Below are 135,246 nucleotides of genomic sequence, written 5' to 3'. Positions count from 1 at the left end.
ACTCCCTCCAAGGCCAATATGTCCTTCCGAAGGTGCGGTGCCCAGAATTGCTCACAGTACTCCAGGTGCGGTCTAACCAGGGTTTTGTATAGCTGCAGCATAACTTCTGCCCCCTTGTACTCTAGTCTTCTAGATATAAAGGCCAGCATTCCATTAGCCTTATTGATTATTTTCTGCACCTGTTCATGACATTTCAATGATCTATGTACCTGAACCCCTAAGTCCCTTTGGACATCCACTGTTTTTAACTTTTTACCATTTAGAAAGTACCGTTCTATCCTTTTTTGGTCCAAAGAAGGTGACCTCACATTTGCCTACACTAAATTCCATTTGCCAGAGTTTTGCCCATTCACTTAATCTATCAATATCCCTTTGTAATTTTATGTTTTCATCTACACTGCTTACAATGCCACCAATCTTTGTTGTGGAGATGCCGGTGATGGACTGGGGTTGACAATTGTAAACAATTTTACAACACCAAGTTATAGTCCAGCAATTTTATTTGAAATTCACAAGCTTTCGGAGGCTTCCTCCTTCCTCAGGTGAACGATGTCGAACGATTTCGACATCGTTCACCTGAGGAAGGAGGAAACCTCCGAAAGCTTGTGAACCAATCTTTGTGTCATCGGCAAACTTAGATATGAGACTTTCTATGCCTTCATCTAAGTCGTTAATAAATATTGTGAATAATTGAGGCCCCAAGATAGATCCCTGCAGGACTCCACTAGTCACATCCTGCCAATGTGAGTACCTACCCATTATCCTTACTCTCTGTCGCCTTTCGCTCAGCCAACTTCCTAACCAAGTCCGTACTTTTCCCTCGATTCTATCTTAGCTAACAGTCTCTTATGTGGGACTTTATCAAATGCCTCTGGAAGTCCATATAAATAACATCCATTGACATTCCCCTGTCCACTACTTTAGTCACCTCTTCAAAAAATTCAATCAGGTTTGTCAGGCACGACCTACCTTTCACAAATCCATGCTGGCTCTCTCTGATTAACTGAAAATTCTCGAGGTGTTCAGTCACCTATTAGTATTCTGTATGTCACTGTAAATAAAAATTTTCATGTTTTTTTAATAAAAAGCCAAATAAATAATTGAATTAGATTAAAGAGACAGAAGGGAAAAGTAAAACAAAAGTTTTAATTTTTTAATTAAAATTTTTTTTTTTAAGGACCAAAGACTATTAAAATAAGGAGTAATATGAGACTCGACATTTTTAAAAGTTAATTTTTAATTGTTTGGCAGTCATTAAGACTAACCATGCTGTTAAAACTTAGTTTAGACCTGGTATTTTTAAGCATACCTGTTTGATGATATAATTAGTTACTTTCCAGCTGAGCAGATAAGCAAGTTGGCGATTTTTCAATGATTTCTCTGATTGCAATGTGCGATGGCCCTTTAATTCAAAGCTGTCATATTGCCTGCAAACCAATAGGAGCGAGTTCCGGATTTCTGTGTTTCACCACGCACGTGCAAACGCGGGAACTTGCTCCTTCAATTCACCACTAAAAACAGTGAGCGCTGTTGAGCTCCTCCGTTACTTCAGGAGCAGTTTCTGGCCCAATATCTCCTTCTGTGGCTTGGCGTCAAATTTTGTTTGATAACACTCCTGTGAAGCGCCTTGGAATGTTCTACTATGTTAAAGGCACTATATAAATGCAAGTTGTTGTTGTGAACCTATAAAGTGAGCTTTGGCAAGTTGTTTAACCATGGGGGGAGATCACAGCCAGCATCAAATACACCTTCATCTGATGTCCCTAAAACATAGGTGTCACTGAACAGCAATCAGGAGCAGGTATCCTGGATGATATTTTCTCCTACCTAGCTCAGGGTTGTCTGGCTGAGATTAGTTAGAGCAGCACAGAGCAGGGATCGAACATGGATCCATCTTAATCTCTGTGGCTCAGTATCACACCATGTGATGTATTTACCCACTGCACAATCAAGGGAGACCCCTTCTACAATACGTTTTTATTCACTGAGTCTTGTTGTCATTAATACCTTCGGGTATAAGTTGCCTTAGTTTATACCAACTGAAACATGAGTACTTTCTCCACAAAAATATTGTAATGGCAAACTTTTTGAAGTGTTTATCCAAAACAATTAGCAATGCTAATAGCTTGTACACATATTGGTCCATGAAATATAGGAAATAATTTGTATTATTTATAGCTAATTATAATGTGCTAGTAGAGTTTATTCATGTGCTTTAAATAATTAAAATGGTTAAAATAAATTGGCTTGACACTGGTATTAAAGCCCAGTTGGAATTTGCAGTATAAAGGATTTCAAAATTCAGTAAATGGTGGCTTAATTGATGTTCTCCAATTGTCCCCTATTGGTAGAATGTGAGCCTTTATAGTTTATGAGTGGCAACTCTTCATCACTGTGTTAAATTCTTATCTAAAACATGACAGGCAGCAATACCATGAAAAGCATCCTTACTGTTTACCAACAGGTTTAAGTGGGCAGTACAATTACTAACAAAAATTATGCCCTTGGGCTGGGTGGGGAAGAGAGATTTGAGTGCCCTTGTCATTCATACTCAGGAAATTGAGGCACCGGCATGTGTCACCTTCATCCTCATTGGAAGCAACAATAGACATAGGGAAGTACAAACTAGCAAATGGAGAGTCAAGCACTATTTCAAACAATAATCTGGAGGATCAAAAGAGAGTTTAAGATTATTCCAGCCTTTGTTTGTCTGATATTGTGAATCCTGGAGTGAGGAAGACAACCACCATTGTCAGAACAATGGATATCTTCTACACACAAAACCCAAAAGGCCGTACTGCTGCTGTATGTGTGTTATTATTGCAGATCAAATTAGTGGCAAATAGCACCATCTGTAGGTGAACTATCACTACTGCAGGGACACAAGGGCTCACATCAAATAAAAAGAAAAAAACTGCAAAGGCTGACCAGAAAAACACAGCAAATCAGTCAGAATTTGTAAAAGACAAGTTAATGTTTCAGGTGCAAACCTGCAACAGAAAAAAAAAGTAAGCATTGTGAAAAGGGTTGGGAAAAAATGAGAGAGAAACAGATACTCCAATCAGAGAGGAAGTTAATGGTGGAATGACCTACAAACTGCTTAATAAAAGAGCTGCTAATTTATATAAAAGATCCTAAGGAGGCAATAGAAAGGCATTAAAAGAACTATAAAGAATTTGCAAATAGCCAAGACGGTGAAAAGACATGGACGGGCCCACATAAAGAAAAAGGTAAGAAAATGGGGGGATAAGTCAAAAAAACAGTAAATACAGGTGGTCAGAAAAGAAAACAGAAGAATGCTGTAAGTGTAGAGTTGGACCTGCCAGTTCCAAAGAGGGAAAAACAAACAGATCCACCAAACATCATCTGTTGTATAGGGAATTTCACAATCTATATAAATTATGAGAAGTTGAAGAAAGCTGAGATTTGCTGTACATTCGCTTGCTGACTGTATATAAAACAGATTGATGGTTTGTGTCCGGCCTCATCTCACTATTGTTGATCAGTCCACCTTTCAAAAGACACAACCATGGCCTTCATAAAAGGAACTGGATAAGTACTACATCATTAAATAAATTTAAAACAGAAATAGACAGTTTCCTAGAAGTAAAGGGAATTAGGGGTCACGGGGAGCGGGCAGGAAATTGGACATGAATTTAGATTTGAGGTTAGGATCAGATCAGCCATGATCTTATTGAATGGCGGAGCAGGCTCGAGGGGCCGATTGGCCTACTCCTGCTCCTATTTCTTATGTTCTTATGTACTTGAAATGAAAAAATTTGCAGGGCTACGGGGAAAGGGCGGGGCAGTGGGACTAGCTGGATTGCTCTTGCATAGAGCTGGCGTGGACTTGATGGGCCGAATGGCCTCCTTCCATGCTGTAACCTATGATTGATGCTATGAAGATTGGAGAAACGCACACAGGGCATCCAATTCATATAACAAAAGGATTTCATTGTCATGGTCCCAGGTCATGTTATTGTATTAGATGTTGGGCAGTAAACTCCCGATAGTAAGGGGCGTAGGCGCCACTTAAGGGAGAGGCCAGTGACGCTGAACCCAAGATTATCTAGAGCAGATTCAAAATTTGCAACAACCTCCCATGGACAATCCTGGCTGGTCATCATGAGATTTAAAGCTGATACTTTGCTCAAAACATTAACACTGAGAGTAGAATTATGGACAGTTTTTCCAGAGTGGTTGGAATTGGGGCAGCAGTGTCCCACAGGGTTCAGTTCTGAGGACATTTCTGTTCACTTGTAGATTAATGATTTGGATATAGGCCAAGGAACGGTGTCAAAACTTGCAAATACCAAAATAAGAGGTTTAGTTAATACTTTAGAATACCAACGCAAGCTGCAAACGGATATTGATGAGAGGAATGGGCTAAAAAGTGGCAGATGGAATTCAATGCCTTTAGGTGTCAGCCATCGCTCAGTGGTAGTACTCTCTCCTGTAAATCTGAAGGTCATGAGTTCAAGCCCCACTCCAGGCCTTGAGTGCACAAACTCGGCTGAGATTTCAGTGCAGTACTAAGGCAGCGCTTCAAATACAACTTCCTTGGCTTTAAAGTACTTTTGGGCATCCGGAGGCCATGAAATGCGCTATATAAATACAAGTTCTTTCTTTCAGTAAGTGTGAGGTTACATGTTTTGGTAAAAAAAAACAGCAGTAATTATACTTTGAATGGAAGCAGTGGAACAGCAGTGGGATTTGGGGGTACAAGTTTACAGGACATTAAAAGCAGCACTTCAGGTTGATGAGGCTGTAAAAAAAAGCTGGTGGGCCAGAATTTGCTGGCAAAGTAACGGCAAGTTGAATGCGCACGCTGTTATTAATGTCTGGCAATTTGTGGTGAGGAAGAGATACCCCATGAATTGCGAATCACCACAAATTGCTGGATGATGTGTGCCGCTCCGCCGTCAACCATCCCGTGAGTTTCAAGAAATTGCTGCATTTGCGCATTAATTACTAATTAAACGCGCCACAGAAAGTTAGGGTTGGTACTTAACAGCATAAGAACCGTTTTAATGACGAAATTTATGTGCTTGCAATGCCATTCAATCTCTCCGGCCCAGAGAGGGAGCAATTGAAACTGTGGAGCCTCATTCCTGCAGGTAGTACATTTTAAAAAAAAATTCTTACTTTTCCTTTGTGTCTCTTTTTTCTCTCTCTCTCAATCCAATCTTTCTTTCCCTCTCTTTGTTTCTCTCTCTGTACCTGATTTGACTCTAACTCACCCTGTTTCTTTCTTGATCCTTAAATCGCATTGATTAAGGAGATGGACTGTTGGTCCGTCATTCACCAAGGTCCCAGATGCCCCATTGTCCTCGCACTTCCAGCAATTCGCTGCGCAAACATTTCTTGAGCTGAAGGGTGAGGGACAAAGTCTAACAAACTGGGCACGCCGTGAGATGCCCCACTCCAGCAAATTCTAGGCCATTGAAATTCTAGGTTTTATCTCAAGGGATAGAATATAAAAGCCAAGAGGTAAGATGAGCGTATATAGAACCTTAAGACCTGAGTTAGGGTACTGTGTGCAATATTAGGCTCCACATTATAGAAAGGGTACAATGCAGATTCACTAGGATTTAGCCTGGTATTAGGAAATACAAAAAGACTTAAATTGGGTCCTTTTTTCATTAGGACGCAGATTACGGGGCAATATGATAGAAGTGTTTTCAAATTTGAGATGAGGGGTCACGAACAAGGTGTCATAGATACAAGATTAAATAAAAGAGATTTAGAACAGAGCCTGAGGCATTCACTTCCAGGATTAGTGGTTGAGGCAGAACTATGTCAACATTCAAGATTAGATTGGATAGATGGATGAAGGAAAAGTGGTTGAAGGAACAGGGTGGGTAAATGTGATTAGAACTATCTGCTCATGTAGAAGGACTGAATGGCCTGTTTCCATGTTGTAACTTCTATATGTTACATTAATGCTGAAGCATTGAATTTGTTTTAGATATATATTTCCTGAACTTTTATTGAACACCTTTTAAAAAAGTTAAAACCTTAACATAACCCACTCCACTAATCATATCCAACAATGTATGAAAATGGTAATGAGCGTTGAGAGATGCAGCTCTTCCACGACCATTTCATGTGTCGATTTAAAGGACTGAATCAGCAGTGGCCAAACCCATACCACCAACCAGATAGTGTTGATAATATTCATATGTGGAGTAGTTTTTTCTAATTAAGTGTAGAATAGTTCATATTAACTTGGCTTTTAAACATTCGTGTGAAATAGTGGAAATAGAAAAATACCTCAGGTCATTGAAGGGAGTTTTAATCAGAAAATTCTAGCTTGAGAGAATTTACAGCACAGAAACAGGCCATTCGACCCAACTGATCAGTGCCACTGTTTACGTTCAACATTCTAATTCATCTAACCATATCTGTATATCCTTCTATTCCTTTCTCCCTCATGTACTTATCTAGCTTTCCCCTAAAGGCATGTATGCTATGCACCTCAACTATTCCATAGTATCACAGTAGGTAAAGCACAGGAGACCATTCAGCCCATTGTGCCTGTGCCAGCTCTTTGAAAGAGCTATCCAATTAGTCCCAGTCCGCTGCTCTTTCCCCATAGCCCTGTAATTTTTTTCCCTTCAAGTATTTATCCAATTCCCTTTTGAAAGTTACAATTGAATCTGCTTCCACCACCCTTTCAAGCAGTGCATTCCAGATCATTACAACTCGCTGGGTAAAAAAATGTTTCCTCATGTCGCCTCTGGCTCTTTTGTTGATCACCTCAAATCTGTGTCCTCTGGTTACCGACCCTTCTGCCACTGGAAAGTGTTTCTCCTTATTTATTCTATCAAAACCCTTCATGATTTTGAACATTTCCATCAAATCTCCCCTTAACTTTCTCTGTTCTAAGCAGAACAACACCAGCTTCTCCAGTCTCTCCACATAACTGAAGTCCCTCATCCCTGGTACCATTCTAGTAAATCTCTTCTGCACCTTCTCTAAGGCCTTCTGTCACTCAGCCAAATTTGTATCCACGCTGCCAGTGTCTCTTTAATCCCATGAGCTTTAATTTTGCTAATAAGTCTAATATGTGGTACTTTATCGAATGCCTTTTGAAAGGCCAGATACACATCAACCTTACTACCCTCATCAACCTTTTCCATTACTTCATCAAAGAACTCAATCAAATTAGTCAAACACAATTTGCCTTTAACAAATCTGTGCTGACTTTCATTTATTAGCCCATACTTTTCCAAGTGCCAATTAATTTTGTCCCGTATTATTGTCTCTAACAGTTTCCCCAAGAACGACTTTAGGCTGACTGGCCTGTAATTGCTGGGTTTATCCCTCTCCCCTTTTTTGAACAGGAGTATAACATTTGCAATCCTCCAGTCCTATCTAAGGAGGATTGGAAGACTGTGGCCAGGCCCTCTGCAATTTCCATGTTTACTTCCCTCAGTAACCTAGGATACATCCCATCTAGACCAGGTGACTTTTCTACTTTGAGTTCTATCAATCTTTTAAATACCTCCTCTATCTATTTTTATCCTATCCAATATCGTTACTACCTCCTCCTTTACTGTTACAATGGCAGCATCCTCTTCTCTAATGAAGACGGATGCAAAGTATTCATTTAGTACCTCAGCCTTGCCCTCTGCCTCTACAAGATGATCTTTTTTGTCCCTTCCTTTGACTACCTTTTTACTATTTATGTGTTTACAAAAGACTTTTGGGTTCCCTTTTATGTTACTACTAATCTATTCTCATACTCTTTTTGCCCCTCTTATTTCCTTTTAGGATCTCCTCTGGAATTTCTGTATTAACTTGGTTCTCTACTGTAGAAACCTCCTTTTTCTGTTTCATTTTATTTCTGTAGTCGTGCAGGGAGCTCTCGCTTTGGATGCCCTTCCTTTCCCCCTTGTTGGGAATGTGTCTACTCTGTACCTGAACCATCTCCTCCTTGAAGGCCTCCTCATTGTTCAATTACTGTTTTGCCTACCAATTGTTGAGTCTAATCCACCTGGGCAAGATCCCTTTTTAACTCACTGAAATTAGCCATCTTCCAGTTAAGTATTTTTGCATTTGATTGTTCCTTGTCCTTTTCTATAAATCTTCTAAACCTAATATTATGATCACTGTACCCCAAATGCTCCCCCACTTCATCCTCCGGAACTAGATCCAGCACCATTTCCTTCCTGCTTGGGCTGGAAACACACTGTTCCAAAAAGTTCTCTTGTACATATTTCAGGAGTTCCTCCCCCTCTTTGCCCTTTTACACTATTACTGTCCCAGTCTATATTGGGATAATTGAAGTCTTCCATTATCGGAGCGAGAGCGGGAGGCGGTAAAGCCCGAGAGCGGAGCGGGAGGCGGTAAAGCCCGAGAGCGGAGCGGGAGGCGGTAAAGCCCGAGAGCGGAGCGGGAGGCGGTAAAGCCCGAGAGCGGAGCGGGAGGCGGTAAAGCCCGAGAGCGGAGCGGGAGGCGGTATAGCCCGAGAGCGGAGCGGGAGGCGATAAAGCCCGAGAGCGGAGCGGGAGGCGGTATAGCCCGGGAGCGGGAGGCGGTAAAGCCCGAGAGCGGGAGGCGGTAAAGCCCGAGAGCGGGAGGCGGTAAAGCCCGAGAGCGGGAGGCGGTAAAGCCCGAGAGCGGGAGGCGGTAAAGCCCGAGAGCGGGAGGCGGTAAAGCCCGAGAGCGGGAGGCGGTAAAGCCCGAGAGCGGGAGGCGATAAAGCAAGCCCGAGAGCGGGAGGAGGTAAAGCCCGAGAGCGGAGCGGGAGGCGGTATAGCCCGAGAGCGGAGCGGGAGGCGATAAAGCCCGAGAGCGGAGCGGGAGGCGATAAAGCCCGAGAGCGGGAGGCGGTATAGCCCGAGAGCGGGAGGCGGTATAGCCCGAGAGCGGGAGGCGGTATAGCCCGAGAGCGGGAGGCGGTATAGCCCGAGAGCGGGAGGCGGTATAGCCCGAGAGCGGGAGGCGGTATAGCCCGAGAGCGGGAGGCGGTATAGCCCGAGAGCGGGAGGCGGTAAAGCCCGAGAGCGGGAGGCGGTAAAGCCCGAGAGCGGAGCGGGAGGCGGTAAAGCCCGAGAGCGGAGCGGGAGGCGGTAAAGCCCGAGAGCGGAGCGGGAGGTGGTATAGCCAGAGAGCGGAGCGGGAGGCGGTATAGCCCGAGAGCGGAGCGGGAGGCGGTATAGCCAGAGAGCGGAGCGGGAGGCGGTAAAGCCCGAGAGCGGGAGGCGGTATAGCCCGAGAGCGGAGCGGGAGGTGGTATAGCCAGAGAGCGGAGCGGGAGGCGGTATAGCCCGAGAGCGGAGCGGGAGGCGATAAAGCAAGCTCGAGAGCGGAGCGGGAGGCGGTAAAGCCCGAGAGCGGGAGGCGGTAAAGCCCGAGAGCGGAGCGGGAGGCGGTATAGCCCGAGAGCGGAGCGGGAGGCGATAAAGCCCGAGAGCGGAGCGGGAGGCGGTATAGCCCGAGAGCGGAGCGGGAGGCGATAAAGCCCGAGAGCGGAGCGGGAGGCGGTATAGCCCGAGAGCGGAGCGGGAGGCGGTATAGCCCGAGAGCGGAGCGGGAGGCGGTAAAGCCCGAGAGCGGGAGGCGGTATAGCCCGAGAGCGGAGCGGGAGGTGGTATAGCCAGAGAGCGGAGCGGGAGGCGGTATAGCCCGAGAGCGGGAGGCGGTATAGCCCGAGAGCGGAGCGGGAGGCGATAAAGCAAGCTCGAGAGCGGAGCGGGAGGCGGTAAAGCCCGAGAGCGGGAGGCGGTAAAGCCCGAGAGCAGAGCGGGAGGCGGTATAGCCCGAGAGCGGAGCGGGAGGCGGTATAGCCCGAGAGCGGAGCGGGAGGCGGTATAGCCCGAGAGCGGAGCGGGAGGCGATAAAGCCCGAGAGCGGAGCGGGAGGCGGTATAGCCCGAGAGCGGAGCGGGAGGCGATAAAGCCCGAGAGCGGAGCGGGAGGCGGTATAGCCCGAGAGCGGAGCGGGAGGCGATAAAGCCCGAGAGCGGGAGGCGGTATAGCCCGAGAGCGGAGCGGGAGGCGATAAAGCCCGAGAGCGGGAGGCGGTAAAGCCCGAGAGCGGGAGGCGGTAAAGCCCGAGAGCGGGAGGCGGTATAGCCCGAGAGCGGAGCGGGAGGCGATAAAGCCCGAGAGCGGGAGGCGGTATAGCCCGAGAGCGGAGCGGGAGGCGATATAGCCCGAGAGCGGGAGGCGGTATAGCCCGAGAGCGGTGCGGGAGGCGGTATAGCCCGAGAGCGGTGCGGGAGGCGGTATAGCCCGAGAGCGGTGCGGGAGGCGGTATAGCCCGAGAGCGGTGCGGGAGGCGGTATAGCCCGAGAGCGGTGCGGGAGGCGGTATAGCCCGAGAGCGGTGCGGGAGGCGGTATAGCCCGAGAGCGGGAGGCGATAAAGCCCGAGAGCGGGAGGCGGTATAGCCCGAGAGCGGTGCGGGAGGCGGTATAGCCCGAGAGCGGTGCGGGAGGCGGTATAGCCCGAGAGCGGTGCGGGAGGCGGTATAGCCCGAGAGCGGTGCGGGAGGCGGTATAGCCCGAGAGCGGTGCGGGAGGCGGTATAGCCCGAGAGCGGTGCGGGAGGCGGTATAGCCCGAGAGCGGGAGGCGATAAAGCCCGAGAGCGGGAGGCGGTATAGCCCGAGAGCGGAGCGGGAGGCGATAAAGCCCGAGAGCGGAGCGGGAGGCGGTATAGCCCGAGAGCGGAGCGGGAGGCGGTATAGCCCGAGAGCGGAGCGGGAGGCGATAAAGCCCGAGAGCGGGAGGCGGTATAGCCCGAGAGCGGTGCGGGAGGCGGTAAAGCCCGAGAGCGGTGCGGGAGGCGGTATAGCCCGAGAGCGGAGTGAGATCGAGACAAAATTGAAAGAGTGACGTCACAGGACAGCAGGGAGGTGATTGGTTGGTGAGTATTACTGTTTTTTTCTCTAAGTTAGGGCAGGGCTTTAACGAAGAACTTAAATCAATAATTTTAACTCGATAAATTAATTAGTTAATAGAACTAAGAACAGCAAGAGATTAAAAACTCTATAAAGTATTGAAATAAATTTTGGTTCGACAAGCAATGGCAGGGCAGGTGGTGTGTCGTAACTGCAGTATGTGGGAGATGGCGGAGAGCAGCGTGATCCCTGGCAACCACATCTGCAGTAAGTGTCTGCAGCTCAAGGAGCTTCAGCTCAGAATTCTGAGCTGGAGTCCAAGCTGCAGACATTGCGATGCATCAGGGAGGGGGAAGAGTTACCTGGACACTTTGATCCAGTCACACCCTTTTAGATTAGGTAGTAGTTTAGATTTGTTCAGTGTTCAGGGAGAGGAGGGTGTGACTGCGAGTCAGGCAGGTATAGGGACTCAGGATCTAGTGATGGAGGAGCCTCGGCCCTTGACCTTGTCCAACAGGTATGAGGTAATTGCTACCAGTATGGATGAGAGCAAAGACTGCAGGGAGGATGGGCAAACTGACCACAGCACTGTGATACAACGGGCCATTCAAGTGGGGGGAGTAAAAAGGAATGGTGGAAGTGGTAGGGGATAGTATAGTCAGGGGGACAGACACTGTTTTCTGCAGCCGCGACCGAGAGTCCCGAAGGCTGTGTTGCCTGCCCGGTGTCAGGGTTAAGGACTTCTCCTCGTGGCTGGAAAAGAACTTGGAGCATGAGGGGGAGGATCCAGTTGCCATGGTCCACGTAGGAACCAACAACGTAGGTAAAACTGAGAATGAGATTCTGCTGAGACAGTTTGAGGTAGGGTCTAAATTAATAAGCAGGACCTCAAAAGGTAATAATCTCGATCACTACCTCAGCCAAGTGCAAACTGGCATAGGGTTAAACAGATCAGAGAGTTAAATGCGTGGGTCAAAGAGTGGTGTGGGAGGAAGGGGTTTCGATTCATGGGGCACTGACACCAATACTGGGGAAAGAGGGAGCTGTTCCAATGGGACAGGCTTCACTTAAATCAGGCTGGGGCCAGCATCCTGACGAATCGAATAACTAAGGCTGTAGATAGGGCTTTAAACTAAAAAGGGATGGGTAGGGGAAATTTAGAAATCTAATGAGAAAATTTAAGACAACAGAACAGTGTAATGGCTTGGGTAAAGATAAGCAGAGTGTGGCAGGAAGGGACAGAGAGTTTACCAATAATAGTGCAACAACAAGTAAGGTCAAAGCAGGAAAAAATGGTAAAAAGTCAAAATTAAAGGCTCTTTATCTGAATGCTTGGAGCATTCGTAACAAGATAGATGAATTAATTGCACAAATAGAGATAAATGGGTTTGATCTAATAGCCGTTACAGAGACATGGTTTTAAAATGACCAAGGTTGGGAATTAAATATTCCAGGGTACATGACTGCATTAATGTTGTCTACCCTTTCTGTTACTTCACCAAAGAACTCAATAAGGTTGGTCAAGCACGACCTTCCCTTTTGAAATCCATGTAGATGAGTCTTTTATTATATTTTCGGTTTCTAGATTTTTTTTTCATCTTTGAGTAAAAATTTCATTATCTTTCCTACCACTGACATTAAGCTAATTGGTCTATAGTTCCCTGAACTGGTTCGATCTCCCTCTTTAAATATTAGAATCACATTAGCTGTCTGCAAGTCCACTAGCATTATTCCCTTTTCTAGCGAATTTTTACATGTAATAGTGCAGCTGCTATCTCTTCCCTAACTTCTTTTAATTTGTGCGGGTGTAATCCATCCAGACCAGGACTTTTATCCTCTCTAAGTTTGACTCGTTTATCAATTATTACATTATGTAAGAGTATTACATTACATTGAATTTACAGCACATATAGTAAAACGTCCTAAGGTGCATCACAGGAACGTTATCAAACAAAATTTGACACTGAGCCACATAAGGAGATATTGGAACAGGTGAGAGGTAGATTTTAAAGGAGCGCCTTAAAGGAGAGAGGTAGAGAGGCGGAGAGGTTTAAGGAAGGAATTCCAGAGCTAAGGGCCTAGGCAGCTGAAGGCACGGCTGCTAATGGTGGAGCGAATAAAATCAGGGATGCGTAAAAGGCAAGTATCGGAGGAGTGCAGAGATCTCGGAGGCTTGTAGGGCTAGAGGAGGTTACAGAGTTAGGGAGGGGTGAAGCCATGGAAGGATTTGAAAACAAGGATGAGAATTTTAAAATCGAGCCGTTCCCGGACCAGACTTCCTGCAGCTCACCAACCTTATTTACCACACTATGTGCATTTATACACATGCACTCCTAACTCATCTTCGACTGCCTCGCATTTGCCCCCTGTCTAATCCCTCCTATTTCTGAACTATTATTTACTCTAGTTCTATTTGTCCCTCCCAGTTGTCTGTGCAAATTGTTTCCCCTCTCTAATGTTTCATCCTGGTGCCCATCCCCCAGCCAAATTAGTTTAAACCCTCCCCCATACCTCTAGTTAATCTCACTGTGAGGATATTGGCCCCAGCAACTCGTCCATCCGTCCAACAGATCCTTCCTGCCCCAGAACTTGCAGTCGCAAGTTCCATATTCTAACCACACTCTGTGTAAAGAAGTTTCTCCTGAATTCTTTATTGGATTTATTAGTGACTATCTTATATTTACGACCCCTAGCTTTGGACTCCTCCACAAGTGGAAACATCTTCTCTATGTCTAACCTATGAAACCCCTTCATTATTTTAAAGACCTCTATTAGGTCACCTCTCAGCCTTCTCTTTTCTAGAGAAAAGAATCCCAGCCTGTTTAGTCTTTCTTGTTATAAACTCTCAGTCCTGGTGTCATCCCTATAAATATTTTTTGCACTTTCTCCAGTGCCTCTATATCCTTTTTGTAATATGAAGACCATCTTCGCAAGCAAATGGTGTGAGGGTACGGAAAGAGTTCCTAAAAAATAAAAGTGCATTAATAAAAAAAAGACTATGGTAGTTACTAACAATAAGTGTTTTAATGATTTTTTTTAAAAAAGTTTAAAATGTTTGTTCACAGTGAAAAATTATTTTGTGCATTCAGAATCCTAGATCAACAGCTACACCATAAATATTTGCACATCTTATTGTTTCAAGAGCCTCTGCTATTGACCATCAGAAGAGACTGACAGGTAGGTTTTAATAAATTATTGATGAGTACTTCACTGTTACTGTCTGTCCAATTTGCCTATTTACATAGTATTCTATTAATTCAAAATCTGGTGTTTGAAGCGCAAATACTCATCTGTGGACCATTCCAATTAATAGTCACAATCTTAATGGGAATATTCATTCAAAGGGAACATGGAAGAATGGAAGGAGATAAGGTCATTTGGCCCACACAGTGCGTCTAATCCGCCCATCATAGACTTCACAAAGTTCCGAAAAACTATTCTCCAACTGCGCAAGATAATCAAGCATACTTAGGAAAAAGGACAGGAAAAGACCATCTGGCCCGCCCCATCTAGATATGATTAAGCCTCATTCATCATAAACCCACCCCCTAATCATGCAATCTCCGGGGAGGGGCAAAAAAAGGAGAAAAAACACAGATGGCCAATTTAAGAAAAAAACCCTGGAAAATTCCTTTCTGACTCCCTATGGCAATCAAGCAAGCTCCAGGAGACAGGAGACCACAGTAATTTATAACTCTCCCTATTCCCAGCTAGCTTTTATAAACTGCAATTCTCTCCTCTCAAACATGTCCATTTTACTTTTAAAGGACTGCGAGGAATCTATACTCACCATATACTTCGGTAATATGTTCCAGAGGACAAAGACTGAAGAAATATTATCTAACATCAAACCTGACTCTTTGCTTGTGTATTTTATAATCTTGCCCCCTAGTTCTCCCTATTCATTTTAAATAATCTATCCAACTGGACAGAATCTATTCATCATTTTAAAAACCTCAATCATTTCTCCTCTAAACCTGTGTTTCTCTAATGAAAACAGCTCCAAGTCCTGGAGCCAAACTTGATAGCTAAGAGTTCTAAGATCTAGTTTCATTCTGATGGCCCTTCTCTGCCATATGGATAGAGACAAAGCTGTACACAATACTCTAAATTCAGCTGTGCCAAAGCATTGTACAACCTTAATATTCTTGGTTCTATGCTGTACTGTTCCCAAAGCATTGTAACCCAAATCTTTATTTGCTTTCCCAATTAGATTAACACACTGCTCCTAAACTTTTAATGATTTATCCACTATAACCGTCACTCCATCCCCTCCATTTCCATCTCTTGCTCTGTAACTTTTAGCTGGGTATCCCTTGTATTGTATACATGTCTGGCGTCACCCAGACTCTAATGCGTAACACAGTATTTATACACGTGACATCTGCCTTACATGGACCCATTCGACTAGCTTTTAAATTATCCTGTACCCAATCTATTTGAGATTTAAATTCCCAACTCCTGCACATATTTTTGTATCGCTTGCAAAACAAAACAAAATATTAATGGAGATGTTGAACAGCAACAGACCCAACATGGACCCCTACAGGACTCAACTTCTGACCTAGCCCCATGCAGATTTACTCCCATTGGTGACAACCCACTGTTTACAATTGCAACTAATTTTCTGTCCAGTATAATATGTGGCCTTAGCAACGATCTTAACCTTGCAAAGACCATTTGTATTGATTATAAATTAAGTGCCCCAAGATGAACCCAACACATAATTAACTTTGTTGATAACCATTTCACACTGCAATAATCATTCCAAATCATTTTTAACATTTAATCAGACTTCCTTTCATTATATATGTTTTTGATCTATATTAATGACCTGAACTTGGATAAACAGGGTATAATTTCAAAGCTTGCCAATGACACGAAACTCGGAAATGTAGTAAACAATGCGGTGGATAGTAACAAACTTCAGGAGGACATGGACATAGACTGGTGAAATGGGCTGACGCGTGGCAGATGAAATTTAACGCAAAGAAGTGTAAAGTGATACGTTTTGGTAGGAAGAACGAGACAAGGCAATATAAACTAAATGGTACAATTTTACAGGGAGTGCAGAAACAGAGAGACTTGTGGGCGTATGTACACAAATGCTTGAAGGACATTTGGGCAGGACAAGTTGAGAAGGTCTTTAAAAAAAGCATATGGAATCCTTGGCTTTATAAATAGAGCCATACAGTACAAGGAAGTTATGCTAAACCTTTATGAAATACTGGTTAGGCCTCAGCTGGAGTATTGTGTCCAATTCTGGGCACCACACTTTAGGAAGGATGTCAAGGCCTTAGAGAAGGTGCAGAACAGATTTACTAGAATGGTACCAGGGATGAAGGACTTCAGTTATGTGGAGAGACTAGAGAAACTGGGGTTGTTCTCCTTAGAGCAGAGACAGTTAAGAGGAGATTTGATAGAGGTGTTCAAAATCATGAATGGTTTTGATAGAGTAAATAAGGAAAAACTGTTCCCAGTGGCACAAAGATCGGTTACCAGAGGATACAGATTTAAGGTAGTTGGCAAAAGAACCAGAGGCAATATGAGGAAACATTTTTTTTTAATGCAGTGACTTATGATCTGCAATACACTGCCTACAAGGCTGATGGAAACAGATTCAATAGTAACTTCAAAAGGGAATTGGATAAATACTTGAAGGGAATAAATTTACAGGGCTATGGGGAAAGAGCAGAGGACTGAGACTAATTGGATTGTTCTTTCAAAGAGCCGGCATAGGCACAATGGAAACGAATGGCCTCCTTCCTTCTGTGCTATACCATCTTAACTCACACCAAGTCCCGTTCACCCATCACCTCTGTGCGCGCTGACCTACATTGGCTCCCGGTCCTGGAACGCCTCAATTTAAAAATTCTCATCCTTGTTTTCAAATCCCTCCATGGCTTCGCCCATTCTTATTTCTGGAACCTACCTCCTCCAGTCCTACAACACTCCAAGATCCCTGCGCTCCTCCAATTCTGGTCTCTTACATCCCCAATTTTAATCGCTCCACCACTGGCGGCCATGCCTTCAGCTGCCTAGGCCCTAAGCCCTGGAATTCCCTCCCTAAAACTTACTATCTCTCTACTCCTTTAAGACGCTCCTTAAAACCTACCTCTTTGACCAAGCTTTTGATCACCCGTTCTAATATCTCCTTACAAGGGGATGAAATTTTTGAAGCGTGTTCAGGAGAACATTTTTGACCAGTACGTTTCCAGCCCAACGAGGAAGGATCTGTTTCTAGGAAATAAGATGGACCAAGTGGAGCAAGTGTCAGTGGGGAACATTTAGGGAACAGCGATCATAGTATCATAGGTTTAGATTAGCTATCGAAAAGGACAAGGACCACTCTAAAGTAAAAATACTCAATTGGAGGATGGCCAATTTCAATGGGATGAGAGTGGATCTGGCCTGGGCAAATTGGAATCAAAGATTGGCAGGCAAAACTATAACTGAACAATGGCCAGCCTTTAAAGAGGAGATAGTTCAAGTAGTCTAAATACATTCCCATGAAGGAGAAGGTTAGGCCAACTAAAATCAGAGCTCCCTGGATGACAAAACAGATAGAGTAAGATGAAGCAGAAAAATGGGGCATACGACAGGTGTCAGGTTGATAATACAAGTGAGAACCAGGCTGAATATAGAAAGTTCAGAAGGGAAGCGAAAAAGGAAATAAGAGGGGCAAAGAGATAGAATGAGACTAGACTGACAGCTAACATAAAAGGGAATCCAAAAGTCTTCTATAGGCATACATAAGTAAACGGGTAGTAAGAGGTGGGACCGATTAGGGACCAAAAAGGAGATCTACACATGGAGGCAGAGGGCATGGCTGAGGTATTAAATGAGTACTTTGCATCTGTCTTTACCAAGGAAGAAGATGCTGCCAAAGTCACAGTAAATGAAGAGGTAGTTGAGATACTAGATGAGCTAAAAATTGATGAAGAACAGGTACTAGAAAGGCTAGTTGTACTTAAAGTTGTTAAGTCACCTGGTCCGGATGGGATGCATCCTAGGTTGCTGAGGGAAGTAAGGGTGGAAATTGCAGAGGTACTGGCCATAATCTTCCAATCATCCCTAGATATGGGGTGGTGCCAGACGACTGGAGAATTGCAAACGTTACACTCTTGTTCAAAAAAGGGTGTAAGGATAAACCCAGCAACTATAGGCCTGTCAGTTTAACCTCAGCAGTGGGCAAACTTTTAGAAACGATAATCCGGGACAAAATTAAGTCACGGACAAGTATGGATTAATTAAGGAAAGCTAGCACAGATGTGTTAAAGGCAAATCGTGTTTAACCAACTTAAAGAGTTTTTTCATGAGGTAATACAGAGGGTCGATGAGGGCAATATGGTTGATGTGGTGTATATGCACTTCCAAAAGGCAATTGATAAAGTGCTGCATTACAGGCTTGTCATCAAAGTTGAAGCCCATGGAATAAGGGGGCAGCGGCAGCATGGATAGGAAATTGGCTAAGTAATAGCAGTGAACGGTTGTTTTTCGGACTGGAGGAAGGTATACAGTGGTGTTCCTCAGAGGTCGGTATTAGGACTATTGGTTTTTTATATATATATATATTAATGACTTGGACATGGATGTACAGGGCACAATTTCAAAATGTGCAGATGACACAAAACTTGGAAGGATAGTGAACAGTGAGGAGGATAGTGATAGACTTCAAGAGGACATGAACAGGCTGGTGAAATGGGCGGACACGTGGCAGCTGAAATTTAATGCAGAGAAGTGTGAAGTTATACATTTCGGTAGGAAGAACGAGGAGAGGCAATATAAACTAAAGGGTACAATTCTAAATGGGGTGCAGGAACAGAGAGCTCTGGGGGTATATGTGCACAAATCATTGAATGTGGCAGGACAGGTTGAGAAAGCGGTTAAGCATACGGGATCCTGGGTTTTATAAATAGGACAAATGTAAGGAATCTTACAACACCAGGTTATAGTCCAACAAATTTATTTTAAAATCACAAGCTTTCGGAGATTATCCCCTTCGTCAAGTGAATGAGTGAAAAGGTTCTCAAATCGCATATCTTATACTAGGCTGGGACAGCATCACACCAATCAAAAGGTGTCATTGTTAAACTTTGAGAACCTTTTCACTCATTCACCTGACGAAGGGGATAATCTCCGAAAGCTTGTGATTTTAAAATAAATTTGTTGGACTATAACCTGGTGTTGTAAGATTCCTTACATTTGTCCACCCCAGTCAATCACCGGCATCTCCACATTATAAATAGGAGGCATAGAGTACAAAAGCAAGTTTACGATGAACCTTTATAAAACACTGGTTCGGCCACAACTGGAGTATTGTGTCCAGTTCTGGGCACCGCAATTTAGGAAAGATGTGAAGCCCTTAGAGAGGGTGCAGAAGAGATTTACTAGAATGATTCCAGGGATGAGGGACTTCAGTTACGTGGATAGACTGGAGAAGCTGGATTGTTCTCCTTAGAGCAGAGAAGGTTGAGAAGACATTTGATAGAGGTATTCAAAATCATGAAGGGTCTAGACAGAGTAGATAGAAATTGTTCCCATTGGCAGAAGGGTCAAGAAGCAGGAGGACATGGATTTAAGGTGATTGGCAGAAGAACTAAAGGTGACATGAGCAAAAACTTTTTTACACAGTGAGTGGTTATGGTCTGGAATGCACTGCCCAAGGGAGTGGTGGAAACAGATTCAATCGTGGCTTTCAAAAGGGAACTGGATAAGTACTTGGAGAAAACATCTGCAGGGCTACAGGGATAGGGCGGGGAAGTGGGGCTAACTGGATTGCTCTTGCAGAGAGCTGGCACGGACTCGATGGGCCAAATGGCCTCCTTCCGTGCTGTAACCATTCTATAAAAAAAAGAACGACCAGCTAATTTGTTCCCACTGTTCTCCTGGCCGGCCTCCCATCTTCCATAAACTTGAGCTCATTCAAAACTCTGCTGCCCGTATCCTAACTCACACCAAGTCCCTTTCACCCATCATCCCTGCCTGACCTACATTGGCTTCCAAGTCCAGGAACGCCTCGATTTTAAAATTCTCATCCTTGTTTTCAAATCCCTCCACAGCCTCACCCCTTCCTATTTCTGTAATATGTAACCTCCTCCAGCCTGACAACCTTCCGAGATCTCGGCGCTCCTCCAATTCTCATCTCTTGCACATCCCCGATTTTAATCGCCTCACCATTGCCAGCCGTCCCTTCAGCTTCCCTAAGCTCTGGAATTCCCTCCCTAAGCCTCTTGCTCCTTCAAACCTACCTCTTTGACCAAGCTTTTGGTCACCTATCCTCTAATAGCTCACGTGGCTCGGTGTCAAATTTTGTTTAATAATGCTCCTGTGAAGTGCCTGGGACGTTCTACGTTAAAGGCCCATATAAATGAGTTGTTATTTCCTTGTACCTCTTGGGCCCCTCACTTCTCCACTTCCACCAAATCTACTCAAAACCCAATTTAGTTTTTACTTGGTCCCAACAGCTTAGCTGCCCATCTGGTGACATGTAAACTATAAGCTCCATCAACATGAGAAATCTCCCCAATTATCTACAGTCAATACCTTCCTGTGCATGCTATTTTAATAATGACCCATGAAAGTCATTTAGCCTGCTCGTTCTTTCCATGCCCCTTGACAGCAATGGAAACAACCAAGATATCAGATGCATCATTGCACCCTTTGTTTTGAACTTATCACAACATTCCTTAATTAAATCGATTCACTAAACTTTAGATAACTGTCATCTGAGGTGGGGGTTTGAGGTAACTTCTACTGTTCTGAATGGCCCCTATATGGCCATCAGATTTAGGGCTACATCACTTTTTTCACTGCAGCTTAAAAATTGTACAGATTTGCCTGGTTAGACAAATCAAGCTGGTTAATGCGGGTAGCCAATACTTCCTTTTGTTCTCACCTCTGGGCCATTATAGGTGGTTGTACTTTACTTCTGATAAAGTCACTGGGAAGAACAATCTGCTAACTGAGTACCACGCAGTATCATTTCAAACTACTTTGTACCTACTTCACCAAAGGATAGGGGCACTTTCGATATTCCAGTTTCCAGTGGAACCCCAATGGGGGAAAAACAGGTAGTCTTTAAAAAAAATTCATTCTTGGGATATGGGCATCGCCAGCTTGGCCAGCATTTATTGTCCAAGTTAGCCTTGAGGTGATGGTGAGCCACCTTCTTGAACTGCTGCAGTCCGTGTGGTGAAGGTGCTCCCACAGTGCTATTTGGGAGTTCCAGGATTTTGATGCAGCAACGATGAAGGAACAGTGATTTATGTCCAAGTCAGCATGGTGTGTGACTTTTGAAAGGTGGGGGGGGGGGGGGTCCCATGCCACCTGCTGCTCATCCTTCTAGGCAGTAGAGGTCACGGGCTTGGGAGGTGGTGTCAAAGAAACCTTGTAGATAGTACATACTGCAGCTATGTGACAGAGGGAGTGGATGTTTAAGCTGGTGGATGGGCTGCCAATCAAACAGACTGCTTTGTCCTGGATGGTGTCAAGCTCCTTGAATACTGTTGCAGGTGCACCCATCCAGGCAAGTGGAGAGTATTCAGTCACTCGTGACTTGTGCCTTGTAGGTGGTGAAGTGGCTTTCGGGAATCAGGTGGTGAGTCACTCGTCACAGAATTTTTTTTAAAAATTCGTTCATGGGATGTGGGCGTCGCTGGCAAGGCCAGCATTTATTGCCCATCCCTAATTGCCCTCGAGAAGGTGGTGGTAAGCCACCTTCTTGAACCGCTGCAGTCCGTGTGGTGAAGGTTCTCCCACAATGCTGTTAAGTAGGGAGTTCCAGGATTTTGACCCAGCGACAATATATTTCCAAGTCGGGATGGTGTTGACTTGGAGGGGAACGTGCAGGTGTGTGTTGTTCCCATGTGCCTGCTGCCCTTGGCCTTCTAGGTGGTAGAGGTCGTGGGTTTGGGAGGTGCTGTTGAAGAAGCCTTGGTGAGTTGCTGCAGTGCATCCTGTGGATGGTACAGCCAAGGTGCACCGGTGGTGGAGGGAGTGAATGTTTAGGGTAGTGGATGGGGTACCAATCAAGCGGGCTGCTTTGTTCTGGATGATATCCAGCTTCTTCAGTGTTGTTGGAACTGCACTCATCCAGCCAAGTATTCCATCACACTCCTGACTTGTGCCTTGTAGATGGTGGAAAGGCTTTGGGAAGTCAGGGGGTGAGTCACTCGACGCAGAATACCCAGCCTCTGACCTGCTCTTCTAGCCACAGTATTTATACGGCTGGTCCAGTTAAGTTTCTGATCAATGGTGACCCCCAGGATGTTGATGGCGGGGGATTCGGCGATGGTAATGCCGTTGAATGTCAAGGGGAGGTGGTTAGATTCTCTCTTGTTGGAGATGGTCATTGCCTGGCACTTGTCTGGCGTGACTGTTACTTTACCACTTATCAGCCCAAGCCTGGATGTTGTCCAGGTCTTGCTACATGCGGGCACGGACTGCTTCATTATCCGAGGGGTTGCGAATGGAACTGAACACTGTGCAATCATCAGCGAACATCCCCATTTCTGACCTTATGATGGAGGGAAGGTCATTGATGAAGCAGCTGAAGATGGTTGGGCCTAGGACACCATCCATCACTTTGCTGATGATTGAGAGTAGACTGATGGGACAGTAATGGGCCGGATTGTATTTGTCCTGCTTTTTGTGGACAGGACATGGACGAAGGAGGAAGCCTCCAAAAGCTTGTGAATTTAAAATAAAATTGCTGGACTATAACTTGGTGTTGTAAAATTGTTTACAATTGTCAACCCCAGTCCATCACCGGCATCTCCACATCAGGGCAATTTTCCACATTGTCAGGTAGATGCCAGTGTTGTAGCTGTACTGGAACAGTTTGGCTAGAGGTGTGGCTAGTTCTGGAGCACAAGTCTTCAGCACTACAGCCGGGATGTTGTCGGGGCCCATAGCCTTTGTGTCCAGTGTACTCTGCTGTTTCTTGATATCATGTGGAGTGAACTGAATTGGCTGAAGACTGGCTTCTGTGATGGTGGGGATATTAGGAAGAGGCAGGGATAGATCATCTACTTGGCACTTCTGGCTGAAGATGGTTGCAAATGCTTCAGCCTTGTCTTTTGCACTCATTGAGGATGGGGATGTTCACATTGCCGCCTCCTCCTCCTGTTAGTTGTTTAATTGTCCACCACCATTCACGACTGGATGTGGCAGGACTGCAGAGCTTTGATCTGATCTGTTGGTTGTGGAATCGCTCATCTCTGTCAATAGCATGTTGCTTCCGCTGTTTAGCATGCATGTAGTCCTGAGTTGTAGCTTCATCAGGTTGGCACCTCATTTTTAGGTACGCCTGGTGCTGCTCCTGGCATGCTTTTCTGCACTCCTCATTGAACCAGGGTTGATCCCCTGGCTTGTTGGTAATGGTAACGTGAGGAATGGTAGAGTCGGGCCATGAGGTTACAGATTGTGCTGGAATACAATTCTGCTGCTGCTAATGGCCCACAGCACCTCATGGATGCCCAGTTTTGAGCTGCTAGATCCGTTCTGAATCTATCCCATTTAGCACAGTGATAGTGCCACACATGTTGGATGGTGTCCTCAGTGCGAAGATGGGACTTCATCTCCACGAGGACTGTGCGGTGGTCACTCCTACCAATACTGTCATGGACCGATGCACCTGCAACTGGTAGATTGGTGAGGACGAGGTCAAGTAGGTTTTTCCCTTGTGTTGGTTCGCTCTCCACCTGCCACAGGCCCAGTCTGGCAGCTACGTCCTTCAGGACTCGGCCAGCTTGGTCAGTTGCGATGCTACCGAGCCACTCTTGGTGATGGATATTGAAGTCCCCCACCCAGAGTACAGTCTGTGCCCTTGCTACCCCTCAGTGCTTCCTTCAAGTGGTGCTCAACATGGAGGAGAACTGATTCATCAGTTGAGGGAGAGCAGTAGGTGGTAATCAGCAGGAGGTTTGCTTGCCCATGTTTAACCTGATGCCATGAGATTTCATGGGGTTCAGAATCAATGTTGAGGACTCCCAGGGCCACTCCCTCCTGATTGCATATCACTGTACCACCCCCTCTGGTGGGACTGTCCTGCTGGTGGGATAGGACATACCCAGGGATGGTGATGGAAGAGTCAGGGACGTTGGCTGAAAGGTATGATTCTGTGAGTATGGCTATGTCAAGCTGTTGCTTGACTAGTCTGTGGAACAGCTCTCCCAATTTTGGCACAAGTCCCCAGATGTTAGTGAGGAAGACTTTTTAGGGTCGACTGGGCTTGGTTTGCCTTTGTCGTGTCCGTGCCTAGTGGTCCGATGCCAGGTGGTCCGTCCGGTTTTATTCTTATGACTTTTCTTAGTGAGACCCAGCCTCTGGCCTGTTCTTGTAGCCACGGCACTCATATGGCTGGTCCATGATGACATGCAGGCTGTGGCTGGTGAGAGATTCTTTGATTATTAATACCATTGAGTATCAAGCAGAGGTGGTTTGACTCTCCCTTGTTGGAGATGGACATTGCCTGGCACTTAGGAGGCAAATAACATTAGTGCAACACATCAGCCAAAGCCTGGATGTCAATTTTATACAGTTTCAGTACAAGGTAATATTTGCATGCTAGTAATGATGCATTGTGCAAGAAGAATTTGATTCAAATTGTTTGCCCCAACAGTATATGATGGAGCCAGTTAAATAGACCCAGTGTGTACTGCCAAGTTGCTTTCAGCATGGTGCAAACTGATACAACCAACGCTATATACCAAAATTCATATGGTATAGGCAGCTTGGGCCGTTTGACCACATTAAAGACTTTTATATAAATGCAATTGGTTGTTGTTGGTTGCTGCGTGTTTCAATAAACTGTTGTGACAAGTGACCAAATAGATGAGTATCTACTAGATCAAGCAGAGCCATCACCCCTGCTGTGGACATTACACAATGGCAGCTTGGGATGGGGTGGGGGTGGGGGTGGGGGGGAGCACTTACTGTTAACCGAGGACAATGATACTTGGCTCCATAAGGTCATCATTGACTGCTTTTTAAAGTTTGTTTCATCCACATTGAAGGCACTGCCATTGTGAAACACCACCAGATGGTTAAAAAGGTCAAGCAATTCTTGGAACATGCAACATTGAACACATTGCAATAAGGGAAGATTTGCATTTATATAGCGCTTTTCACGACCCCAGGACATGCCAAAACACTTTACATCCAATTAAGTACTTTTGAAATGTAGTCACTGTTGTAATGTAGGAAACTCGGCAGCCAATTTGCACACAGCAAAGTCCCACAGATAATTTTTTTTAAAAAAATGTTGGTTGAGGGATAATTACTGGCCAGGACACTGGGAATAACTTCCCTACTGCTCTTCAAATAACATCATGGGATCTTTTATGTTCACCGGACAGACAAGGCCTCGGTTTAAAGTCTCATCCGAAAGATAGCACCTGCATGGAGTGTCAACCTAAATTTCATGCACAAGTCCCTAGAATGGGATTTGAACACACAACCTCCTGACTCAGGGGCGAGTGCTACCAACTGAGCCACAGCTGACATACTAATAGTTAGACAAAATCTCATATCTTTGCTAATAATTGCTGCTGGCCAGTCCTTAGCCTGCATAATTATGGACAAAGCACCCTCAACCATGTTTGAGAATTTGTTCAGATTTACAAGGCTGAGGAAAATTAAACTGTTTGTGACCATGAGTTAGCTGGAACAAGAACTAGAACCTCTGTTCAGCATACAAAGTACAATCAGCATCCCATCTGCATGTTAAAGCAACTCTTGCAAAACCCTTAAATTTTAGCTACACCTATTCCTATTAAAATCAAAATAACTCATGACCGTGGTTCCAGATTCAGGCAGCTGATTACATCTTCCATCCAGAAGAGATGTGTAACACTGGGTCTGCCCAGTCTACACTGGACTGCCCATCTTCAGATAGTTACTAGTATTTCTTTTAAAAATGTAGTAATTTTAATACACAATTTTATAGCATTTATCCCACAATAAGTTGCTACTGAGGTAAGCAGCTTTCTCTGTTAAATGTGAGTGCTCAAAGGTGAGGACATTGGAACTGGGAAATGAGTTTACTTCAGGTACAAAGAAGCACCAGTGTGCATTTCCAGTCCCCTCAGGCAAACAATTCTAAAGGACTTGTAAAATTGTACAACATTCTAAATTGGCAAATTTTGAGACGTGTAGGTATTGTAAAATAGAAATACTATAACATTCAAATAGATGGTGTTAGGTTGTTGTTGGTAGCATTAAGTATATGAAGTATTTTCAGTGCTATTTTACCACACAGAATTAAGTGAAGTTTCTTTATCAATATATGGTTTCAGACTTTGCTTCCCGACTTTTTCAGATTACATTTTGTGGAGTCGTGGGGCATTCATTCCAACACAATCTATAAACTTCATTCTCAATGTTCTAAAAATTCAATTATTGTGCACATCTGAAACTGAAATCAGGGTTCCAAGAAAAACTCATGTTGTAGTCCTCAAAAAGATTAAAATTTCTTTGGTTTCAAATTATATCAAATTTTCTGGCACTTTACCCAAATCATCAAAAGTGCCCAAAAAATGACACACATACTATTTTTTGTAAACATTTTAATAGTTATTGAATGTTCTACATCTTACAGTAAATATACAATTACAAACTCTTGGCTTAATTCTGTCACTTAGATCACTAACTGATCTTTTTCAAAAAACAAAATAAAAAAAAACAGATTTACACTTCATAGTCACAAGTGTAAACTGTGGGTCTTTCAGGTTCCATAAGTAACTTCTAATCTGCGTTATTAAAACACTTACGTTCTATGAACTACGCTTGGAAGACAATGACATTTCCATAATTCTCCTCTTGCTTTATTAGTGTTCCAATAGAATTCAAAATAAGGAAGTCCAAAACTGCAATTGAAATACAGTAAAACGAAAGCCCACAGACTTGTGTTCTGAAATGCTCCCTGTAGCTCAAAGAAGCATCCAACTTCAGTTAAACCATAAAGTTTTTTTCTATTAAGAATAATAAACATCAATCATTAAACAACTTAAATAACACTTATGGTAAAAAGCGCTTAAATTACATATCTGAACTGCAAAGGTTTCCTAGGTTATCTTTCTTTAAAATACAGGAGCAACACTCGTACACACCGTTTAATCTCTCCTATTTAAATCTGATGTTCTGAAGTACTTATGACATTGAATTGGGCCAGTACAACTATTAATATGCATTGTTCAAGTCTTGCATTACAGTACTTTTTAATTTAGCAAAGATGTACAAAAATCTGTTAAAAGGTCTTGTATAATCATAACTGAACTGGTAAACCTGGTTATGTTGAACGACGAGCGCCCTGTTTTACTTGGTATGCTTTCTTTTGTTGCATACAGTTACGCACTGGTTATGAGCTAAAGTCAAGAATGGTATAGTTTATTTTTTTAAATTACATTAGTTATCTGGCAATATCCAATTAGCCATTCAATATTAGAACAGTTTGTAACTTCCACAGTACAATTTGAATTTTTACATTTCCAATGTTAATTCTGTGATATTTTGAAATATCATGCTAATTTTAAAAAATTGCATGATTATCTAGTAAGAAAAGTCTCAGTCCAATTAAAATGCAAACACGTTGAAGTTTGGGCATCGATTTTTCTTTTCAAAAATGTGACAAAAGTTAAAATTCTAAATCTGATTTAGCTCATAAGCTGGTAAGCAGGAACAAAAAGGTAAATATACATGAATGGCAATGTTGGTGCAAGTTCAGCTACTCCCAATGAACTATGCTGCACATGAAGTACTTGTATAACAAGCCTGTACTATAAGAATCACAAGAGTTTATCAGGCAAGCTGTTGGGAACACTTCCAATACATTTTTTATGTTACTTCCACATTCTTAATAGACAAACAGTAAAGATTTTTGGTGGTTTTACAAAATCAAAGGGAATCCAAATTTTTAAAGAATATTAACCACGAGGGTGCAATAAAGGGTGCTACGCACGGAGCAATGCTGCCACCACCTATCACAGTTTGAAAACAATTACCTTGATCTGCCATTGTTTTTATTGACAGGCCAAGCATTATGTCTGCTTTTGTTCTGTATGCATCAGTATAAAGCTTTATTGTACAGTGGCCCACGTACAATGTTAGTGACAGCTAAATAAGCATTTATATATTTAATAAAATTACATTTGCCTGCTTATAAGAGTCACGGGGAAATAGAAATTGAGTGCAGATTTTTATCAAAATAGGAATTATCAAAGCAAGCCTTTGTAGTGTGTGGTGAGATAAGCTCATCCGTGGGCAGCGATATCAAAATATATTAACAGCTGCTGATAAAATACTGATCTGACAAATGGTGAGCCCTTGAGTGAAGTATTCTGGTGACCTGCAGTAAAGTTTCCCAAAACCAACCTGCTATATTCAATTATAGCAAGTGTAAAAGGGTGGTATTTAAGAAATTTCAAAAATGTCCATATAATGAACATGACCAATAGCTAATTTTTTTTTAAAGTGAATTTTTCTATCCATCAAGGTGAGGGTTGTTAGTGCTGGGTAATAGAACACACTTCACTTCAGGTATCCTGTCTCAGCATTAAGCACTCCCAGGTCAGGTAAAAAATGTTTTTGATGCAGAGTAAAGCACTCTCAACTTTGTCCTAACCGTGGACCAGCACTCCCCACTGTACTAATGCAACAGCCAATTGTGGCCTGTGTCAAATCATCAGTTCAGTATCAATTAGTGCCAAATTTAAGACAGTTTTGTACTGCAGTATTGGTCCAAAATTTTAACCTTATTCTCCCCAGTATAAATACAACTCATCATATCTCAGCAACAGAAGCACTCTGGTGTAAGAGCATGCAAACTGTACCTTTCTCTTCACACGTGAAGAAAACCAAATAGAAGAGATTAAAAACAGGAGAAAATGGTGACAGCTGAATATCCAAACAGTGATGCATACCTACTTAAGGGCGAGAGTCAACTGGACTATCTACCAAACATATTAAGTAAAAGGCAGCAGAATAAAGTTCCATCAGGTACAAATCAAATTATATCAGAATATGTTTTGCAAGTGTTCCCTTGTATATCCATTTTCTCTACATTTTTAGTACAGTAAATTTGTGCAAAATCTGAACCTGACCTAATCAAATGTGGCTGAAATATTTGTCCCCAATTAATGGATCAGTTTAATTCAAACAACTTCATTTACAAAGAAATCAGCAACACAAAGGGCAGTCAGAACTCAGACTGTTGCAATCAGCTGGGAGATTTCACTTCGTGATTCTAGACACATAAACAAAACACCTTTGAAGAACTACCACTTCACAGACCCTTAAAACCAGGTAAGTCAAAAGGACCTAACCAGCTAATGTCACACTAAATAGTCCCTATTTGCCAGTTCAATTCATACAAAACTAATAGTGGGAGATTCAACCTGAAGACAATTACTACAATACCTCTACTTCTTTGCACACTGTACTTCGTACCAAACTTGATGCTGAAGTTTTTCCCTATTACTAATGCTCTGCAAAAAGCTGATCTGCTGATCTTAAGTGCAGTTAGATCAAAATCTTATTAGTTTGTGCTGATGTACTCATGATTTCTCAGTGAGACGAAGGAAAATTTCACTGAAAAAAAATCACAAGATAATCACTTGCATCAATAGCGGCTTTATTCAGAATTATTCTCTTCCCACAGTAGTCACAAAGATTGGTATTCTGCAGTAATATTCCCTCCAGTTTCCATATCAAATAATGGGGAATGTTTGGAAATGTACTTGTCAATTGTCCATTTTATAGCTCGCCTACTTTCAATTTAAAGACCGTTGCCTAGTCAAATTTCCTATCAGTCTGTAATAATTTCATCTTAAATTTCTGCACACCTGATGTTTGAGATCTCTGCCTCTGCTGAGTTAAGACGGTTTCTCAATCAGTTCTAGAGAGTTTAAATTAAGAACCACACAACTTCTCCCTCCCTCATTTTGCTGGAACATGTGAACAGTTCTCATTACCAATTTGTATTTCAATCTGTAAATAAGTGAAGGATACCATCTAAATAACAACTGCAAAGTTTCTAACAATATAGTAATGGAAAACTGATGCATTCTAAACACTCAGCCCCAGCCCCATTTTCTGACGTGGAACGGTTCAGTAAAGATTAGTCAAAAAAAAATCCACCAGTTATTCACTGAGAAATTAGCTAGCTGGTTATATCAATGGTATAATAATTTTAAGAGATCCATCACTAAAATTCAGGTGTCTAGCAAATTTACACACACTGGACCAAATAGTGTTTGTTCTAGCAAATAAATTGAATAAAAACCCACCACTGTTTTTTAAAAAAATGGGTTAGCGAGCTCAAATTTTTAAATGGAATGTTGCTCAAAAATGCCACAATTAGATATAAAATAAATGGATCTGATGCAAGTGTATACCGTAAACTAGTTTTAAAACTGCTAAATAGAAGCACCAAGATTTAAAATTACATCTTCTGCAACAATCTTGTAATATTAGAAGAGGCATATCTGATTTCCGAGAATGCAGCAGGTATTTCTGACTGCCCACAAATCTAAACAAACAATTATGTGTGTGTGTGACTGTCTTAAAACTTCAGCATTGGAAACGCATCATTTGATATTGCAGAATATACCCTCTTCCCCACCTTTACTAAACAAGGTTACGTATAGCAGAATTCAGCTCCATGCAACCAAGGTTTGCTAGGCTGGGATTGTGGTGTGTGCATATAATGCACCCGCAAGTATTTTTGGAAATTACCCACTTAAACCCCTCTTTTCAATTATGTGATCTGAATGTAAAAAGTTCTGCAACAGCAGACTGTGAAGAGTTTAATATATTTGATTACAATTCTATTTAAAATCTAGGTCTCATACAGTTTGCTTTTCAGGAATCAGTCTATTAAGCTAACCACAAACACAATATGGGTGTGTTACATTTATATATATATATTCATGTATAAAGTCTTGTACCTGTTTATTAGCATAGATTATTTTTATATATGTATTGTGCAACATAACCTAGCTTCTGTATTTTGACAGAATTCTGATATGTGGTCATTTCTAAGTTGAAAGAAAATAAACGCCCCCTAAATCTCAATTTGCTTTACCTCATACCCTTGTCAGTGCTTTCCAGTCATATACATTCATTTCCTAAGACTTTACCATACAGGGCGGAAAGAACTCACTTGCTAGACACAAATATTCACTCCACTTTCATGAATTTAACACACCGCTCCCATTCTATGTGAATGGTATTGTTCCACAAATTCCTGTCAACTAAGACCTTCAAGAGTTTTAAAGTGTTCTTCTACCCAGGTCCTTTCAATAAGACAAGGATAATAAAACTGCATGAACTTCTGAAATGTTATCACTTTGCTTAAAGTTATACAATATTTAAATGACTTACTTTCACCTCCTTTCAAAAAAAAACGCAAAAATGTCAGTTGGTGACTTTAACAAACTGACAACCAGATCAATTTAATGAGGGATACTGCATAATAAAATCCAAAAAAATAAGATACTAAGGAGCTCAATTGTATCATAATGCGGCAGGATTTCACAGGCTCGGAGATTTACTTCGTCTTGTAAAGTGGATCCAGATTTTGTGACATTTCAGACGAATAGCAAAAGAAAGACAATGCCATAAAACTCCCAATTTTTGATACAGTGCAACCTGTATTTAGGACCCAATGAACACAATGCTGATTTAATAGCTGTAATGGATTGGCGGCAGGGAGAAATGGTGCTCAGTTCCACAGAGCTGAATTACTTTATCTTGAACAAAGAATCCGGCCAACCAACTCAAACAAGTAAGGTTGAATTACTTAAGCCATCCTAAGAATTCACTGTGCTGTAGCAATGAATGGAGTGCTCCATTAATTCTATATATCCCTTTAACCCCTCAAAGCTTTCCTGAATAATTCTATTGTCAAAAACAAAAAAAGATTAAAGGCCATTTCAGTGGTGAGTGCTAATTTTGATAATACCTTTTAAATGTAACTAGAAAGGCTAATGTTCAAACCGAATGTCTAAGATTTTATGGTTGTTAATACGCAAGATCAGAATGTGAGAGATCAAGAACTCCAATAGATCAGATCAAAGAGACATAGCCACTATTCTCTTTAAACTGAAATAATGTATTTGCCTTTCTTGGGGGATGATGCATCAAATTCAGGTTGGACTCATTTCTTTTATTAAGATCTCGATGTAGACCTCCTTATAGGATCTCAGTAATAGCAATGGTGAAACACGCAATTTTTAAAAGGATGACATGTCTCCTCACCATTGAATAGGCCTCTTTGGCCGTAGCCTCGCTAGTAATAACAAACGTTGGTCTGTAACAATTTTGAGTAGCTATGATGGAAAAGAACTTAAATGAGGCAGAAGTTTGGAGAAAAGCAGCTTTTACAAAAAAAACAAACACTAAATGATGCATAAAGTGACCTTTGCACTTTGTTCTTGCAAACAGATTCGGTGCCATGTGGCTTCGATGCACAAGCACCAACGTAAGACTTGAGTAGTTGCATACAATGTCTGACTCCAGATCTGCAGAGAGATAAAAAACAGAACGTCATACCATGTTTATATTGTATTTGAAAGATTGTTAACTTGATGTAAATGGTGATTAATTGCAGTCGAGAAAAAAAATATCCATAAGCCCTAATCTATAATTTCTCAATGCTTTGGGGAAAAAATGGGTTGTACACTAACCAACAAAATGGAAGTTTGTGTAGCTTTACAACTGAATATCTGCCAAATATAAACAGTTCCATTAAAAAATCCCAGAGATTAAATTTAGTTACCTGTAATTGATAGGTTTAGTATCTTTTATCATACTCATTCATAAAGAAGTTTTTATAACTTTCTAATGCTGGTCAGATTGACACAAAACCTAATTTTTACATTATTCTTTGAACAAAATTGTGATTGAGAAACATTATTCTACTTGAGTCTACAAAGGAAAAATCAGTGTAATTAATAAAATCTAAAAAGATTACTCACATATAGGAGAATTGGTTTACACTTCATTAAAAGTGGGAAGTAACTTTTGCTTTTCCAAATATCAATGGGGTTCCAAGCGGATATGTGTATGTATGTCCAATTTTGCACATATTAAATTGGAGACAGAGCAAATAATGAAGAATGCCTCCAGATCACGAAGATGTGAATCTTTTTGGAACTTGGACCAGGTAGGTAGCAAACGCAGTTCAATGTAGACAAATGTAAATTTAGTAGTATGGGAGCAAGGAGGCAGTGTATGGATTTAATGAAGTTATGCAGTGCATAGATCAGGAAAGGACCTGGATGCTGTGGAAAAATCATTTAAACTATCAGCCTAGTATTAGGCTGCAAAAAATTTAATGGATTGCATTAGCAGAGGGACCAAATACAAATTAAGAGACATACATAAAGCACTGGTTAGACTTCATTTGTAGTACTGTACACAGCACTGTAGTGGAGAGTGAGTCATCAAGGAATGATTTCAGAGCCAAAGAGAAAAAGGAAACTGGGCTTATCCTGCACTTAGAAATATCTGCTCGCATGGAAGGTAAACGTTGACTAGACTGGTTGGGAAAATGGCCCATTTCTGTGTTGCAACCATGTATTTCTGTGTTCTCATTGGAAAGGTGAGATTTTATTTTCTAATAGAAATGTTCAAAATTATATGAAAGGAATTCATAATGTTGATCTAGACAAATTGCGCACATTGGCAAAAAGTTCATAATTTAGACATCAAGGAATTGATGGTTAATCCAAATTATTTTTCCTATCCCCAAAATGTTCTATGTTCTTAAACGTAATATGAAATTTTTCAGCCAGGCAAAACAAAAAAGTCTTCCGAAAGTCACCGTCAAAGTCATCTTAAGTTTTGCTTTTCCAAATTTTATACTGGTTATTCTAAAGGTTGTATGGAACAATATACTATACAGGTGGTGCAGTACCAGAAGTATTTGACCAATACAAATTGGTCTTTATATTTTCTAGAATAATTGCTAGAAATGCAATGAGTAGCTGAACAATTTTGACCAGAAGGATCCCAGGTTCAAATCTGAAGCCCCAGGTTTTGAGAGAACTTTGCCATAAATAAAAACATTCTTGATACATGGTTAAGAAAGTTTTACATATTCACTTTAGAACCATACAAGGTAGGTCATGTGTTTACTAAATATTAGCCCACAATGAAAATCAATTCTCAAAAGACAAATATATGTAACATTTATAATGTATATCAAACCAAATATTGACTAACATTGGGTGTTAAACTTACATGAATTGGTTTGTGAATTTACCAATGTGGAGGTACATAGCTATACGCAGGTGTTCCTTGAGTCCTGTATGTTGGCACAGAAACCGGATGTGGTCCTAGTTGAGTGTGTTGTGGCGTGGTCAGCAGAGTCCCTTTTGGGGCAGGAGGAAGAAATGAAAAACTTCAGTTTAGTACAGTTTTTTGTCCAACAATTTTGCTTCTGTATAGAAAAATAAGCCTGATTAATTCTGTGAACCTTGTGATAAAGATGCTGCACTACATTATTATATTCAGTCTGTCCTTCCCACTGTACACAATGGAACTAACATGGCAGATAATAAGGATATTCTGCAATTGTTTACTTCAAGTTGTAGAGCATTTGGGAAGTTTTCACAGAATAGTCAAAGCTCAAAAGATTTCCCTCAAGTTTTTACTCTAACAACTTTCAAACTTTATAATGGTGTTATGAAAATGATTTTTAAAAAAAATACCGATTTGAGTGATTAAGAGGAAAATAGGCCATTGGACCCATCCAACTTACCCTTTTTAGATCTTAGCCGTCCCATTTTGGTGCCATGCCTGCATTCTTTTACCACAATGGCCTGAACGAGGCGTAGGAAATTCAGATACATTTGCACACCATTGCACACACCCTCAACAAGTATTTTGATAAAGTTAAAGTTCCCACTACCGTGCTAAGACACCACTACATTTCTTTCACCAAGTTAGCTTGGTTCTGTTGGTTGCACTCTTGCCTAAATCAGAAGAGTCAAGACCTGGAGTTGGTTCACTACATAATAATCACTGCACTTTAAAGTGCAGTGATTATTATGGATGTGAAGCAATTTGGGACACTTCTGAGGGATGTGATGAAGCACTACATAAATGCAAGCCTTTCCTTTTTCTTTCACTTACTGATCAGCAGTAGCCCTAAGCTTTTTAAGGTATGAGGAAATTACAGAAGAATGTCAAATCATTACAAGTAATGACTAGTGGTACCTCAACCAAGTGACCATTCATGTGCAAGCCTGAATGCAGCACATCAGTAAGGTAATTCATCATCAGTACCATTACTGATCTTGGAATAGTTTAGAATCAAATCTCTAATACGACAGTTCCAACACTACGGGGATCACAAATGCAGTGCAACTAACAACGGCAATTTAGACGACTGAAATTCTGCACATTTAAATATCACAGTTTTTGACATAGTTAACTCCCTTAGGAGATTAAATAAGCAGGCAGTGGATGGTAAAGAGTACATTGTGAAGAGGATGTTTGGGCCAAATAGGCCTTCTCTTGTTCCATTTTCTTGAATTCTCTATTTTAGTACATATCTCAAAGTGGGTCAGTTCACAGTCAGACAACAAAGTACTGCAGTCCATCTTGGGGTGGGGGGGGGGTGCTGAAAAAATGTATTTCCTTGAGTTATTCACATCTTCTGTTATGAGGCATGGATTAACTTTTGTGCACTGGGTGGCATAACAAAGTGAGACTGTTATGGTGATGCATACATCCACAAAAGCAGTTAATTAAGTATCGCTTACCTGCTGTCATCGCCATGGTAGTCCCAGCAACCATTCCCATAGCCATCCCATTGGTCCGTGGAGCAGGGACAGAAGTTGGGTAAATAGCAGGCTGAATGCTATTGGGTTGCACCACTGTGGTATGGTGGATTACATGAGGCTGTGCTGCATACACAGGCTGTGTGTAATAGGCCCCCTGCTTAAAAGAAAATTCAGAGATCAGCTAAAATTCTAAACCAAATATTTGATTAGAAATATACCTCATACTTTCAAAGTTCTATTGAAATCAATTCATAGGCCTAAAACACAAGCTTCAGTTCACCAGTATTTAAAATTGTGGGAGCACCTTCACCACACAGACTGCAGCAGTTCAAGACGGTGGCCCACCACAAGGGCAACCAGTGATGGGCAATAAATGTCAACCTTGCCAGTGATGCCCACATTCCAAGAATGCTATAAAAAAATTCTACAGATCTTTTTAGTGCCAGCAATGAACACAGAGCATCAGAAAAAATTAAGCGGCTTTTGCAGAATTATGCTATTCTATCTATTCTAGATATGCTATATCTAAATCCTTGCTTCCCTCATTGTACATTTACCTACCAAGACCAAGAGCGTGGATCTGAGTAACACAAACCAGGAAGAGTCATATCCTGTCTTTTCCCTTTACAGATACCAAGTGACCTGCTTTGTAATTTCCAGCTTGTCCTGTTTTTAGATCTCAGTTTTGATCCCATCTGTGCTGGAGCACTTCAACTATACTCAGAAAAATCAGCCAAATCCCAGCTGAAAAGGTCCATTTGTATGGCCAATAGGTAAGCACAAGATCCAGCTGGGCTAGGTTATCCTGCCAGCATTCGGACTAAGCTCTCAAGATTGGCCATTTTGATAAGACACCCAAGAGCTGCTGACATCCATAGAACCATTTTTCAGCCAAGAGGAGGAAAAAAATGGAGGGAAAAACAGATTTAGTGCAAAGTGTGAAACCAAGAGCCAATTGTGTAAGGCCTGCCCTGTATGGCATCATAAAATGGTAACGGTAAAACAGAAAAAGCCATCAAATCTGTGGTGTTTTTCTCCATTAGCCATCTAGTCTAATCCCCCACTCCTGCTTGATCCTCAGACCTTTTAATAGTCCTATTTTTGCAAGCAATTAATTCAATTTTAAAAGAATTGATTATTGACTCTACAACAACGGTTTAGGGCAGAGAACTGCCCACTCCAAACACAGGCTGCTCAAAGGTTTTTTTTTCTAACCTTCCCTTCAATTTTTTGTGATCATCTTAAATTCATGATCTCTCATTATTTCCTCACTGACCCATGGAAATAATCACAACCCTTCACTTCTTAACCTTCTCAAAAAACTCAAACTTCTTTAATCTCTCTCCACAACTGTAATCCTTTGTCACTGGTAACATCTTAATGAACCTACACATTACCTTTTCCATTGTTTTTATAACATTCCCACATTGGGTGCCCAATAATCTTAACTATAGCCATCCTCCTATGTTGGCTGACATAGTCAGCATGCCCTTACCTCATACATTACCCCTCTCCCATTCAAAACCACCGTCATTCCCCCTAAAAAGAACCCACCTCGATCCATCTGTCCTCTCCCAATTACTGTCAATGCCAACCTCCCTTTTCAATTACTCTTATCTTCAGCCTCCTTGCCCGCTCTAAGGTCACTGAACGTGTTGCTGCCTCCCGCTCTAAAAGACTTGCATTTATATAGTGCCTTTCACAACCTCAGGACGTCCCAAAGAGCTTTACAGCCAATGAAGTACTTTTGAAGTGTAGTCACTGTTGTAATGTAGGAAACGCAGAAGCCAATTTGCGCACAGCAAGGTCCCACAAACTGCTATGAGATAATGACCAGATAATCTGTTTGAGATGTTGCTCGAGGGTAAATATTGGCCAGAACACCAGGAGGGGAACTCCCCTGTTGTTCTTCAAAATAGTGCTGTGGGATCTTTCATATCCACCCGAAGGGACAGATGGGCTTCGTATCAACGTCACATCTGAAAGACGGCACCTCCAACAGTGTAGCATGCCCTCAGTAATGCACTGGAATGTCAGCCTCAGGTCCCATCTCCCCTGAAACTGACTCCTTGAATCCTTCCAGTCCAGCTTCTGCCCTTATAATCAAAACAGCCCTAGCCAAAGTCGAGAATTACATCCTCGATGACCACGATAACAGTGCGTTATCATTCCACGATCTTTTTGCAGAATTTGATATAGTTGACCATGTCAACCTCCGCCAATGCAACTCTTCCACCATCAATCTCCCTGGGACCCCCCTGGCATAGTTATATTTCTAATTATCTGAATACAGCCAATGCATCGCCAATAACTGTTCCCCATCCCCCATTTTGGGGTCTCCTCAGGATCTATTCTTGGTCCTCTTTCTTATCTACAGTCTGCACCGTAGCAAAATCTGTCATAGAATATACTTCCATATGTATGCTGTCGGTAGTTTCACTCCTCTCGACTGCCTCCATGCTGTCAGACTGCCCGTCCAACATAGTCATGAACGAGTCACAACTTCCACCAAGTGAACATCAAGATGACTGAACTGATTATCTTTCCTCCATCACAAATTTGCCACTGAATCCACCCCCTCCCAGGCACACAGGCCGAACCAGACTGTATGCAATTGGTGCCCTGATCGACCAGAGTTGAGTTTTAGAACCCATGCGCTACCCATTAAGATCACTTACTTTCACCTCTGCCCTTATGTCATTGAAAAACTTACAAGCCTTTGTCACTTCCGGACTAGACTGCTCGAATGTTGTTCTTCCTGGCCTCCCATCCTCCACACTCAAAATACCAGCATATCCAGTCACACACTAAGTACTGCTCACTAATCACCCCCTAACCTCACTGAATTACACTGGCTCCCAATTTCCCAATGCATTACTTTTAAAATCTTAGCTCTAACCTATAAATTATTCCCCTCCCCATGACGTTGCCCAGTCAGTGTCAGTCATAGCTCAGTTGGTACCACTCTCACCTCGAGTCACAAAGTTGTGGGTTCAAGTCCCACTCGAGATTTGAGCACTAAATCTAGGCTGACACGCCAGCGTAGTACTAAGGGAGTGCTGCACTGTCGGAGGTTCCGTCTTTCGGATGAGATGTTAAACCGAGGCCCCGTCTGCCCTCTCAGGTAGACGTAAAAGATCCATGACACTATTTCGAAGAGGAGCAGGGGTGTCCTGGCCAATATTTATCCTTCAACCATCACAAAAAACTGATTATTTGGTCATTTTCACGTTGCTGTTTGTGGGAGCTTGCTGTGTGCAATTTGGCTGCCACGTTTCCTACATCAGAACAGTGGCTACACTTCAAAAACTACTTCATTGGCTGTAAAGCGCTTTGAGATACTGAGGTTCTGAAAGGCGCCATATAAATGCAGGTCTTTCTTAAATCTGTCTCCTCTGGTTACCAACCCTTCTGCCGCTGGAAACAGTTTCTCCTTATTTACTCTGTCAAATCTGTTCATGATTTTGAACACCTCTATCAAATCTTCCCTTAACATTCTCTGTTCTAAGAAGAACAACCCCAGCTTCTCCAGTCTCCACATAACTCAAGTCCCTCATCCCTGGTACCATTCTATTAAATCTCTTCTACGCCCTCTCCAAGGCCTTGACATCCTTTCTAATGTGTGGTATCCAGAACTAAATACAATACTCCAGTTGTGGCCTAACCAGTGTTTTATAAAGGTTCAGCCTAAGTTCCATGCTTTTGTACTCTCTGCCTCTATTAATTAAGTCCAGGATCCCATATGTTTCTCACCATGTCCTGCCACCTTCAAAGATTTGTGTACATACACCCCCAGGTATCTCTATTCCTGCACTCCCTTTAAAATTGTACCATTTAGTTTATATTGCCTCATTCTTCCTACCAAAATGTATCACTTCACACTTCTCTGCATTAAATTTCATCTGCTATGTATCTGCCCATTTCACCAGTCTATGTCCTCCTGAAGTCCATTACTACCCTCTACCTTGTTTACTACATTTCTGAGTTTCGTATCATCTGCAAACTTTGAAATTATACCCTCTGTACCCAAGTCCAGGTCATTAATATCAAAAAGAGCAGTGGTCCTAATACCAACCCCTGGGGAACACACTGTACTTCCCTCCTGTCGGTGAAAACAACCATTCTCCACTACTCTGTTTTCCATCCCTTAGTCAATTTTGTAATAATGCTGTCATTGTCCCTTTAATCCCATGGGCTTTAATTTTGCTAACAAATCTATTATGTGGTGCTTTATCAAATGCCTTTTGAAAGTCCAGATACACAACACTAACCACACTACTCATCAACCCTCTCCATTACTTCATCAAAGAACTCAATCAAGTTAGTCAAACACGATTTTCCTTTAACAAATCCGTGCTGACTTTCATTTATCAGTCGATACTTCTCTAAGTGCCAATTAACTTTCCCGGATTATTGTGTCTCAAAGTTTCCTCACCGACATTAGGCTGACTGGCCTGTAATTGTCGGGTTTATCCCTCTCCCCCCTTTTGAACAACAAATTGTGGCCAGAGCCTCCACAATTTCCACCCTTACTTCCCTCAGTAACGTAGGATGCTTCTCATCTGGACCAGATGACTTTTCGACTTTGAGTACTGCTAATCCTTTAGGTACTTCCTATCCAACATCGCTACTACCTCCTCCTTTACTGCTACAATGGCAGCATCCTATTCTCTAGTGAAGACCGATGTATTCATTAAGTACCTATGCCCCAACAAGATCATCTTTTTTTTGTTCCTATTCGGCCCTACCCTTCCTTTGACTACCCTTTTACTATATGTTTATAAAAGACCTTTGGGTTCCCTTTTATGTTAGCCGCTAATCTATTCTTAAGAACGGAAGAAATAGGTGAAGTAGGCCATATGGCCCCTCGAGCCTGCTCCACCATTCAATAAGATTGTGGCTGATAGTCAACCTCAACTCCACTTTCCTGCCCGATTCCCATATCCCTTGATTTCCCTACAGTCCAAAAATCTATCTATCTCAGCCTTGAACATATACAACGACTCAGCATTCACAGCCCTCTGGAGTAGAGAATTCCAAAGATTCACAACCCTGAGTGAAGAAATTCCTCATCTCAGTATTAAATGGCTGACCCCTTATCCTGCAACTATGCCCCTTAGTTCGAGACTAGGGGAAACAACCTCGCAGCATCTACCGTCAAGCCCCCTCTGAATCTTGTATGTTTCAATGAGATTGCCTCTCATTCTTCTAGAGAGTTTAGGCCCATTCTACTCAATCTCTCCTCATCCTGAGATGAGAGGGCAACCCTCTCATCCCAGGAATCAATCTAGTGAACCTTTGTTGCACCGTCTCTAAGTCTATCCTTCCTTCGATAAAGTGACCAAAACTGTACAGTACTCCAGGTGAGGTCTCACAAAGCCCTGTACAATTGTACTCCAACCCCCTTGCAATAAAAGCCAACATGCCATTTGCCTTCCCAACTGCTTGCTGTACCTGCATGCTAACTTTGTGTTTCTTGTACGAGGACACCCAAATCTCTCTGAAAACCAACATTTAATGTTTTCTCACCATTTAAAAAATATCCTGTTTTTCTATTCTTCCTACCAAAGTGAATAACCTCACATTTCCCCACATTATACTCCATCTGCCACCTTCTTGCCCAAATAACCTGTCTATATCCCTTTGCAGACTGTCTCCACCTCACAGCTTACTTTCCCACCTAGCTTTGTATCAGTAAACTTGGATACATTATACTCTGTCCCTTCATCTAAGTCATTAATATAGATTGTAAATAGCTACGGTCCAAGCACTGATCCTTGCGGCACTCCACTAATTACAGCCTGCCAACCTGAAAATGACCCGCTTAACCCTATTCTCTGTTTTCAGTCTGTTAACCAATCCTCTATCCATGCTAATATATTACCACCAACCTCATGAATCCTTATCTTGCATAACAACCTTTTATGTGGCACCTTACTGAACGACTTTCGAAAATCCAAATATACTGCATCCACTGGTTCCCCTTTATCTACCCTCATACTCTCGTTTTGCCCCTCTTATTCCCTTTTTTAGATCTCCTTTGTACTTTCTGTATTCAGCTTGGTTCGTCACTGTATTATGAACTTTACATTTGTCATAAGCTTCCTTTTTCTGTTTCATTTTAATCTATATATCCTTAGTCATTTAGGGAGCTCTAACTTTGGATGCCCTTCCTTTCCCCCTTGTGGGAATGTGTTTACTCTGTACCCGAACCATCTCCTCCTTGAAGGCTTCCCATTGTTCAATCACTGGTCCCCAAATGCGCCCCCCCCCCCCCCCCCCATGGTTCACTTGTCCCTTTTCATTCCCCAGTACTGCTTCCTTCCTCGTTGGGCTGGAAACACACTTATCAAGAAAGTTCTCTTGTACACATTTCAGGAATTCCTCCCCCTCTTTGTCCTTTACACTGTTACTATCCCAGTCTATATTGGAATAATTGAAGTCCATTATCACTGCTCTATAGTTCTTGTATTTTTTTTCATAATTTGCCTGCAAATTTGCTCCTCTATCTCCTTCCCACTATTTGGTGGCCTATAATGTACACCCAGTAGCATAACAGCTCCTCTATTGTTCCTTAATTCTAACCAAATAGATTCTGTATTAAATTTACCTGGGCATACAGATTCTGCTGTGGGTAGGCACTTCTAATGGGATACATGGCAGTCTGGTAAGGGTTTGGAGATGGAGAATATGGAGGTGGTGCACCATTACTCTGAGTAGGTGCTACCTTGTAAGGGGTTCCTCCGGTGTATCCTACAAAGATAAAAACATAATTCAAGTTACAGGACCATCAATACAAACATTAACTTTTTTTGGAACTCATTACTGGGATGGTTTTGAAGTTAAATTTGACATCTTTCCACAGCTTTAACTAAAATATAGCTCATATCTTCTCAACTACCACTATTCACATTCAAGTCAAAGAATTCCTCTATTTTGTTAAAAATAATTAGAATTAAGTAAATAGTAGCGTCAGACCCTCAAATTTGCATAATGAATTCAGAAATCAAGAATCTAAATGGTCAAGATTTAAACAGCAACACTCCACCAGACTCAACAAAAAAAATCAAACAGGAATAAAAATTGTTTTTATAGTTAACGTATAGAAAGCATGTAGTAACATTTCTACTCATGCCGAAGGTTGCTGCCACACACAATGTTAGCATACTTTAGAAAACTGCTGAAGGATCATTTGGTTAGGTAACATAATGGCTCAGAATTTGCTGAAGTGGGGCCCAGTTTGTTAGATTTTCTTCCTTATCCTTCAGCTCGAAAAATTTTCGCGCCGCAAATTGCTGGAAGTGCAAGTTAATAACTGGGCAACAGGAACCTTGGTGAACGACGGGTCCAACAGTCTATCTTCTTAACCATGATTTGAGGATAGAGAAAGAAACAAGAATGAAGGAGAAAGAAATATGGTGAATTAGAGTTAAATTTCTACAGAAAGAGAAAGAAAGATTGGATTGAGACAGAGAAAGAAAAAGTAAGAAAAAATTTTAAAATTAAATTATTTAAAAACCTCTAGGAACAATTTACTACCTGCAGGAATGAGACTCCACGGTTTCAATTGTTCCCTTTCTGGGTCGGAGCGGTTGAGTGGCATTGGAGGAGCATAAATCTTGACATTAAATGGGCCCTTACGTAATAAGTACCAGCCCTAACTTTCGGCAGCAAGTTTAATACAGCGATTTCTTGAAACTCAGGGAGGACGACGGCCAGCTCCCGTTTTCACAAGGCTAACAGCGGGGCGGAGCAGCGCAAATCGTCCAGCAATTTGTGGTGATTCGTAACTCATGGTGTATCTCTCTCGCCACAAATTGCTGGGTTATTTACACACCAATAACAGTGGGCGCATTAAACTCGCCGTTATTTTCCCAGCAAATTCTGGGCCAATATGGTAAGTAGAGTTCAAAACTTTATCAGATTGTGTAACCAAGATATAAGTGCGGTATGACCAATAGATTTTGCTATTATCAAAAGAGCTGCTTGTTTGAAGTACAATCTAGATTTTAGTAAAGTTTGGTTGTCATAAGGTCAGAGATGAGAACTGACTATTTGTCCCTCTGGAAAATTCAGTACAAAATGTAGCTTTTGTTTTTTTTTAAAAAATCAATTGATTTGGATCACTACTTAATCCTACATTCAAAAAATCTGGTTTTATTCTATGCATATTTGAACATTTTATGGCTGGAATAATTTTAACAGGGGCATTTTACATTACAGGCTATCTGTGCATCTTATTTTATCAATCCTACATGTTGGATAAGCTTGTTGTTATTTATTTCGGTAAGATAATTCTACCTTTAACTACTTTCAATCTATTATATTGATGTGACAAAGGTCTGCTATACTCCCTAATGATAAACATCTCAAACTACTTACTGTGTGGCAAAATTAAAATGTTTTAAAAAGTTTACACTAAAGTTATACAGAACATCTATATTTCAAAGCAACAGGATGCAAAATCAAAGTGAGTTGTATATCTGTCAGATGAGGCACTGAGCAGAAACCACAGTTTTCCCAAAAAAGGGGGAAAATTATGTTTTTTTTAAAATTCGTTCATGGGATGTGGGCGCCGCTGGCGAGGTCGGCATTTATTGCCCATCCCTAATTGCCCTCGAGAAGATGGTGGTGAGCCGCCTGTGGTTGGCTACAAAGCAGTATTAATAGACACCTGAATTGATTACCACTGTTGGGAATTGTGACGTGGGGAAAACCTGGAGAGAAATGATAAAGTGGAGGACAAAAACAGGTACAAATGGACCCTTGGTGACGAGCACGCCTCAAAATGAAATATCACTCTTGGGATGAAATAATTTGAATCAGAAATATGCTTGTACTATCTCCAAGCATATTTTTTTTTTAAAATAGGGGAAACAAAATGTTGCCCTTCCCGAGGAGAAATTCAGTCCTGTGTTAACTGCCTTCATGTAGATGTGCTATTGGGTCTTCCAACCAGAATAAACCCCAACAATGATTTGTATAGCAGGTCCAATTCTGGCTAATTGCCATTACATTTAAATGAGTGTTGATCTTGTTGGCTCCAGATGATGATTTTGGCGCTTAGACCCAAAGCTTCAGTGTTGTGAGGCTGAATGAAGTTGTTTTAAACAAATTAAGATTGGTATCCAGGACGAGGAAGGTTGTTAATTATAGTGCAACCTAACAACTGGCTGGAGAGTGACAAACCAGCCCAAGTCATCCAAGTGGGGACACCCATCATTGCCATAAGGCTACAGATGACTGAAAAACTGAATTTTCTATTAGGAAGAATCAATGATTTTTTTTAATCCCAGTCTCAGAAGCCAAACTATCTCCTACTGCTGTGTATCAGAAATTAAGATCTCGCGATCAAATGCACCAGAAAGGAACATCCCTCATTTCTACTTGTTAAATTGCCAGGTCAAAGCTTTATCTTAATCTTCTGTAGGTGCATTAGAACCTACAAGTTACTGCAACATGCATTTATACACTTCACATTAATTTTACATTTCAGTTCATATTTCCTACAATAAATCTGCTTGAATACAACCTTTTTTTCTTGGGGCTTAAGAGTAATGCACCCAGTATATAATTTATACTCTGGGCTCAATATCATTACACTCCCCTAGCCGAATACAATTCAGCATCTAGTCTGCTAATTTACACTTAAAATATCAAATCTCTCTCATATGCATATACATTCACACCAAACTAACTGGGTTATGCAAATCACTTTGCCTCTTAAAAAGGACTTACCTGCTTCATGTAGAGAAATTGGACTTGGCCAGCCTTTTGGAAAAAGTCATGCGTACAGTACAACCTGTCCACAAATATAATCTACAATCATTTTAAAATATTTTGCCCTGCCCAATTTTCATTATATTAGGGAAAATGGAATTTAGGTCAGGCACAATATTCTACAGCTAGGTATTCTGAAAGAAATGAGAAAAAAAAGAACCTTCAATCTGGAAGATATGAATATTTTCAATTTTTTCCTCTGCAGAGACCCTCCACAAATAATATGGCAGCTCAGATGCCTCCTTACATTGAGCTCCTGTGGACTGTTCAGCTATGTTCAGTGCAGCAGTACACAGCTTCAACATGAAATAGGAGGGAGTCAATCAGAGGTAGGGTGGAGGCGGATGGGGACAGGGAAGAGGAGAAAGTGTTTGATAAAGTGCTGCACGGTAGGCTTATCATCAAGATTGCGGCATATGGAACAAAGGGGGCAGTAGCAATATGGATACAGAATTGGCTAAGGAACATGAAACAGAGACAGAGAGCAGTGGTTAATGGTTGTTTTTCAGACTGGAGGGAGGTGTACAGTGGCGTTCCCCAGGGGTCAGTGCTGGGACCACTGCTTTTCTTGATATATATTAATGACTTAAGAGTTGGGTGTACAGGGCACAATTTCAAAATTTGCAGATGACACAAAATTTGGAAGGGTAGTAAACAGTGAGGAGGATAGTGATAGACTTCAAGAGGACATAGTCAGGCTGGTGGCATGGGCGGACATGTGGCAGATGAAATTTAACGCAGAAAAATGCGAAGTGATATATTTCAGTAGGAAGAACGAGGAGAGGCAATATAAACTAGAGGGCACAACTCTAAAAGGAGGCAAAACAATATCTGGGGGTATGTGTGCACAAATCGTTGAAGGTGGCAGGGCAGGTTGAGAAAGCAGTTAAAAAAGCATACAGGATCCTGGATTTTATAAATAGAAGCATAGAGTACAAAAGTATGGCAGTCATGATGAACCTTTATAAGACACTGGTTCGGCCATAACTGGAGTAGTGAGTCCACTTCTGGGCACAGCACTTCAGGAAGGATGTGAAGGCCTTATAAAGGGTGCAGAAGAGATTTATTAGAATGATTCCAGGGATGAGGGACTTTAGTTACGTGGATAGACTGGAGAAGCTGGGGTTGTTCTCCTTGGAACAGATATGGTTGCATGGAGATTTGATAGAGGTATTCAAAATCACAAAGGGTCTAGTGAGTGGATAGAGAGAAACTGTTCCCATTGGCGGAAGAGTCAAGGACCAGAGGGCATAGATTTAAGGTGAATGGCAAAAGAACCACAGGTGACATGTGGAAAAACTTTTTTTTTTAAAAAACTCATCGAGCGGTTAGGATCTGGATTGCACTGCCCGAGGGGGTGGTGGAGGCAGATTCAATCATGGTCTTCAAAAGGGAACTGGATAAGTACTCGAAAGGAAAAAATTTGCAGCCCTATGGGGAAAGGGTGGCGGAGTGGGACTAGCTGGATTGCTCTTGCATAGAGCCGGCGCGGACTCAATGGGCTGAATGGCCTCCTTCCATGCTGTAACTTTTCTATGATTCTATGAAAGACAGGGAAGCGAATTAAAAATATTTCCCACCAGGTAAGAGGTTTTTAATATTCAGGTAAGGGGAAGACATTGTAATGGAAATATTACCATAATTATTCTTACTTTGGTAGATACGCAGATCCATTTCCTGTCACCAGTTATTAATGTTGCACAAGTATGAAATCAGGTTTAATTTCTTGCACTTTAGATATTTCATTGTAGGTGAACACTTTTGTTAAAAACAAATATTAATCACATTTTGGTGAAAATTGCATTAGAAATTTACAAATATTGCACTGGACAGCAGCTTCTTCCCCTTATCAAAGACTCAAGGTGTGAACTGATGTGAATTTAAAAGAAAATTGCTAAAGTGTTAGCAGTGCACAACAATTCTCTCTTACTGGTGCTTCTCATATTGGTAAAAAGAGCGTACCCCGAGATTGCGGGCAAATAGAAAATTAGGCTCTACGGATCAATTTGGCTACGCACGTCAATTGGAGAACAGTAAACAAATACTGTACCAGTTTAAAAAGAATAAGGTGCTTTTTTTGGTATGATCAGACTGGGAGTAATGATTACGATAGGTAATAGAGTAAATCACAATTAACTATGCTCTTCACTGAATCAGATAAGGGTCTACAAGTCTACGGAACAGTACAAGATTTTTTTCAAAAAATAAATTGTGCACTATGATGCTATACAATCTGCCAGAGCTGCAATGTTTTTCTGGATTCATCTCGTATCCCCATATAAATAAGACTTCTCTACATACACACACACACACACACACACACACACACAAAGCACACTTCAGTATACTGAATGTACAAATTTAATGCATAATAGAAAAGTCTCACTTTGACAAAGTATAACTTATGCAATGGATTTTTGGAGTTTGTCCTACCCCAAGTATACTTCAGAAAGCGAGGACTGTTTTTGCAGTTAGGCACATAACAGCACAGAAAGTAGTTTGAGATTTTTACGTCATCTATGTCCTAGAGATTGTGGTTAAATACAATTTCTTTACTAGATAAATTAACATCTTTAACAGATGTGCAGAAGAGACATGGCCTAACTAAGGTTGGGCAAAATTTTCATAATTTTAGACAGCTTTTAGGGAAGCAGAATTATTCATCCTCCATGCTTTTTAATAATACCGTTTAAGTTAGCTTCTCTCTCGCCTCAAGTATTGCACAAACTAAATTTGAGCATTTTAAATCAGCTTGTGAATATAATACGGTTTTTGCTCTGGCCTCCCTGTTCATTTTCTAATGATCAAGTCAAGTTTAATTTATTTGGAAATAGAAAATAGGTGGTCAAATTACCATGAATTTGACAGTTACCTATTATTGGTATGCATTTATAATTTCAACATCCAATGTTTTTATTTTACACCCTAACTTTATACCTACTATACATGGTAAATTGCTTTCTACCTCCAAATAGGCTGCCATCCACAACTTGCTTTTCCCAACCCAAATTTACAAGACTTTTAAGCTGTTTCAGAAGATGCCTCAACTGAAGTCTAACTTTAGAAATAACCAGCCCACTACTCCCCAGGACTCTTCTGCACATTACATTTCACATAAAATCAGTTCTATAACGTTCTGCAATATAAACGTAAAAATGTGTTCTATTTACTGAATGATGCAGAAGAAGCTTGGAAAGTTCTGCTCTCAGTGCCAGCATCGACTGGGAGGTCATAAGTACCCTCAGAGGCACCAGAAGTTGACGTCTGTGGCCAGCTCTGCCTCATCATGAATAAAGCTTGCACAGAGACAGAAAAGGGTGTTACAAAACAAAACTGGTCTCAACATTATTAACAATGCAATGATTCATAGCCAGATGGAATACTGGTCTCAAGTGTACAGCATTTACAGGAATCAGCTGATTTCTGACCACAAAGCTAAGATTCCAACATTAAAACTTGGCAGGTTATGTATTCTTTAAGACATCACACAAATCATTTCATAGTGCTAAAAACTTTTCTGATTGACTGCTAATAGCATTAAAAAGAAAAGCAGATTGTTTTATGAATGAAAACGTTTCCATCAACTCTTCTATTAATGTTTAAAAATCTTAACATCTATGTGCATTTCCGGTCAACCTTTTCCATTATAAATGCCTGTCTACATTGATCATGGAAACTGCCCATGTAAACCTGTCACATTGTAATTATACCCTCCCACTAGTGGAGGTGCTGCAGCATCACCACTGATGGGAGGATGTAACTACTGCATAAAAAGCCGACATAGCCAGTCCCCATTATAAATGTGAACACAAGAATTTAATGGCAAAACAAAAATAAGGACAGAATGTGCAACTTTAATGTAGGAACTGTCCTGTCCTCCAACCCTGCTTCACCGGAAAACTACGTTTAGTCCTCACTGTCCGTGTACACCACCACAGGAGATAAACTCTTTACTTTTAAACTTTTGAACAATTTTGCAGCTTTCAAAATGTGTAGCTTCTCCAGCTCAGTGTGTTCAAATTCCACTGCTGTACTCATCGCTCACAGATTAAGTCAAATAACCTGTTCACACCTATATTTCCTAGACTCAGCATTTTGAAGCCTTAGATTACCTCTCGGCAATCTATTTTGGGCAAAGAGTTCCGTGTTGCTATTTTCTTCTTACAGTCCAGTTTCATGAAGTCATTCCTATTACTCCTTTCCAAATCCTCTCAATGCAACAGTCCTTTTGAAAAAGGTACAGTATACACACAATTGCTGAGGAAAAACCACTTCCTATGGCTTGATCGCCACATTTCTCCAAGATAGCATAAGGCCATAGCATACGTCTGAATGCGTACAAATTATCTTGTATCAGTGAAACAGATTCTCAGTTTTAATATTAGCCAGTTAAGCAAATAAATGCAAAATTTAAAATCCTAAATCGCTACAAGAAATCTGTATCTAAACTTTAGATTTGCACAATGGGTTAGTAAAACCAAGAGGGTTTCAAAGATTTCCAGAAGCAGTCCTCAAACCCTCGCAAAAAGATAATGTCTAAAAAGTTGGTTGAATAGAGGAATATGGCTTTATACCAAGATGAATATGGTCTGTACTTGGATTGGCTAGTTGGCATTTGCGCATTCCTATTCCTTCTTGAACTTTTTTTTAATACTAGTAAATTTCCCGTGATGATGCCCACGGTCAGTTGATGAATGTGGCAAATGGAATTCAATGTAGACAAATGTGAGGTCATCCACTTTGGATCAAAAAAAGGATAGAACAGGGTACTTTCTAAATGGTAAAAAGTTAAAAACAGTGGATGTCCAAAGGGACCCAAGGGTTCAGGTACATAGATCATTGAAGTGTCATGAACAGGTGCAGAAAATAATCAATCAATAAGGCTGTGGAATGCTGGCCTTTATATCTAGAGACTAGAGTACAAGGGGGCAGAAGTTATGCTGCAGCTATACAAAACCCTGGTTAGACCGCACCTGGAGTACTGTGAGCAGTTCTGGGCACCGCACCTTCGGAAGGACATGTCGGCCTTGGAGGGAGTGCAGCGTAGGTTTACTAGAATGATACCCGGAACTTCAAGGGTTAAGTTATGAGGAGAGATTACACAAATTGGGGTTGTATTCTCTGGAGTTTCGAAGGTTAAGGGGTGATCTGATTGAAGTTTATAAGATATTAAGGCGAACGGATAGGGTGGATAGAGAGAAACTATTTCCGCTGGTTGGGGATTCTAGGAGTAAGGGGCAGTGTCTAAAAATTAGAGCCAGACCTTTCAGGAGCGAGATTAGAAAACATTTCTACACACAAAGGGTGGTAGGAGTTTGGAACACTCTTGCGCAAACGGCAATTGATACTAGCTCAATTGCTAAATTTAAATCTGAAAGAGATAGCTTTTTGGCAGCCAAAGGTATTAAGGGATATGGGCCAAAGGCTGGTATGTGGAGTTAGATCACAGATCAGCCATGATCTTATCAAATGGCAGAGCAGGCACAAGGGGCTGAATGGCCTACTCCTGTTCCTACGTTCCTAATACAAGTTTTTATTTATATACAGGGTGGAGACACTTCAGAAACTTACAGGCAACTGGTCTTTCAATGGCATGCCTTATTCTCCAACTGAGAATGGTTAGGCAATCCATTTCAGGTCTGTGCCAATGCTACCAGAAGGTGCATAAGTGTGAGAGTGTAGCTCATTTTACCTTTTTCCACCCGATTGCAGGGGAGGTGCCCTGCTTAGTGTTCTCACAAACAGCCCAGTCAAGGTCACCAATTCATTATATGGATATTCACAAAGGAGAATGGGAACCCTACCACTCTGTGGTATAGTAAATAACCTATCAATAGATAACTAAGCTTAGATTATTAAAACACTTGCTTAGAAGAATGGGTGTAGTTAAGGCAAAGTATTAATGCTGGGCACTCAATGTCAGCATCAAGCACTAAAAGTCAGGTATCCAACTGGTTAGATGCACAGTAAAGCTACCTCTGCACAGCTCCAACTTCAGAATATCTGCCACCCTGTGGACTCTAGGGAAGACTATATTGGTTGTGACTATCCATACTCTAATCATTATAAAGCTGGAGACAGTTCTATCCTATTAATCTGGGTTGTATTCAAACCCACAATGGAGACAAAAGGACAATGCACTAAGCCTATTGCATCACTGGACCAAAGAAAAGTAACGGTTTCTTCAAATACCATATCTACTGTAGCTAAACTGGAGTGCATCCCCAGCTCTGCACATATCACATCTGAAAACTGATGTGCTGAGTCATTACACAGGAGCAAGACTGAAGAATTAAAAGGATGGTGTGCTCTGCTCGCAAAAAAAAATCTTGCATGTTATTCTGACGCACTTTAAACTTAAGCAGGATTTAGTCAGCCTCATACTCTAGAATGTCAAAAATACACTGATCACTTGAGTGGAGATTGTATTTCCGTAGCTGTATTTTCCTCTTCAGAGCTCATCCACCACCTTGTTCTGCAATCCTCGTTCTGTTGGGCTGAAAGATCCTCATAGTTCAGCCTGCAGTGACATATCTGCATGGCAAGTTAAATGTTAGCCACGTGACTGGGAAGGCTTGCTTGTTTGTCATAAATCAGGGGGAAGAGTTTACATTGTCTGTATCCAGTCTCCTCTTCTTTCCCCCTCCCCATCATGTAAGGAAAATACTGGTTAGTACAGATAATGCCAAAAGAGGGGGCTGCACTTGCAGCTTCACCAGCATATTGGTGCTGAATGTGAACCAGAGGGCAATAAATGCGCTTGGATTTATGGCAGCTTCTCAGAATAGTGGAGATCGTACATCAGAGTCTGAGCCAAAATCCAGCTTTAGTGGCCACATCAAAATGTGTACAACTTACTGATAAGATGCAATGAAGCTCACAATGCATTGTTAATATGGTGCCTGTACATTGAGCCCAATTATTGCAAATCTGTTCTGCAGGAAAACAGCACTGAGGTTACACTATCCTGCCATCATAAAATGATGCCTAAGAATCTTTCTTTAGAAAAAAAATGGTAGTAGTTTAGGGGACAGTGGGTCAGAACAGTGTTCAAGGTTACTGGTAGTTATCTATAGAATAGAAAATACCTTTATGTATGTCCTACCAGGAATTTGCAGATTCTCTGGGAAATCAACTCATGACATGGGGTAGATGAGTTTGGTACCGTCAGTAATCAATGGCTCTATTTAGGAGCTTGAAATTGGGAGGCAGATTTGTGTAATGTTTTAAAATCCAACAACCTGGACTGACAGTGCAGTATCATATTGCATATTTCATTTGAATAAGTCTGATGAAGGGAAGAAGTTTTATTTCCTGAATATTCAGGACCGTGCTAGAAACCAAGAAATGGGAACAAAGAACAGTGCTGCAATTCTTGCAGCCAAAAGGAAAATGAGTAACTAGCATTTAGGCACAAACAGAATACCCTACAGATAGTGTTAAAATACCCTATTCGCCCAAATCATGAGTTTATTTTGAACATAGTTCCAGAAAATGAATTAAAGTACGACACATGCGCACCAGTGATGACCAGCAAATTACATTCAACACATTCTATTTAACAGTATATTTGCAATTACATTATATTTATGATATGTATTTTGGGCCTAGTTTAAAATTCTCTAAATCCTTCCCCTCCCACTTAAAATTTCTCCTGTTTTTTTTCAATTGTTTTAAAAAGTATCAAGTCACATTTTCTTGGTAGCAGCTGTCAGCTGCTGGCACAGCAGTGTTGGGAAATAGTAGGTTGGAGCCAGAGGTTCTGGTCTTACAGATGAAACCTGTGTTCCAACACAATTTATAAATTAGTTACATTTGCATTTAGCTGACTTACATTGGGCAAATTAATTACTAATTGATGATTCCCTATTTTAAAAACAGCTTTCTCCAACTAAGGAGACGGTGACCAAGCTGTTCATGAGCCGTGGATAGCATGGGTGCGAAGCATATAGTAGCTGCACTCATAATTCATAGAAAGGTTACAGCACGGAAGGAGGTCTTCCGGCCCATCGAGTCCGTGCTGGCTCTACGCAGGAGCAATCCAGCTAGTCCCATTCCCCCGCCCTATCGCAGTAGCCCTGCAAATGTTTTCCTTTCAAGTATTTATCCAGTTCCCTTTTGAAGGCCAGGAATGAAACTGCCTCAACCACACCCTTGCATCCAGATCCTAACCACTCACTGTGTAAAAAAGTTTATCCTCATCACCTTTGGTTCTTTTGCCAATCACCTTAAATCTATGTCCTCTGGTTCTTCACCCTTCCGCCAATGGGAAATCAGTCTCTCTCTCTATTCTGTCTAGACTCTTCATGATTTCGAATACTTCTATCAAATCTCCTCTCAACCTTCTCTGTTCCAAGGAGAACAACCCCAGCTTCTCCTGTCTATCCAGATAACTAAAGTCCCTTATCCCTAGAATCATTCTAATAAATCTCTTCTGCACCCTTTCTAAGGCCTTCACATCCTTCCTAAAGTGCAGTGCCCGGAACTGGACACAATACTCCAGTTGTGGCCGAACCAGTGTTTCATAAAGGTTCACCATGACTTCTTTGCTTTTGTACTCTTTTTATAAAGCCCAGGAATCCGTACGCTTTTTTAAATCACTCTCAATCTGCCTTGCCACCTTCAATGATTTGTGTACATATACCCCCGGGTCTCTCTGTTCCTGTACCCGTTCTAGAATTGCGCCGTTTAGTTTATATTGCCTCTCTTCATTCTTCCTACCGAAATGTATCACCTCGCATTTTTCTGCATTAAATTTCATCTGTCACGTGTCTGCCCTTGCCACCAGCCTGTCTATATCCTCTTGAAGTCTATCACTATCCTCCTTACTGTTCACTACTCTTCCAAGTTTTGTGTCATCTGCAAATTTGGGAATTGTACCCTGTACACCCAAGTCAAAGTCATTAATGTATATCAAGAAAAGCAGTGGTTCTCGTACTGACCCCTGGAGAACACCACCGTACACCTCCCTCCAGTCCGAAAAACAACTGTTCACCACTACTCTGCATTTCCTGTTACTTAGGCAATTCAGTAACCATGCTGCTACTGCCCCTTTTATTCCATGGTCTTCAAATCTTGATGACAAGCCTATTATGCAGCACTTTATCAAACACCTTTTGAAAGTCCATATACACCACATCAACTGCATTGCCCTCATCTACCCTCTCTGTTGCCTCATCAAAAAACTCTATCAAGTTGGTTAAACACGATTTGCCTTTAACAAATCTGTGCTGGTTTTCCCTAATCAATCCACACTTGTCCAAGTGACTGCTAATTCTGTCCCAGATCATTTCTAAAAGTTTCCCTACCACCGAGGTTAAACTGACTGGCCTGTAGTTGTTGGAGTCATCCTTACACCCTTTTTTGAAAAAGGGTATAACATTTGAAATTCTTCAGTCCACTGGCACCACCCCGTATCTACAGATGTTTGGAAGGTTATGGCGAGCACCTCCGCAATTTCTACCCTTACTTCCTTCAGCAACCTAGGATGCATCCCATCCGGACCGGGTGACTTACCTACTTTAAGTACAGCTAGCCTTTCTAGTACCTCCTCTATCAACTTTTAGCCCAATTCAGGTCCAAGTTTTCAGGTCTGTACCTTCCAGCTAATCATCTTCAATGTCTTTACTGATCACATTCAATCTCATGGTTTATTTGATGAAGTCTGAGTGCTGAATACCTCTTTAATGTCACAGTTATTCTCTGACCTCAAATGACCCAAGACAGAATCCTCTCAGCTTCAATCAATCTAGGCTGACAAAACTGCATTGAGGATGTGATACTTTGTCACAATTGCCTTTCTTCAGACGAGACAACAAACAGTGGATCAGTCAGTGGTGGTCTTGTTATAGTGGACGCTGAAGTATTTGAAAAGCAGGGAGTTTTCTTGGCTTCCTAGCTAATATTCCTTCCTCAACCAATACCAAAGATCAACCAGTTATTCATCTCAATATATGTGGAACCAATTGTACACAAAATGGCCACTGGCTGAGAAATGTTATAATAATGCAATCCTTTATGTGCCTCTTGCCAGATCTTTTTATTCCCATCTGGAAGTCAATGCAGTGGTATGCAAGGAGGTGAGGGCAAACACTGTCTTCTCAGTCATCTTCAGTTCTGAATTTTGCACAGTTTCAACAACATGCTCAACAAAAGCATCTTTTTTTCAGGAGGTCCCTCAAAAACCTGGGCAAAACCTTGGTGCCAGATATCTTACGGACACATCCATCTTTTACTGCATCTGACTCCAACTCAGATTCCAGGGTGTCCTCAAAGTCCTGGATCTCCATAAGTAATAGTAAACCAGGATGAAACTTCATGTACACTAGACTATGGTTAGAATTCCATATTTGCTATAATGGAATTTTATTTAAAAGAAGCTTTTAAAAAAATTCTCCAGTAACAAATGAACCCTTATGGTGAAATATTGTTTAAAATTTTGCTTTAATCTTTATTCCTTAGCTCATTTGGCATTTGCAATTGAAAGGATTTTTGACTAAATGAACAAAAAATTAAATATATCTTTTGAAACCTTCTCATAGGGAACCCCTTACAAATACTGACACTCTTTGGCACTTTTTCTTAAAACATACTGACAGCATCAGGGGCCCAATAGAAGGCAGTGCTATCACTGCAAGTAGCTTTATTAGTGTTAATAAGAACAATCTTCTTGGAATGACAATCTGACAGGTTTGCAGGTGTTCTGACAGAATTCAGATATCACATTATGACCTTGTGAAATCCCCAAGAACCCTTTATGGATCCCCAACTGTCCATGGTTTTCAAACTGGTCACCATGGCCCTTAACACCAGATGGGTAATTAAACTGCACGAATATCAATTGCTAGAGACTGAAGCTCATGTTTCCATTAGCACATGAGTTATTAAAACATTGTTTCTTCTAGAAATACAATATGGACTGGTACTGGGGGAAACAAGTTTCAACTCATGAAAACGAAAAAAAGGGTGGGGGTTAAAGATTACAAGAGAACAAGCAATGAGCAATTCCTTTTACATTCCATTTTTAGGAGTGGTGGGAGAAGTACTTTCACTACCAAGTACTTCCCACATCTAAAGTATAAAAAGTAGGAGATGTCAATGGTTAACTATAGATATCATCTTTTTTATTATTTGGATGGAGTATTAATTTGTCTATTGTATGAATCACTTTTATTCTCTGATGAACTGAAAAAAGGTGAAGAGTTATATAAATGAATCTGAACATTGATATATTCCCATTATGTTGCTGTTACTCCACCTGTATGTTATGGCTCATGAATGCTTGCAAACAGTTTTTTCTTTGTTGAAACAAAAGCTTTCTCCTCTTCCCCTAATTTTACTACCCTGAGATTCTTTCCTCCCCTCCCCCCAATCATCTTCAGTTTCCTACTCTATGGATCCAGTTTCAATTCAACTGAAGAAAAAAAAATCAAAATATCACTTCCCTCCATCGGAAAAATGGTTGCATCCTCTGACTAAGGAAGTAATCAATTTATTACCTGGATTTGCAATGCACAAGGAACATCAGCTTATAATTAATTTAAAATATATTAAGTATGGATAAAAGACAATTAAAAGCACTTACCTGGAGGATATCCAGGACTGCCACTAGCATACATATTAGCAGTATAGGCAGGAGCAGTTGTAGGGTAACCCGCGGGATAACCTGGACAATGAAACAGAACACAGAATGGCTAAACGTCAATTAATGTAGTTAACTCAAAATCAAAATGACGAGAGAAACACTTTTTTTGGGATCATATCCAAATATTTTAACTAGATTTTTTTTTAAAATCAAGTACCAAACAACATTTAAACATGTGTTGTTACCCTCCACCTGAAAAAGCAATTAACATTGCAGAGTTTGTCCATTCCATTAAGTCAGTTTTACATTGTGTTACTGGGGCTATTTGGCAGAACGTCTCATTCCCAGAACTGACAAACAGGGACCAGGATGTAGCCTGGTTAGTGGTGAAAAAGGCCCTCCCCAGTGTGGTCCTTCCAACATGCACGGAATCTCAGCACCACCGCGAGCTGCCCTAGAGGCTGTGGCAGGGAGGAGTCAGTCGTCCACCTCCCGATGGGCTTACCCTTCGCACAGAGGGTGTGGAGAGAGATGCGTTGGTATCTGTCCTGGTTCATCCCAAATACGCTGTTCCCCGGGACGCACACCAAGACAGATATCACTTGCGGCTGGAAGACCATCAACTTGGTGAAGGAGGCCCTTTGGTCCGCCCGAAACCTGCTGGTCTTCCAGCTGAAGGAGCTGTCCACGACCGAGTGTTGCCGACTGGTACACTCCAAGGTCAAAGAGTATGTGCTGCAGGACGCACTGAAGCAAGGTGCCACCTACACAGAGGCCCTATGGGGAAAGGCCACCCCACCTTTTATTGTACACCATGAGTCAAAATACATACTGTGTTTGAACTGTAATATTGAGATCACTGTGTACGATCTGTAACGTTCTGGTTTGGAATTTAAAGATACACACAGTTCAATGAAATATATTTTGAAATTTTAAAAAACTGGTGGCATGTATGCAATATTTCCACTAGCACAATTATAAAAGGGAGCGAATTCCACGCCCTTCAGAGTACATGAATTTTCTTGGATCCTACTGACCCAGATTATGGCTGATGGCACACTGCAAAAGATAAATGGGGACACTAAATACACTATGGTGTAACATTCAAGGTACAGTCCACATCTTACAATAGTGAGTATAAAAAAATATACATTTCTTTCTTCATAGTAAGAGGACTGCGAATTCACCTAAAGTACAACTGTTTATTCTGAGGCAATGACTAAGGAAAACTTCAAACTGCATATAAAGTAGTTTTCATTTGCAACATTCCAAAAAGGTGCAGCACAAAATTCTTGCACCTTCAAGGCATCTTCATTATTACTGCTCTTCACTTTCATACTGTAACTGGAGTATTTAGACAGAAGTTCACTCACTGAAGATGAATTTTTGATGAAAAATCCAAGTAAGTTGAAAGCCAGTACTACAAATGCAAAAATAAGCACAAAATACTTGAGCAGTAATGAGGAAAACTTTTGCTTTTTTCATAAATATTCTTGTCTTATCATAGCAAAACATTTGAACGAGTTTTACATAATGAATCTGAAGTGCAGTGACTTATTTGCAGGTAATGGCAGCAAGCATGCTGTAAATCCAACATCTCAAACAGCAGCTAGATGAACAAAATTTATTTTTTTGTGGTAGTACCGGTTAAGTGAGGAAGGAAGGTTGGTCAGGACACGGAGAACTTCCTGCTTTTCTTTAAATAATGCCATGAATCTTTTAAAGTCCATCTAAATAACCACAATAGGCAGGCTCAGCTTAATGTCTCATTCATAAGACGTCACCTTACAATTATAAGATCAAAAGATAAATACAAATGAGGAAAGGTTATTTGGTCCATCTCAATTCATCCATTCATAAAGACCCCACAAGATCCCTATTGTTTCTTAAATAATTCCAGGGTTTTCATTTCCACCTATCTACCCAGAAGACCATTCCATATGTTGAACATTCTATGAAGAACTTCCCATCTGTCCTAAATTTATTTTTCACTGAATTGGATGCTGTGTACACCCATGTCCTACTCTTGCAACTTTGTTTGAAGCATTCTGAATCTACCTTCCCATATTCTCTAAGATCACCTCAGTTATCTCCTTTTCAAACTGAAAAGCCCAAGTTTCTTCAGTCTTTCCTCATACTCCTGACACTAGGGATCGGTGTCATGGCTCTTCTCTGAACTGCTCCAGTGCTCAAATGTCTCCTTTGGGTTAGATGACCAGTATTGGACATATTACTTAGTGAAGACTGACCAGAGCACTATACAGTTTGAACGTAATTTCTAACTTGTACTCCTTGGCTGTACAGTTCAACATTTTATTTTCTTTATTAATTGTTACTCTGTGGTGGTTTGACACCTGAATCAAGTCTACTATGGTACCTAGATCTCTAACTTCATCAATTTCAACATCAATCATGAATTATTTATGATGCCCATTTTTTCTTCCTCTGTGCAATACTTCACACTTATTAAATTTCATCTACCATTGTTTGCCAACTTACATATTTTGTCTAACTCATTTTATATATCTCCCGAGGTGCCCCCTCAATCAACAGCCTAATTTGGCATCATCTACAAATCTAACTAATTTGCATTGAGTTTCTGAATCTGTTGCTGATTTAAATTAATATTAGTGGTCCCAATATTGATTTCCGAGGCACTCCACATAACACTTTACCCCAACATAACCTTTTTACTACCCGTTAGCCAATTCCGTGTCTATTTCCAAAGTTTACGTTGAATCTCCACTACTTTTAGCCTTTTGTGCAGAACTTTGTCAAATGATTTTTGGAAGTCTAGGTACACTACAATTCACTTTGAAAGTCACTTCCCCAAAAAAGTCATGGAAATTGAATGGGGCAAGATCGTCCCCATCTGAATTCACATTGACTGTTTACTGGGTTATATTGTATTGATAATCCTCAAGTTTACTCCTGATAAATTAATTCCATTATTTTATACTGTATTCAAGCAATACTTCCCATATACCACGCCCCTCAGTATTGTATTCGAACTTCAGCTTAAGATTGCGAGCCTAAACCCATGAACTTTGGAACCAAAGGTAAGAGTGCTATGAGTCAAGCTGACATCATAAAACGTCCTCCCTGTAAGTGCCTTACAGCCTAAAATTTTTATCCATTTTTCTTTTTTTTTTGAACAGGGAAGGGATAAGTATGCCAATATTAATCATTTCACTATAACACATATACTTGGAAACATTTTCTTCATGAGATTGCAGCTATTACCTCAATATTTGTGAGGTACAGCTCCAAAGAGTACTAATTTTTATTGCTTCAGGAACTACCAATGTCATTAAATAGGTGGACAAATGTAAGGAGTCGCACAACACCAGGTTATAGTCCAACAGCTTTATTTGAAATCACAAGCTTTCGGAGCTTTGCTCCTTCGTCAGGTGAAGGAGCAAAGGACTTCACCTGACGAAGGAGCAAAGCTCCGAAAGCTTGTGATTTCAAATTAAGCTGTTGGACTATAACCTGGTGTTGTGCGACTCCTTACATTTGTCCACCCCAGTCCATCACCGGCATCTCCGCATCATTAAATAGGTGTGCACTCGTTAATGCAGTTACATGGCAATAACATTAACTAGTGTTCCAATGATAGACAGTAGTACACCAGCTAAATGCCTGTAGGTATAGATTATCAGCTAAACTAAGTACACCTCAGTTATCTAATCTACCTAGTCACAACACCAACCCAGTGTGAATTGCTATCAAGGCACTCCACGAACAATGAACTACAGGAACTCCTGCATGGTTTTAAGATATTACATGCACTTAGTTGTCTATTTCCAAGGACTAACTTGTGAACAAAATTGGTAGTATTCTGCTGCACTACATGTTTGTTGTACCCTGTCGTCCAGGTTGGGAGAATCAACTCAAGTTATGCTGTACAGGGCTTGACTGTACATCATGATTCTCTGGCACTAGTTGGGATCTGCCTAGATCCAGATGCCTCTGAAGACAGCCTAAAGTAAGACATACTCATCATGGAAAAGTCCCTAAAGGTCATGCCTTGAATCAAATGTAGGTTAAAAATGTTACTGAAATGTAAAAATATTCAAAGCATACTACAGAACATATCAGTTTATGCAGCGATATATGCATTAAATTGTGCTCATAATAGTGGCAATTAGAAAAAGGGAATGCTATGGTCATTATTGCAAAAAATTTGTAGGAGGTGGCAAAGTGGTGGCTCAACGTGCCGACATATTTGTTTGATACACTGGGGGCGGGGGGGGAGGAAAGAGGGAAGAAGAGCATGAGCCAGCCAGACAGCAAGAGTGATGGCCAGCCAGACAGACACACCCCCGCACCCCCATTCAAAATATACCCTCGATTGTTTGAAATTGCTCTATTATGTCCTCTATTGAAATTTGTCTCTTCTAACTGTGTTGCACTCCACGACCTCAAGCTCTATATACTACTTTGATCCCCGTATAGAGTTCCCTTCCACTGTCTGCCTTTCTGCTTCTTTTGAACTCTTGCTACTGCCTCACTTATCACCACCCCCAGCTTTTCGGTTGCATAGAACCGATCCAATCATTCCCTTTTTGCAGCATCCAGTCACCCCGTATCATGGCCCCTGCTTCATTCTCTATCCCTCTTCCAGTCTCTATGATGCCCTTTAATGTTTTAGTCTCCCCAACCCCCATCTCTGGCAGATGCCTTAGCTCTTGCTCCATCCGTAACCCCCTTTTGTGGCTGACTGTGTACTCTCCTCATCCGCTAACCCCTTATCGCACCTATTTATTTACTATATCTCATTCTGTGCAGGTCTCCCATCATCCTCTTCTGCAGCTGAAAATTTGTTTGTCTCCCCTGTGGATAACTCTCCCCGCCCCTGCCCCCCACCATAAACAAATGCATCATTTCCCCATAGATTGATATCAACACCGCCCCCCCCCACCCCCCCAACCAAACACATCTATACTCCAAAGTAATACAGAAAGTATCACTTGCCCCCACACAGCTACATCATTAAAATATAGTAAGTATCCCCTCCACACAAACAGAAAATAATATCTCCAACTACAACTGAAAGTAGAGACTATTTCCAGCTACAGCAGAAAATATATTTCAGCACATTCAGAAGCACAAATGAGCAAAGAAATGTGTCCTCTAAATAAGCAGCAGCAGGATGCCAAGAAATCGGGCAAAGAAATCCAGCCTGGCAGTTGGGAGTGGCAGCAGGCTGCTGAGAGCAGTGAACCAATTTGGCTGTCAAAGGCTTCAGGAGTAGTGATGGGACGCAATCGACCTGCAGGCAAAGAAACACCACTAGCAAGAGGCAGGCCAGGATGACAATAGCCATGCAAGCAGCCACAGAAGCAGCCCGCCAAAACGGAGGAAAAGTTACTTAAAACAGTTGCATAAAGAAAAATTAATTTATATTTGAGCGCGCTCAAGAGTGGGCAAAGAAAGGAAGCAATGCCAAGGAGCTGTAGGATGCCCTAGGCTGCTGAAGCCAGCAAATTTAATTTTTTTAAAGAAATTAAGTGAAAATAAATACTTATGTATTGATTTTAACACATTTACCTGAAGTCAAATACTTACTTTCTAGAACTTAACTAAAAGCAAGATAGTATAGGACAGAGATAGTTTTCAAATTTCCCGCAAAACCACCCAATAATGCAATTAGCGTGACAAGCTCACAGGAAAATATGTTACATGTTAAATGTGGACAATGGGAAGAAAATGACAAAACATTTGACAAATGTGACAACGGGAAGTCAAGTGGCATAGATACAAGATTTCTAATACAATATAGATATATACTTCAAAATTAACTATCACAAAAAGGCATGCCAGAGTGGTCCAGAAATAGAATGGGAACGATAAAGAACATAAGAAACAGGAGCAGGAGTAGGCCAATCGGCCCTTCGAGCCTGCTCCGCCATTCAATAAGATCATGGCTGATCTGATCCTAACCTCAAATCTAAATTCATGTCCAATTTCCTGCCCGCTCCCCGTAACCCCTAATTCCCTTTACTTCTAGTAAACTGTCTATTTCTGTTTTAAATTTATTTAATGATGGAGCTTCCACAGCTTCCTGGGGCAGCAAATTCCACAGACCTACTACCCTCTGAGTGAAGAAGTTTTTCATCTCAGTTTTCAAAGAGCAGCCCCTTATTCTAAGATTATGCCCCCTAGTTCTAGTTTCACCCATCCTTGGGAACATCCTTACCACATCCGCCCGATCAAGCCCCTTCACAATCTTATGTGTTTCAATAAGGTCGCCTCTCATTCTTCTGAACTCCAATGAGTAGAGTCCCAATCTACTCAACCTCTCCTCATATGTCCGCCCCCTCATCCCCGGGATTAACCGAGTGAACCTTCTTTGTACTGCCTCGAGAGCAAGTACGTCTTTTCTTAAGTATGGACACCAAAACTGTATGCAGTATTCCAGGTGCGGTCTCACCAATACCTTATATAACTGCAGCAATACCTCCCTGTTTTTATATTCTATCCCCCTAGCAATAAAAGCCAACATTCCGTTGGCCTTCTTGATCACCTGCTGCACCTGCATACTAACTTTTTGATCTTCTTGCACTAGGACCCCCAGATCCCTTTGTACTGCAGTACTTTCCAGTTTCTCGCCATTAAGATAATAACTTGCTGTCTGATTTTTCCTGCCAAAGTGCATAACCTCACATTTTCCAATATTGTATTGCATCTGCCAAATCTCCACCCACTCACCCAGCTTGTCTATATCCCCTTGTAGGCTTTTTATGTCCTCCTCACTCTCTACTTTCCCTCCCATCTTTGTATCATCTGCAAACTTTGATATGTTACACTCGGTCCCCTCCTCCAAATCATTAATATAGATTGTAAAGAGTTGGGGACCCAACACCGATCCCTGCGGAACACCACTGGCTACTGGTTGCCAGTCCGAGAATGAACCATTTATCCCAACTCTCTGCTTCCTGTTAGATAACCAATCCTCCACCCATGCCAGAATATTACCCCCAATCTAGTAACGGACACCTTAAGCACTGCATAACGGTGAAAGTTCTCAAAATCTCTATGGCCTAGTGGCAACAGAAATGATCACTGCCAGACAGGTCATTATTTGCTTATATTCATTAAATTTTTTAAAAAGACTTGATATATTCCTTTTAAATAGTTAGGAGAGAAACAAAAGATTTACAATTTTAAGTTGAGCTACCATTTAACTTCCCCTAAATTAGGTCTGAAATTTCCAATCTTCTCAATGGGAACCAGCTAGCCAATTTGTAGGGCAACACTTAAACCAGTACTTAAGCCACAAGATTTGAAACTCAACAAGTTTACGAGAACTCCCACTCCATTAAAGAAGGAAGAGACAAATTATTGTATACCTAATTACTGTATACCTCTATAATAAACGTATGAAACCTAGAGAACATCCTGATAATTGTGGAATTGTTATCCACAACTAGTCTAAACATAGGTTAAATCAGTAAAAATTTTTGTAAATCACATGCAAAGTCAGAGGAAAATCACTAAGAATGTTTGACCTTGCATGGTACCTCGAGAATTAAATGCAACTGCACATTAATTTGAGTGCCCATTATCACCTTTCTTCAATAACAAGTAAAAAAACGACAAGCCCCAAGTGTCTACAGCCAGCTTTCTAAATTCCTTCCAACCCAACCAACATTTTCCAGGCTAAGAATTGGTCACCCCAATTGAAGTCCATTGTGATAATATAACTTCAGGTGTCAGCCTTGGCTTAGTGGTAGCACTCTCGCCTCCAAGTCAGAAGGTTATGGGTTCAAGCCCCACTCCAGACTTGAATACATAATTTAGGCTAACATTTCAGTGCACTACTGAGGGAATTCTGCACTGTCAGAGGTGTCATCTCTCAGTTGAGACGGTAAGCCCCTCAGATGGACGTAAGTGAACCCACAGCAGTATTCGAAGAGCAGGGGAGTTCTTCCGGTGCCCTGGGCAATATTTCTCTCTAAACCAACACCAAAACAGATGATCTGGTCATTTATTTCATTGCTGTTGTGGGAGCTTGTGCACAAATTGACTGCCACATTTCCTACATTACAACAATAACTACGTTTCAAAAATATATTGGCTGTAAAACACTTTGGAACATCCGATGGTCGTGAAATGAGCTATAAAAATGCACATTTTCTTTTTCAATTTTCTAAACATTCTGGGTCACTGGTGTACTGGGTCTCATATGCAAAGTACTTTTACATTGAAGGGGCAATGAGTGACAAGTGCATATTACTCCTTCTGACAACAGAATTCTCTACTACACAGCAGGGGAGCTCTGCTGTTCTGCATGCTGTCTTTGATTCTCCATTTATGTCTTGAGCACAAAAAAAATCAAGGACAAGGCCCCCAAACGTTATCTATTATTCAAGCTGATTTTGGCACCTAGTTTGACCTCTAGTGCATACTCCCATTGGCAGCCACTTCAAAAAAACAAATATATATTTATTCTTTGGATGTGGGTGTCGCTGGCAAAGCCGGCATTTATTGCCAGTCATTAATTGCCCTCAAGCGGTAGTGGCTGAACCGCTGTAGTCCGTCGGGTGAAGGTGCTCCCATATTGTTGTTAGGCAGAGAGTGCCATGCTTTTGACCAAGCGACAATGAAGCCAGTGATGTGTCCAAGTCAGGATGGCATGAGACTTGGAGGCGATAGTAATCCCATACACCTGTTGTCCTTGTCTTTCTCGGTGGTGGAGGTTGCAGGTTAGTGAGGTTCTGCCGAAGAAGCCTGGGCGAGATCAGCAATCTATCCTGTAGATAAAGCACTACAACCACTGTAAACCAGTGATGGGGAGGGGGGGGGGGGCAGTGGTGGATATTTAGGCTAGTGGATAAAGGGCCGATCAAGCAGACTGTTTTGTCCGAGGTGGCGTTAAGCTTCTTGAGGGTTGTTGCAGCTGCACCCATCCAGGCAAGTGGAGAGTATTCTATCATACTCCTAAATTTAATCTGCAGGCGGTCAAGGCTTTGGAGAGTAAGAAAGTGAGCCTCTCACCGCATAATGCCCAGCCTCTAGTAATTACAGGATTAATGTGGCTGGTCCAGTTGGGTTTCTGGTCAATGGCAGCCCCCAGGATGTTAATGGTGGGGGACTCGGTGATGGTAATGCGATTCAATGTCATGGGGAGGTAGTAAGCCCCTCTCTTGCTGGAGATGGTCACTGCCTGACACTTGTGGCGGTGCAAATGTTACCTACCACTTATCAGACCACGTTTGGATATCGTCCAGGTCTAGCTGGATGCGGACATGGACTGCTTCATTATCTGAGGAATTGCGAATGGCGCTAACATTGAGCAATCAGCAGCAAATAGTCCCACTTCTGACCTTATGATGGAGAGAAAGCCATTGATGAAGCAGCTGAAGACAGTTGGGCCTAGGAAGCTATCCTGAGGAATTCCTACAGCGATGCCCTGGGGCTGAAATGGTTGGCCTCCAAAAACCACAACCATCTTCCTTTGCGTCAGGTACGACTCCAACCACTGGAGTCTTCCCCTTGACCCCCACTGACTTCGGGTTTCTTGGTGCCAAACTCGGTTGAATAATGCCTTGATGTGAAGGGAAGTCACACTCACCTCACCTCTGAAATTCAGCTCGTGTTCATATTTGGACCAAGGCTATAATGAGGTCTGGAGCACACGTACATTATTATTTCACAATATATTATCCTTATCCTGTCTGGGGGTATAGCAGACCTCTTTTGCTTGCTTACTCATTCTAGCCTACCGATCACAGTTTACATCATTTGTTCAAGTTTTTTGTCTGTGGGTCACTTTGGTGCATAACATGGAGCTTGGGGAGGGGAGGTGGAAATTACATGTGAAGTTTAAATCTAAATTCATTAAATTGCATATAACTCAAGTTTCTGATATTAAACAGATGCTGGTGCCCTGATTTAGGACTTGGTTACCAATGAACTTTGCCAAGCCTCTAGGCCCACAAGGTTCAAACAGGATACACCAGCAAGTAGGAAACAAAAGCACAATAGCACTGAGTTGTCTGGGCTTTGCAGGTTGGATTGCCCTGACTTGGGGTCATATGTCAAACACAGGCTGTAGTTTAGACACCCTGAGGTTACATCCTCCATCCCAAGCATCTAAATTTTCAGTCCTCTCGTCGATAATCTTTTATTTGGAAACCTTTTTACCCCATTTTGTCAATCATTTTCCCACATCACTTGTCAGTCAGGACTAGATGTGAATTACTCCTATTGAGAACCTTAACCAGAGTCAAAAAGCAATACAGCACCATATTTTTTTTAAATTCGTTCATGGGATGTGGGTGTCGCTGGCGAGGCCGGCATTTATTGCCCATCCCTAATTGCCCTTGAGAAGGTGGTGGTGAGGCGCCTTCTTAAACCGCTGCAGTCCGTGTGGTGACTGTTCTCCCACAGTGCTGTTAGGAAGGGAGTTAAAGGATTTTGACCAAGCGACAATGAAGGAACAGCGATAGATTTCCAAGTCGGGATGGTGTGAGACTTGGAGAGGAACGTGCAGGTGGTGGTGTTCCCACGTGCCTGCTGCTCTTGTCCTTCTAGGTGGTAGAGGTTGCGGGTTTGGGAGGTGCTGTCGAAGAAGCCTTGGCGAGCTGCTGCAGTGCATCCTATGGATGGTACACGCTGCAGCCACAGTGCGCCGGTGAAGGGAGTGAATGTTTAGGGTGGTGGATGGGGTGCCAATCAAGCGGGCTGCTTTATCTTGGATGGTGTCCAGCTTGAGTATTGTTGGAGCTGCACTCACCCAAGCAAGTGGAGAGTATTCTATCACACTCCTGACTTGTGCTTTGTAGATGGTGGAAAGGCTTTGGGGAGTCAGGAGGTGAGTCACTCGCCACAGAATACCCAGCCTCTGACCTACTCTCGTAGCCACAGTATTTATATGGCTGGTCCAGTTAAGTTTCTGGTCAATGGTGACCCACAGGATGTTGATGGTGGGGGAATCGGCGATGGTAATGCCATTGAATGTCAAGGGGAGGTGGTTAGACTCTCTCGTGTTGGAGATGGTCATTGCCTGGCACTTATCTGGCGCGAATGTTACTTGCCACTTACGAGCCCAAGCCTGGATGTCGTCCAGGTCTTGCTGCATGCGGGCTCAGACTGCTTCATTATTCGAGGGGTTGCGAATGGATCTGAACACTGTGCAATCAGTGAACATCCCCATTTCTGACCTTATGATGGAGGGAAGGTCATTGATGAAGCAGCTGAAGATGATTGGGCCGAGGACACTGCCTTGAGGAACTCCTGCAGCAATGTCCTGGGGCTGAGATGATTGGCCTCCAACAACCACTACCATCTTCCTTTGCACTAGGTATGACTCCAGCCACGAGAGTTTTCCCCGATTCCCATTGACTTCAATTTTACTAGGGCTCCTTGGTGCCACACTCGGTCAAATGCTGCCTTGATGTCAAGGGCAGTCACTCTCACCTCACCTCTGGAATTCAGCTCTTTTGTCCATGTTTGGACCAAGGCTGTAATGAGGTCTGGAGCCGAGTGGTCCTGGCGGAACCCAAACTGAGCATCGGTGAGCAGGTTATTGGTGAGTAAGTGCCGCTTGATAGCACTGTCGATGACACCTTCCATCACTTTGCTGATGATTGTGAGTAGACTGATGGGGCGGTAATTGGCCGGATTGGATTTGTCCTGCTTTTTGTGGACAGGACATACCTGGGCAATTTTCCACATTGTTGGGTAGATGCCTGTGTTGTAGCTGTACTGGAACAGCTTGGCTAGAGGCGCAGCTACTTCTGGAGCACAAGTCTTCAGCACTACAGCTGGGATGTTGTCGGGGCCCATAGCCTTTGCTGTATCCAGTGTACTCAGCCGTTTCTTGATATCACATGGAGTGAATCGAATTGGCTGAAGACTGGCTTCTGTGATGGTGGGGATATCGGGAGGAGGCCGAGATGGATCATCCACTCGGCACTTCTGGCTGAAGATGGCTGCAAACGCTTCAGCCTTGTCTTTTGCACACACGTGCTGGACTCCGCCATCATTGGAGAATGGGGATGTTTGCAGAGACTCCTCCTCTTCCAGTTAGTTGTTTAATTGTCCACCACCATTCACCGATCTTCGGGTAAGCGTTCTCCAAGGCAGCCTTCGAGACACACGACAACGCAAAATCGTCGAGCAGAAATTGATAGCCAAGTTCCGCACCCATGAGGACGGCCTCAACCGGGATCTTGGGTTCATGTCACGCGACACGTTACCCCACCAGCGAACAAAAGCTATCTGTTTTTAATATAATGGGTCATTTGCTGGCTTTCTCTGCCTTCCGGATGTTTCTGCCTCTCTCTCTCTTTTTTTTTCCTTGTTTGTTTTTTTGTTGAATGTGTATTCGGGGGTTCTGTAGGTGACACCTCTCTGTCTGAACACGGTGATTGCCTTGGCAACGGGCAGCTGCAGGGGCAGTCTGTAAACACCATGTATTGTTCTGTGATGTATGAATGCGTAGGCTTGAAGGAGCTCCTGAACATTTACCTGAGGAAGGAGGAAGCCTCCGAAAGCTTGTGAATTTAAAATAAAATTGCTGGACTATAACTTGGTGTTGTAAAATTGTTTACAATTGTCAACCCCAGTCCATCACCGGCATCTCCACATCATGTAATAGAAAAGCGGAATAGGCTTGGGGCTAGATCACCTAGTCCTGTTGCTTTGTTTTGAGAGTTCTGTAATTGTGTTCAAATTATTGATGACAGAATTAAACAGTTGCATCTTAGTATTTGGTGTGTCTGAAAATCTGGTTTGTTGGGATAGAAATGGCATTTAAATGCTATTTATCAAGTCATGCACTCTAGACTAGACTATGGCAAATCAGACAACAGAATCAGAATTGGCGAAGGAAACCTCCTGCTGATTACCACCTACCGTCCTCCCTTCAGCTGATGAATCAGTCCTCCTCCATGTTGAGCACCACTTGGAGGAAGCACTGAAAATCACATCGTTCACCTGACGAAGGAGGAAGCCTCCGAAAGCTTGTGAATTTAAAATAAAATTGCTGGACTATAACTTGGTGTTGTAAAATTGTTTACAATTTCTATTACATGATGGCTAATCAGTACATACCCGTACCTAACAAAAATCTATTGATTTCAATCTTTAAAATTTCAATTGACCCTGCATTTAGCCTTTTGGGAGAGTGTTACTTATTTCCACTACCCTTTGCGTGAAAAAGTGCTCCCTAATTTTACTCCTAAATGGAGTGCATTTCACTCAAAAATAATACAATTTACACATAATTTATACACAGCAAAATATACAAGTCTACAAATTTTTGCAATGTGAAGCGGGGGGAAAAAAATCAGCCTTGAACTGTCCTGCGCACCACATGTAGAAGTCTGCCTGCAGATTACCTCATTTCAGTGCTTAAAATGACATAGTTCACCCAAAGTCCTCACCAGTGCATTTGCTCAGCAAGCCAAACTTACCTCAAAACCTCAGGCTCTTCTTTGTAAATTTACAACTCACACCATACTTCAATAACTTAAAAAGTATAAGTTTGGCTCACTGCCCGTGGACACCTTATGTGCTCACATCTGACAGCTCAGAAACTTAGTCCCCACTAATGAAAGTTGGCACCTTATCAATTGAGTTTAATGTGTTAAAATACTGTGTTTTTTTAAATAAATAGCTGACTAAAATTAATAATGCTGATTTAGTGAATTACTGTTTGAATGCACTGAATTTTTTGAACCTGTAAATTGCTGTGAACAATAAATGAATTGAAGAATGAATTGAGCTGTGTGTCTATGATGTTACATAAATTACCTGATTATTCCAATTGCACCTTTGACAAGTTAGTTTTGTCTTTTGCCTTGTTCCACCCAATCTTCTAGATTCCCCAGACTTTTATTCCTAATCAGATCAATTGGTTCCATTTTCATTCATGGAGGACTTCATTATGTTCAACTCCCCTCCTCCTGTCAAGCATCCTCGGCTGATCCCACCTTAAGTCTGTCAGCTTGGCTTAGTTTGCATTCTTGCCTCAATTTTCAGCACTTAAGCTAAGTTGATCTCAAGTTTAGTACGGAGGGAGCAATGCATTGTTTGTGTCATTATCTTTTAATGAGATATTAAACAAGGCCCCATCTCCCTATTCAGATGGGTATTAAAAGATCCAATGGCACTACAAAGGGCAGGGAGACCACTTGGTGTGCTGGCCAACATTCCTTCCTCAATCAAAACCAAAAAAGCAAATAGCCAGTTTCTCTCATTGTTGTGTGCAATTGGCTGCTTCATTTTTATACAAAACAGTGACTGCATTTCAAAAGTAATTAATTGGTTGTGAAGGGCTTTCAAGACTCCCAGGAATGTGACAAAGTGCCATATAAATGCAAGCTTGTTATTTTTTGAAGAAAAAGTGCATCATCTATTTTCTCAGGCCGTAATAACCTTGGACTCCTCCAAATGGAAGAATCTTGCGCCTCCTGACAGGGCCTCACCCAGTCTGTTCTGGACCCTTTTCAGTCACCTGTACCTATCCAATACACTCTTTCTGGCACAAAATAAAATTCTACCCCATTCTTGCACTGTTCCCATTTCCATTTGCTCCTTGCTAAAATACAAAATCTTCCAATCTCAGTTGTAAATTTATTACATAGCTTTTTAAGTTTATCCTTGCTTCATAAGAGTTCTTTCTTCAGATGGTTATCCAAAGCAGAACCTCCTTTCTTGAAAGGCTTTGTAGAAGCCTGACTTTCATACTGAATTCTGTAAGCATGTAGTTTTGCTAGTGACTTTCAAAGTAGTTTGCAGCTGCACTTTACACTATTGGTTACTATTCCTGACCTTGTGTTCAAAGACTTTGGATTCTTAGGGGTTGACTGTTGCCGGTACTGTATTATAATTTCTCAGCTGTTTTAGAACATGTGACGTTCATTAATATTGTATAGAAGGATGTTTGACTATCCAAGGTTGGATTAACATTCAAAAATTTGCATTCTCCTCTCAATGCTATTGTATTAAGACAGGAATTCAGCATAATGTGGATTTTTTGTTGTTAAATTTAGCTTGTGTGTAATGCACAGAATGCTCAAAATTTAAAAACCAGCACACTATTTATGCTTAGGGTGGGATGGTCAAAATTCAATGCAACCAAGACAGCCTCAAAACATATTGCTCCTGGCCTAGGCAACTTTAAATGAACTCACTTGCATATTTCACTAATATCTACTGCCATAGTAACCACTTCTCCACTCGAATGCTAATTACTCAGTCTCTTGGAACAAGTCAATTAGATCCACATAAATCCCCTTTTAAAAACTGTTTATATTCTCAGCACATTAACACCAAGATACAAATAACTTCAGATACTAGAAAAAGATCTGCTTCAGCCACACATTCCAAGTGCCCACAGCTAAATGCCAGATAAATTAAATTCATCGGCTTAGAAAATCATGAAGAACTGAAACTTCTAAATGCAGAGCACTCTTCTCCCTTATGTGCAAGGAAACATCAGAATTTTTAAAATGTCAACTTAACCCTTTGAATATTTTGATAATATAAAAGTTAAAATTTTAGATGTAGTTTGTTTTGAGAATGCTGAATTACAAAATGTTCAGATTCTACAGTGTTATCATTCCAATGTAGATAGCACAAAAGCACACTGAACAAGTAGCAGGGTGTTTAATAAACAATCTAAATTAAAAAGACATGTCATAAAAGGCACAATTTACTTAACATTCAAAGCGTTCTAATGTAAATCATCAGTTTTATAGACACGTGCATCAGCTCATGGTACCACTATTGTCTTAGTCAAGGCGGCTGAAGGTTTGAGCCCCTTGTCAGGTTTAGAGCGGATAATCTAGGCTGAAACTCCAGTTTGGAACGGAGGGAACGCTGCATAGTCAGAAACCCCTCTTTCAGACAAGACAACTGTCTTTCACTGGAGATTAAAGATCCTGTGGCACTATTTGGAAAAAGAAACACTCTTCCAGCAACTATTACCATTTTTTAAAAAAACTTAGAACTAGAACCGGACTTGGGTGTAGAGGGTACAATGTCAAAGTTCGCAGATGACACAAAACTCAGAAATGTAGTAAACAATGTGGATAGTAACAGACTTCAGGGGACATAGTCAGACTGGTGAAATGGGCAGATACATGGCAGATGAAATTCAACGTATAGAAGTGTGAAGTGATACATTTTGGTAGGAAGAATGATAAGTAATATAAACTAAATGGTACAATTTTATCAGGAGTGCAGGAACAGGGAGGCCTGGGGTGCACGTACACAAATCTTTGAAGGTGGCAGGACAAATTGACAGGAGACGGCTGTTAAAAAAGCATATGGGATCATGGGGTTTATTAATAGAGACAGAGTACAAAAGCCAGGAGGTTATGCTGAACCTTTATAAAACATTGGTTAGGCCTTAGCAGGAGTATTCATAGAAATTTACGGCACAGAAGGAGGCCATTCGGCTAATCACGTCTGTGCTGGCTGAAAAAGAGCCAGCCAGCCTAATCCCACTTTCCAGCTCTTGGTCTGTAGCCTTGTAGGTTACAGCACTTCCAATCCTGGCAACAGTCTTGTAAATCTCCTCTGTACCCTCTCTAGTGCAATCACATCTTTCCTGTGATGTGGTGACCAGAACTGTACCCAGTACTCAAACTGTGGCCTAGTGTTTTATACAGTTCTAGCATAACCTCCCTGCTCTTTTATTCTATGCCTCAGCTAATAAAGTATCCCGTATGCCTTCTTAACCACCTTATCTACCTGTCCTGCTACCTTCAGGGATCTGTGGCCATGCACTCCAAGATCCCACTGTTCCTCAACACCTCTCAGTATCCTTCCATTTATTTTGTATTCCCTTGCCTGTTTGCCCTCCCCAATTTAACAATACTGTGCTCAATTCTGAGCATCACACTTTAGGAAGGATATCAAGACCCTGGAGAGGGTTATGTGGAGACACTGGAGAAGCTGGGGTCGTTCTCCTTAGAACAGAGAAGGTTAAGGGAAGATTTGATAGGTGTTCAAAGTCATGAACGGTTTTGACAGAGTAAATAAGAAACTGTTTCCAGTGGCAGAACAGTTAGTAACCAGAGGACACAGATTTGCGATTGCCGAAAGAGCCAGAGGTAACATGAGGGAGCTTATTTTATGCAGCAAGCTGTAATGGTCTGGAATACACTGCCTGAAAGGATGGTGGAAGCGAATGAATACTTGAAGGAAAAAAAATTACAGGGGAATGAGACTAATTGGATAGTTCATTCAAAGAGCTGGCCCAGGCACGATGGGCCTAATGGCCGCCCTCCTGTGTTGTATCCACTATGATAGACTATTATAGGGCATAAAGCTATTTTCTCATTGCAGTTTTGAATGTTCTTTGCTGGAGCATTTCAAAATTAATCCCACTGCCCCACTCTCTCTTATAGCACTTTATTTTCTGCTGCTTCAAATATTTAGTCACTTTTCCTTTAAAGGATAGTGATCTTTGCCTCAACCACTCCCTGTTGCAAAGCATTCCATGCTCTAACAACTCTCTACAAAAAGCAATTTCTCCAAACCTATGTCCTCATTGACAATTTTAGATCATATTACCAATTCCCCAGAGTTGGTAATCTTTCCATGTTCACCCTATCAAAACACTCACTTTCATAACCTCAATCTCCTCAGCCTTCTCTGCTCCAGATGAAATAGTCACAGTATCTCAAGGCTCCATAACTAGCTTCTCATCCTAGATATCGTCCCATGCTGTATATTCTCTATTGTTTTAATGCCCTTTCTATAACGTGGTGCTCAAAAACACAGAATACTTTATGAACTAACCACTGCCGTGTACAAATTTATTACCACTTTACTGTGCCCCTATTTATAAAACCCAAAACCTCCACTCACAAACGACATTGTGACCATTCTGCACTATCCCTGCAGCGTTTGATAGTCGACCACACCATCCTTCAAATTCTCTTTTCTGTTGGTACTGTCCTTGTTAAATTCTTATCCAATTGTAAGGAATCTTACGACACCAGGTTATACTCTACCGCAAGCCCACGGACAACCTCACGATGCTCCACTTTTCCAGCTTCCACCCCAAAGAGGCCATCCCCTATGGACAGGCCCTACGAATACACAGGATCTGCTCAGACGAGGAGGAATGCGATGGACACCTACAGACGCTGAAAGACGCCCTCGTAAGAACGGGATATGACGCTCAACTTGTCGATCGACAGTTCCGACGGGCCACAGCGAAGAATCGCATAGACCTCCTCAGAAGACAAACACGGGACGCAACCAACAGAGTACCCTTCGTCGTCCAGTACTTCCCTGGAGCGGAGAAACTACACCATGTTCTCCGCAGCCTTCAACATGTCATCGATGACGACGAACACCTCGCTAAGGCCATCCCCACGCCTCCACTACTCGCCTTTAAACAGCCACCCAACCTCAAACAGACCATTGTTCGCAGCAAGTTACCCAGTTTTCAGGAGAACAGCGTCCACGACACCACACAACCCTGCCACAGCAACCTCTGCAAGACATGCCAGATCATCGACACGGATACCACCATCACACGAGAGGACACCACCCACCAGGTACATGGTTCATACTCCTGTGACTCGGCCAACGTTGTTTACCTCATACGTTGCAGGAAAGGATGCCCCGGAGCATGGTACATTGGCGAGACCATGCAGACGCTGCGACAACGGATGAACGGACACCGCGCAACAATCGCCAAACAGGAGGGTTCCCTCCCAGTCGGGGAACACTTTAGCAGTCAAGGACATTCAGCCACCGATCTTCGGGTAAGCGTTCTCCAAGGCGGCCTTCGAGACACACGACAACGCAAAATCGTCGAGCAGAAGTTGATAGCCAAGTTCCGCACCCATGAGGACGGCCTCAACCGGGATCTTGGGTTCATGTCATGCTACACGTAACCCCACCAGCAAAAAGGGGGAAAAAATTTATATGTTTTTTAAAATTCTCTCTCTGCCATTTTGAGTTTCTTTCTGCCTGCCTGTGTAATAGACACAATGTATATCTAGTGTACTGGGACGTGCTGTTCTCCGTGACTGGCCTGTTTGAATAACAACGACACCTTTTGATTGGTGTGATGCTGTCCCAACATAGTATAAGATATGCGATTTGAGAACCTTTTCGTTCATTCATCTGACGAAGGAGATAATCTCCGAAAGCTTGTGATTTTAAAATAAATTTGTTGGACTATAACCTGGTGTTGTAAGATTCCTTACATTTGTCCACCCCAGTCCATCACCGGCATCTCCACATCATATCCAATTGTAGCCACAGCATCTCCAGCAATGGCTCATCTTCCTGCTCCGTTAACTTGAGTCTCCCAACGATCAAGTTTTGTGAAGACCGGAAACTCTGCCTGTGTACACCACTCCAAAAATAAGGCAGGTTTATGATTCTTTGCAAACAAGACCAATGTCATCTGTAGCCCTTACTTCAACAACATATGGAGTGTAGGCACTTAAAAGATGCAAAAATCCTAACTGGATGTCATGACAAATTTCATATGTTTCTAATTTCTCCAATAGGAAATAGATGGGTGTATAGCATTAACTGTTTCTCTGCTCCTCAACTAGTTAATCTAGACATACTTTAATACTTAGATCAGAAAGAAAGCCACAAGTAAAAGAAAACAATAGCGTCCCATTGAGAAAAATCTAATGACTTAAAGCTAATCAAATTGATCACATTTTTATCTAAATGTCTTAAGAGTACAGAAATAAATTGAGGGGAGTTAAACAATCCAGTTAAAATAAAAATCCTGAATCTTATTCGGTATGTGCTGGATTCAACATTCAATCTATGTAATTCTGCATTTAAAAAAAATCTAATTCAGCAAGTGACCCACATTATCTGAAATATTCCAAAAACAAAAATGGACGAAATTAGTAAACCACTGGAGCCAATCAAGCTCAGTGATTGAGCTTTGTAACAATGGGCATAATGAAGAGTCTTTATTATATTGCAACCTGATTATTTTCCTTAAAAACTCTCCTATAGTATAAAGCAATATGTGCAACAGGGATCACAGGATTTTTTTAAATTAAAATTGCACCAGTACAGTGCATTTGTGCTCCAAAATACTGAGGCATAAAACAGCTTTGGAGTCCCAGTTGTTGGGTCCCAATTGTGCCAATAGAGTAGAAATTGAAAGCAGGAGGGGGAGGGGAAACCTGAAGTCAGTGATCCTGGGCTATTCTTATCCCTTGCAACTGCACAGAAGCCATAAGAAGGGCCTCAAAGCAAGACAAGTGCCTGGTCATAGTGAATGGTGTTACGAACCCAAAATAGATGGGGTCAATGCACATGGAGGAGCAGAACATATACAAGATTCTCCTTACCATCATTTGTTCTGAAGACAGTGATATTTTTTCCAATGAGTACCATTTAGAGCCATACACTGTGTAATCATGCACCAGTTGATTTTTGGGGCCAAATCTTATGCTCAAGATTGTCATTGTTGAGAAATGGAACTTGTTCCTCACTTTTGGCACTCAGCATTAGTGTCAAGATCATCACTGACATAGGGAAGAGTTCCAAGTTTCGATTGAACCCACAACACAGATTTTGCAATCTTACTGTGAAAGGCGGATGTTGTGGGATGTGAAAAAAATTGCACTAATGCAGTAGAGGTTATAATACATTGCTGAAATAAGTTGGAGTGGAGGGAGATTTATTCTGCATCTGATCTGTGCTGCGATTGTTTTAAAACAAAAGTGGAAAGTTTGTCACAACCATCCCTCAACTTGAAAAACACAAAAAATCCACTTGAAGTTAATATTAAATGGTCTCATTTTTGATTGCAGAAATCAACTTTGTAAAGTTAAAACTTACAAAAGTTTCAAACAGTAAGACAATTACGTTGGACTAAGGTAGTAGCGGTTGTGGAGGAGGGAGAGACGAATAAGATGGTGGTGTCCAACCGATTCAGGTGAGAAGTGTTGAGTTTGAATTCCACACCTGCATCACAGGGAACGATCTGTCTCAACTGTGATGCCCCCGTGCGCACCCCCACCCCCACCCTTGCACAACGCCTGGTGGCACACAAATTCCATACTCTGATAAGGAACAGCCACTTTGACAAGCTACCTGGAGGCCTCAGGTACTGATGAAACTGTACCTCAGCAAGTCACCATTTTCAAGAGAGAACAGGTAAAAACTGGAAGGGAGAAAGAACGGCTGAACTAATTCCTTGTGTTTTGACAAAGGATGAACTGCTGACAGAGGAACAAGAACTAAGGTTTGCTTCCAGAGTGAATCAACATATACAGCACTGGTAATTGAAGTTGTAGCAAATTTTCCTTATGCAGAAAATATGATGGCAGACATATATAAATTGAGAAGCCATCTGTGCTGGAGGAAGAAGGAAGCATCAAAGCTAGTAATAAGTGAGTTATTTAAAAATCAATACTCTAGATGCAAAAAATTAGTTCTTTCAGCCAGTTTACAATTTAATTCTATAATTTCAGAGTTCTTAGCACATGTAAATTAAAATGCATGCAGGGGTCTTAGTCTCTATTGAAAACTGCAATGTAAATATGTACATAAGAACATAAGAAATAGGAGCAGGAGTAGGCCAATCGGCCCTTCGAGCCTGCTCCGCCATTCAATAAGATCATGGCTGATCTGATCTTAACCTCAAATCTAAATTCATGTCCAATTTCCTGCCCGCTCCCCGTAACCCCTAATTCCCTTTACTTCCAGGAAACTGTCTATTTCTGTTTTAAATTTATTTAATGATGTAGCTTCCACAGCTTCCTGGGGCAGCAAATTCCACAGACCTACTACCCTGAGTGAAGAAGTTTCTCCTCATCTCAGTTTTGAAAGAGCAGCCCCTTATTCTATTATGCCCCCTAGTTCTAGTTTCACCCATCCTTGGGAACATCCTTACCGCATCCACCCGATCAAGCCCCTTCACAATCGTATATGTTTCAATAAGATCGCCTCTCATTCTTCTGAACTCCAATGAGTAGAGTCCCAATCTACTCAACCTCTCCTCATACGTCCGCCCCCTCATCCCCGGGATTAACCGAGTGTACCTATGGACATTCCAATGTTAAAATACTCACTATTGTTTAAAGTTATCCTAAGACACCCATAGCTGTCAATATTAATTTTATGATTTGCCCGACACGTCTCCTTGTCACACCAGAACATGGTGCTGTACTATCTTACTCCACAAATCATAAAATGCCTTCTGAAAATAAACTGGCCAACAATTTTTTTCCTCAGCAACTGAAATCTCTATGGTGTTAACAAAATAAATTCCAAAAATTGCACATTTCATTTTTCCAATTGTCTGTTAACACCTTCACTAAACATTCTTAGTTGACGATTTCAGCCTCTCCTAAAAGCCTGAGCTTGGTATTTTTGTCGCGATCTGTGATGTTTTCCACCGAATATGCAGTGTACCTTATTTTCCAGGATGCATTAGTACCAGTTAGCCAAACTGCTAAAATATTTGTTTAGCTTCTAGCGTTTTTTGCTCAATTATTTTTCAAAAGTTTTTGAAGAGCAATAGGACAAATTTCAATTTACATTGCTTTTTTTTGAAAAGAGACTGCAAGATTACAAGAAAAAGGGGATCGATTACACACCCATCATAGCTCTTGAAATAAATTTTAAGCAGAGCCAGTGTCTTTCCACAGCCTCTGAAGTAAAAAGAAACTCATGATCTCACCTGTGTTTTATAACAGTAATTATCCAGGAGGGGGCAAGAGCTAATGGGAGAGATTGAGGGAAAGTTGTAGGACAATGGAGAAGCTCGGATGATTGGAAGGGGCAGGAATTTTAGAAGAAAAGCAGGAAACAGCTACGGGAGAGCACGTAAAAGGAGGAGGGGAGCAAAGAGGGCAAATGACAGAGGAGGGACTAAAAAATGAATTTTCCTGCCACCACGGATTGACCTCCCAAAAAGGGTTTCTTTTCCCTTGCTGGTCGGCCTCTCCAGTGACATCAACGTCACTGGAAGTGCCCACATACAGCCCAGAACATTTCTACTGCAAGCAGCAAGGAGTAATAACAAACTAGTCTCAGAGCTGCACCGGAAACCTCACTACATTTCTAGTCTGCCGGGTCAAGTGGCTCCGGACTGGCCAGTTTAAATTTGTGCCTCCTGCTTCAGGGTCTCAATGTCGCCAGAAATAAGGCAAAATAAATTTGAGCTAAAAAAAGTATTCTGAATAAAAACTACTCCTCCCAAGACTTTCAACCCCCTCTAATGTAACCTGAAAGTAAAAAAAAAATGCAGTCATGCAGCCTTTATTTTCAAATTTTATCTCTTGGAATATAAATTGATATCGTAACCAGCAAATCGCTCCAATTTTCTCCCCCTCCTCTCCCCATTTGGATTCAGTATAAATCTTAGTCATTTAACATATTGAATGGGAACGCCTCGATTTTAAAATTCTCATCCTTGTTTTCAAATACCTCCATGGCCTTGCCCCTCCCTATCTCTAACTTCCTCCAGCCCTCTTCCCAGATCTCTGCTTTCCTCCAATTCTTGCCTCTTGCGCATTCCCGATTTCAAATCGCTCCATCATTGGCGGCCTGGCCTTCAGCTGCCTGGGCCCCAAGTTCTTTCCTCTCTACCACTCTACCTCTCTCTCCTCCTTTAAGACGCTTCTTAAAACCTACCTCTTGTCCTAATAATTCCTTATGTGGCTCGGTATCAAATTTTGTTTGATGATGCTCCTGTGAAGAGCTATATGAATGCAAGTTGTTGCTGTTGACTAATTTTGATTAAATGCATGACTAGGCAACATGCAATCGAGTCAAGTAATCCACTATAAAATGACAAAAGTAAAAATACCTAAAAATGTTTGAAGCAATTCCACCATCTTAAAAATACCACTGATTTTTCATAGAATCACAGAAAGTTTACAGCACAGGCGGCCATTCAACCCATCGAGTCTGTGCCGGCTCTATGCACAAGCAATCCAGCTAGTCCCACTCCCCTATCCCCATAGCCCTGCCCATTTTTTCATTTCAAGTACTTATCCAGTTCCCTTTCGAAGGCCATGATTGAATCTGCCTCTACCACTCCCTCGGGCAGTGCATTCCAGATCCCAACCACTTACTGCATAAGAAAGCTTTTTCTCATGTCACCTTTGGTTCTTTTCCCAATCACCTTAAATCTATGCCCTCTGGTTTTTGATGCTTTTGCCACTCTGTCTCGACCCTTCATGATTTTGAATACCTCTACCAAATCTCCTCTCAACCTTCTCTGCTCCAAGAACAATCCTAGCTTCTCCAGTCTAGCCACGTAATTTAAGTTCCTCTTCCCTGGCATCATTCTATTAAATCTCCTCTGCACCCTCTGAGACCTCACATCCTTCCTAAAGTGCAGTGCCCAGAACCGGACACAATACTCCAGTTGTGGTCGATCCAGTGTTTTATAAAGGTTCATTATGAATTCCTTGCTTTTGTACTCTATGCCTCTATTTATAAAACCCAGGACACCATATGCTTTTTTAACCGCTTTCTCAACCTGCCCAGCCATCTTCAACGATTTGTGCACATATGCCCACAATTTGTGCACATATGCCCCTCTACCCCTTTTAGAATTGTGCCCTCTTGTTTATACTGCCTCGCCTCATTTTTCCTACCAAAATGCATCACCTCGCATTTTTTCACATTAAACTTCATCTGCCACGTGTCCACCATGCCACCAGCGTGTCTATATCCTTTTGAAATCTGTCATTACAGATTCTGTTAAACACTAATTAAAATAGACTGAATTTCAATTCAGCTTTCTTTCAGAAAAATAAATCCATTTGGTCAAAAATGACCCAGAGAAAAAAAATTCCAAAAGTAGTTTATATTCCAGTTTAGAAATACTGTACATTCTGTGTGGCACAGGCAGAAGAGAAGCAGAGTCAACACTGAGTATGCTTTCAGTATTAATTTATTCTAGCACTGCTTTAAAAAAAAACCTGTTGAAGCAATACTTCCTTACTGCACTTTGAGCCAAGGCTAAGATCTGAAATCATAGCTGGCCTTAGCAACATTAAAATTCCAACCCATGCTTCATATGAAATGGGGCTGATCATCAACCAAAGACAGAACTTGCTCCAAATTAGGATCATTTACTCAAGGGTAAAAGGAACAATGCTCCACAGGCAGCTACAGTTTTATATCAATTTCACTTCAGAGATGTAGGAAGAGTAAAGCCAGGGAGCTGCAGAAAATCCTAATTGTGCTTCAATGGTTTAAAGATAGTTTTTAAACTACATAATTTTTATCACCTGTTAATAATTTGTAATACTATGAGCATGAAGCACATGAGCAATACACATTTTTATTGATGCAATCCCAACAGTTCAGCTAGTCAATCTGACTTTTCTATCTAGCTGAATAAAAGTCATATGAGCTAGAACAAAGAATTTTGCATCACATTCATGCATAGTAGCGCACACAAACAATGAATGCACAAGAGTACAGGAAAACTGCACCTCATCCGGAATATGGCATGTTTCATGTATGTACTTCCTAACATTTTCAGAGAGATGTAAATATAGAACAAATGCAAGTTCACCTTCCCAGACGCTTCACACTATAATTTATCAACTTTGGTCGATGGGCAAGTCGGGGATTTTTTGCAGTGACTGTCTACGCCACATGCCATTCAGCAACATGAAGCAATACTTATTTCTATTTTTAAAGATGGAAGCTAGAACACTGCATCTGACAAGTTTGATGAAAAAACATTAATTCATGTATTGGCAACCATAGAAACTATATCTCATCCATTTCCCAAATTATCCAAGGTTTCTGTGGAGAGAAGAATATGGACACTTTGAATTATTGTTCGTTTGAAGAGGATCTTGTCAAGGCTAGGAATAAGAAAATGATATGGATCCAATTAATGCCAGTATCATACTGCCACTAATTTGATTCCAATTCACTAATTCAATAATCACTCCCATCTCTACAAAAGCCCCATTTTGGAGCTGGCAGGGGCTTTTTGTAATTATGATCTGGATTTGAATCAACATCACAGACAGATTAACGTCATTTATCACATTGCTGTTTGTGGGACCTTGCTATGTGCAAGTTAGTTGCTGTATTTCTATACATTACAACAATGACCACATTTCAAAAGTACTTCATTTGCTGTGAAACTTCAGGACAGCCTGAGGCCACGAAGATGCAATATAAATACAACTCTTTTTATTATAAACTTGTCACATTGTAATTACACCCTCTTGCCAGTGATGTCACTGTAGCAAATAAACTCATACTCCAACCAACTCTACTTCACCCCTTCTCAAATTATGTTTTGCTACTTAAATATAAAAGTACATCAAAGTAAAAACAGAATGTATGACTCCAAAATGGGACTGAATTACATCTGCACATCCTGTTCCAATTATTTTTCGCCCTCTTAACATTGTTTCACGTGAAAACTGCACTTGATTGATTTTTCATGTAGATCACAGGGAACTGGTATATGTGTTAATGAACCGGTCATTAAAATCTGTAAACAAGGGGGAGGGCTTATAAAATAAATTGAAGTACGCAGGTTGGGATCAAGAGTGCCATTACCAAACAGTATACCTATGATATATGTATGTCAAGCTTTCAAATCTAAGCTTGTCGCTGGCCAGACAGCAGGAAACATGCCCAATTTCCCCATCCTAATTAAAGGGTTTGATGCTAATTATAACATCCCTTCTGCTGCCCTGACTGAAATCAGCTGAGAACAAATTGGGGACCAAATTCAGGATCTCCTTAGTAGATTGTATGGCTTAGCTACTTACTGCATAAAACCCCCAGAGTCATCCAAGGAACACCACAGGAAAAGCATTTTTATTTCAGTAAAACCCTGTTTTGGGCATTGGGTTTTGTAGTTTTGGATTATACAGTTTATCTGGATGTTCAGTTTTATTTCTATATTATTTCAAAACCGTAATGCCCAACCCAAGAATCAGATTAGTTCATGTTGGCAGTCTACAGGTTAATGGTTAATCCACACATCACATCAGAATGCCAATTTGGGGGAAGGTAGGGGTCTGAAACATCACGACGAAGTTCCTTAAACATGACCATGACCATGACATGAACTTGACTGTGACCACATCCAGGCATTTCAACTTGTAGGAAAGGAATCTAATTTTTATTCATACCACACGCTTCAACTTAACACTGTCCCAAAGAGGAATCGAAGAGACGGAAAATGACTTTTGCTTTAAGCATTTTCATTTAATGCAGGTATCTGCTTTCACTGAAGTTCAAATGTTAGAACAGCATCTTTACAAGGTAGCACCTCAAACATTTTTTTAAACCAGTCAAGTGTTTACAACTCCAGTTGAACAGTATTCAATACAACCCAAATATTTGTTTCTAACAAGGCAGTAAGCTACAAAATATTCTCCCACTTTGCAAATAAGGGTTAGTCACAAATAGTATAGACTGTTTGTGCAACACAAGGTGCAAGGTATGGTCAAAAACAACTCCAGATAACCTCAATGAACCATGTCACTCCTCTTGATGGTCTCCACACACATGGTGCTCTGAACCTGAAGAAAGCCACGATCTGGCCCAGTCGGCTGCATGGCAGAAGAGCTCTTTGGCCATCACGTTGAAGCCCATCTACAGTGCGATATCCACAAATTCCTGCTGGAATTGCCACTCATAGCTATCACCCATGATATTTTTTTAAAACTTTTTTTTTAAAGTAATCCAAGTTTTTAAACTTGCCTTCAGTGAAGGTACCACTTTCAGATCTCCAACAGTTGGGTGTTGGAAACTAACTAGGCTATTCCATCCTGTGGAACTGTCAACCATTGTTCACAATCTAATTTATATATATCCAAAAAGGCCATTTAGCCCATTACGTCAGTTCTTTCCAAAACTGTTTACAATCTACTGTGTCATGGATCTTATCCCACCTAGATAACCTAAGAAAATATGCTCCAAAGTATTTTATATCAGCCTACAACCTATCCGTAGAACCTCAAATCCCATTCTTGGATAATTATTTGGTTTCTTAAATGAATGTGTTTCCACCACCCTCCATCAGCTGCTTCTCTGCAAATCAGAAGTAATGTCAACTGCATTGAACAGTTTATCTATATTGGTAGCAATCTCCCTTATGACATTACTGTAGAAGTGAACCAAAGAATCAATCTTACCATATTAATGTCCAGCTTCAAAAGCACCGATGGCAGGGGAGAACATTTCAAATCTTTTGTGCTGCCGTAACAGGTTAGGACTCAACTACAGTGACCATCAGACTTCAACATGTAATGTCAATTCAATTTACTCCAAATCAACTGGCAACACATTACAAAGTCACTATATCATCCACCAAAAGGCTAATTCTGATCCATTATATGCAATATTGGTCTGCCAGCCGTTATGCTACTTTGTACATGCAATTTGATAACCCATGGAGGCAAGTTAACCAGATCTTTGTTGACCTCTGACTATCAAAACAGATAGTCACACCGTTCACCTGAGGAGCCTCCGAAAGCTTGTGGAATTTAAAATAAATTTGTTGGACTATAACTTGGTGTTGTAAAATTGTTTACAATTATCAAAACAGAAGCATTTGAAAGAACAGACATGTGCTTGCTAGGCTGGTCAACTCAAAATTGTCAGACATACTAATGACTTATTCTGTTAACTGCCTCATTGTTCATTATGCAAAACAGAAGAACCTAGTGTCATTTTGTTTGAGTACACTTTGATCATATCGGCTTTGTGGAACAACTGGCTGAAGGACCCGTTAAATAAAACGGCATCAGCTTTTTGATTGATATTTGTGCATATACCCACTGTTCTGCTGGGGGGAAGGAGGGAATTATAAAATGTACACAGTATAATCAAGCGGCACCACGTCGGTCTTTTATCATAGATTCACGCAAGTAATTTCTACACCAAATAATTTGTGGTGGTCAGCTGGGGAAATTCAGTCTTATTCTCAATCTGCAAAGGCTGCACAAATGTCTTCAAAAATACCAAGTTCAAGATAGTCCACCTGATATACTGATTAATCATCTCTGATCTTCATAATTGATCCTCCCACTTCTACAAAGATATCCTTCAGTTTGCTACTGAGTGTGTCACCACTTGTGCCATCCCCAAAAACTTTCAACAGTTCCAAAAGATTTAGTAGTTGCTCAAAGTAAGGTGTAGGACATCTATATTTAACCTTATTTGCATCCAGGTCAAGCCACTAGAATTTTTGTTAAGATTAGTGATCTCATGCAGTCCTAGACCAAGGTTTTTCATAAATTATGTAAAGACTATGATCACTTTGTAACCAAGAAATTACTAAAAAGATGAGTTCAAAAACATCTACACAACCGTCTACTCTGAAGAGTAAGGTTAGAAGTTACGAGGAGAGGCTTATAGAACTGAACTTGCTCATGCTGGAGAAAATAAAAAGATACTACCCAGGTCTTTAGCACATTAAAAGGCACTGGATAATATGGATGTAAGCAGTTTCTTGTTCCACACTTATGGTGCAATTAGACACTATTTGTGGTCAATTACCCCAAGCCTCTCAAGTGTTTCAAATCTATATTTCTAGATGGCACTTTTTTCATTGCAGTTGATCGAAACTGCTTATTTAAAAACAGGAATTTTGCAATTACCTATCCTCATTTTATCTAGATCAATCATCTGTGGACAAAGGCACATAGTAAAATTGCAAGATTAACAATTTAATAAGGGCATAATTCCCGAGTTAATGCATGGGAAATTAGTTCATTTAAACAGTTTCTCTTCAGAACAGAATGTCACATAAGACTGATTCCTCCTTAAATCAAGTAAATACATGAATTGTGATGCAATTAAAATAAAGCAGACTTACCTGCGTAAGCCATGTTCTTAGGGTTTCCGTAAGGAGTCCCAGGTTGAACGGGGCTGTAAACAGGATTCATGATGGAAGACTAGGAACTCTGAGGAAAGAAAATGCAGCTTTAGATAAGCTGAAAATTTTCTATACAGCAGTATTTTTGCTGCAATTACTTCATTGCTGGAGAAATTCTGTTTTCCATTTGTTAATTATTGGATAACAACCAGCTACATCTTGTATAATAACACCAGACACAGCAAAAAATCATTTTAAAAGGACAATAAAGCACTGACCAATAACTGAACACTGACCAGTAAGTGGAAAACCATTCAAAAATATATAGTATATAGCTGGCTAATTCAGGTTTTGGGTAAGTATTTAATATATATTCACTTAACCTACTTTTACAATTATCTCCAGAATTGCAATTCTGTTACATGGCCATATACAAAGACCCCCATGTACAATTAATAGATATTACCTGGACTCCTATTTCTTCCCACCTGTCTACTGAAAGTTAGATACCAATATCCTTAGCCAGAAGATCTTTCCATACCACCAGTGCTATTCCTTGGGTAATGCAGGAAAGATGCTTGCCTCCCAGCTAGATTTTCCTACCAAAGACTTAGTCAAAACCCAATTTGAATCATACAGGTATGCACACATCTTCTAGCTCAGCTATAGAAATTCACCAAACCAAGTTTTACAAAATTATCAGAAAAGAAATCACTATATATGTACACAACCTAATTGGGACCCAGATAAACAGCATAACATGCTCTACCTGAATATATGCACTAATTTGATTCTTTTGTGAATTCAAATGAATTTATCTGAATGGTCACAGCACAGTCTGGAACACGTTATCTTCATCCTAAACCAGTTTTACGCCTAGGCAGTAAATTGAAAATTTAAGAAAACAGTCCGAACAGATTGCAAAATACCCTCCCCTTTCTCACCATTTTCTCCATCTATTTTAGATAACTGAATTTTCCTACAATTATGACTATTGTTACTACACACACCTAAAGAAGATACATGAACCAAGATGCTTATAGATATAAGCAGGCTATTTAACTGTTGGGATGAAGCAAGAATACAAGGATAAAATTAACAAACTTCAATACTTAAATGAAATCTTTCCCACCCCGAACTTGTCCCAGAGTGGTAGATATATGGATTAGGTTCCCATCTTATGCAGTTGATGTGTTCAGTAACACCTTTCAATAGCTGGGTGGGAATGGAATTAAACATTATAAACAGAGCCCTAATGCTCAGTAATTCAGTAGAATTTTACACACAATGTCAATAATCTATCTTTTCCATTTACAGACTCTGACTATCCTATTGTGCATTTATAGTACTGTTTTTATTTCAGATTTCCAGCCATTTCTTTTTATCTTACTCCTTAATGTTCTGTTCACCATACTAAGATAAAATGTTTTAAATATCAACACTTTATTCAACACTTTGCTGGCTAGGAAAAAGTCAGGCAAAGACAGCTGCGGTAAGTGACAGCCGTTAATGTAAACAGTTCAGTAATGCGTGGAAAACTCAGGCTGAGCACAGTAATCTGCTTTTAAAATGTAAAATGCCCAATTGAACTTACTTCTATGCATACATATAATGCCAGGATTTGTCTATTAATTTGATAGAAGCAGCTGTAAATACTGAACAAGCTAAAGAAAGCCTATACTGCCATTTTGGAACTTAAGCCGGAATTCCCTCGCTAAACTGCTTTGCTTCTCTCTCCCCCCACCTTTAAGGCCCTCCTTAAAACTCACCTCTTTGCCCAAGCTGTTGGTCACTCCTCCTGATATCTCGTTCTTTGGCTCGGTGTCAATATTTATCAGATTATGCACCTTGGGGACTTTTTCCTATGTTAAAGGAGCTATATAAAAGTAAATTCTTGTGCTTCTTGGTACTCACTGCCAGACATTTTGAATTTCTGGCACACTACTTTGACAAATACAACAGAGCAATTAATAGCCAACATGATTTACCTGCAAATCCATGCGCTATTTTAAAACCTGTAAACACAACTGAACACATTCTTTTGAATTACACAATTTCTGGGGGAATTTTTTATTGAATTCTTAACAGTTGAACAGAAAAATGCTATGGACCTTTTCTATACCTCATTAAAAAATGACCCTTTCAATTATATCAAAAAATTCTGATTTTACCAAGTATGCCCCTGAAGGTTAATTTTTTTCTCCACACGTACTTGATCACAAAGACACATTTTCAGGGATAAAGATTTACTGCCCTGGCAATAGTTACTCTACTTTATAAAATGATTTGGTTAATGCTATGTAGGAAAAAAAACTTGAAAGCGTTCATGATACCAGAGGGGCCAATCGAACACCATGCCCCTGCCCAAAAACCATGTCTTACCACTCCATCCCTGGTTTCAAAAGATTTCTTTTAAAAAATCCTCTTCAACCATGCTTTCAGCCCCTCCACCCCCCCCCCCCCCATCCCACTTTCCCTTTTGCTCTTGGTTGCTGTCTGCAGTTTTCAATACTCCAAAGTTTTTTTTTAATTCATTCATGGGATGTGGGCGTCACTGGCCAGGCCAGCATTTATTGGCCATCCCTAATTGGTCGAGAAGGTGGTGGTGAGCCGCCTTCTTGAACCGCTGCAGTCCGTGTGCTGAAGGTTCTCCCGCACTGCTGTTAGGTAGGGAGTTCCAGGATTTTGACCCAGCGAACAATGAAGGAACGGCAATATATTTCCAAGTCAGGATGGTGTGTGACTTGGAGGGGAACGTGCAGATGGTGTTGTTCCCATGTGCCTGCTGCCCTTGTCCTTCTAGGTGGTAGAGGTCGCGGGTTTGGGAGGTGTTGTCGAAGAAGCCTTGGCGAGTTGCTGCAGTGCATCTTGTGAACGGTACACACTGCAGCCACCATGCGCCGGTGGTGAAGGGAGTGAATGTTTAGGGTGGTGGATGGGGTGCCAATCAAGCGAGCTGCATTGTCCTGGATGGTGTCGAGCTTCTTGTGTTGTTGGTGCTGCACTCATCCAGGCAAGTGGAGAATATTCCATCACACTCCTGACTTGTGCCTTGTAGATGGTGGAAAAGCTTTGGGGAGTCAGGAGGTGAGTCACTCGCCGCACAATACCCAGCCTCTGACCTGCTCTTGTAGCCACAGTATTTATATGGCTGGTCCAGTTAAGTTTCTGGTCAATGGTGACTCCAGGATGTTGATGGAGGGGGATTTGGCGATGGTAATGCCGTTGAATGTCATGGGGAGGTGGTTAGACTCTTTCTTGTTGGAGATGGTCATTGCTTGGCACTTGTCTGGCGCAAATGTTACTTGCCACTTATCAGCCCAACCCTGGATGTTGTCCAGGTCTTGTTGCATGCAGGTACGGACTGCTTCATTATCTGAGGGGTTGCGAATGGAACGGAACACTGTGCAACATCCCCATTTCTGACCTTATGATGGAGGGAAGGTCATTGGTGAAGCAGCTGAAGATGGTTGGGCCTTAGACACTGCCCTGAGGAACTCCTGCAGCAATGCCCTGGGGCTGAGATGATTGGCCTCCAACAACCACTACCATCTTCCTTTGTGCTAAGTGAGACTCCAGCCACTGGAGAGTTTTCCCCCTGACTCCCATTGACTTCAATTTTACTAGGGCTCCTTGGTGCCACACTCAGTCAAATGCTGCCTTGATGTCAAGGGCAGTCACTCTCACCTCACCTCTGGAATTCAGCTCTTTTGTCCATGTTTGGACCATGGCTGTAATGAGGTCTGGAGCAGAGTGGTCCTGGCGGCACCCAAACTGAGCATCGGTGAGCAGGTTATTGGTGAGTAAGTGCCTCTTGATAGCACTGTCGACGACACCTTCCATCACTTTGCTGATGATTGAGTAGACCGATGGGACGGTAATTGGCTGGATTGGATTTGTCCTGCTTTTTGTGGAGAGGACATACCAGGGCAATTTTCCACATTGTCAGGTAGATGCCAGTGTGAGACGTCTGAGGAGTACTATATAAATGCAAGTTGTCATTGCTCAATTTCCGGAGGAGGGGGAGGGTGAGAAAGATTTGCAATTATATAGCACCTTTCATGACCTCAGGACATCCCAAAGCGCTTTACAGTCAAAGAAGTACTTATCTGAAGTGTAGTCACTGTTGGGAGGGAGGGAAAGGAAAAAGGAGGGTGGGAAAGAGAAAAAAGAGGATGAACAAAAGAAAAGAACACTCATTTAAAAACACCTTTTACAACCTCAGGATGTTTCAGAGCACTTTACACCCAGTGTAGTCAGTGATGTAATGTAGGAAACGTGGCAACCAATTTGCATATAAAAAAGTCGCACAAACAGCAATGAGAATGACCAGATAATCTCTTTTTTTTTTAAAGTGATGTTGGTTGAGGGAAAAGTATTGGCCAGGGCACCTGGGAGAACACTCCTGCTCTTCTTCGCATGGGATCATCTAAGTCTACCAGAGGTTGCAGTCAGCGCCTCGTTTTAATGTCTCAGCCAAAAGACAGCACCTCCGACAGTGGAGTACTCCCTCCCTCAGTACTGCACTTAAATGTCATCTTAGACTATGTGCTCAAGATTCTGAAATGGGACATGGCGTGAGTCCTAAGTCCATTCCAGATGGCGAGAAACAGTGAACGAGCGAGACACAGATGTTTGACAGGCAATCCAACAGCACTGCGACAACTATAGCCATAGAATCAAGGGCAGTAGTGGACAGGTAAAGCTGGGTATCATTAGCATAGATGTGAAACCTGGCCCTATGCTTGTAAATATTGCTGCTGAGGGAACATAGGAACAGAGTAGGCCATTCAGCCCCTCGAGCCCTTTCAACCATTCAATGAAATCATGGCTGATTTGTGACCTAACTCCATTTGCCCGCCTTAACCAAAGGTGTTATGGGATGTGGGGCTAACAAAAATCTATCGATCTCAAATTTAAAATTAACATTTTAGTATCAACTTACCGTTTGCGGAAGAGAGTTCCAAAGTTCTACCACCCTTTGCGTGTAAAAGTGTTTCCTAACTTCACTCCTGAAAATCCTGGATCTAATTTTTAGGCTGTCCTCTAGTCCTAGACTCCCCAACCAGCAGAAATAGTTTCTCTCCATCTACCCCATCAGTTCCCCTTAATATCTTGAAAACTTTGATGAAATCACCCCTTAATCTTTTAAATTCCAGGGAATACAACCCTAGTTTGTGTAATTTCTCCTCGTAATTTAACCCTTGGAGTCCAGGCATCACTAGTAAATATGGAGTTAAGTCACAGATCAGCCATGATTTAATTGAACAGTGGAACATGCTCAAGGGGCTAAATGATCTAATCCTGTTCTTATGTTCCTATGCTACACCCCTTCCAAGGCCAATATATCCTTTCTAAGGTGCGGTGCCCAGAACTGAACACAATACTCCAGGCGTGGTCTAACCAGGGTTTTATATAGCTGTATCATAACTTCTACCCCCTTGTATTCTAGTCATCTAGATATAAAAGCCAACAATCCATTAGCTTTTTTGATTATTTTCTGTACCTGGCCATGACATTTTAATGATCTATGTACATGGAACCCCAGGTCTCTTCTGACCTCCACTATTTTGAGCTTTTCACCATTTAGAAAGTACACTGATCTATCCTTTTTAGGTCCAAATTTGCCTACAATGAAATCCAGTTTTGCCCACTTAATCTATGTAATACCTCTATGTAATTCCATCTACACTGCTTACAATGCTGCCTATCTTTGTATCATCGGCAAACTTGGATATGTGGCTCTCTATCCCGTCATCTAAGTTGCTAATAAATGCAGTGAATAGTTGAGGCCCCAACACAGATCCCTGAGAGATACCAGTCACATCCTGCCAATTTGAGTACCTGCCCATTATTCCTACTCTGTCTCCTGCCACTCAGCCACTTTCCTAACCAGGTCAAAATAACCAATAACAGCAGAAGATGCACTTGCTGCATTGCAACAGGTAGGAGTGGAAACATGAATATGCAGTGAAATGGAGGAGGGGTTGGAGGAGGATGGCACAGTCAGCTATGTCAAAGCAGCAGAGGTCACGCATACTGTAGAGAGCACAATGACAATCACGTAGACCAGTTGATCTCAGTGCAATAGGTGGGATAGAAAATGGACTGAAGATAACATCAAAGTTAGACAATTTTGCAGCAAATATTCCTTTCAAATTAAGGTCGCAAAGATAAGACCATCATTCCCTTTACTATACCAGGACATTTATTATCTGAATGGAGAGCCATGATTTTCCTGGACCACAGAATTTATCTCCAGTAACATGTTTTATCATCCGATCTGTCACACTTGACAGCACTGAATGGTTGGCCTCAAATTACCAGCAAATAAAAGCACTACAGATGATCCGTCCAAGCTCAATGCAAGAAATAAAAGCAATGATTCATTACTGCATTACACCAGAGCTGTCTAGCAGGTATTAGCAGGCATCCTGTGGTGACATTCCAGTAAAATCAAAATGCACTGAAGTGCAGAATTGTTTCAGCTACAGCAGGGGTGTTGCTATAATAGGGATGTCGCAGCATTGGACCAGGCTGCTGATTAGAGATAACGTCCCTTTTGTTGGCATGCACTTGAAAAACAGTTAGTACAGAACATGGTTTCACACATGTAATTTCCAAGATTGCAGTCGATCTCCCAGCAAGTCCAGTATTGAGGTTAGACAGTAGTGGGATAATTGGACTCGGGTAGGAAAGGGAAACCAGCAGAGGCTTGAGAGGCAGGGGACAGAGACAGGAGACAGAGGGGCAGAGAGGATAGAGAAAGAGGGACAGAGAAGAGGGATAGTGGTTGAGGACAACAGGAGACAATGGATAGGAAAGAGTTAGATGGACAGGTACAGGATCAATTCTCGTGGGAGGGGGAGCAGCACTGGGCCACGGCCTCATTCCATCTACGTGGAGGGAGGAGAGCATTTTCTTCTCCATGGGGGTAGGGAGATGCTGGATGGTAGGTTTTTGGCTTCAGGTGGGCGGTGGTGCCAAGTTTCTTCTGGGTGAGGGACTGGAAGATGCAAGAGTTGTTTCTCAGCGGGTGGATGAAAAATTTGCTGGGAGGGTGAATTACTGTACACAGGGGCCAGGAATAAGCTCTCATTTGTTGTGGGATTGATTAGTCAATCTGCACTTAGTTTAGAACTGTCCTGTATTAGAATTCTTTTTTTAAAAAAGGCCATTGTAAGATTTGATGTACATTCAAAATTTTCAAAGTTGCTCAAAACATTTCCATTTCAGCTATGATTTCTTTTACTACGTGCAGAAAAGCCTGTAGAGGATAACGGAAGGCAGCCAACAAGTCTTTCCCCCCAAATTTTGTCACGTGTATTTCTTGTCTTCTGTTTAGATGAGTTATTAGATAAATGTACAATGTAAATAAGCATGTTCTACGTTGATGTCCAGATTGCAGTTGATTCCAAAGATGCAATCACATGTGGTGGTAATAACACAAGTTAAGATACCAGTATTACCAGCTATTAATGAAATATAAGCAGGTTTAAAATTAAGTGCTATGCCTGCAATAGACGAACATGTGAAAACACTGATTTGGTTAAATTAACAGTTACAAGTCAACAATGCCACATATATAGCCACAAATAAGCAAGATACAAATTGCAGCAAAACAAAATGTGACTTATAGTACGAAGCATTCTAAAGATAGAACATAAATGAAGACTTTCAAATGAAATACAAAACGACTGTGAGCTACAGTCTATAGATTAAAACTTCATTACTTGTAAGATGCATACAGAGCATAAAAGCAACAAGGATAGAGCCCTGCTATGCAGTAATTACACATAGACTAATTATGCATTGGTGTTGATAGTAAGAAACATCCCAATATAAAATCAAAAGCAAAATACAGCGGATGCTAGAAATCTGTAATAAAATAGAAAATGCTGGAAAAGCTGAGCAAGTGAGGCAGCATCTGAGGAAAGAAATGGAATTAACATTTCAGGTCGAAGACCTTTCGTCAGAACTGGAAAATGTTAAGAGTTGAAGTTTTTGAGCAAGTTCAGAGCCAGGAAAAATGCAGGAGGGGTGGGAAGGAAAGAACAAAAGGGAAGGTCTGTGATAGGGTAGAGGGCAGGAGTGATTAAATGACAAAAGAGATGATGGTGCAAGGCAAGGAGGATGGCAATGGGACAAGTTAAGAAACAAAAGATGGGTCTAGAGGAGCTGTGAACAACAGTGGGCAGTGTCCTAGGCCCAACCATCTTCAGCTGCTTCATCAATGACCTTCCCTCCATCATAAGGTCAGAAATGGGGATGTTCACTGATGATTGCACATTGTTCTGTTCCATTCGCAACCCCTCAGATAATGAAGCAGTCCGAGCCCAAATGCAACAAGGCCTGGACAACATCCAGGCTTGGGCTCATAAGTGGCAAGTAACATTCGTGCCAGACAAGTGCCAGGCAGTGACCATCTCCAACAAGAGAGTCGAACCACCTCCCCTTGACATTCAATGGCATTACCATCGCCGAATCCCCCACCATCAACATCCTGGGGGTCACCATTGACCAGAAACTTAACTGGACCAGCTATATAAAATACTGTGGCTACAAGAGCAGGTCAGAGGCTGGGTATACTGCGGCGAGTGACTCACCTCCTGACTCCCCAAAGCCGTTCCACCATCTAAAAAGGCACAAGTCAGGAGTGTGATGGAATACTCTCCACTTGCCTGGATGAGTGCAGCTCCAACAACCCTCAAGAAGCACGACTCCATCCAGGACAAAGCAGCCCGCTTGATTGGCACCCCATCCACCACCCTAAACATTCACTCCCTTCACCACCGGCGTACAGTGGCTGCAGCGTGTACCATCCACAGGATGCACTGTAGCAACTCGTCAAGGCTTCTTTGACAGCACCTCCCAAATCCACGACCTCTACCACCTTGAAGGACAAGAACAGCAGGTACATGGGAACAACACCACCTGCACGTTCCCCTCCAAGTCACACACCATCCAGACTTGGAAATATATCGCCTTTCCTTCATCGTCGCTGGGTCAAAATCCTGGAACTCCCTTCTTAACGGCACTGTGGGAGAACCTTCACCACACGGACTGCAGCGGTTCAAGAAGGCGGCGGCTCACCACCACCTTCTCAAGGGCAATAAATGCTGGCCTTGCCAGTGATGCCCACATCCCATGAACAAATAAAAACAGCAGAACCATTACCAGTACTTGCTGTCCAAAAAAATGGGAGCAGTGGTTATGATCTGAAATTATTGAAATCAATGTTGAGTCCGGAAGGTTGTACGTGCCTAAATGAAAGATGAGGTGCTGTTCCTCGAGCTTACGTCAAGCTTCAATGGAACAGTGTAAGAGGCAGAGGGCAGAGTGGGACGGGGAATTAAAATGGCAAGCGACCAGGTCAGGGTCACACCTGCGGACAGAGCAGAGGTGTTCAGCAAAGCAATCGTCCAATCGGCGTTTGGTCTCCCCAGTGTAGAGGAGACTGCATCGTGAGCAGGGAATACAGTATATTAAATTGAAAGAAGTACAAGTAAACCACTGTTTCACCTGGACCGAGTGTTTGGGGCCCTGGACGGTGGGAAGGGAGGTGGTGAAAGGGCAGGTGTTGCATCTCGCACGGAAAGGTGCCACAGGAAGGAGAGCGGGTGTTGGGGATGATGGAAGAGTGGACCAGGATGTCACGGAGGGAGCAGTCCCTTCGGAATGCTGAAAGGGGAGGGGAAGATGTGTTTGGAAACATGTGCTGAAACGTTAACTATTTCTTTCTCCACAAATGCTGCCTCATTTGCTGAGCTTTTCCAGCATTTGCCATTAAAATATAATTTTGTGAGCAAGGCAGAAAGAATGTCTATACACTGCAAAGTTAAATACACCTGTTTGAAAAAAAAATCTAGGTTTTCTTTTAATGCACACAAGTGTTTTCAAATTTAGGACAATAGGTGTTTTCATTATAGAATCATAGAAAGTTATGGCACAGGAGACCATTCGGCCCACCGTGTCCATGCCGGCCGAAAAAGAGCTATCCAGCTTAATCCCACTTTCCAGCACTTGGTCCTCAGCCCTGTAGGTTACAGCACTTCAAGTGCACATCCAAGTACTTTTTAAAATGAGTTGAGGGTTTCTGTCTCTACCACCCTTTCAGGCAGTGAGTTCCAGACCCCCACCACCCTCTGGGTGAAAAAAAAATCAGCTCCCCTCTAATCCTCTGCCAATTACTTTAAATCTACGCTCCCTGGTCATAGACCCCTCTGCTAAGGGAAATAGGTCCTCCCCATCCACTCTATCTAGTCTAGTCATAATTTTTATATACCTCAATTAAATCTCCCCTCAGCCTCCTTTGTTCCAAAGAAAACCCCAGCCTATCCAATCTTTTCTCATAGCTAAAATTCTCCAGCCCTGGCAACATTCTCGTAAATCTCCTCTGTACCCTCTCTAGTGCAATCACATCTTTCCTGTAATATGGTGACCAGAACTGTACCCAAGCTGTGGCCTAACCAATATTTTATACATTTCTAGCATAACCTCCCTGCTCTTATATTCTGTGCCTTGGCTAATAAAGGAAAGTATCCCGTATGCCTTTTTAACCACCTTATCTACCTGTCCTGGTGCCTTCAGGGATCTGTGGACATGCACTCCAAGGTCCCTTTGTTCCTCTATACCTCTCAGTATCCTCCCATTTATTGTGTACTCCCTTGCCTTGTTTGCCCTCCCCAAATGCATTACCTCACACTTCTCTGGATTGAATTCCATTTGCCACTTTTCTGACCACCTGACTAGCCCATTGATATCTTCCAAAATCTTCCATTAGTAGGAATACATTGAGTCATTGAATAGAGGTCAGAATAAATTAATGGAAATATTAATGCTACAGCATAACAGCCTGACCTACAGCGACCATTGGTTCAGCAGCTCAAACAATAATGACGGTACGGCAGGACTGATGAGTCAGACAATTAGCTGTGTTCTTTTAGGTAGGTCACTAACCCTTCCTCTTAAAATGTATTTAATGACTACTATATTTCCTTTGGCACTGCACATGGGGAGTGAAGACCAAGTACAATCTTCAGGTGAAACTGGGCTACGGATGGCTTATAAAATTGTACTAGAGCACAGATTTAAAAGTTTTAATAAAACAGATACATAAAATATATACATAATTCAATCCCCATTTTAAAGTCATACATTCAGTCCTTATTTTGATACAATACTTGGACTTTATATTTAAGTAGCAAAACATACTGCAATTTGTGAAGCAAAGCTGATTGGAGCATATATGTTTCTCAACACTACAGCACCACCACTAGCAAAAGGGTGTAATTACAGCACAACAAGTATACACAGGCAGTTTCCATTTTAAATGTGACACGGATTCATAATGGAAAAAAATTGACAACAGGGAGCAGAATTTTGTAGACACATGCATGCAAACGCAAAAATCTTAATGCATTACAGATAAACCAAAAGAGAATCACTTGAAAATAATTGAGAAGTTTGTGTTCAATTTGCATGACAGAGTAAAACATATTTGACCCTAATAGTTATCAGGAGCACAAAAGAGAGAGAAATGATACTGGGAGTAAGAGACAAATCAGATTTCTCACAACCTTAGGTAATGCCATCTTTCAATTCTCCCCTCGTGTACTTTGGCCCCCCATCACTACGCTGCCTCCTCTTCTGCCACCGTCCCAGGCATGAATTCCCCCTTAAATAAGCCCTATGTGCCATTCTGGGCATTTTCCATCGAGGCACCCTTCTTGCGAGCAACAATCCCCAACTGCCCCATCCTCCTCTCGCCAAATTCTCGCCCAGCACTCCCACTGAGGGATAATCTCACCAACCTCCTTCCCCCAATAGAGACCCATAAATCCAAGTTTGCTGATGACACAAAGATTGGTAGCATAAATTCGATAGATTAAGTGGGTGGGCAAAACTGAGGCAGATGGATTTCAATGCATGCAAGTGTGAGGTCATCCATTTTGGATCAAAAAAGGATAGGTTTCCTCATGTCGTTTCTGGCTTTTTTGCCAATCACCTTAAATCTCTGTCCTCTGGTTACCAACCCTTCTGCCACTAGAAACAGTTTCTCCTTATTTACTCTCAAAACTGTTCATGATTTTGAACACCTCTATCAAATCTCCTCTTAACTTCACTGTTCTGAGAACACCAGTCTCTCCATATAATTGAAGTCCCTCATCCCTGGCACTATTCTAGTAAATCTCTTCTGCATCTTAAGGCCTTGACATCCTTCCTAAAGTGTGGTGCCCAGAATTGAACACAATACTCCAGCTGAGGCCTAACCAGTATTTCATAAAAGTTTAGCATAACTTCCTTGCTTTTGTACTGTATGGCTCTATTTATAAAGCCAAGGATCCTATATGCTTTTACAGCCTTCTTAACTTGTTCTGCCACCTTCAAAGATTTGTATATGTACACCCCCAGGTCTCTCTTCCTGCACCTGTTTAAAACTGTACCATTTAGTTTATATTGCTTCTCCTCATTCTTCCTACCAAAATGCATCACTTCGCATTTCTCCATTAAATTTCATTCGCCATGTGTCTGCCCATTTCACCAGTCTATCCATGAACTCCTGAAGTCTGTTACTACCCACTGCATTGTTTACTACATATTCGAGTTTCATGTCATCTGCAAACTTTGAAATTATACCCTCTATACCCAAGTCCAGGACATTAATATAATCAGAAAGAGCAGCAGTCCTAATACTGACCCCTAGGGAACATCACTGTATATTTCCCTCCAGTCTGAAAAACAACCGAGCACTACTCTCTGCTTTCTGTCCCTTAGCCAATTTTGTATCCATGCTGCCACTGTCTCTTTAATCCCATGGGCTTTAATTTTGCTAACAAGTCTATTATGTGGTACTTTATCAAATGCCTTTAAGTTCATATACACATCAACTGCACTAGCCTCATCAACGCTCTCCATTACTTCATCAAAGAACAAATCCATGCTGACTTTTATTGATTAGCCCATACTTTCCCAAGTGCCAATTAATTTTGTCCTGGGTTATTGTTTCTGGAAGTTTCCCCACCACTGACATTAGGCTGACTGGCCTGTAATTGCTGGGTTTATTCCTCTCCCTTTTTTGAACAGGGGTGTAATATTTGCAATCGTCCAGTCCTCTGGCACCATCCCTATAATCTAAGGGGGATTGGAAGATTGCGGCCAGAGCCTCCACAATATCCACCCTTACTTCTCTCAGTAACGTAGGATACATCCCACCTGGACAGAGTGACTTTTCTACTTTGAGTACTGCCAATCTTAAGTACCTCCCCTTTATTTATTTTTATCCTCTCCAATATCGCTACTACCTCCTTCTCTACCGCTGCAATGGCAGCATCCACTTCTCTAATGAAGACAAATGCGCAGTATTTATTTAGTGCCTCAGCCATGCCCTCTACCTCCACAAGAAGATTTTTTGTCCCTAATCAGTCCCACACTTCCTTTAACTACTTATACGTTTATAAAAGACTTTTGATTTCCCTTTTATGTTAGCTGCTAATCTATTCTCATACACTCTCTACCCCTCATTCCTTTTTTTTTTAGATCTCCTCTGTACTTGCTGTATTCAGTCTGATTCTCTACCATACATGTCATAAGCCTCCTTTTTCTATTTCATTTTAATCTCCATATCTTTAGTCATCCAGGGAGCTCTAACTTTGGATGCCCTTTCTTTTCCCCCTCGTAGGGCTGAGACAACTCTGTACCCAAACAATCTCCTCCTTGAAGGCCTCCCATTGTTCAATTACTGTTTTGCCTACCAATTTTTGATTCCAATCCACCTGGGTTAGATCCCTTTTTAACTCATTGAAATTAGCCCTCCTCCAATTAAGTATTTTTGCATTTAATTGTTCCTTGTCCTTTTCCATAACTCTTCTAAACCTAATATTATGATCACTGTTCCCCAAATGCTCCTCCACTGAAACATGTTCCACCTGCCCCAGTTCATTCCCCAGAACTAGATCCAGCACTGTTTCCTTCCTGGCTGGGCTGGAAACACACTGTTCCAGAAAGTTCTCGAACACATTTCAGGAATTCCTCCCTCTCTTTGCCCTTTACACTGTTACTGTCCCAGTCTATATTGAGATAATTGAAATCCCATTATAACTACTGTATAGTTTATGCACCTTTCTGTAATTTGCTCCTCTATTGTTCCTTAATTCTAACCAAATAGATTCTGTCTGACCCTTCAACCACATCATCCCTTTCCAGTGCTATAATAGTTTCTTTGATCAATACAGCCATTCCCCTCCTCTTTCCTTCCCCATCTTTCCTGAATATCTTGTAGCCAGGAATGTTAAGTACCCAATCCTACCCTTCTTTGAGCCAGTTCTCTGTTATTGCCACCAAATCAGTCACATGTGGCGACTTGAGCCTACAGCTCACCAACCTTATTTACCACACTACGTGCATTTACACACATGCACTCCAATCTGATCTAAGATTGCCATGCATTTGCCCCGTCTGATCTAAAGAGGAAGTTTTGCTACAGCTTATCAAAGCTCTGGTTGGACCACATCTGGAGTAGTGTACAGTTCTGAGCACTGCACCTTAGAAAGGATATATTGGATTGGAAGGAGTGCAGCGCAGATTCACCAGAATGTTACCAGGATTCCAAGGGTTAGATTATGAAAGATTATATAAACTAGGCTTGTATTCCCTGGAATATAGACGGTTAAGGTGCGATTTGATTGAGGATTTTAAGATTTTGAATGGAATCGATAGGGTAGAGAGAGAGAAACCTTTTCCGCTGGTCGGGAAGTCTAGGACAAGGGGGCATCACCTTAAAATCAGAGCCAGGCCATTCAGGAGAGAAACTAAGAAACATTTCTTCACGCAAAGGGTGGTAGAAGTGTGGAATACTCCCACAAAATGCAGTAGATGTTAGTTCAATTAATGATTTTAAGTCTGAGATCAATAGATTTTTGCTAGCCAAGGGTATTGAGATATGGAGCCAAGATGGGTAAATGGAGTTAAGATACAGATCAGCCATCTCATTGAATGGAGGAACAGGCTCGAGGGATGAACGTTCCACTCATGCCACCACCAGTCAGAGTGCCTGCAGGTCGATGATCACTGACCCTCTCCATATTTTGTTCCAGAGTGAACGGACCTTCTACCTTGAGGCGCCATTCCTGACCTTGTGAATCACTGTACTGATACAGTGGCTTTGTTGAAAACAGCTCACAGATAGCATTATTTTGCCCCTTACTGAAGCCTCCCCTCCTGACTATACTTTCCACCTTATCACCAAATCACAGCATGATCGCTCCCCCTATTCCTCTTGTATCTTCTCTTCCTCCAAGCATCTTACATTGTTCCAATCTTCTCACCTCTCCTTTAAAATCCCTGTTCTCTGCCAGCACTAATCAAAGTCACAAATGACATCTTCTCTGCCAGTGACCATTGAGCACTATCCCTGCTCGTCCTTAGGAACAGGAGCAAATCATTCAGCCCCTCAAGCCTGTTCTGCCACTCAATTAGATCATAGCTGATCTGTACCTCAACTCCATTTACTCACCTTTGCTCCATATGCCTTTATACCATTACATAACAAAATTGTTACCGATCTCGGTCTTCAAAATTTCAATTGACCCAGCATGCAGCCTTTGGGGAAGGAGTGTTCCAAATTTCCACTACTCTGTGGAAAAAGTGCTTCCTGATTTCACTGAATCCCTTTGCTATTTTAAAAAACTTTGATTAGGTCAGCATTCAACTTTCTAAACTCAATACAAACCAAGTTTATGCAAAAGCAAAATACTGCGGATGCTGAAAGTCTGAAATAAAAACAGAAAATGATCGAAATACTCAGCAGGTATACAACCTGCCTTCACAACTTAATCCTTTAAGAAAACAAAAGATGACTTTCATTGACATTAACAGTTTGGAATCCCAACTTTCTGCAATGGTTTGCCCCAGATTAGGTCAGATGCAATCACTAAGTAAAAAAGGAACAAAAAACATTTTAACTACTGTGTTGCTAATCTTTAGAAACAGCTGAACATTCTAGTCTATCCTTCTCAACTAAGTTATTCATCTAGCCTTTTAATTTAAAAACAATTCATTTGCCTATTGTCCAATTCCATCTAGATTCCTATTGCTACTAGATTTTCAAATAGTCAGCTATACTTGGATGTGGTCCCTCAACCAGGTGATCACTTGATGACATACATCAGGTCACTGATGACACAAAAGATGGTTCCCGGAACGACCACTGAATAGATGTTAAGAAAACCATTTATTTACAGTTGACTAGATCTTTTCTTTTTCTGAAGAAGTTGCACATCCAATCAGTAGCTCATCAGATCACAAGGCGGCGGCCAAAATTCCATATCTGATCATAGGCTCTAGAAATGTCAAGTCGACTGCTCTAACTTTATGTTGGACATTAAGAAATCACTTCATTTCTACAGCAAAACGTTAGTTAATGATTCTAAAGCCAAATAAGCTACCAAATAGGTTGCAGTATTGAGACATTGAACAGGGTCTCATTTACTATGGTTTGAAGAGTTTTGACAATTGGTACAAGGGATATTGATCTGACATTGATTCTCTTCCACCAATTTTCACTCATACGGGACATCATTTGACAGGCAACGACAAGTTCAGCTCTAACTGTCTTCTCTCAAAGCAGAGCTGAAGTCCTGGAATCATTCTCTACTTTTCTCTAACAAGCCTGGGTATAAAAAAAATCACACAATATTCCAAATGTGATCCCAGTGATCTATTAGTTAGAATAATTTTTACATTCAAATTCCTGAAGTATCCCAGTATTCAATTAACTGTTAATAATAGACCCATACGGGCACCCTTTCTACACTTCCCACCACATAGTTCTACTTGTTATATAGCAAGACAATTCTAGAAGATAAGCAGCTTTTAAAACATGAGAACAGGCTATGCTAATGGGCTACGGTAAGGTGGTTTTTCATAATTCATTTCCCACAATTACTAATGGACAGCCTATCATGTGTGTTATTTCCTGTTGCAATATGCATTATCTTACACCTACTATAAAATACATTCTCCATTCTTAACCCATCTACTTTATTGGTCCAGATATTTTTTAATCTTGCTTTTAAAAGTTATACTTATCACCTGGTCACATAATAGAAAAGTTTGTCCATACCTAATCAGATACTGCTTCTTCAATAGACTGCTAAACAATGTTTTGCTTTGTACTACATACTGAGCTGAACCACTAACTGTTAATGGGTTCCAGAGGACAACATGTCTACTTGTTGGTATAATCCCTCATTCTGAAAAATGATTTATATCAGAAAGCATCTACCATATCCATCTTCAATATTTTAGGCATTAGTTTGGCTTTGAAGGCTAATTTTCCAATTTTCAATGAAACACCAAATTTTCTAAATTTGCTCTCACCTTCAAAATGGTGAGTGGAAGCCAGGAGGAACAAGCCATGTAAATGGCTGTAAACTTAATTTTTTTTTTTAAGGAGAGAAGAGGCAATAAAAATGACCAGTTTGAGGAATAAAATTATGCAAGTTAAATCAAAGTAGAACAGAGAATGGTGGAGAAGAACTGGGAATGGGTGAACAAATTTTGTGTTTAAAATTGTTCTTTAGGATTATTAGAGTAAAAGCTGACATTTAAGCAGTTTTCTATACTTCTTTACTGCATTGTGTTTATTTCAGCATCTCAGTTAGAACTTGCTCTTTGGGTTGACCAATTTTACAAGTTGTTTTGTGACTTTTTGGCAGGCTACGGGTTAAAAAGTGATGTAGGTGAAAGAATTGTAATTGTTCAAAAACAAGGATACCCCACATTGGGAGTGCACACATGCACAAGTCCATTTGATGAGTCATTAGTTGAATGGACCTACAGTTTGAAATTTCCTGCTCAAAAGGCAATCACATCAGTTATCAATCTTAAAAGGAAGTGATTTCCACAGTCAAAACAGTCATCCAAAAGGTAGGACACCTTAGGCATGTCAGGAAAGTGCACTAACTTCCCATTGTGACCACACAGAAAAGCAATATCCCATTATGGTCTGACAAGTATCGGCAACAAACCAAAAAATCCTTAAATAATCACACCTCACTGCTGATGAAATGAGAGCGCGTTATGGAGCATCTGGGTCAATGTTCAGAATTTACATAGAGGATTAGCAGAATTCCACCGTAAGAGAGGGAACCCAACTGACCACACGAGCTAAGTTACTTTCCAGCTTTTGCAAGCTGAAAACAAAAGCAACTCAGCCTGCCAAGTGTACAATTAGCCAATTCAATGATTCTTAATCTACTTTCTACTGCAAATGGTCTTTATCTGCAAAGTTATGTGTTCTAGGTTTCACTGCTCCATATCCAGGTTCAAGGAATTTTTGCTGAGAAATCTTTTATAAACTATTAGAGACACGAAAATGAAGTTCTAGTCACCAAGGACTGAATCATCATTCAGCAATAAACCAGGCCGATAGAATTTTAAAATCAGATACACGTGCCAGTCAGCTCAGAAAATTCCCCCTTTATACCATGGGCAATATTTGGAGCTAGAGGTATGCGAAAACTTGGCCACCTTGACCAATCCATTCATCAATCCCACACATTTTGCCTGCTCAAGTTACCTCAGCTGTAATGAAGGAATTGGTTGAAAGATTTAAAATAGGTTTTAAAAAAAATCTTACGTGCACGCCTTTGCTCATGCAAGTGGTCCTGAGGCAATTCTTTTTTTGTCAAAGGTAAATCAAAGGAAAAGTATTGTAGAGGTGTGAACTGACAGAAAGGAGCAGTCATTTGGCAGTTCAGGAGTGAATCCTGCACACCCATTTAGCTGATCAACGCATTCCCAAAGTGAAAACCTGCTTCATAAAGTTTAGGAAAGCTATTTTGTTCATCTTAGTTCACCCATCCAGGAAAGTCTTAAAGCTCTCTCCACTCCAATTGTAGCAAAACACCTCCACTACTCTATTTGGAAATCCATTCTATGTATTCAGCATTCTCAAGAACTTTGATACAAGTCAAACTAACCTTGTCATTATTTGTTTGAATCAATCTCTCGGTCATACTCAATTTAGTTTACCTTTGCTATATCATTTACTATGTTACATGCTACTAATCATCTCCTTTCAAAGCTGAAAGTCCAAGTTCCTCCAGTCTTTCCTCATGAGACCAGCCTCGTTGCCCTTTGCAGAACTACCTCCAGCACTTGGAGGTTCCTCCTGTATCAAATGATCAGAATTAGACGTAGTACACAGAATGGTCATGAGAGCCACAATAAGAGTGGATTTAAGGATAGGCAAAATGGAAAAGGAGGGAGGGTAGTCCTAATAAAGGCAGTAGTGAAAAAGGATCTTAGCTCAGAAAATCAGGATGTAGAATCAGTATGGGTGGAGCTAAGAAATAACATGGGGCAGAAAACACTGTTGGAAGTAATTTATAGGCCCCCTAACAGTAGTTATAGTGTTGGACAGAGTATAAATCAGGAAATTAGAGAAGCATGTAAGGGTAATGCAATAATCATGCGGGACTTTAATCTTCATATAGACAGGGCAAACTAAAGTGGCAAAAGTAGTTTGAAGGACAAGTTCATGGAATGCATTAGAGACAGTTTTCTAGAACAATGTGTCAACGAAGCAACTAGGAAACAGGCTATTTCAGATCTAGTATTGTGTAATGAGACAGGGTTAATTAGTAATCTTATAGTTAAGGATCCTCCGGGGCAGAGTGATCATATGATAGAATTTCAAATTGAGTTTGAGAGTGATGTAGTTAAGTCCGAAACTAGGGTCTTAAATTTGAATAAAGCCAATTACGTAGGTATGAGAGATGAGTTGGCTACGGTGGATTCGGAAATTAGATTAAAAGATACTACGGTAGATAAGTAGTCACGAACATTTAAAGAAATAATACATATTTCTCAATGAATATACATTCCCTTGAGGAATGAAAACTCCACAGGAAAAATGATCCAACCATGGCTAACTAGAGAAGTTAAGGATAGTATTAGATTAAAAGTATTAGATTAAAAGAAATGGCTCAAAATGTTGCCAATAAGAGTAGTAAGCCTGAGGATCGGGAGGGTTTTAGAAATCAAAGGATGCCCAAGAAATTGATAGAGGGGGAAAATTGAATACGAGTAAACTAGGAAGAAATATAAAAACAGATTGCAAGAGCTTCAAGTGTGTAAAAAGGAAGAGATTAGTGAAAGTAAATGTGGGTCCCACAGAAACAGGAGAAATTATAGTGGGGAAGAAGGAAATGGCAGAGACAATAAACAAATATTTTGCATCTGTCTTCACAGTAGAAGACGAAAAACATTAGGAATAGTGGGGCATCAAGGGTCGAATGCGAGTGAGGAACTTAAAGTAATTAAGATTAGTAAAGAAAAAGTTCTGGAGAAATTAATGGGACTAAAAGTCGACAAATCCCCTGGACCTGATGGCCTACAGCCTAGGGTTTTAAGAGGTGGCTGCAGAGATAGTGGATGCATTTGTTTTGACCTTCCAGAATTCCCTAGATTCTAGAACAGTCCCCGTGGATTGGAAGGTAGCTAATGTAACCCCACTACTCAAGGAGAGAGGAGAGATAAAACAGGGAACTATAGGCCGATTAGCCTGACATCAGTAATAGCAAAAATATTAGAATCTATTATCAAGGACATAGTAACAGCACTTGGAAAAATCATAATATGATTAGGCAGAGTCAACACTTTCATAAAAGGGAAATAGTGTTTGACAAATCCATTAGAATTTTTTGAGGCTGTAACTAGCAGGATACATAAGGGGAACAAGTGGGTGTAGTATATTTGGATTTTCAAAAGGCATTCGATAAGGTGCCACACAAGAGGCTGTTACACTAGATTAGGGCTCATGGGATTGGGGGTAATATTAGCATGGATTGAGGATTGGTGAACGGACAGAAAACAGAGTAGGAATAAACGAGTCATTTTTGGGGTGGCAGGTTGTAACTAGTGGGGTGCCACAAGGATCAGTGCTTGGGCCTCAGCTGTTTACAACATAAATCAATGACTTAGATGAGGGGACCGAGTGTAACTTATCCAAGTTTGCTGATGATACAAAGCTAGGTGGGAAAGTAAACTGTGAGGAGGACGCTAAGAGGCTGCAAAAGGATATAGACAGGTTAAGTGATTGGGCAAGAAGGTAGCAGATGGAGTATAATGTGGGGAAATGTTAAATTTTCCACTTTGGTAGGAAGAATAGAAAAGCAGAATATTGTTTTTAAAAGGTGAGACTAAGAAATGTTGATATTCAGAGGGATTTGGGTGTCTGTGTACACGAATCACAAAGTTAACATGCAGGTGCAGCAAGTAATTAGGAAGGCAAATGGTATGTTATACTCCAACCCCCTTGCAATAAAGGCTAAGAGTAAGGAGGTCTTGCTGCAATTATATAGGGCTCTGGTAAGACCACACCTGGAGTACCGTGTACACTTTTGGATATACTTGCCTTAGAAAGAAATACTTGCATTTATATAGCATCTTTCACAACCTCAGGACGTGTCTGCTTCATTGATGACCTTCCCTCCATAAGGTCAGAAATGGGGATGTTCGCTGATGATTGCAGTGTTCAGTTCCGTTCGTAACCCCTCAGATAATGAAGCAGTCCGTGCCCGCATGCAGCATGACCTGGACAACATCCAGGCTTGGGCTGATAAGTGGCAAGTAACATTTGTGCCAGACAAGTGCCAGGCAATGACCATCTCCAACAAGAGAGAGTCTAACCACCATCCCTTGACATTCAACGGCAGTACCATCGCTGAATCCCCCACCATCAACATCCAAGGGGTCACCACTGACCAGAAACTTAACTGGACCAGCCACATAAATACTGTGGCTACAAGAGCAGGTCAGAGGCTGGGTATTCTGTGGCGAGTGACTCACCAAAGCCTTTCTACCATCTACAAGGCACAAGTCAGGAGTGTGATGGAATATGCTCCAATTGTCTGGATGAGTGCAGCTCCAACAACCCTGGAGAAGCTAGACACCATTCAGGACAAAGCAGCCCGCTTGATTGGCACCCCATCCATCACCCGAAACATTCACTCCCTTCACCACCGTTGCGGCAGTGTGCACCATCTACAGGATGCACTGCAGCAACTCGCCAAGGCTTCTTCGACAGCACCTCCCAAACCCGCAACCTCTACCACCTAGAAGGGCAAGGGCAGCAGGCAAATGTGAACACCACCACCTGCAAGTTCGCCTCCAAGTCACACACCATCCTGGCTTGGAAATATATCGCCGTTCCTTCATCGTCGCTGGGTCAAAATCCTGGAACTCCCTTCCTAACAGCACTGTGGGAGAACCTTCACCACACGGACTGCAGCGGTTCAAGGCGGCGGCTCACCACCACCTTCTCAAGGGCAATTAGGGATGGGCAATAAATGCTGGCCTTGCCAGCGATGCCCACATCCCATGAACGAATAAAAAAGTGCTTTACAGCCAAAGAAGTACTTTAGAATTGCAGGCACTTGTAATGTAGGAAACGCAGTAGTCAATTTGCACACAGCAAGGTCCCACAAAGAGCAATGTGGTAATGGCCAGATAATATTTTTTTTAATGCTGTTGATAGAGGGATAAATGTTGGCCAGGACATCAGGCAGAACTCCCCTGCTCCTCTTTGAAATAATGCCACAGGATCTTTTGCGTCCATCTGAGGGGGCAAACGGGCCTCGGTTTAACGTCTCATCCGAAAGACGGATGAAGGGGTGCAAAGAAGGTTCATCAGATTGATTCCTAGGATGCGAGGGTTGTCCTATGGAGGAGAAATTGAGTGAAAGGTGTCTATATATTCTGGAGTTTAGAAGAATGAAAGGTGATCTCTTTGAAACATATAAAACTTTACAGGGTAGATGCTGAGAGGCTGTTTGCCCTGGCTGGAGAGTCTAGAACTTGGGGTCAAAGTCTCAAGATAAAGGGTTGGCCATTTAGGACCAAGATAAGGAAAAATGTCTTCACTCGAAGGGTTTGGAATTCTCTACCCAGGGACCATTAAGGGAATCAAAGGATATGGGGATAGGGCAGGAAAATGGATTTGACGCAGAAGATCAGCCATGATCTTATTGAATGGCAGAGCAGGCTCGAGGGGCCGTATGGCCTACTCCTGCTTCTATTTCTTATGTTCTTAACAGCAATGATCTCCATATCGGGACTAAATATGACACCGAAGGTGGGGATGGAAAGAAAGAGTTGGAATCTAAATTGGAGGATGTCTATTTAAGAGATTCACGTGAACTGAATACAGAAAATGTCCTTTTTGGAAGTCATGGAATTGAAAGTATTTCACACTGACTATCTAATTATCTTGGCACTAATTCTTGCATTTTTTAAACCCATGACAAATCAGTTGATTTCTTTACACTGCGACCAGTTTCCTTACTGCTTAGAGCATGTTAAATTAAAAGGGACAACCATTTAAAGAGTTTACTATGACAGCTGTGAACAAAGCTTAAAGACACTTGTTTAGTTCATGGAAAATATATTTTTAATTTGAACACCTGACCAAAATTGACCTATAAATTAGCAAAATGTTAAACAAAAATGCTGACAAAATTACAATAGCAAAACATTCAAATGAAGAATACTTGAAATGACAGCTTATATATAGCTTAAAAGCAAAATCGTAGCTTCCAAATTTCAGAATTAATGTAAGGAATCTTACAACACCAGGTTATAGTCCAACAGTTTTATTTCAGAATTGTCATTCCTTTCTGTTGCCCAGTGAGTTCAAAAGATCAACATCCTTCTGTACCGTAAGAGTCCTGCCACTACCGTGTACAAGTGGAGTTACTATTGAGTTTTCTAGCCTTGAATCATCCAAAAACGTCAGATTTCACATGTACGCAGGTGACACCCAGTTCTACTTTACCTCCACCTCTCTCCACCCCTCCACTGCCTATGATTTGTCACGTCACTTGTCCGAGGATTTAATTGGAGGATATTTCAGTATTGGATAAGCAGAATTATCCTCCAATTAAATATTGGGAAGACCGAAGTTACTGTCTTCAGCCCCCACCACAAACTCCATTCCGTAGCCACTGATTCCATCCCCCTCCCTGGCCACCCTCAGACTGAAGTAGACTGTTTGCAACCTTGGCATCCCATTGGACCTTGAGCTGAACTTCCGACCCCATATCCTCTCCACCACCAAAACTACCTACTTCCACCTCAGTAATGTCGCCTGTCTCAGTCCACGTGCTGCCGAAACCCTCATCCATGCTATTGTTAGCTCCAGATTCTACTATTTCAATGCTCTCCTGGCCGACCTCCCATCTTCCACCGTCAATAAACTTGAGCTCATTCAAAACTCTACTACCCATATCCTAACTCACACCAAGTCCCAGTCTCCTATCACCCCTGTGCTCACTGACCTACATTGGCTCCCAGTCCAACAACGCCTCAAATTTAAAATCCTCGCCCTAGTGTTCAAATCCTTCTACGGCCTCGACCCCTCCCCCCACCCATCTCTGCAGCCTCTTCCAGCCCTACAACCATCAGAACTCTGCATTCCTCAAATTCTGGTCTCTGTTGCATCTCCGATTTCCTTCGCCCCACCACTGGCGGTCGTGCCTTCAGCTGTCTAGGCCTCAAGCATTGGAATTCCCTCCCTAAACGTCTCCGCATCTCTACCTTTCCCTCCTCCTTTAAGACGCTCCTTAAAACCTACCTCTTTGATCAAACTTTTGGTCACCTGTCCCAATATTTCCTTAGGTGGCTGTGTCTAATTTTGTCTGATAACGTTCCTGTGAAATGCCTTGGGGTGTTTTACTATGTTAAAAGGTGCTATATAATGCAAGTTGTTGTCATAACAATGCCCACTACATATCTATCTGTACTCAACACATTGTCAGAGACATTATAGGTAAATGTTCTAATAGAATTAGGCCAAGTAAGGGAAAAACAACAGATCCAATCACTCAAATCACATTTAAAAATTATGCCAATTGTGTTCTGCAACCACTTTGGCAGCAACTGTAAATTTCAGGTGGGCTACTGCAAGGAAATAACAACCTTCGTGGTAAGTGTCAGAAACTGTTATTTGGCTGTCAATTTCCTAACTTATGTAAACGTTGAGACATGCCAGCCATACAAGTTCCCTGGCCAAAATGAGAAGAAATTGTTACCTCAGTAATAATGCCCCACAGAAAACAGCAACAGTTTTGTGCTGTCAGGAGTTAAATAGAGATCAGAATGTTTATATTTAGCACTATGAATTGTGGTTGCTTCATCTCTATTAAAAGAACTCTACCATAGTTTAAATTTAAAAGTTTATGCCTAAGTTAAAGGCATTCTGGTTGCTAATCCATAGCATTTTTCAACAACTTTATAAGTTACTGCAATAGTAACTACAGAGACATGGGAATAGCCTGGCTATTATGGATAGTTAGGGAGAGAGTAAATCAATAAAAATACCATTGTAAATTAAAAATGATTAAAGGAGGGTCTGCATATCTAACAAGTTCTAGTGATAGGGAAAATCAAAGCAATGCCCGAGTGAAATAGGTCTGCTAAAATGCAAATCAAACTACTTTAATAGTTTATAAACATGGAACTGGCTCCTCTTTTTCCCCATAAGAAAATGTTCATAAAGAACTTGGAAAGTAAAAGCCCATTCAGCCCCTCAAACTGTTTCCTTCCACACACCATGTACAAGTTGGATCATGGTCTCAATCATTTTTTGTGGGAGTTGTCTAATCAAAGGTAAGCTGTAAAATTTCTCTAATCCCAAAGTAATCTTGTACAATGAGGAAATTACAATGTACTTACCCAACAATGCACTTCACAGCTAACATTTCCATTGTCTCAGCAGCACAGGGATCATTGTATTCTGTGGAATACATGATCATGTATCTATACTTATCCTTACAACCTTCAATCCTGTTCTTAACCAGATATTTCTCTTTCAAATGAGAAAATTAACAGCTTCAAATGAGTTTGCTTAGTATATTTCACATTTACCATTCTGGAATGGGGGAAATGTGATAGGGAAAGAAAATTAACCCTCAACTTGCTGGAGGCTAAACTTTGATTTATAATTCTGCAATCACAATCCAAGTTAAAGAACCTGCTCATGTCTACATTTTATAAACTTAGAGGTTTAAAGGCATAGATCAAGAGCCCCCATCTATATTTTCTCAACAAAGTTCAGCTCTGCAAGTTTCACACCACAACCTTCAGCCCTAAGCCCAGACTCAAACAATAGCTAAAATAATTTAAAACAGGTCAAGAAATCAGGAGTACAGACATGCAGAGACAGTTGTCAATTAAAAAGATCTCACTTACACAACTGCAGAGATAGAGATAGCACAAAAATGCAGTTTGGCATAAAAGGAATAGCATATGCATGGCACATGCAAAGATGTAGATATCTGACAACAGAGTCACATTTAAATAGCTATATTTGTAATCATGTACAATGTTCAAAAAAATCTGTGACGGAATACAAATGATGGATGAGTAAAGGCCATTCCACCCATTGAAGTCCATCACCCTAGTAGCCAAACTCTCCCCATTACAGCTTCCAGTCTGACTCTGAACATTCCCATTGTTTTTGTCTTTAATACCCCAACTGACAGTATGTGCCAATCTGTGGTTTTAAAAACAATTTCGCACAAATTTATTTTATATTCTCTGATCCTACTTTCCTATTTTGAAGTAATATGCTGGACACCATATAAACCATTTAACAGTAGTGGATCTTCCACACAAATCTGGAAGAAATGCACTGAGAATGAAAGGGATAGTGGGGGTTTTTTGTTGACTGCTAGGAAATTTAAGCCAATCAAAAATGTGAATGTGTGTTATGAATATTTTAAAAACTGATGGGAGCTAGATGCAAGACTATCAATATTTTACATTGAAATACTGCTCAGTTAACCCAAGAAATGGAGTGCAGTTTGATGTTTGCTGTGATCTGACTGTAACCTAAATGCAACAGTGCTTCCCCATCACTATAATGCAAACTTACTGAAGTACTCTGCTTTTTGCTAATCCTGATTTGTTCATCTTTAGTAAATTGGATGCATGATTTAGGAATGAATCACAGTATAAATGAGAGGGGTCATTTAGCTTATCCTTACAATGCCACCATGACAGCAGCATCAAACTCTCTGTTCGATGATTCCAGAATTTCAGCCTCACTACCGTAACTGGAAGATCATTTCAGGTAATCAGAGAGAAGTGCTTCCTGACATCAGTCCCCAACGTTATTTTTTAAGTTTGTATCCATGTCATCTTATCCTACAGTTCTAGTTTAACAGTGCTCTGGATTTCTGTCCCCACTCAGCTATTTTCAAGGCTGAAGTATCCAAATTTTTCTAATATTTCCTCATATAGTTCTGACATTAGGGATCAATCTCACAGCCCTCCTCTGCACCACTTCAAAAGCTTGGATGTGGTGCTTTGATGACCAGAGCTGAATGAAGCATTCGAAATGCAGCCTGAGCAGAGTACTATACAGCTCTGACATGACTTGGGTATTCACGGCCAGTAGTAGCACTCTTTCGTTTCAGTCAGAAGGTTGTGAGCTCAAGCTCCACTCTAGAGACTTGAGCAAATAATCTAAGCTGGCATTCCAGTGCAGTACTGAACTGGTGCTGTCTTTTGGAGGAGACATTAAACCAAGGCCCTGTCTTCCCCCTCGGGTGGCCGTAAAAGATCCGATTGCACTATTTGAAGAGAAGGGAAATTCTCCCAATGTCCTGGCCAATATTTATCCCTCAACCAACATTAAAACAGATTATCGGTTGGTATTCTCATGGCTGTTTGTGGAACTTTGGCTGCCAGGTTTCCCTCAGAATCTACACTTCAAAAGTACTTAATTGGCTGTAAAGCACTTTGAGATGCCCTAAGGTTGCGAAAGGCACTATATAAATATACGTTCTTTCTTTTCAAACCCTGGGAAGGCATTTTTTCCCAGTTCAAACCAAAATGGCTAATCCTCAGATTTTGTTTCACAAATTCAAGTGTTTCTAAGCTGTATGAAGCACAATAAAATTGACATGGTAGACTGCATCAAAATACTGTAGTTCATTACAAACTCTTGACCCACAACCTATTAAAAAAAGTCCTCTATGCATAAAAGACTGATTTTCAACCCATTTTTCATCAATTTAGGCAACTATCAAGCAGCACAAAGAAACACAATTATGAATTAGTACTCAAATGTCATCATCCTACTAGGTCTTTATAAAAGCAGATATGTTGGACAAGCTCTGTGTGAAGCCTAGATCAAAAGGCCTATAGCTGTGCATTCTCTCATTTCACCTCGAGACTGCATAACCTTTTAAATAAAAAGGTAAAAAATGTGTATGAGCTATACAAAGCCACATAAATTATACCCCAAAGTGTAAACAGAGTGGTTTCTTGCTCAGTGTCCCAGCACGAGCCTCCCATTGCTGTAGTTCAGGTGCAATTTCAATCATTTTCCAGGCTCACGCCATTCCTCCTCCAGAATGTATTGACATCTCTTACCCACTATACCTACCATCTCCCACTTATGTCATTTCCTTCCCTCCTACTTTCCTAAATCATTTACAAAGTCTGGCCCTCCATTATCGTTTCAACTCCCACAATTTCTCTCAGGCTACAATCCACATCTTATTCATAATCGATCAGCGTGACACACCATCAATACATTGCCAATTACAGCTGGTTACAGTGCCAATTACATGGGAACAGGAGTAGGGAGTCAGTCTTTTGAGCCTGCTTCGCCATTCAATTAGATCATGGCTGATTAGCAGCTCAACTCCATTTACCCACCTTTGCTTCGTATCCCTTGATACCCTTACCTGACCAAAATCTGTCTTGAAAGCTCTAACTGTCCTCTTGTCCAGACTTTGTTTTTGGGGGCCGGGGGGGGGGGCGTGGAGAGAGTGTTCCAGATTTCTACTGCCCTTTGTGAGAAAAAGTGCTTCCTGATTGCACTCCTGAATGGCCTACCTCTAATTAAGGTCACATCTCCTTATTCTTCATTCACCCACCACAGAAATTAGTTTCTCTGTGTCTACCCCATCAAATCCTTTTAACACTTTAAACAACCATAAGCAGGGTCGTACCTGTAATTCCCCACCTGGTTAGTTACCAAACAGCGGCCATTCCCAACAAGTAGGGAGAATCAGAGGAAATGTCAGTCTACTGTTTGCGTGCATCCCAGTTGTAGCGGTTTGGGAACAGGTTGCCACTTCACTTGATGCTTGGTGACCAGAGGACACAAAAATGTTAAACAATGGTTCCTATGCCCCCAAATATCTACCAACATGTCATGCCCTGAAATTATAGGATAAAGTTTCGTGGCCTTGAATAGACACAAAAGTTTCTTACCCCAGCTGTACCATCGTGGAAAGTGTGGTGAGGGAAACTTTGTGGAATAGTAATGCTGGGAACAGCTTAGCCCCCTCCCAGCATTTATGGGGAAGCCAGATAAGCACACAAAGAAGAAAGGAATAGAAGGTTATTCTGATAGGGGTGGATGAAGTAGGGAGGAAGGAGGCTCGTGTGGAGCATAAACGCTGACATAGACCAGTTGGGCCAAATGGCCTGTTTTTGTGCTGTGGACTCGATGGAGCTGGGACTCAATTCAATATCAAGAAGTACTTTTTTTAAAAATTCATTCCCAAGGATGTTTATGTCTATGATGGTAGCAGAAATCTGAAATTCTATCCCCCAAAAGGCTGTGGATGCCAAGACAGTTAGAGCTTTCAAGACTGAGATTGATCAATTTTTGGTGGGTATGGGTATCAAGGACAACGGAGTTGAAGTACATATCAGCCATGATCTAATTGCTTGTGGGGCTGAATGGCCTACTCCTGTTCCTATGTTTGTTGGCCATTCCAAGTTGCCCTGAGAAGGTGGTGGTGGGCCTTTTAAGTTGAATGATTTGCTAAGCCACCTAAAAGGGCAATTAAGAGTCAATCACGTGGTGTTGGACAAGAGTTACATATAGGCCAGGTCAGGTAAGAACTGCAGGTTTCCTCCCTTAAAAGGTCATTAGCAAACCAGTTGTCACATTTACTTAAACCAGCTTTTAAGAAAAATGTTATAAACTAAATGCAAATTCTTAAACTGCTATGGTGGGATTTAAAATCACATCCTCTGTATTACTGGTCCAATAACATAACCACAACACTGCCGTATCCTCCAATAATGCCTAGTTTATCAGAATGCCCAATTTTATGGATGGAAAGTTACCAGATTAATCAGACGCTCCAAAAAACTTTTTAATTCTGATAGTTGGAAAATAGCTTGGAAAACAAATTTCAAGTCAAACTATCTATATTGGTAGAAAAAATGTATTAAAAACATATTCATATATCAGTGTGAATACATGCACACATATATTAGCATACTCTTATTCAAGCCCCATTCCAGACAAGCACATAATAGGCTGATATTTCAGCGCAGAACCGAGGGAGCCTATCTTTTGGATAAGACATTAGACCGAGAACCGGTTTGCTCAGTTCTCCCAGTGACTTGCTCAACATTTATCCCTCAACTAACTCCAATTTGCACACAAGTTCCCACAAGCAGAAATGAGAAAAATGACCAAATAATCTATTTTTGGTGATGTGGCCGAGGGATAAATATTGGCCAGGATAACTCTCCTGCTTTTCAAATAGTGCCACTGGATCTTTTGTAGTCACCTGAGGATCTCATCCAAAAGACGACACTTTTAACAGTGCAATCAGTACTGCACTGAAGTGTCAGCCTAGGCTACATGCTCAAGTGTCTGGAATGGGCCTTCAACCCATAACCTTCTGCCTCCAAGGTGAGATTGCTATCACTGAGCCAAGGTTGACACCTTTAAAAAAGGTGATGGGGAACTATAGTTTATTCAATTATCCCACAACCCCAATATGAAATGGGATATTTTTCAATCTTGTTGCTGTTTTATGCTTTGTTAGTCAGCTCAAGCTGACATGGCGAGTCCAAACCTTCCTTCTGTGACATCATTTCTGCACAAAATGTATATTCTCAGGTTATCTCAACAGCATTCTAAAAGTATAAAGCATAAAAACAACTAGCACTTATATGGCACCTTTAATCTTGCAAAAAGGTCCCAAGATGTTTCACATAGGTGTAAATCAGACAAAAATAGACATCAAACCAAAGGAGGAGATATTAGGAGGGGGCGACCAACAGTTTCGAAGAGGTGGGTTTTAAGGAGGGTCTTAAAGGAGGAAGGAGATGGAGAGGTATGAAGGTTAATGGAGAGTATTCCATAGCATAAGACCTAAGGCACGGCCACCAGTGGGGCGAAAGGGAGGAGGATGCACAAGAGGACAGAAAACGCTGGAAATACACAGTTCAGTCAGCATCTATATATAATGAACAAGTTATGGCATTTCAGGTGTATATCATCAAATGTCATAACCTGTCTTTTCTCTTATAGATCTCTGTGAGCTGCTGTACCACTTCAGCATTTTCTGTTCTTATTTCAGATTTCCAACATTTGCAGTTTTTCTTCTTTATTGGCTAGCACTACTCAACCACACAAAGAATAGCAAATTACAGGGAGCCTTAATGCAGATTAAAACTACCATCTGCCTGAACTTAACTTTAGCACACAAACGGTTCCCTTCTAAATCAAATGGAACAACCAGAATTGATGCTCTACCACCAACTACTGCAGTGCCACATAAGCAAACTGCTCAACGAACAATATGAAAATATTTAGTAGAAATATTTTGCTCCAAAATGTCAAGATGAGCAAGGTTTCTTCAAGCAGAACTGATCATGCTCTTATAGGATGTTGTGTTACATTAAAAACCACAACTTGCCAAAACAGCATACATTTAAAAGTTTTCTACTAATAACAGTTACAAGACCTGCCTGTCATTGATTTTTATTGGTCGGTCTTTGCACTCAATTCTAACTAAACTATATAAGCACGTTACGCATTTCTGCAAAAAAAATTAGAATACTGGAAAGCAAGCAGCAGTGGCTTTAATTTTCTTGGGATAACAACTGGAACAAGCACACAAAAGACAACACTTGATTTGTCTGCTTGCTGCTAATATAGAAAGGATTTCTGGTGCTTAGTACCTTTGTGTTAAGAATCATGAGCAGGAGGAAGGTTTTCTGCAAACAGCAATCATCAATTATCTTTAGAAAATATCTAATATCTTTATATCTAAATATCTTTAGAATTATAGAGCTCCATGAATAACACATGTAAGTTAGAGATTATCCAAATAGCATCCTGGAATTATTAGTGGGCCAGATCTTTATCTATATCTATCTCAAAAAGAATAAGTGCAACTACACTTTCTACAAGACTCTAGAATTGGCAAGGGTTTTACATGTTCATCCCAGTTACATGCCTCAGGACCTGTGGACACAAAGTTTCAATCCTGCATTACTACATAACACAAAATTGGGGCTCAGGACTAAGAATTTGTATTAGGACTACAACATGGAATTCAAAAGATTTTACTTCATTCAAATTAAATTAGACAGTTTTATGTATACAATCGATGCTATTGATACCGCTAGTGTATTAAATAACCAGTGGCTACATAGCCACATATATGGGAAACAGTTATGAATTATTTTCAGAGTAAAGTGAAGATTTTGGATCATTTATTTACATCTATCCAAAAAAGCAAGGGCTACCCAGCAAATAGCTCTGATTCAACTAAGAAATAAGTTTTTTTTAAAAAAGGTTAAATACTAGTCTTCTCTTTGGCACTGTCCTTTAATCTTTGTTTTCACTGTTTCAACATAGTGATCAGAAAGTACTCAAAAAATGATTTACAACATTTCCAATTAATACTGTAGATTAATTGTAAACATGTGGTTTTGTTTCTGCTAGCATAACTTTGACATTATTGCTCCTCTACCAAACCAAATAGTTTTTTCTACTTCAATAGCTTTCACCAAAATCCCTTCCTTCCCTCCCAATTTTTGCTGCATCTATATTAACTACAATACTTAGTCTTTCTTTGCACTCCAATTCTTTCTAACTAAACAGAACTTGCATGAGTGTATTATCATAGTGGCAGCACTTTCTTAACATGTGCCCCCGGGGCAAGTATAGTCCAGCGTTAACCAAAAAGATTGTCATGCCTTTGGCCTTAAACAATAGTGCTTCAAACTCCAACATACTGCCTATACAGTGTAATAATTCAATAGTATATTACGCACTATCCTGCAAACTGAACTATATAATCTGACCAGTTAAAATACCAGAGTGAAATATTTTGCATTATAATTGTTTTGATTTTGTATGGGGTTCAAGTCTATCCACAGATTACAGTGGCAGTGATTAATAACAAAAATGTTACAGTTTTCAATTTACTGATCTCATACATCTGGCATAAATGACAGAACTTGGCCTTGGTCTGTTAAGAATAGCACTGATCTCCTGATGCCTCAACAACTTTATCCTGTAATGTTGACCTATAAAGACCAAGGAGGTTCCAGATTTACATAGAATTAGAGACATTAGAACATGGAAACAGGCTGTACAGCCCAACTAGTTTGCGTTAATGTTTATCTTCCACAAGCAGTATTCCTAAAACAGTGTACCCAACCTGCTGTTATATCCCTTCATTCCCCTTTTCCTTCAACCATCTATCTACCCCATTCTTAAATGTTCACATGATCTCTGGTTCAATCATTAACTTTGGTAGTGCATTCCGCAGCCTCACAACCATCTGTATAAAAAGAAAACTTTCTCCTGCTCTGTCCTAAACCTTACATCTATGCCCCCTCCTTCTAGACCCGTAATTTACTGAAAACAGTCGGTTTCTATCTACTCTCTCCCATACCTTCATTTAAAACACCATCAAATCATCCCATCACTTCTGTTTGAATGAAAATACCCCCATTTTTCAAGTCTTTCGTCATATTTGTATTTTCTCATACCAGGCAGCATCCTGGTGTCGCCCAACAATGCACACAGTATTCCAACTGTGGTCTTACTAAGCTTTTATATAGATTCACCATTACATCTCGAATTTTAGATTCTGTATTTCTTGCCATAAAATCTAGTTTTCCATTAGCTTTTTCTTAACGGCTTTATTCATCTGAGGTGCTGTTTTTAATATCTCTTGAACCTGAGCTCCCAAATCGCTCTGCCCACCACCCCCCCCTTAAAGTATTACTTTTTAAAACCAAAATGTACCACTTCACATTTACTGATACTGAATTCCATCTGCCATTTTTTGCCCATTCTACCATCAATATCCCCATGTAGCTTCCTTTGGTCCTCAGAATTATTTGTTTTGCCTCCTAAGTCAATATTTGATCCCCCAGTGAACTGATTCAGCCAAAGCAACAACAGGGGTGCTAAAATTGGCTTCAGTGTCCCAACGTTGAATGGAAGGAAGGGGGAAAAAAAACAGCCACGGTTCAATGTTTCTTGACTGCTTTGCAATGACCTCTGTTGGAAGTGCACGTGTGGACGTTGGTTGAGGATAGGATCAAGCTCAGCTCCTATGTTCCCCACTGCTGAATATCCTGCCAGCAATCACTATTAAGGCTCACATGTAAATATTGCCTTTTGCATGCGAGGTGACTGCAGAACAGGAAGGATTCGCCACTCTGAGAAAATTGGTTGTAAAAACATTTCAAATGAGAGCTTATTTGACTTCTAATCTACAATAAACTGATCATTTGACCAGTGAAGTTAATTTCCATAACAAAAGACCCTTAAATAAAATAGTAAAATACTATTACTTGCAGGGAAAAATTTTCAATATCTAGATTAATTTTTATAAATTGTGTTTCTCAATTCTACAATTACTTTTGAAGCATATTACAGTAATCTGTTTAGTAACAATAAATAGTCCAGAGATTTTAACATGAAATAGGCATGAAAAGGGACAACATAGGACATGGCAGAGCATAATTTAAAGCATACTGTTACACCATGCACGTTCAAGACGAGTCAAAGCATTGCTATTTCTTAATAGGATTATTTATGTCGTGTAGAGGATAGCATCAGGGCCACTGATTTAGTATCATAATTACTATCAAAAAAGCACAAATAATGATCAGGTGATAAGTAGAAATCTTATCTGCTTTCAAAATTAATTTGTTTTAAATTCCCCCTACCCAGTACTGCTAAATACCAAATCTCTAATTCCACTGGTACATCTTGGATACCATCTTGCTATGCATTCTTGGCTTTAAAACTGTTAAAGGGTCGAGCCTGATCTTTTCCTCACCTGGATACCATTACATATACACTTTCCAACAGTCAAAAATGGGAACCAAAGGTGAGGCATTTCCCTCTTGCTCACAAACCCAAGGATATGGAAGCTGTGCCCCAATAGCTTCCCTACTTGAGAGCAGCTAACTCAAGAGCAGACCAGGAAACATGACACTGGACTTCTCTATGATTTACTCACTAAGCATCAGAAAAATTGTTAAATTTTATATGGCTTAGTAGCTTCAACAGTAACATAGGGACTCGGCCACTTTCAATCCAGGCAGGCTAGTATGAAAGAAGTTCAAAGCAGCAATAAAGTTTAATTTCATCTCTAAAAATTGCTATTCATTTAATTTAGAATTTCTTGAACTACAGAATACAACTATTTGCTCAAATCAGTCATTTCTTTTCCTGCAGTTTTACCTAGATCACTTTGAGTTTTTAAATCTTTAGTATTGGATTAAAGCAGATAGCAAAAAGCTTAAAAACACTGACTCAATATGTCTAGGTAATACAAATTCACACACTAGAGAGGACATTGCAGTAACCACGTGCGGCTTGAAAACTAATTGAAAAGTTTAAGTTTTACAATCAAACTATAAGCCGTTAATACTAGTTTCTAGGAGTTAAAAGATCAAACTGAACTTAATTACACAATATACCTTTATGAAATTCGTTGTATAAAATTTAACGTGGCAGCATGTCAGCACACCAATTCACATGCGTTTCGACCCGTGTTCAGGAACTGTATCAAGCCATTCCCCAGCAGTGGGGCGCAGTTCGGAGCGAAGGTCACCTCAGCAACTCTCCTACACACCCCATAGCAACTAGAGGTAGTGTGGTTGGAATAAGCAAATCAGTCTACATTCTAATTTGGGGGGAGATTTAATTCCCACCAGTTTATTTTTATTCTGTAACATCTGATCAAGCAATTAGAATTTTACATTTAAGTGTTCAGACATAGCAATTTACAATATGATTTATCAGCTTATGGAAGTATGGAACAACGGCAACTACGTTAACTTCTACTCTAACCTTAAAGCAGTCTGTTGATTTATATTTCTTAAATAATCCTTAGATGTACAGATCATGGGGGAGGCATCTGAATTTCCAAATACTGTACATACCTGAGGATACAAATATCAGAACTTCACAATACTTCACAGAATTAGGTACACCATTACTTTTACTTACCTTTGACCAATTTCAAAACAACCTTCATTCACAATATTGAGTGAATTCTTCAATGAATTTAGTTCAGATTCTATTCCAGTTCAAAACATGACATTTGACCTTGATATAGAATCTTAACCATATAAGTTGGAAGATCCATGCCAGAACTACAGCAGTGTCCACAGTTTAGCCTAGATGTTCTGTGAAACAACATCCTACTTTTTTTTTAACAAAAAAAAACATCCTACTTTTGTTTGTAACATTTGCCTTTGAGCAATAAAGGACCAACCTGCACTGTCTGTCCTGTGGTCATACAGAACTAGATTCAAAAGTCAGATTTAAGAACATAAATAGGAGCAGAAGGCCTTACGTCCCCTCAAGTCTGTTCTGCCATTCAATAAGATCATGGCTGATCTTCGACCTCAACTCCACTTTCCCGCCCTATCCCCATGTCCCTTGATTCCCTTAGTATCCAAATATACATCAATCTCAGTCTTGAATATACTCAACGAGTGTGCATCCACAGCCCTCTGGGAAAGAGAATTCCAAAGGTTCACAACCCTCTGAAGAAGTTTTTCCTCATCTCAATCCTAAATAGCTGACCCCTTATATTGACACTATGCTCCCTAGTTCTAGACTCTCAGCATCTATCCTGTCACGAACTTTATACGTTTCAATGAGATCACCTCTCATTCTTCTAAACTCCAGGGAATATAAGCCCAGCCTACTCAATCTCTCATAGGACAACCCTCATCCCAGGAATCAATCTAGTGAACCTCCGTTGCACACCCTCTAAAGGCAAGTATATCCTTCCTAAGGTAAGGAGACCAAAACTGTACACAGCACTCCAGGGTGTGGTCTCACCAGAGCCCTATATAATTGCAGCAAGACCTCCTTACTCTTATACTCCAACCTCCTTGCAATAAAGGCTAACATATCATTTGCCTTCCTAATCACTTGCCATACCTGCACGTTAACTTTCTGTGGTTCGTGTACACGGACACCCAAATCCCTCTGAATACCAACATTTCTTAGTCTCTCACCTTTTAAAAAATATTCTGCTTTTCTATTCTTCCTACCAAAGTGGATAATTTAACATTTCCCCACATTATACTGCACCTGCCACCTTCTTGCCCACTCACTTAACCTGTCTATATTCTTTTGCAGCCTCTTTGCGTCCTCCTCAGTTTACTTTCCCACCTAGCTTTGTACCGTCAGCAAACTTGGATACATTACACTTGGTCCTCTCATCCAAGTCATTTATGATATAATGTAAACAGCTGAGGCCCAAGCACTGATCCTTGCAGCAACCCACTAGTTACAACCTGCCAACCCAAAAATGATTCGTTTATTCCTACTCTCTTTTCTGTCCATTAACCAATCCTCAATCCATGCTAATATATTACCCCCAATCCCATGAGCTCTAATCTTGTTCCAACATGTTAACGGCTGATACCCTGAGTATGCTCTAAATACCACTGCAATAAGTGAAAATCTATTTAGTCCAAAAAGCACTATCTGATTTTGTAAGCAAATTTAAATCTAGGATTTGTTGCATTTGCTCAGATGATGAAATATTACTGCACTGTAGTATATTCTCCTCTTCTAACTCCCAGGGTGTGTAAAATGCTTGAGAAATTAAATTTACTTCAGACATACTGAATAAAATTCAGATTAATGCATGTACCAATTGCACCAATTAGAGAAAGGAGAGGAGGAAACTCCAATAGGCAGCAGCATTTACTAGAGCTGGTATATTTTACACTGAATATCTCAGAATGCTGGTCATGGATGTAGAACGATAGACAGGTTCTACCTGAATGCACCCAGACCGTCTGTTCTATGTCGCATCTTCCTATCTAAAGAAAACTGACATGCCACTGTGAGCAGGCAATCTACATTTCCATGTTGTAATTTCCATATATAAATCAAATGTATACAAAATTAGGCCAGTTGACCAAAATAAACTGTCTGAAAACAAAAAGGAGGATGTGGCAGATTGTTTACTAAAAGCAGGATTATCTACAAATTGATTAAGAAAAGCCAAACAGCAAAAATCTAATTTATTGAAGCAAACGGCCACACTCATGTTCAATTAAGTATCTTTTTGGCATACAACCCAAATACTGAATCAATAAGTGAGCGCATTTATTAAAGCCATGACGTAGAAAAACACAGTACAAGTAAAAAAAATGCACGATAAATGCCAGGCCCGGCAGCGATGCAGTGTACCTAGTTAGAGTTGATGATAGCTTTCTGTGTGGATATACAGTACACCAGTACCCAAGGAAAATAACGAACCCCTCTCCGGTAACCTTCACTGTGATGGAATTCAAAAACGTTTTCAAGTCAATTTTATTCATTTTGCACGCAGGTATTGACTTGCATTTAAAATGAACATACAAAAGAAACTAGGTTTAAAATTTTGTTATTTCGATATCACATACATACACAAAACGGATTGACGTGTCTCCGAGTTAGCGCAGTTGCATCAGAGAAAATCAAAGAGAAAAAACTGAAGGAAATTTTAGACGCACAAGAGACAGTCGAAAAAGCAATACAAACCGTCCCTTGAGTTTATGAAAGCTTTTTGTTATGTTCAAAAAGGGGCAAATTAACGGAAAACAGCTAAATACACCAAATGGCCAGACGCATAAAAATGTAATTGACATCGTTCATAAAACTATTAGATTTTAATGTCTTTCAGTTCTTGAAAGCAGCAGCCATAACCCGTCCATTTTGAGCATTCGTATCATGCTCCTAAACAGCAGAAACAAGGATTTAAAAAGTGTCGGCACCCCTTCAAAATTCAATCCTCACATTTAACATTTATATATTATATAAAAATAATTTTTAAAATCGCATGAGTTTTTTTTTAAAATGGTTATGCATCTGCAGCTCGGTCGCAGCAGAACGATCCCGACCATTTTCACATTTGTAGTTTTTTTTGGTTGTTCGCTAACTGAAAGGAGAATATTGTCGCCATCACAAAGAAAACACAGCCAAACAATTCACTGAACACATCAAGTTAGATTTTATCGACACTGGACGGTAAATCTGTTTTATTTTAATTGCGCTTTAGATGCAACCATGCGCCTTTAAGTAACCTCCACAGCTAACAACGTCCATTTTAAAAAAAACAATTCTTTTACACTATCCTTTCTCCCCGGACTTCCCAGATTTGGGGGGGGGGGGGGAAAGAGAAGAGAAGAGAGATCGCTAGCTGCCGAACTGAGTCGCGTCAGGAAAAGAAAATTAAAAGTTAAATTCGTGTTTCTATCGGCTTTCGCTTAAGAAAGTTAACATTTTTTTTTTAAAAGGGTCCAAGTTAAATAAGAGAAAATTCGGTTTTTTTTTTGTTGAGAAAAGCCAGAGTTTTGCGGCTATTTCCGCGCCTCACTGCATTCCTGAGGTGAGAGAGAGAGCCCTTCATCTTCTCTGGGAATGGGAGTCAATGACCGAGGGGGGGCTCCTGCGCCAACAAAACTCAGCAAACGCCAAACGTCCATTTTTTTTTTATTATTTTTCTTCTCGTTTCCCTTCACACGGAGTTCGCTCTCCAAACAAATAAATCTCCTCTCCTCCCTGCGACATTATAAATTAATACTGAAATAACGAAGTTGCCGGAGGGAGAGGGGGGGGGGGCGGCGGAGGTTCAGCCCCGTCGCAACGAACCCAGAGCCCCGCAGATTTTTAGTGAGCAGCCTCAAAACGTCCATCTTTAAAAAAAAACACTTTATAACAAAAAAAAATCGTTTTTATTTTGTTTCTCTCCCTTCCCCACATCGAGGTTTGATATCTAAACAAAAAAAAGGTGTGTTTCATGGTGCTGGAGTTTGTGTATATGTAGGAAAAAATATAAGCTACCGCTTACCAGCAAGTACCGGACCGAGCACCTCCCTCCCTGCCTGCCTGTTGTGTGTATTTTTTTCTCGCTCTCTCTCTCTCTCTCACACACTCCCCGCACGGCTCAACCTCCTTCTCAAACCGAACCCAAGTAGGGGGAGGGAAGCGGCGCGACACCACATCCGATACCGCCCCTTACCCGCTGCGTCATGCCGTACAACGCGTGGACGCAACGTTCAGTATAGAACCCAACTATCAGACACTAATTCGTACATATTGAAAGGCAGAAGAGGGAAGACCTTTCATTCCGTCCACAGAAACGATTCTTTCTTACCAGTGCATTAAGTCACTCACATCTAATTGTATTTCCAATAACTTTTTTTTTTTGGCCCTCCTGTATTGCTTTACATTTAACATACTTCACATTTAATAGTGTCAGCTGGGGCTTAGTTGGTAGCACTCTTGCCTCTGAGTCAGAAGGTCATAGGTTCCTAGTCCCACTCCAGAGACTTAAGCACAAAATCTAGGCTGACACGCCAGTGCAGTACCAAGGGAGTACTGCATTGTTGGAGGTGCTGTCATTTGGATGAGACGTTAAATTGAGGCCTTGTCTGCCCTCTTAGGTGGATGTAAAAGATCCCATGGCACTATTTCGAAGAAGAGCACGGGAGTTATCCCTGGTGTCCTGGCCAATATTTATCTCTCAACCAAAATCACTAAAACAGATTAACTGGTCATTATCAAATTGTTGTTTGTGAGAGCTTGCTGTGTGTAAATTGGCTGCTGCGTTGTCTACATCAGAACAGTGACTAAACGTCATTGGCTGTAAAACATTTTGGGATGTCCTGAGGTCATGAAAAGTGCTATATAAATGTAAATCTTTATTTGTCACTCTACCCAGTACACAAATGAATGATTGACACTCAAGACAGGTCTGAAACATAGTTAATAATAGAACCATAGAATCATAGTTAATAATAGAATCAAAGAAACATAGTTAATAATAGAATCATAGAATCCTACAGCGTAGAAGGAGGCCAATTGGCCCGTAATGCCTGTGCCGGCTCTTTGAAAGAGCTGTCCAATTTAGTCCCACAAACCAGCTTTCTCCCCATAACCCTGCAAATTAGTCCTCTTCAAGTACATCAGGTTTAGAATAGTTATGGAAAAGGACAAGCAACAATCAAATGTGAAAATACTTAACTGGAGGAGGATTAATTTCAGTGAGTTAATGAGGAATCTTGCTCAGGTGGATTGGAATCAAAAATTGGTCGACAAAACAGTAATTGAACAAGGAGGCCTTCAAGGAGGAGTTGGTTCGGGTACAGAGTAGACACATCCTTACGAGAGAGAAAGGAAGGGCATCCAAAGCTAGAGCTCCCTGGATGACTAAAGATATAGAGATTAAAAAGGAAAAGGAGGCTTATGACAAATGTCCAGTACAAAATACCAGGCCGAATACATAGAATTACACAGAATTACATAGAATGTACAACACAGAAACTGGCCATTCGGCCCAACAGGTCCATGCTGTTGTTTATGGTCCACACGAGGGTCCTCCCTCCCAACTTCATCTAATCCTATTAGCATATTCTTCTTTTTCTTTCTCCCTCATGTGTTTATCTATATTCCCCTTAAATGCATCTATGCTAGTCGCATCAACTACTCCTCATGATAGCAAGTTCCACATTCTAACCATTCTCTGAGTAAAAAAGTTTTTCCTGAATTCCCTATTGGATTTATTCGTGACTATCTTATATTTATGGCCCCTAGTCCTTTCTGGTCTCTCCCGCAAGTCAAAACATCTTCTCTACGTCTACTCTATCAAATCCTTTCATAATCTTAAAGACCTCGATCAGATCACCCGTCAGTTGTCTCTTTTCTAGAGAAAAGAGCTCCAGCCTACTCAAACTTTCCTGATAGATATAACTGCTCAGATCTGGTATCAGCCTAGTAAATCTTTTTTGCATCGTCTCCAGTGCCTCTATATCCCTTTTATAATATGGAGACCAGAACTATTCACAGAACTCTAAGTGTGGTCAATCCAAGGCTCTACACAAGTTTAACATAACTTCTCTGCTTTTCAATTCTATCCCTCTAGAAATGAACCCCAGTGCTTGGCTTGCTTTTTTTATGGCCTTGTTATCCTGCGTCACTACTTTTAGTGATTTGTGTATCTGTACCCCCAGATCGCTTTGTTCCTCTATCCCATTTAGACTCTTATTATCCAAGCAGTAATTGGCCACCTTATTCTTCCTACCATAATGTAATACCTCACACTTATCCACATTGAAATTCATTTGCCAATTACACGCCCATTCTGCAAGTTCATAATATTATTCAGCACAGGAGGAGGCCATTCAGCCCTTCATGCCTGTTTGAAAAACCTATCCAATTAGTCCCATTCCCCTGCTCTTTCCCCATAGCACTTTACATTTTTTCCCTGGAAGTATTTGTCCAAGTCCCTTTTGAAAGTTACTATTGATTCAGATTCCACCACCTTTTCAGGCAGTGCATTCCAGATCATTACAATTCGCTGCGTAAAAAAATGATTCCTCATGTCGCCTCTGGCTCTTTTGCCGATCACCTTAAATCTGTGTCCTCTGATTACCAACGCTTCTGCCACTGGAAACAGTTTCTCCTTATTTACTCTGTCAAAACCGTTCATGATTTTGAACACTTCTATCAAATGTTCCCTTAACCTTCTCTGTTCTAAGCAGAACAACCCCAGATTCTCCAGTCTCTCCACATAACTGAAGTCCCGCATCCCTGGCACCAATCTGGTAAATCTCTTCTGCAGTTTATTAATGTCTTCCTGTATTTTGTTGCAGTCCTCCAAGGTATTACCTATACCCACCCCGCCCCCCCACCACCCCCCCAATTTGGTGTCGTCCGCAAATTTTGAAATTGTACTTCCGATTCTCGAGTCCAAATCGTTTATGTAAATGGTGAACAACAGTGGTCCCGGCACTGATCCTCATGGAACATCACTTCCCACCTATTGCCAGTCTGAGTAACTACCTTTAACCCCTTCTTTCTGTTTTCTGTTTTGTAGCCAGCTTTCTATCCATTCTGCTACTTGTCCCCTAACTCCACATGTTCTGACCTTAGTCATGAGTCTACTATGCGGTACCTTATTGGAGGCCTTTTGAAAATCCAATTATATTACATCTACTACATTACCCTTGTCTACATTTTCTGTTACTTCTTCAAAGAATTCAATAAGATTGGTCAAGCATGACCTTCCCTTTTGAAATCCATGCTGACTATTCTTTATTATATTTTCGTTTTCTCGATATTTCTCTATTACATCTTTGAGTAAGAATTCCATTATTTTTCTTACCACCAACATTAAGCTATAGTTCCCTGGACTGGTTCTATCTCCCTTTTTAAATATAGGAATCACATTAGCTGTTCGCCAGTCCTCTCACACTATTCCCTTTTCAAATGAATTTTTATATATACGTAATAATGCCTCTGCTATCCCTAACTTCTTTTAATTTGCAAGGGTGCAATCCATCCGGACCTGGGGTTTTATCCTCTCTAAGTTTGATTAGTTTACCAATTATCTCCCCCCTTTCTATCTTAAATGTCTTTATATCTTTTTTGATCTCTTCTAATATCACGCCCACCATATTAGTCTCCCTGGTAAATACTGAGGCAAAGTAATTATTTAATATTTCTGCCATTTTGCTGTCCTTAGCTGTGAATTTATTGTGTGTATCCCTTAGTGGCACCATCCCTATCTTGATTTTTCTTTTGTTATTTATGCGTCTGTAGAATACTTTACTATTTCTTTTTATATTCCTGGATAATTTAATTTTGTAGTTCCTCTTTGCCTTCCTAATTGTTTTCTTAACTTCTTTCCTGATCTTTTCGTATTCCCTTTTATCGTCCTCTCCTTTGTTGTCTTTGTACTTAGTGTAAGCCTTTTTCTTTAATTTCAATTTTACCCTTATTTCTTTATTCATCCATGGTGTATCATTACTGGCTAGTTTGGTCTTGCTTTTTAGTGGGATATATTTCTCCTGGACTCTTTTGATCACCATTTTGAATGTTTCCCACTGCTGTTCCATTTCTTTGCTTCTCAGTAAATTTTCCAGTTTATTTTTCCTAGTTCCATTCTCATCCCCTGAAAATCAGCTTTTTTTCCAATTTATTACTTTAATTATTGTCTTACTTATGTCCTTCTCAATCTTTATCTTAAACCTCATTATGTTGCTGTTGTCTAGCTGTTCCCCTACACTTACTTCTCTTATCTGTTCTGGTGCATTTCCCATTACTAGATCCAGCAGTGCTTCCTCTCTTGTTGGGCTTTTTACATACTGCGTAAGAAAGGAGTCCTGCACACATTGTAAAATCTCCATTCCCTGTAACCCTTTACCTACCTCTTCTTGCCAGTACATACAAAGGAAATCTAAAAAAAGGGAATAAGAGGGGCAAAGAGAGAATATGAGAATAGATTAGCGGCTAATATAAAAGGGAACCCAAAAGTTTTTTATAAACATATAAATGTAAAAGGGTAGTCAAAGGAAGGGTGGGACCGATTAGGGACAAAAAAGGAGATCTTCTTGTGGAGGCAGAGGGGATGGCTGAGGTAGTAAATGAATATTTCGCTTCAGTCTTTACTAGAGAAGAGGATGCTGCCAACGTAGCAATAAAGGAGGAGGTATTAGGTGTATAGGATAAAAATAGATAAAGAGGAGGTACTTAAATGATTGGCAGTACTCAAAGTACAAAAGTCACCTAGTCCAGATGGGATGTATCCTAAGTTACTGAGGGAAGTAAGGGTGGAAATTGCGGAGGCTCTGGCCACAGTCATCCATTCCTCCTTAGTTATGGGGATGGTGCCGGAGGACTGGAGGATTGCAAATATTACACCCCAGTTCAAAACAAGGGAGAAGGATAAACCTGGCAATTACAGGCCAGTCAGCCTAACATCAGTGGTAGGAAACTTTAAGAGACAATAATCCGGAACAAAATTAATTGGCACTTGGAAAGCATGGGCTAATAAATGAAAGTCATCGTGGATTTGTTAAAGGAAAATCATATTTGACTAACTTGATTGAGTTCTTTGATGAAGTAACGGAGAGGGTTGATGAGGGTAGTGCGGTTGATGTTGTGTATATGGACTTTCAAAAGGCATTTGATAAAGTACCACATACTAGACTGTTAGCAAAATTAAAGCCCATGGGATTAAAGGGACAGTGCAGCATGGATACAAAATTGGCTAAGGGACAGAAAGCATTGACAGAGTGGTGAGATGGGCAGACACATGGTAGATGAAATTTAACGCAGGGAAGTGTGATGTGAAACTTTTTGGTAGGAAGAATGAGGAGAGACAATATAAACTAAATGGTACAGTACACAAATCTTTGAAGGTGGCAGGCTAAGTTGAGGAGGCTTTTAAAAAACCATATGGGATCCTTGGCTTTATTAATAGAGGCGTAGAGTTAAAAGCAAGGAAGTTATGTTCAGCCTTTATAAAATACTGCTTTGGCTGCAGCTGGAGTATTGGGTTCAACTCTGGGCACCACACTTTAGGAAGGATGAGAAGGCCTTAAAGAAGAGATTTACTAGAATGGGGTACCAGGAATGAGGGACTTCAATTATGTGGAGAGACTGGAGAAGCTGGAGTTATTCTGCTTAGAACAGGGATGTTTAGGGGAAGATTTGATAGAAGTGTTCAAAATCATGAACGGTTTTGACAGAGTAAATAAGGAGCAACTGTTTCCAGTGGCAGAAGGGTTGGTAACCAGAGAACACAGATTTAAGGTGATCAGCAAAAGAACCAGAGGCATGAGGAAACATTTTTTACGTAATGATCTGGAATGCATTGCCTGTAAGGGTGGTGGTAGTAGATTCAATAGTAACTTTCAAAAGGGAATTGGGTAAATTCTTGCAAGGAAAAACTTTACAGGGCTATGTGGATAGAGCAGGGGAATTGGACTAATTGGATAGCTCTTTCAAAAAGCCGGCACAGGCACGATGGGCCAAATGGCCCCATCCTTTGCTGTACTGTACCATGATACTAAACAATGTCCAATGGCCTTTTGAAAATTCCCATAGAATCAGCTTCCACCACCCTCTCAGATATGGCATTCCAGATCCTAACCACCCGCTGTGTAAAAAAGTTTTTCCTCATGTCACTTTTGGTTCTTTTGCCAGTCACATTAAATCTATGCTCTCTGGTTCTTATTGTTTTAAATCTGTGACCTCTGGTTACTGACCCATTTGCCAGAGGAAACAGTTTCTCCCTACTTGCTCTATGAAAACTCCTCATAATTTTGAGTACCTCTATTAGGTCTCCCCTTAACCTTCTCTGCTCTAAGGAGAACAATCCCAGCTTCTCCAATCTCTCCACATAACTGAAGTCGCTCATCCCTGGTATCATCCTGGTAAACCTCCTCTGTACCCTTTCCAAGGCCTAGACATCCTTCCTAAAGTGTGGTGCCCAGAATTGTACACCATACTCAGTTGAAGCCTAACCATGATATCCTTGTTTTTTTATTCAATGCCCTTATTTACAAAGCCAAATATCCCATATGCTTTTTTAACCATCTTATCAACTTGCCCTGCCACCTTCAAAGATTTGTGAATATGCAGCCCCAGGTCCCTCTGCTCTTGCACCTCCTCAATATAGTATCATTTAGATTATACTGCCTCTTCATGTTTTTCCTCCCAAAGTACATCACTTCACACTTATCTGCATTAAATTGCATCTGTCATGTATCTGCCCATTTCACCAGTCTGTGTATGTCCTCCTGAAGTCTGCTATTATCCCGCTCACTATTTACTACGTTGCCAAGTTTTGTATCACCCACAAACTTCGGAATTATACTCCCTATACCCAAGTCCAGATCATTTATATATAAGAAAAGCAATGGTCCCAATACCAACCCCTGGGGGACCCCACTGCATACTTCTCTCCAGTCAGAAATACATCCGTTCACCACAACTTTCTGCCTCCTATACCTTAGCCAATTATGAAACCAAGTTACCATCGTCTGTTTAATACCATCTGCTTCTATTTTGTGAATAAGTTATATGGTACTTTATCAAATGCATTTTGAAAGTCCAGATATACAACATCTACTGCACTGCCTTCATCAACCCTCTCTGTTACTTCATCAAAGAACCCGATCAGGTTAGTCAGACACAATTTGCCTTTAACAAATCTGTGCTGGCTGTCCCTTATTAGCTTCTTCAAGTGAGAATTAATTTTGTCCTTGACAATTATCTCTAGTAGTTTTCCCACCATTGACGTTACACTGACTGGCCTGTAGTTACCAGGTTTACCACTCTCTCCTTTTTTGAACAGAAGTGTAACATTTATAATCCTCCAGTCCTCTGGCACCACTCCCATATCCAAGGAGGATTGAAAGAATGTGGTCAGAGCTTCTGCTATCTCCACCCTAGCTTCCCTCAGCAACTGAGGATGCATCCCATCTGGACCAGGTGACTTGTTAATTTTGAGTGATGCCAACCTGTTTAGCATCTCCTTTCTATCTATTTTTATCCTATCCAACATCTCTACTCCCTCCTCCTCTGCCGTGATGTTAACTTCATCCTATTCTTTTATGAAGACAGATGCAAAGTTCTCATTCAGTACCTCAGTCATGCCCTCTGCCTCCACAAGAAGATTTCCTTTTTTGTCCCTAATGCCCCACCATTCCTTTTACTTTTTATCTGTTTATAAAAGATTTTTGGTTCCCTTTTATGTTACTAGCTAAACTTTTCTCATACTCTCTCTTCGTCCTTCTTATATCCTTTTTCAATTTCCCCCTGCACTCTCTGTAATCTGTCTGGTTTTCCATTGTATTCTGTTCCTGATATTTGTCGTAAACCTAATTTTTTTGTTTTATTTTAACCTCTATTTCCTTTGTTATCCAGGGAGCTATAACTTTGGATGCCCCATCTTTCCTCCTTATGAGAATATGCTTGATTTGTACCCGAACTATATCCACCTTGAAGGCCTGCCATTTTGGCCAATCTTTGTTTCCAGTCCACCTATGCTAGATCCCTTCTCAAATCACTGAAATTGGCACTCTCCCTGTTGGGTATTTTCACCTTTGATTTGTCTTTGTCCTTTTCCGTAACTACTTTAAAACTAATTATATTATGATCACTATTACCCAGATGTTGTCCCACTGAAACACACTCCACTTGCCCTACTTCATTCCCCAGAACTAGATCCAGTACTGCTTCCTTCCTCATTGGGCTAGAAACATACTGATTAAGAAAATTCCCCTCTACACATTTTAGGAACTCTTCACCCTCACTGCCCTTCACACTTTTTTTCCCAGT

At 41.1% G+C, this 135,246-nt stretch overlaps 1 protein-coding gene across 4 annotated transcripts; it reads right to left on the bottom strand.

Moving 5' to 3' along the window:
* Positions 1-27,160: 27,160 nt before the first annotated feature.
* On the bottom strand, positions 27,161-127,102 carry fam168a (family with sequence similarity 168 member A). 4 transcript variants are annotated; one of them, XM_067985858.1, is made up of 8 exons: positions 126,968-127,101; positions 86,796-86,883; positions 57,005-57,085; positions 48,591-48,716; positions 42,251-42,393; positions 35,620-35,797; positions 34,094-34,224; positions 27,161-32,370 (listed from the first exon to the last, which is right to left on the bottom strand). In XM_067985858.1, the coding sequence occupies exons 2-7, from the start codon at positions 86,863-86,865 to the stop codon at positions 34,112-34,114; spliced, it is 711 nt and encodes a 236-aa protein (XP_067841959.1). In that variant the 5' UTR covers positions 86,866-86,883; positions 126,968-127,101; the 3' UTR covers positions 27,161-32,370; positions 34,094-34,111. The 4 variants fall into 4 exon arrangements, with proteins under 4 accessions (XP_067841959.1, XP_067841960.1, XP_067841961.1 ...); XM_067985859.1 differs by having other exon boundaries at positions 35,620-35,794; XM_067985860.1 differs by lacking the exon at positions 48,591-48,716 and having other exon boundaries at positions 126,968-127,102.
* Between the last annotated feature and the right edge of the window lie 8,144 nt (positions 127,103-135,246).

This window comes from Heptranchias perlo, chromosome 6 (genome assembly GCF_035084215.1).
Source record: "Heptranchias perlo isolate sHepPer1 chromosome 6, sHepPer1.hap1, whole genome shotgun sequence".
Taxonomy (NCBI): domain Eukaryota; kingdom Metazoa; phylum Chordata; class Chondrichthyes; order Hexanchiformes; family Hexanchidae; genus Heptranchias; species Heptranchias perlo.
The sequence above is the reverse complement of the archived record's forward strand: the minus strand, read 5'-3'. Positions and strand labels throughout refer to the sequence as shown.

Excerpts from the sequence above, each read along its gene's own strand:
- fam168a (XM_067985858.1), bottom strand. The coding sequence starts at position 86,865 with ATGAATCCTGTTTACAGCCCCGTTCAACCTGGGACTCCTTACGGAAAC. Across the intron at positions 35,798-42,250 it reads AGCAGAATCTGTATGCCCAG|CAGGGGGCCTATTACACACA; the intron begins GTAAATTTAATA and ends TTTTCTTTTAAG. Across the intron at positions 34,225-35,619 it reads TACCATGGCGATGACAGCAG|GGACTCTGCTGACCACGCCA; the intron begins GTAAGCGATACT and ends CTGCCCCAAAAG.